The 142,023-nt window shown below is 43.4% G+C and overlaps 6 protein-coding genes across 6 annotated transcripts in view; 3 read left to right on the forward strand and 3 right to left on the reverse strand.

Moving 5' to 3' along the window:
* Positions 1 to 43,343: 43,343 nt before the first annotated feature.
* On the reverse strand, positions 43,344 to 52,717 carry LOC120049173 (crystal protein-like). The gene is made up of 8 exons (XM_038995402.1): positions 52,199 to 52,717; positions 51,756 to 51,957; positions 50,869 to 51,002; positions 48,714 to 48,841; positions 47,770 to 47,888; positions 47,225 to 47,365; positions 46,412 to 46,584; positions 43,344 to 43,796 (listed from the first exon to the last, which is right to left on the reverse strand). Exons 1-8 carry the CDS (start codon positions 52,715 to 52,717, stop codon positions 43,344 to 43,346), a joined length of 1,869 nt encoding a protein of 622 aa, XP_038851330.1.
* A 17,800-nt stretch (positions 52,718 to 70,517) lies between these two features.
* On the forward strand, positions 70,518 to 83,598 carry krr1 (KRR1 small subunit processome component homolog). The gene is made up of 10 exons (XM_038996785.1): positions 70,518 to 70,626; positions 70,936 to 71,111; positions 74,367 to 74,501; positions 74,659 to 74,784; positions 77,328 to 77,411; positions 78,666 to 78,722; positions 79,799 to 79,969; positions 81,491 to 81,568; positions 81,752 to 81,848; positions 82,532 to 83,598. Exons 1-10 carry the CDS (start codon positions 70,551 to 70,553, stop codon positions 82,672 to 82,674), a joined length of 1,143 nt encoding a protein of 380 aa, XP_038852713.1. The 5' UTR covers positions 70,518 to 70,550; the 3' UTR covers positions 82,675 to 83,598.
* glipr1a (GLI pathogenesis-related 1a) lies at positions 83,222 to 88,248 on the reverse strand. The gene is made up of 6 exons (XM_038996786.1): positions 88,009 to 88,248; positions 87,165 to 87,419; positions 86,451 to 86,569; positions 85,846 to 85,940; positions 84,438 to 84,464; positions 83,222 to 84,328 (listed from the first exon to the last, which is right to left on the reverse strand). The coding sequence occupies exons 1-6, from the start codon at positions 88,198 to 88,200 to the stop codon at positions 84,174 to 84,176; spliced, it is 843 nt and encodes a 280-aa protein (XP_038852714.1). The 5' UTR covers positions 88,201 to 88,248; the 3' UTR covers positions 83,222 to 84,173.
* Positions 88,249 to 91,668: 3,420 nt separating this feature from the next.
* On the reverse strand, positions 91,669 to 108,800 carry cmah (cytidine monophospho-N-acetylneuraminic acid hydroxylase). The gene is made up of 14 exons (XM_038995403.1): positions 108,595 to 108,800; positions 108,447 to 108,499; positions 106,617 to 106,726; positions 105,102 to 105,292; positions 103,440 to 103,520; positions 100,876 to 100,915; positions 100,691 to 100,772; positions 99,633 to 99,770; positions 99,201 to 99,336; positions 98,915 to 99,055; positions 98,210 to 98,384; positions 97,159 to 97,275; positions 91,995 to 92,110; positions 91,669 to 91,810 (listed from the first exon to the last, which is right to left on the reverse strand). Exons 1-14 carry the CDS (start codon positions 108,798 to 108,800, stop codon positions 91,669 to 91,671), a joined length of 1,728 nt encoding a protein of 575 aa, XP_038851331.1.
* Positions 108,801 to 117,153: 8,353 nt separating this feature from the next.
* LOC120050133 lies at positions 117,154 to 120,976 on the forward strand. The gene is made up of 6 exons (XM_038996787.1): positions 117,154 to 117,505; positions 117,783 to 118,015; positions 118,278 to 118,350; positions 118,521 to 118,611; positions 119,159 to 119,268; positions 120,607 to 120,976. Exons 1-6 carry the CDS (start codon positions 117,367 to 117,369, stop codon positions 120,912 to 120,914), a joined length of 954 nt encoding a protein of 317 aa, XP_038852715.1. The 5' UTR covers positions 117,154 to 117,366; the 3' UTR covers positions 120,915 to 120,976.
* Positions 120,977 to 129,599: 8,623 nt separating this feature from the next.
* Positions 129,600 to 142,023, forward strand: part of LOC120049175 (potassium voltage-gated channel subfamily C member 2-like) — an 18,112-nt gene continuing 5,688 nt past the window's right edge. Inside the window, exon 1 of the mRNA XM_038995404.1 lies at positions 129,600 to 130,167. Within this exon, the coding sequence (XP_038851332.1) occupies positions 129,600 to 130,167 (568 nt within the window). The remainder of the gene's footprint in view (positions 130,168 to 142,023) is intronic.

Here is a 142,023-nt window from a genome sequence, read left to right on the forward strand (position 1 = left end):
TCAATCTAATTCATGCTGATAAAAAAAAAAAATCCACAGGCCTAAAGGACGCATGCTCAAACTCACACACTTTTGGTAGACTTAAAGGGGCAATCTGTAGTTGCTACATCCATTTTTGGACTTATAACATGTTTAAACAGTATATATATATATATATATATATATATATATATATATATATATATATATATATATATATATATATATACATACAGTTGAAGTCGGAAGTTTAGCTACACCTAAGCCAAATACAATTAAACTCAGTTTCACAATCCCTGACATTTAAACCTAGTAACAATTCCCTGTCTTAGGTCAGTTAGGATCACCACTTTATTTTAAGAATGTGAAATGTCAGAATAATAGTAGAGAGAATGATTTATTTCAGCTTTTATTTATTTCATCACATTCCCAGTGGGTCAGAAGTTTACATACACTCAATTAGTATTTGATAGCATTGCCTTTAAAATGTTTAACTTGGGTCAAACGTTTCAGGTAGCCTTCCACAAGCTTCCCACAATAAGTTGGGTGAATTTTGGCCCATTCCTCCTGACAGAGCTGGCTTTTTCAGTTCTGCCCACAAATTTTCTATAGGATTGAGGTCAGGGCTTTGTGATGGCCACTCCAATACCTTGACTTTGTTGTCCTTAAGCCATTTTGCCACAACTTTGGAAGTATTCTTGGGGTCATTGTCCATTTGGAAGACCCATTGCGACCAAGCTTTAACTTCCTGACTGATGTCTTGAGATGTTGCTTCAATATAACTACATACTTTTCTTTCCTCATGATGCCATCTATTTTGTGAAGTGCAGCAGTCCCCCCTGCAGCAAAGCACCACCACAACATGATGCTGTCACCCCCGTGCTTCAAGGTTGGGATGGTGTTCTCCGGCTTGCAAGCCTCCCCCTTTTTCCTCCAAACATAAAGATGGTCATTATGGCCAAACAGTTCTATTTTCGTTTCATCAGACCAGAGGACATTTCTCCAAAAAGTACAATCTTTGTCCCCATGTGCAGTTGCAAACCGTAGTCTGGCTTTTTTTATGTGGTTTTGGAGCAGTGGCTTCTTCCTTGCTGAGCGGCCTTTCAGGGTATGTCGATATAGGACTCGTTTTACTGTGGATATAGATACTTTTGTACCTGTTTACTCCAGCATCTTCACAAGGTCCTTTGCTGTTGTTCCGGGATTGATTTGCACTTTTCGCACCAAAGTACGTTCATCTCTAGGAGACAGAACGCTTCTCCTTCCTGAGCGGTATGACGGCTGCGTGGTCCCATGGTGTTTATACTTTCGTACTATTGTTTGTACAGATGAATGTGGTACCTTCAGGCATTTGTAAATTGCTCCCAAGTATGAACCAGACTTGTGGAGGTCTACAATTTTTTTCTGAGGTCTTGGCTGATTTCTTTTGATTTTCCCATGATGTCAAGCAAAGAGGCACTGAGTTTGAAGGCAGGCCTTGAAATACATCCACAGGTACACCTCCAATTGACTCACATGATGTCCATTAGCCAATCAGAAGCTTCTAAAGCCATGACATAATTTTTGGGAATTTTCCAAGCTGTTTAAAGGCACAGTCAACTTAGTGTATGTAAACTTCTGACCCACTGAAATTGTGATGCAGTGAATTCTAAGTGAAATAATCTGTCTGTGAACAGTTGTTGGAAAAATTACTTGTGTCATGCACTTTTTTTGTCAGGCATTTTCAATGAATCAATGAGCCCAATCAGTCCTCCATGACGACAAAATCATAAACAACAGAATAGGGCTGGCTAATTAGTCCTTCGTTTTGGGGTTATGCTCAGGTATAACAATTTTGCTAATCTATACTTCCATATTTCCAAGTCCTATTCTTGAAGATCAAGGTGTATAACATTTATTGGAATGACTGGAATTCTGAAAGACTTTGGTTTTTAATGTAAAGATATAATTTACTCGTATTATTATATGTAGTAGAAAGCGATGGGTTAGCAGAAGCCTACATAACCAACCCATAAAATGTAACATCCATATATGGCTAGCTATGTAAACTTTAACATTGATTTATCCTGCAATAGATGTCGTTCAATTGGTAACATACAAATTTGTCTTCTTCTAATGCCTCTTAAGGGGAAAGTCATCTAAAAGTAACGGAATGTAATCAGATTACGTTACTGAGTTTGGGTAATGCAAAAGTTACGTTACTGATTACAATTTTGGACAGGTAACTAGTAACTGAGATGGATTACATTTAGAAAGTAACCTACCCAACCCTGCCCCCACACCATCACACCCCCTCCTCCATGCTTCACGGTGGGAACCACACATGCGGAGATCATTCATTCACCTACTCTGCGTCTCACAAAGACTCAGTGGTTGGAACCAAAAATCTCAAATTTGGACTCATCAGACCAAATGACAGATTTCCACCAGTTTAATGTCCATTGCTTGTGTTTCTTGGCCCAAGCAAGTCTCTTCTTATTATTGGTGTCTTTTAGTGGTGGTTTCTTTGCAGCAATTTGACCATGAAGGCCTGATTCACACAGTCTCCTCTGAACAGTTGATGTTGAGATGTGTCTGTTACTTGAACTATGTGAAGCATTTATTTGGGCTGCAATTTCTGAGGCTGGTAACTCTAATGAACGTATCCTCTGCAGCAGAGGTAACTCTGTGTCTTCCTTTCCTCTGGTGGTCCTCATGAGAGCCAGTTTCATCATAGCGCTTGATGGTTTTTGCAACTGCACTTGAAAAAACGTTTAAAGTTCTTGAAATGTTACGGATTTTCTGACCTTCATGTCTTAAAGTAATGATGGACTGTCGTTTCTGTTTGCTTATTTGGGGTGGCAGGTAGCCTAGTGGTTAAAACATTGGGCCAGTAACCGAAAGGTTGCTGGATTGAATCCCTGAGCTGACAAGGTAAAAATCTGTTGTTCTACCACTGAATAAGGCAGTTAACCTACCGTCCCCCGGTAGGCCGTCATTGTAAATAAGAATTTGTTCTTAACTGACTTGCCTAGTTAAAATATATATAATTTGAGCAGTTCTTGCCATAATATGGACTTGGTCTTTTAGCTGTCATCAAGGCAAAGGGTGGGTACTTTGAAGAATCTCAAATATAAGATATATTTTGATTTGTTTAACACTGCTTTGGTTACTACATGATTCCGTATGTGTTATTTCATAGTTTTGATGTCTTCACTATTATTCTACAATGTAGAAAACAGTCAAAATAAAGAAACCCTGGAATGAGTAGGTGTGTCCAAACTTTTGACTGGTACTGTATATCCTCTGCGTCGAGCATGATCCTAACAATAGTCCCCACTTTGTATTTGCGACAATTTGTTTTCCACCTACTGGTGGGAGTAGGTGTGTGTGTGTGTGTGTGTGAGAGAGATAGAGGGTTTGTGTGTGTTACACACTGTACCCTCATTCAACCTTTCAAATGTAGCTATGACAACAGGGGCACATGATACGGAGCTGCTAGTGTGCAAATATGTGAGATATTCTAGTGTGTGTGTGTGTGTGTGTGTGTGTGTGTGTGTGTGTGTGTGTGTGTGTGTGTGTGTGTGTGTGTGTGTGTGTGTGTGTGTGTGTGTGTGTGTGTGTGTGTGTGTGTGTGTTTTGATTCTGTTCAAATATATTCTGAGTGTGTGTACAAGTCTTTCGTCACCAGATGATGACTCAACTGAAGAAACCACTGGACCATTCATCTGCAGCTGGCTGCATTCATCACAGCCCTTCATGATCAGTGAGGATTACCACTCACTCTACTGGCAGAAGTCCTCTGTGTGCGTGTGCGCGCGCGTGTGCATTCTCCCATTCTGTGTCCTAGAAGGGAAGTGTAATCTCTCTTGGGGAAAGTGGATGGTGTCAGCACCATGCTCGGCTGTGGCTGTAACATAGTATTTATAGAGGATGAGGAAGCAACACTCCTGCTGTACCTAATGGCTATATCCTATGGTGCCACACAGTAGGGTGCCACACCAAATGGCACCCTACTCCCTATATAGTGCACTACTTTTGACCAGGGCCCTATGGGCTCAAGGGCTTTGGTCATAAGTTGTGTAATTTCTAGGGAATAGAGGGCCATTTGGGAGGCAGCCCAGGAAGCAAGCTCTCCAATGGTAGAGGGGGTGTGAGATTCCCTGTGCCCCAGTGACTCAGATGCTGTTACTATAATTCTTGGGACCGAGGAAGAGAAAGTTGCAAAATAGCACGGTACAGTTTAGACTTGTGGGTCTCTCTTCCTCCTTTGGCATGCATTAGGTCAGTGTCTAAAATAAGTTCTGGACGTCAAAGTCTGCCAGAGACAGCAAGCAGGCCAAGGCAACTCGGTGGCTGTTTTCAGCTTGAGCAAATAAAGTTGATCTGCCCATGAGAACGGACCTGGGTTGACTATGTAATAGAATATGAACTGTTATCGTTGACGTCATCGTAATTGTCTCCACTCTGTGTGCAACATGAGCCAATGCTAAGGATATCGGAGGACAGTCTTAGACCTGGGACAAAACAAATATAAAATACTTTCAAATCCTTGAGGTGTGCTTGATTTACTTTGCCCAGTACAATAGAACCAATGGAGTAGCCTCTAAAACAGTGCAAAGCTATATCAAGCACGTCCATTTGACTGATGTAGTTGAAGCATGCAGGTCTGTTGTACAGCTACAACTGTTATTGTTGTGGTCAGATGTTTATGCCAGTGGATATGGCTCTACTCCAAGCCAATGCTGAAGAGATATAATGAATTGTCAGGAGATGGGATGTATGGACAGACACATCAACTGACAATGTCCTAATATGGATGCCGTACCCACCAGAACAGGTCCGGGTGTTGTTATTCTCCTGTAATTATGGCTGCATACAGTTTACTTTAGGCACTATTCTTTGTGTTCGGTTATAGAGCTACATTGATTGCAGAGTCTGCTCCCTCAGGACATTTGATTCTGCTGCCCTTCAGAATATACTGTAGAAGGTTCCTTCGAGTTCAAAGAGGCCCTCTGCCATGCCGAATTACACACTACTATTTCCTCAAAGAGAATTCACAAACAGATCCCACATCTTATTAACGTGGTAAAGTTATCTATGTTATATGGAGCTTTCACTTTTCCGTCTAATTTAGCTGCGAAGGGTCTTGGTCGATTCCCTCTAATTGTGGCTTTAGGTTTTCTTCTAACCCCTAGGCAGTAAAAAATATACTTGTTATGATGTTATTATTTTATGTTAGGAGACAGCTTTTTCATATGAGCAATGCAGATATTGCATTAAGACGATAAAAGAGTTAGGACTTTCACTGCTGGCACATAGAAGAGATGTTTTTAAGAATGTACAAGTCACATTGGAATATATATATATATATATATATATATATATATATATATATATATATATATATATATATATATATATATATATATATATATATATATATATATATATATATTGACCCTTTGTTAGGCCACATGCCAGAGACGGACTGGCCATAGAGCAACTCTGGCAAATGTCAGATAGGCTGGTTGAAATTATTTGTTTGGCTATTAATAGGGTCCTCAAGAAAAATAATTGGCTGGTGTGGGGACCTCAAGGGAAAAAATGGTCCGGTGTGTTCGACATGCCCCGGTTGTTTTCTGGTCCCAGTCCACCCCTGGAACATGGGTAATGATTCAACACTTTAAATGGCAGAATGCTTTTAGAATGTAGAGTCACATGGCAAAACTGTGTTATGTGTCCAAAATTACAAGAGAAAATAGGCCTTACCATGTAGAAAATACAGCAGTGCTTCTCTGCCAGTCTAAACCCCATCTGACCTTAATCTTCCATGTTCAATACTTCTCATCTCTAATAAAACAAAATCGGATGACTTCACACAGCACTGATTGGCAGGTAATCCTGTTTGAAGGGGGAAATCAGAGTTTAGATACCGAACCATACTGTAATCCGTTTAGATACACAGTCCAGATATGGATTTCTGATTTATTTTTTATTTTTTACATGTTATCTAGAGATTTAATTATAAAACAAAAGTGAAAGTGCTTCAGTTGGTGCTTCTGGTGCATTGTAGCAGTTTTGTGACACTGTGCATACGGGGAATATTAGGCCTAGATGGTGAACAACGACCTGCCTCAATTACTGTGTTGTGTGTTCACTGTGTTCTTGGGCTGAGCTCATAGTAGACCTTCTTCATTTCTAATAAGCTCCTGAGATGCAGGCATGCCTCGTAATAGAATGGTTGATGATACTGTACATCATCATACCTAATGGATACTAGAAACATCCTCACTCTTTTGAGACAGCGTTTGATCTCTGCCAGGTATCCATGGCGATGGATTTTATATTTTAATTGCTGGATTGCCTCCTTACCAGTTTGGTTGGGTTCCAAATGGTACCCTTTTCCCTTTGCATGTATAGTGCTTTACTTTTGACCAGGGCCCATAGGAGTCAAGAGTAGTAGACTACAATGTATAGTGAATAGGATGCCATTTGAGATGCACCATTTTGAAAGCACTCTCTGATGTAGAATGTAATATGCTAAGGGACCCTATCCATCAACTGAGATTCAAGGATAAATCAAATCCATCATTAAAAAAATGTACTTGACACAACAATGATTGCAGTGTTAAACGCAATTACATAATCACTCATATGTTTGGACTTAACCTGGTAACCCGTTATTGAATATAAGAATGCCTTGTAGATTATTGCTATTATTTTGGAAAAATTAAATACAAAAAATAGAATTTTGTCCAAAAGACTAGTGTCCACTGAAGCGGTCCTGGGCCCCCCCTCGGTGCACGTTTTAGTTGTGCCCTACCGTGGCACTACACAGCTGATTCAAATGATCAAAGCTTGATGATGAGTTGGTTATTTGAATCAGCTGTGTAGTGCTAGTGGGAAAAACTAAAATGTGCACCCAGGGTGGGGTGTGGGGGGGGGGAATCAGTAGCGATTGTTTGACAGCTGTGAATGGCACCTTTTACAAGGTAAAGTAGTGTCATTAATCAGGTCCTGTAATTCCTTTAGGTTTAAGTTCTACATAGAGATGCTAACAGACTGTAAAGCAGGGTCATTTTCATTTCCTTCATCGACTAAACAGATCCCCAGGGCATAAAGTTGACTGTTAATCTTGAAGCTAGGGGGCAGAATTTTTATGTTTGGAAAAAATAACGTTCCCAATGTAAGCTGCCTATTTCTCAGGTCCAGATGCTAGAATATGCATATAATTGACAGATTAGGATAGAAAACACTGTAAAGTTTTCAAAACTGTCAAAATATTGTCTGTGAGTATAACAGAACTGATTTTGCAGGCGAAAACCTGAGGAAATCCAACCTGGAAGTGCCTCTTATTTTGAAAAATCCCTGTTCCATTGCCTGCCTTTCCTATATTTAAAGGGATATCAACCAGATTCCTTTTCCAATGGCTTCCACAGGGTGTGAACAGTCTTTAGACATAGTTTCAAACTTTTATTCTGAAAAATGAGTGAGATTTATCAAAACGTGTCAGTGGATAGCTGAATGTCCTTCGATTAGTTAATGCGCGCGAAAGTTGTAGCTAGACATTTTCTTTGTCTCTTTTATTGAATAGTTTACCGTCCGGTTGAAATTTTATTGATTATTTATGTTAAAAACAACCTGAGGTTTGATTATAAAAAACGTTTGACAAGTTTCTACGAACTTCACGGATACTATTTGGAATTTTCGTCTGCCCTTCATGACCGCTCGAGCCTGTTGCTTTCTGAACATAACGCACCAACCAAATGGAGGTTTTTGGATATAAAAATAATATTTATCGAACAAAAGGAACATTTATTGTGTAACTGGGAGTCTCGTGAGTGAAAATATCCGAAGATCATCAAAGGTAAGCGATTCATTTTATTGCTTTTCTGACTTTCGTGACCAATCTACATTGCTGCTAGCTGTTCGTAATGTTTTGTCTAGTGATCGATAAACTCACAAACGCTTGGATTGCTTTTGCTGTAAAGCATATTTTCAAAATCTGACACGATAGGTGGATTAACAACAAGCTAAGCTGTGTTTTGGTATATTGCACTTGTGATTTCGTGAAAATAAATATTTTTAGTAATTTTTTTTACATTTGGCGCTCTGCAATTTAGGGGTTGTTTACGAAAATGATCCCATTAAAGGGATCTGTGCGCCAAGAGGTTAAAACCAGTCATTACTTACCTCTTTAAATCATCCTCCAGCTAGACTAGAAATGTAAAAGCAATAGACCGATGGTCGGCAGCCTTGTCACGAGGCAAACCAACGTTTTGCTGAGCTACACCACTCATTGCCTCAAACCCAATCAGGGTTATTTGTATCAACTTTCTATAGTGCTTGAGGATATGAAATTATCCCATCTCGCTACCTTTGCTTTTAAATGACTATAATTTGAATAGTGGAAGTGCACAAAGAGGGCCGGTCTACAGTTTGACGTCATCTAGCACTCTGAACGCTGCCATTATTCTACCAAACACCTTCACTCAATGCTTTGTTTGCTAACATCAGCAGTTGAATTTAATCCATGTATCGTTGCTTGGGATTTTGTACCACAGAAAAAAACTATAAGATGCACATTGTACAGATGTAGGATCTGAATTTGATCTATATTGTCACAGCAAAAATAATCCTGCAGCAACAGGATTTGAACATTTATTCCATAAGGTTGTTTGATCGGTGGTTATGCTATTAGCTGGCCAAAAGTAGGCTACATGAAAGCGCAATACTGTTAATATAACCGTGTGTTAAACATAGGTTTTCAGTAAATTTATGTAAATCACGAAGCTCATCTGCATTTCCTGCAAGGCAGGAAAATTCTCAGCAACAAAAGAGTGATCAAATTAAGATCCTATACCTGTATGTGCATGATACATTGTACTGTGGCACGTGCATGGGTGCTAAATGACATTGTGCTCCTCCCATTGTGCAAGACTAAGCTTTGGCTCTCTTCAATAGGAAATATGGGATTCAGCGGTGCCACAATCCATGCAGTTGCCATGGAAATTGCAACACTCAAAGGTTGCTGAGAAGTCTTTGTTTTATTAAATGTCTAGTAAAAAATGACAAAGAAACAAGTGGGCGTCTGGCAGGAAGGACGTTGGATTGGATTTTGATTTATTCACAGTGCATGTGTCAAGGCATTTAGTAATGAAGACAAATGGCTCCGAGTTGATGTTTGGTCAGAAGTTGTGGTTAAACACATTGGGTATGGTAGCTAGATGGGTAAAAACATATTATTACTTTACCCACAAATCAGTGCCCTGTTTTCTATGGACAAAATCAACTCCATTCAGTTACATTGACTTACATTGGCTGTGTTTGATTATCACTAGAAAATCTGTAGCAGTGCAAGTATGTAATTACAGATCCCAATTACCATGGAGTATTGTTTTACAAGTATTGTTGTTACAACACTGTACTTGAAAATGTAATTACACTGTAAGGACAAAGTCATGTAAATTGTTACCTAAATTATTGTTTCTGAATTAGGCCAGTATGTTCACTGTACATTTGTTTGTGTATGATGTCATCTATATGATGGATATGATGTCATCTACAGTGCATTCGGAAAGTATTCAGACCCTTTCCCTTTTTCCACATTTTGTTACGTTACAGCTTTATTCTAAAATGGATGATTTTTTCCCCTCATCAATCTACACACAATACCCCATAATGACAAAGTGAACAAAATGGTTTTTAGAAATGTCAGCAACTTTATTAGAAGTAAAAAACTGAAAATCCTTATTTACATAAGTATTCAGACCCTTTGCTATGAGACTCGAAATTGAGCTCAGGTGCATCTTGTTTCCATTGATCATCCTTGAGATGTTTCTACAACTTGGACAATCATCTCTGCAGCACTCCACCAATCAGGCCTTTGTGGTAGAGTGGCAAAACGGAAGCCACTCCTCAGGAAAAGGCACATGACAGCCCCCTTGGAGTTTGCCAAGAGGCACAGATCTAGGCAAAGGTACCAAAACATTTCTGCAGCATTGAAGGTCCCCAAGAATACAGTGGCCTCCATCATTCTTAAGTGGAAGAAGTTTGGAACCACCAAGACTCTTCCTAGAGCTGGCCGCCCGGCCTAACTGTGCAATCGGGGGAGAAGGGCCTTCATCAGGGAGATGACCAAGAACCCGATGGTCACTCTGACAGAGCTCCAGATTGTCTCTGTGGAGATGGGAGAACCTTCCAGAAGGACAATAATCTCTGCAGTACTCCACCAATCAGGCCTTTATGGTAGAGTGGCCAGACCAAAGCTACTCCTCAGGAAAAGGCACATGACAGCCCGCTTGGAGTTTGCCAAAAGGCACCTAATGGACTCTCAGACCATTAGAAACAGGATTCTCTGGTCTGATGAAACCAAGATTGAACTCCTTGGCCTGAATGACAAACGTCATGTCTGGAGGAAACCTGGCATGAATGGAGCAAAGTACAGAGAGATCCTTGATTAAAACCTGCTCCAGAGCACTCAGGACCTCAGACTGGGGCGAAGGTTCACCTTCCAACCGGACAACGACCCTAAGCACACAGCCAAGACAATGCAGGTGTGGCTTCGGGACAAGTCTCTGAATGTCCTTGACTTGAAGCCCAATCGAACATCTCTGGAGAGACCTGAAAATATCTGTGCAGGGATGCTCCCCAATCAACCTGACAGAGCTTGAGAGGATCTTCAGAGAAGAATGGGAATAACTCCCCAAATACAGGTGTGCCAACCTTATAGCATCATACCCAAGAAGACTTGAGGCTGTAATCGCTGCCAAAGGTGCTTTAACAAAGTACTGAGTAAAGGGTCTGAATAGTTATCTAATGTGATATTTCTGTTTTTTATTTTGTAATTATGGGGTATTGTGTGTAGATTAATGAGGGGGGAAATGATTTAATCAATTTTAGAAAAAGGCTGTAAAGTAACAAAATGTGGAAAAAGTCAAGGGGTCTGAATACTTTCCGAATGCACTGTATAAGATGGGTATGATGTCATCTATGTGATGTGTATGATGTCATCTATGTGTATGATGTCATCTATGTGTATGATGTCATCTATGTATATGCCTTCTATATAATTTGTATGATGTCATCGATGTGATGTGTATGATGTCATCTATGTGATGTGTATGATGTCATCTATGTGTATGATGTCATCTATGTAAATGCCTTCTATTTAATTTGTATGATGTCATCTATGCAGAGTTTGGGTATGAAGATCAAAACAACTCCTTATGGCGTAGAGTTCCCGCCAACCAATCCAAATCAATTGTCACACCCTGGCCTTTGTTATATATATTTTCTTGATTAGTTTAGTTAGGTCAGGGTGTGACATGGGGGATGTTTGTGTGTTTTGTCTAGTTTAGGGTGTGTGTATTGTTTAGTGGGGTTGTGTTCAGTGTAGGTGTTTAGGAAAGTCTATGGTTGCCTGATTTGGTTCTCAATCAGAGACAGCTGTTTATTGTTGTCTCTGATTGGGAGCCATATTTAAGGCAGCCATAGGCTTTAGGTGTTTGTGGGTAATTGTCTATGTTGAACGTTTGTAGCTTGTGTGTGCACTAACGTTTGTAGCTTCACGGTCGTTTGTTGTTTTGTTTTGTAAAAGTGTTAGTTTCGTGTTTCGTCATCTCTAATAAAAGAAGATGTCCTCATATCCCGCTGCGCCTTGGTCCGCTTATTATGACGATCGTGACAGAATTACCCACCAACCCAGGACCAAGCAGCGTGTGAAACAGCAACAGGACCCACCTACACAGGATTTATGGAAATGGGAGCAGGATCTGGGCTACACTACGTGGGAGGAGATCGACAGGTGGGCGAGCCCAAAAAATTTCTTGGGGGGGGGTTAAAAGGGAGTGTGGCGAAGTCTGGTAGGAGACCTGCGCCTACTCCCTGTACTTACCGTGGAGAGCGAGAGTACGGGCAGACACCGTGTTACGCAGTAGAGCGCATGGTGTCTCCTGTACGTGTGCATAGCCCGGTGCGGTACATACCAGCTCCTCGTATTGGCCGGGCTAGATTGAGTATTGAGCCAGGTGCCATGAAGCCGGCTCAACGCGTCTGGTCTCCAGTGCGTCTCCTCGGGCCGGCTTACATGGCACCAGCCTTACGCATGGTGTCCCCGGTTCGCCTGCATAGCCCGGTGCGGGTTATTCCACCTCCCCGCACTGGTCGGGCGATGGGGAGCATACAACCAGGTAAGGTGGGGCAGGCTCAGTGCTCAAGGGAGCCAGTACGCCTGCACGGTCCGGTATTTCCGGCGCCACCTCCCCGCCCCAGCCCAGTACCACCAGTGCCAACACCAGGCTTCCAGTGTGTCTCCAGAGCCCTGTTCCTCCTCCACGCACTCGCCCTATGGTGCGTGTCTCCAGCCCGGTACCACCAGTTCCGGCACCACGCACCAAGCCTCCTGTGCGTCTCCAGAGTCCTGTGCGTCCTGTTGCTACTCCCCGCACTAGCCTTGAGGTGCGTGTCCCCAGCCCGGTACCACCAGTTCCGGCACCACGCAATAGGCCTAATGTGCGTCTCCAGGGTCCAATATGCCCTGTTCCTTCTCCCCGCACTAGCCTTCAGGTGCGTGTCCCCAGCCCGGTACCACCAGTTCCGGCACCACGCACCAAGCCTCATGTGCGTCTCCAGAGCCCTGTACGCACTGATCCTTCTCCCCGCACTCGCACTGAGGTGCGTGCCCTCAGCCCGGTACCACCAGTCCCGGTACCACGCACCAGGCCTATAGTGCGCCTCGAGAACTCAGTGTGCCCTGTTCCTGCTCCCCGCACTAGCCTTGAGGTGCGTGTCTCCAGTCCGGTACCACCAGTTCCGGCACCACGCACCAGGCCTACTGTGCGCCTCAGCAGGTCAGAGTCGGCCATCTGCCCAAAGCCGCCTGCCTGCCCAATGCCATCTGAGCCATCCGTCTGCCCAGCGCCATCTGAGCCATCCGTCTGCCCAGCGCCATCTGAGCCATCCGTCTGCCCAGCGCCATCTGAGCCATCCGTCTGCCCAGCGCCATCTGAGCCATCCGTCTGCCCAGCGCCATCTGAGCCATCCGTCTGCCCAGCGCCATCTGAGCCATCCGTCTGTCCCGAGCCATTAGAGCCGCCCGTCTGTCCCGAGCCGTCAGAGCCGTCCGTCAGTCAGGATCCTCCAGAGCCGCCAGTCAGCCAGGATCCTCCAGAGCCGCCAGTCAGCCAGGATCTTCCAGAGCCGCCAGTCAGCCAGGATCTTCCAGAGCCGCCAGTCAGCCAGGATCTTCCAGAACCGTCAGCCAGCCATGATCTGCCAGAGCCGTAAGCCAGCCATGAGCAGCCGGAGCTGTCAGCCAGCCATGAGCAGCCGGAGCCGTCAGCCAGCCATGAGCAGCCGGAGCCGTCAGCCAGCCATGAGCAGCCGGAGCCGTCAGCCAGCCATGAGCAGCCGGAGCCGTCAGCCAGCCATGAGCAGCCGGAGCCGTCAGCCAGCCATGAGCAGCCGGAGCCGTCAGCCAGCCATGAGCAGCCGGAGCCGTCCGCCAGCCATGAGCAGCCGGAGCCGTCAGCCAGCCATGACCAGCCGGAGCCGTCAGCCAGCCATGACCAGCCGGAGCCGTCAGCCAGCCATGACCAGCCGGAGCCGTCAGCCAGCCATGACCAGCCGGAGCCGTCAGCCAGCCATGACCAGCCGGAGCCGTCAGCCAGCCATGACCAGCCGGATCCGCCAGAGCCAGCCAGCCAGGATCCGCCAGAGCCAGCCAGCCAGGATCCGCCAGAGCCAGCCAGCCAGGATCCGCCAGAGCCAGCCAGCCAGGATCCGCCAGAGCCAGCCAGCCAGGATCCGCCAGAGCCAGCCAGCCAGGATCCGCCAGAGCCAGTCAGCCAGGATCCGCCAGAGCCATCTGCCAGTCATGAGCTGCCCCTCAATCCGGAGCTGCCCCTCCGTCTAGTGGCGCCCTATGGGATGGTATTCGGTCCGGGACTCGCCGTTCCAGAGGCGCCACCAAAGCGGGTAGTGACTATGGTGGAGGGGGGTCCACGTCCCGCACCCGAGCCGCCACCATAGGAAGGCCCACCCGGACCCTCCCCTTCTGTGTCAGGTTTTGCGGCCGGAGTCCGCACCTTTGGGGGGGGGGGGGGGTACTGTCACACCCTGGCCTTTGTTATATATATTTTCTTGATTAGTTTAGTTAGGTCAGGGTGTGACATGGGGGATGTTTGTGTGTTTTGTCTAGTTTAGGGTGTGTGTATTGTTTAGTGGGGTTGTGTTCAGTGTAGGTGTTTAGGAAAGTCTATGGTTGCCTGATTTGGTTCTCAATCAGAGACAGCTGTTTATTGTTGTCTCTGATTGGGAGCCATATTTAAGGCAGCCATAGGCTTTAGGTGTTTGTGGGTAATTGTCTATGTTGAACGTTTGTAGCTTGTGTATGCACTAACGTTTGTAGCTTCACGTTTGTTGTTTTGTTTTGTAAAAGTGTTCGTTTCGTGTTTCGTCATCTCTAATAAAAGAAGATGTCCTCATATCCCGCTGCGCCTTGGTCCGCTTATTATGATGATCGTGACATCAATATTAATTATTAATCATCCTTTCATTCAAGCACATTTCTAAATATACATGCATGAATCTCTCACATAAATCATAAATGAATCTGATGTGCTCATTGGCGTAATAATAAAAACAATCCTGAGCCAAGAGTTGCTTAGAACTGAATCCATGAAACTGTTTACGCCTCAGTCGGGGGATCAGGCTAACGGAGAAAAGTTTATAAAAAAGGAGGGCCATATCCGTGGATGTGTCCCAAATGGCACCTTATTCCCTTTATAGAGCACTACCCATAGGACTCTGTTCAAAAGCAGTGCACTATATAGGGAATAGTGTGTCATTTGGGACACAGACCCTGTCTCAGAGTTGCCCGTTAATAAAACATGCAAGGCAAGCTGGAGAATGAGAGTTCAGAGCTGCGCTGCGTGGGGCAAAGGAGGGACACCAGCTAACTCATTAGGCCTGTCCGACTCTCTGCATATCCTGAAAAAAAATGGAAAACACATACTTGATAAATGAATATATATCCTAAATATACTGTATTTATAAATGGCTCACCCTGTATGGTCAATGACTAGAAATGCATTTATTTATATACAGGCAAAATATACATTTCAGTGGTTTACGTGGGATATAGACTCATTGATGTATAAATGGCTAACCCTGCATGCATGGTAAATGACTAGGCATTTATTAATTTATTTTTGTTGAAGAAAAAAAAGATTTTAGTAAAAGACATGTATGCTTTGGTTTGGATCGGTATCATTTGATAATCCACATAGTACCGCAATGAGCAGTAACAATCCATCCTTATTGGTTGAAGTACGGTGAATTTGCCCCTAGAAGCTGATTCCCACTAATGATTAAGGTTAGGATTGGGGAAGGGGAAGCTGATCTCCACTAATGATTAAGGTTAGGATTGGGGAAGGGGAAGCTGATCTCCACTAATGATTAAGGTTAGGATTGGGGAAGGGGAAGCTGATCTCCACTAATGATTAAGGCTAGGATTGGGGAAGGGGAAGCTGATCTCCACTAATGATTAAGGTTAGGATTGGGGAAGGGGAAGCTGATCTCCACTAATGATTAAGGTTAGGATTGGGGAAGGGGAAGCTGATCTTAGAGCTTTACAGTACGTACGGGAAACTTCCATCCCGGAGAGTATTCATTGGGCAAATGTGACCATAATAATCAATGTCCTCCATTCCATGCCTGCTTGTTTTCAATGGTCCTGTGTGGTGTGGAATATATGTCCTTAGTCAGTTGAAATCCATCCTGTAGAGATGACTCCCACTGTTGAACAAGTAAAGAAATACATTTACAGAAATGGTTCATTCTATTTTAGCTTTCCCTCTTCAAATAATCCTCAGAGTAAACCACCATAAGCTTTGGGTGTGTCCACCTTCTTTAAACAGAGGAGAGCGTTGGTAATTAAGGAGGTCTCACCAAGTGGGCGGGAGAGTAAGCATCCGTATCAAAACCCCAAGCCTACGTTCTCAATGGTACCATATTCCCTAGGTATTGCACTACTTTCGACCAGGCCTGAAATCCCCCCTGCTCTCTCCTCTCTCGCCGGTGTCCAGTAGGGTTGATGCATCACAATGCCCTGTTGATTTTTAATTAACTCAGCCTGCAATGGAACGAGCCACACATCCAAACCCGGAGCACAATGCATCTCTCCCCGCCTCATCATAGCAAGGATGATGCAATTCATGCAATTTTATGATCCACTGAATGCAATTACTGGGCTGTCACTATTACATGCTATTTGTCTCCACTTGTGATGAATGCACTCTGCCGACTTTGATCTGGTTTATTCCTCACAGGATAACACATTATAGAGGATGCCTGTGATGAATATGGAAATATACAGTATATTATGGCAGGGTTCCCCAACTGGCAGCCGCGGGTGTTTTTATTTTGGCCTCCCCAAGTTTTCTGAGCAAGAAATACCAGGATGTTAGGTTTGCCAGCCAATGCTCCCTAGCATTAGCACAATTATTGGAAGTCTATGGGTATTTGCTAGCATGCTAGTAGATACCCATAGACTTCCAGTCATTGCGCTAACACTAGTTAACATCGGCTCGAGAAACTACCTCTAACTTCCTTCATACTGGACACAGAGACATAAAAATGGTATCCACCAGTTCATCTGACTGTGAGGAAGTAGATAAAGGTCCTCATTGCCAAAATCCCAAAGTATCCCTTTAATAATGCATTTGAAATGAAAAATGATCCACAGTATACAGCATTGGGGAAATCCATACTCCCTGCCATACAAATACACTGTGGCCATGCAGTCAGTATCCCTACTGTAAGGGTGTTGGCTGCTCATCAGTCCTGAGTTGTTGCCCCGGAAACACAGTTTGACAGTTAGGAGGTTGCCACCGCATTTATCTAGTCCTCCTACATTATCTAGTCCTCCTTCATTATCTAGTCCTCCTACATTATCTAGTCCTCCTACATTATCTAGTCCTCCTACATTATCTAGTCCTCCTACATTATTTAGTCGTTCTACATGATCTAGTCCTCCTACATGATCTAGTCCTCCTACATGATCTAGTCCTCCTACATTATCTAGTCCTCCTACATTATCTAGTCCTCCTACATTATCTAGTCATCCTACATTATCTAGTCCTCCTACATTATCTAGTCCTCCTACATTATCTAGTCCTCCTACATTATCCAGTCCTCCTAGGAGGAGGAGGAGGAGGAGGAGGAGGAGGAGGTGGTACTTGGGTGTTTTTTCTTTTCACTCTTTCACACAATTTGAGGTGTGACCCCATTTGAAATAGCAGGGTGAGGGAGGGAGGGAGGGAGGGCCATCTCCTCCCACTGTGTCCTTCCCCAACCCCCTCCCTCTGGATAAATAAACACTGGAACTGAGCTACTGGCTGGGACCACGAAAGGAGAAGGGGGAGGAGGAGTGAAGGGAGGGGGAGGAGAAGTGAAGGGAGGGGGAGGAGAAGTGAAGGGAGGGGGAGGAGGAGTGAAGGGAGGTGGAGTAGGAGGAGTGAGGAGAGGGCGAGGAGGAGTAAGGGGAGGACGGGAGGAGGAGTGAGGAGAGGGGGAGGAGGAGTGAAGGGAGGTGGGGGAGGAGGAATGAGGAGAGGGAGAGGAGGAGTGAGGAGAGGGGGAGGAGGAGTGAAGGGAGGAGGAGGAGGAGTGAAGGGAGGAGGAGTGAGGAGGAGGAGTGAAGGGAGGAGGAGTGAGGGGGAGGAGGAGTGAAGGGAGGAGTGAGGGGAGGAGGAGGAGGGAGGGGGAGGAGGAGTGAAAGGAGGAGGAGGAGTGAGGGGAGGAGGAGTAAAGGGAGGAGGAGTGAGGGGAGGAGGAGTGAGAGGAGGAGTGAGGGGAGGAGGAGTGAGGGGAGGAGGAGGAGGAGGAGTGAGGGGAGGAGGAGTGATGGGAGGAGGGGGAGGGAGGAGAGGAGGAGTGAAGGGAGGAGGAGTGAGGGGAGGAGGGGGAGTGAGGAGAGGAGGAGGAGTGAGGGGAGGAGGGGGAGTGAGGAGAGGAGTGAAGGGAGGAGGAGTGAGGGGAGGAGGGGGAGTGAGGAGAGGAGGGGGAGTGAGGGGGGGGAGGAGTGAAGGGAGGAGGAGGAGGAGGAGTGAAGGGAGTAGGAGTGAAGGGAGGAGGAGTGAAGGGAGGAGGGGGAGTGAGGAGTGAAGGGAGGAGGAGTGAGGGGAGGAGGGGGAGTGAGGAGTGAAGGGAGGAGGAGTGAGGGGAGGAGGAGTGAAGAGAGGAAGAGTGAGGAGTGAAGGGAGGAGGGGAGTGAGGAGTGAAGGGAGGAGGAGTGAGGGGAGGAGGGGGAGTGAGGAGTGAAGGGATGAGGAGTGAGGGGAGGAGGGGGAGTGAGGAGAGGAGGGGGAGGAGGGGGAGGAGGAGTGAAGGGAGAGGAGGAGTGAAGGGAGGGGGAGTGAGGGGAGGAGGGGGACTGAGGAGTGAAGGGAGGAGGAGTGAGGGGAGGAGAAGTGAAGGGAGGAGGAGTGAAGGGAGGAGGGGGAGTGAGGAGTGAAGGGAGGAGGAGTGAGGGGAGGAGGGGGAGTGAGGAGTGAAGGGAGGAGGAGTGAGGGGAGGAGGGGGAGTGAGGAGAGGAGGGGGAGGAGGAGTGAAGGGAGAGGAGGAGTGAAGGGAGGGGGAGTGAAGAGAGGAAGAGTGAAGAGAGGGTGGTGAGTGAGGAGCGGGAGGAGAGGAAGGTAGTAGTGAAGGAGTAATAGAGGCAGCTGACCCGTCCACCTGAGAAGCAGCAGGGTCCGAGAGAGGGGGGAGGAAGAGAGGGGGGAGAGTACGGAGAAGGTGGAGAGGGGGGAGCGGAAGAGGAAAGGTAGAGTGAAAGACTGAAAGTAGTGAAAAGGTGAAAGAGCAGGACGTTACGGTGCGGTGGGGCAGCTGTCTTTACAGAAGCACTCTCTGGTTCCCACCCGTATAAGGTCTCAGTTCCTGGCAAAGCTGTTTGGTTGGCGTGGGCGGAGGGATCGGGTGACCAGGTGAGGTGAGTGGGTTCTGGTCTGTGTGTAGGGGCTCACTGTTTTTATCTACAGCCATTAGATTAGACCGCTCCCGAGTGGTGCAGTGATCTAAGGCAATGCATGTCAGTGCAGGTTCGAATCCAGGCTGAATCACATCCGGCCGTGATTGGGAGGCACACAATTGGCCCATCGTCGTCCGGGTTTGGCCGGGGTAGGCCGTCATTGTAAATAAGAATTTGTTCTTAAATGACTTGCCTAGTTAAATAAAGGTTAAATATAATAATATATATGTGGGTCAGGAGAGGGGAAAGAAGAGTCAGAGCATCAGGTTACAGCGGAGACTATATTCTTTACTTTAAGTTAGCTTTAAGAGGTTGGCGTGGAGGGCGTACTCGGGTTACCAGGTGAAGGGCTGTTAAAGGAGGTAGTGTGTGTCCACAGGTGCTATCTCTCCCTAAGCAGCCCTACTGTGAGTCAGGGGAGGAAGGTAGGACACAGGAGTGTGCATCTCAAATGGCACCCTATGGGCACTGGTCAAAAGCAGTGCACTGTAAAGAATAGGATGCCATTTGGGACGCGCCCACAGAGAGGCGGAAAAGGAGGGCATTGAGTGAGAAGAGATTATGTTCATAAAAACAGAAGGGACACTAGATGGCCAAAATGCCATTAAAGGGACATTGAGAGATTCCTGTAAACTGGAATTGAGTGACAGGGAAGGAAGTAGGTGACAGACATTAAGCTGAAGTCAGTTTATATTTGACTCTTAAAGCTGTAATATGTAACTTTTTGGGTGACCCAACCAAATTTATAGATCTGTCATTCTCATTGAAAGCAAGTCTAAGAAGCGGTAGATATGTTCTATGTGTGCTATTTCTATGCTTCCCATTCTTTTACTTTCAGTTATGTACACCAGCTTCAAACAGCTGAAAATACTATATTTTTGCTTATGGAAAATATATTTCACAGCGGTTTAGATGGTACAATGATTCCCTGTGTCCCAAATGGCACCCTATTCCCCTCATTAGGGCTCTGGTCAAAAGTAGTGCACCGTAGAGGGAATATGGTGGTGCCCTGTTAGACACAGGCACCGTCTGAGCTGCAGTGCTCTGCTTCTTGTGTTTACACAGCAGCTGAACAGGAGACCACAGCAGCTCAACAGGAGACCACAGCAGCTGAACAGGAGACCACAGCAGCTGAACAGGAGACCACAGCAGCTGAACAGGAGACCACAGCAGCTGAACAGGAGACCACAGCAACTCAACAGGAGACCACAGCAGCTCAACAGGAGACCACAGCAACTCAACAGGAGACCACAGCAGCTCAACAGGAGACCACAGCAGCTCAACAGGAGACCACAGCAGCTCAACAGGAGACCACAGCAGCTCAACAGGAGACCACAGCAACTCAACAGGAGACCACAGCAGCTCATCAGGAGACCACAGCAACTCAACAGGAGACCACAGCAGCTCAACAGGAGACCACAGCAACTCAACAGGAGACCACAGCAGCTCAACAGGAGACCACAGCAGCTCAACAGGAGACCACAGCAGCTCAACAGGAGACCACAGCAGCTCAACAGGAGACCACAGCAGCTCAACAGGAGACCACAGCAGCTCAACAGGAGACCACAGCAGCTCAACAGGAGACCACAGCAGCTCAACAGGAGACCACAGCAGCTCAACAGGAGACCACAGCAACTCAACAGGAGACCACAGCAGCTCATCAGGAGACCACAGCAGCTCATCAGGAGACCACAGCAGCTCAACAGGAGACCACAGCAGCTCAACAGGAGACCACAGCAGCTCAACAGGAGACCACAGCAGCTCAACAGGAGACCACAGCAGCTGAACAGACCACAGCAGCTCAACAGGAGACCACAGCAGCTCAACTGGTTCCGTGGAATTATTGTAATCAGTAACCTCAAAACAAGTAACTTTATTATGTCATTACTGCAGTAATGGAGCTGGTTGGTAACCACCGAGGGAGGGGATCACTGAGAACTCAATGAGCAGATTTGAGCCACAGCATTTTATAGCAAAGTCCATCCTCCTGGATGTTAATAACAAACAACAGATGTATGGAATGGGTCACAAGTTTACTAATAATTCACAGCAAACAGTATCTGCTGTAAATACTGTCCTCATTGTGTAGAAACCAGGGTCTAGCCCTGAGCCATCTCTCCCTGGTACCTTATAGAACAGAAATATTAACTCATGCTATGGAATACGATCTCTTTAGGTTTATCACCCAAAGACATCGTACATCTTCTGTCCGTGTTAAATCTCCCAGAGGCCCATCCTCAGTAGAACAAACACAGATGAGTGTTCTAACAACCCCTTATTCTGTTGCATAAAACAACCACCACATGCAATTACAGTATTATAACATAATCTTGCAATTTTGCTCTCACACAGGAGACTACAGCAGATCGACAGTAGACCACATCAGCTCAACAGGAGACCACAGCAGCTCAACAGGAAGCTACACAGCAGCTCAACAGGAAGCTACACAGCAGCTCAACAGGAGACCACAGCAGCTCAACAGGAGACCACAGCAAATCAACAGGAAGCTACACAGCAGATCAACAGGAGACCACAGCAGCTCAACAGGAGACCACAGCAAATCAACAGGAAGCTACACAGCAGATCAACAGGAGACAACAGTAGCTTAACAGGAAGGAAGTTACACAGCAGATCAACAGGAAGCTACACAGCAGCTCAACAGGAGACAACAGTAGCTTAACAGGAAGGAAGTTACACAGCAGATCAACAGGAAGCTACACAGCAGCTCAACAGGAGACCACAGCAGCTCAACAGGAGATCACAGCCAATCAACAGGAAGCTACACAGCAGATCAACAGGAGACAACAGCAGCTTAACAGGAAGTTACACAGCAGATCAACAGGAGACCACAGCAGCTCAACAGGAAGCTACATAGCAGATCAACAGGACACCACAGCAGCTCAACAGGAGACCACAGCAGCTCAACAGGAAGCTACTAAGCAGCTCAACAGGAGACCACAGAAGCTCAACAGGAGACCACAGCAGAACCAGGGGGTTCTGGCGATCAACATGGCTCCACCAAATACTCCACCAGCGTGTCTAAGTGTGTGTGCGTATGTGCCTGTGTGTGCATGTGCCTGTGTGTGTCTGAGTCTGTCTGTGTGTGTGCCTGTGTGTGTGTGCGTGCCTGTCTATGTCTGTGTGGTGGGGGAGTAGGATAAAGTGCTGTGTCAACACGCACGCACGCACACACACACACACACACACACACACACACACACACACACACACACACACACACACACACACACACACACACACACACACACACACACACACACACACACACACACACACACACACACACACACACACACACACACACACACACTCCAGCCAGACAGCCGGGGCAGAAGAATAAACACAGACACACCCTCAGGAAAACCGCCCCCTCACATCCTCATCCTCCTCCCAGATCGTGTGTCACGCTCCCCATTCGTTGCCCTGGGTGAGGACAGAATAACTAACAGACCAAGGGTTTTGTTGTAGCTAAGACTAGCTACTGTGAAATGTGTTTTGATAGGGCCTGTGGGCAATCTGGGCATCTACAGTTAAACAAAGCCGTGGGTGGGGGAGGCATTGGAATAACATTGTTACTGCTGTCCGGTAACACTGGCGTGCATCCCAAATGGCACTCTATTCCCATTTATACTGCATTACTTCAGGCTTTGGTCAAACGTAGTGCACTTGATAGGAAGTAGGGTGCTATTTGGGACGTAACACTGGATTAGGATACAGTTAAGAAGTAGGAAAGGTTATGCTGCTGCTACTGTTTATTTTGGTGAAAGGAGAAATCTGAGGGGAATATGAGAAAGCAGGCAGAAAGGGTGTATTCTGTAGTACATGTGAAAACTACTATAAATCTTTCCTGCACCGCTATAACAAAACATGCCATGAAATCTACTTGTCTCTTTAGTTTTTCCACTGCGTCTCTTTCATTTCGGTGTAGACATACATCATGAAGTCACATGCTCTTTAACGTCCCCCTAACGTCCCAGGGGGGATGGGGGTCATGTATGAGACAGGGTCCCCCTGCGCCCCCCCTGCGCCCCCCCTGGGAGTGTAGACAGGACCTCCCCCCTCCATCCATTATGGACCTCCCCCACGCCTTCATTGTGGCCTGGCAGACACCTGTCTCTCTCTCTCTCTCTCTCACACACACACACACACACACACACACACACACACACACACACACACACACACACACACACACACACACACACACACACACACACACACACACACACACACACACACACACACACACAATTTTTTTTTTTTGCTGTCCAGAACTAATCTTAATCTGGGTCTGGGAAACTATCTGTTGATGTTTGCTTTCCATTTAGTCTCTTTGAGGAGAAGCAGTCTGATGGGTTGAAGAATTTGGTCACTGTCTACAGGAAGTTTAAATATTACACGTGAGCTGTAGCTCAGAGCATCAGAGGTTAATCTAACTCTGTAACTCTGCAGAGAGTAAGATTCAACACTCTTTTTAGCTGGTTATGCCAGAAAATGGACAGTATGTTGACAGTATGAGCTATGTCAAGAATCAAAGCTTTGTACCTGAATACAGCAGCACCAAGCTACAAGTCTAACATGTAGTGCAGGCAAATTGAAATCTGGACCTCAAAGCCAGTTCCACTGCTGATTTTCATTGTTCCCTTCTAATCAAGGACTCATTTAGACCTGGGACACCAGGTGGGTGCAATTCATTATCAGGTAGAACAGGTAAAACAACCAGGCTGGAAAACCAGCAGTACTCCGGACCTCCAGGCTCAGATTGGAATACGCCTGCTGAAGTGTATCGGAGTTAATGCTAGAAATAGTTAGCATTAGTAATAGTTCCTGAGGGAAATAGCTAGTATTAGTAATAGTTCCTGAGGGAAATAGCTAGCATTAGCAGTGATACCTGAGGGAAATAGTTAGCATTAGTAATGATACCTGAGGGAAATAGTTAGCATTAGTAGTAATACCTGAGGGAAATAGTTAGCATTAGTAGTGATACCTGAGGGAAATAGTTAGCATTAGTAGTGATACCTGAGGGAAATAGTTAGCATTAGTAATGATACCTGAGGGAAATAGTTAGCATTAGTAGTAGTTCCTGAGGGAAATAGTTAGCATTAGTATTAGTTCCTGAGGGAAATAGTTAGCATTAGTAGTAGTTCCTGAGGGAAATAGTTAGCATTAGTAGTGGTACCTGAGGGAAATAGTTAGCATTAGTAGTAGTTCCTGAGGGAAATAGTTAGCATTAGTAGTAGTTCCTGCGGGAAATAGTTAGCATTAGTAGTGGTACCTGAGGGAAATAGTTAGCATTAGTAATGAGGGAAATAGTTGTGTCATGATGTTGTCCTCTTTGGGTACAGCGAGCACCATCCCCCTCTCTCTGTCTCCTACAACCAGGCTGCTGTGGTCAGAGAGGTCATAAATTCCTGGAGGAGAGGATCTCCTCATGGCCACAGTATAGAGAGAGAGTGAGTTTTCATAGAGAGAACAAAGAAATGTCTTCCACCTCACAGAACTTGAGGTCCGAACAACATTTATGTGCTGGAGAAGGTATAAAAGATCGGTGAAGAATCCAGCTACGAACTGGTCCGTTTAGTACAATTTTGTGAAACTCCTGGGAGACAATACGGCCACATTACCATAACGCTGTTTATATAATAGCCTCAGATATGAGGCTTACATCTAATTGTTGTATAAGATGAATGAGTGAGGATGATACTGTTTGTGAAATTGTGTAATGTGATTTTGGACTGTTTAATGAAGGAAACTCCAATTCCCTTTGGAGTTTAACTAAATCAGAGGACCGCCCATGAGCACAGTTATGGTCTGGCATCCTGGGACAGGCCCTTTTCTGCTCTTCCGAATAAAACTCCCACCCGGGGTTTTCTATCACCAGACCAGCTTACCTCGATAACGAAAGGGCCAAGGTTTGAGAGGAGACCGAGCTTACCTCAATTAGGAGATGGCTAAAGGTTGCAGACCAGCTTACCACGAGAGGGCCAAGGTTTGAGTAGAGACCATAAACCTAAGGTTTGAGTAGATGGCTGAATCTTTTAACCATACCACGTGGTTAAACTCTTAGACTATCGATACCGACAGAATAAGAACAAGTCTTTGATATTAATTACTAGTCTGCAGCTAGGAATTCGGTATCATAGAACGCGAAGACCGACAACCGCCGAAACATCTATCCTATAACGACATGAATGAATGTCACTCTGAACTATCCATTCTAACCACGACAGAGAGAGGGCGGACAGACTCTCGAACAGAAACAAACTTTTCAACAGAGATCCCGACGACACACTGAGCGTAAATATATATATTGATTGCAATTGTTCCCGAATGAGTGAGCGTTCATGTGCAAAGGATTAGCATTTCAATTGTTATAATTATCACTGTCTAACAAGCCGCCATACCGGTTTAGCCCACTAGGGCACATCCCCCTATCATTTCTTTGTAAACATATCTATTTTGTTTGTTTGTGTGATGCATTTCTGTGAATTACTTAGTTAGTAAATAAATGACTTTAAGACAATTGATGTATGGATGATTCATAGTGAAGACTGGGTTCGTGCAGATAACCAACAATTTACGACGTTTGGAATGAGACTAACATGAGGTAAATAATAATTAATTAATTCGAAGACTAATTGATCAGATATTAAAATATCTGAAAGTTATATTAGGAAAATTATAACTTTGTAATCTGAATATTTTCCTTGGTGCCCCGACTTCCTAGTTAATTACAGTTACATGATTAATCAGTTTAATCGCGTAATAATAATTACAGAGAGTTATTTGATAAATAAGTCTTCAGTTTTAATGATGCCAAAGACACGACAGTTGGCAGACAAGCTGTGGCCTTTTTATGGTAGCTTCAAAGCCTCAAAGGCAGACTATAAAGAATGGAAGGTGGCTGCAGTTTGGTCCAAAGTACAATGTGACTGGTGTGTCTCTCAGGGTGTTCGACATGAAGGCAAGGCGCTCATTCAGGATACATTGGCTGAGTCAGAGCTCATTTACTCACTGTATCCACACATTTTGTAATTAACAACCTTGGTTACATCAATGTGACTGATAATTACTTAATTGAACCTGAACTGGCCGTTTAGGGTATGTCTAATTGCGTTTCGGGAAATGTAATGTGTGTTATGGTCCACTACGCCTCGCGGTAAGTGGCCCTGATGGGTTAAGGTTATTTGCATTTGGCTCAGTTACCAGTCTAAATAGGTGTTTTGTGTGCATGTAGATAGGAGAATAAAAAGAGGTTGCTCTCAGGCAGAGTGAAGGGAAATGGACACATTACAACAGTAATGTTAATGTTGATAGCAATAGTGTTGATAGTTAGTATTATTGATGTTGATGATTTTCTTGTTCATAATGACTAGTCACTGATATTGTTAATCTCGTCTCTCTCCCATCTTCCTATGTGTTCCTGAGGTTGATAATAGTCTGAACAGGCACACTATTCCCTAACTGGCACACTATTCCACACTATTCCCCTATAGGAAATAGGGTGCCATTTTGAACACAATTATAGTGTGTAAACCATTCTGTAGCTTGTCCTAGGGGCAAGGGTGGTCCCAACTAGCATGGTACAAACCATCCTGATCTCCTGAGCTTACATTCTGTAGTGAAATAGAATGTAAGCTCGAGAGATCAGGATGATTCGTACGAGGCGAACAAATTCAAAGTCACCAATGGATTTCATTTAGGATTTGTTATTGGTCTCTTAATCTCAATTCTCAGCCACTAGTTGAGCAAATACATTCAAGATTGAGTCTGACCCCAAGTGCAAAACTTTACATTTTAGTTGACACTTTTATCCAGAGCAATTTACAGGAGCAATTAGGGCAAATTGTGTTACGGGTGTGTACTGGAGGAGAAGTCAGGTGCAGGAGAGCAGAGTGTAGTTAACAGGCTCACTTTTAATTCCGGTCCAAACGAAAGCACAGAAGTACATACAACGTGCCCAAAACACCGAACAATAAACAAAAGTCTGGCGCATAACAATACACACATAACATCAAAACAATTTCACACAAAGACATGGAGGGGAACAGAAGACTAAATACATTCAGTGTGATTAGGGAAGGAAAGCCAGGTGTGTATGGAACAAGACAAAACAAATGGGAATATGAAAAATGGAGCGGCGATGGCTAGAAAGCCGGTGACGTCGATCGCCGAACGCCGCCCGAACAAGGAGAGGAGCCCACTTCGGCGGAAGTCGTGACTTGAGAATTCGAACCAGCCAACTTTCGTTTACTGGCTCAACAGCTCAACTCTTAACTGCTAGGCTACCTGCCACCCTGTATTTATGTAGGGTTTATGTTGTGTGTTTCACTGATACACTCTCCTTTTGGGAGAATAACATGACTTTAGAAATGGAGCGTCGGAGGCTAATAATATGTTGACAGATTGTGCAATCGCTCCTGTGTCATTTTCATATCATCTGGAGGAAGATGCCTTAGTGGCTCGGAAGAGGCTGACCGTATTAGAGTTCCATGCAGCTCCGAGAGTGTCACCACATAATTATTCCACATAAAGGGAGAACAGCACTTTATTTCAAGGCCCATAAAAGCGACAGCCTGTGGGGCTGAGTCTGATAAGCTACTCAGTTAACTCAAGGAAGAGAGTAATGCCCCCCTGTGCCCTCTCTCTGTCAACGGCACGCCGGGCCTGACCACTGTTTCCCCCTCCAGGCCCATTAATATTCCCAACACAGCTGAACCTGTCCCCTATGTCCTGCCCTCAGCCCAGCGTGCCGGGCCGCTGGCCGTTAGCCTCTCTGCACTCTAGTTTAATTAGCCGCTAATGGCAGTTGACGGAACATCACTAATCAACGGTGATGGTAAAGCCCTGACAGAGATATCTTTGTCCCGCCCCCCTACCCCTCACACACACACACATAACGTGCTGTGTCAGCACGCACGCACGCACGCATGCACGCACGCACGCACGCAGGCAGGTAGGCAGGCACACACACACACACACACACACACACACACTTCCTCCCCCCACCACCCTCCATTCTACCAGCGGTGTGACACGAGGGAAACTGTCATTAGCGTTAGCGCCTGTCTCCCAGGCGCTGGTGAAGAGGACCTTTGGGCCTCCCCTCTGGCTGAGAGCTTGTGTAGCCCATGCTAGCATCACAACAGCAACCCAAATCAATTACAGGGCCTAACAAATAATTGATCTACCCCTCCTCCCCCTCTCCTCCAGGACGAGTATGCATAGCTACACTTTTATTTCCATGCTATGAAATCAATATGCCTATACACAGAGTTATATGTTTGGGTTAATCTCTTTCGCTATTCACATTACATTACTGCATTAGTGTAACATTAGCATGGCGGACATTTTGTGGGCAGAGACCAGGGAGCTGTCAGTAGAGAGTCTAACAAACCCCAGCTTTGTTTCTAATGGCCACTGAGAAATCTCGCAAGCAAAACTTAATAGTCATCGGATATATGTGTGTAATTCTGTATGTTTGCGCACAGCAAAAGAAAAGGTAGCTTCCCTCTTACAATACGGGAGGATCAGTGGCTTGGGATGTGGTTTTACTGACCTCACTGAAATCCAGGTTGGGCAACAGATGTTTCTGTGTGTTTGTTTGCCGGTTCTATTACACATACACAAACAAACTGAATGAACTGTGGTTTACAATGTCACAATAGCCCTGACATGATGCTATGTCACTGGAAGAGTTGACTGGACACAAAGCAATGTTAAACAATTTCAATCTACTCTTTTACACATTTTCTATTTCCCTCCTAAATCTGCTGGATAGACAGAATTATTTATTTTTGTGTTGGAAAATTGCTAATTGTACAATCACTTTTGAAGTTGCACTCTGGAGCTCTGGAGACCAAAGCAATTCTAGCACAAATCTCTCAAGGCTTCTCTATTACATGACAAAACCTTTGGAGAATAGGGTACAACTATGCGACTCAGCGGAACCCGGTCCTAGGGCCTTCCGAAAATAACAATTTAGATTCACGTTGTTTCCGTATTACAAAGTAATAACAGCTGATCAACTGAATTTCTCAATTTTAATTGCCACTTGAATGGGAATTTATGCCTGCAGGACCTCTGAGCCAGTGTCCCTATGGAGAGGGTGACATTGAGGGAGGCTGGAATAAGGACTACAGTATCTGCTACAGTACCCAACACAGTACCCAATACAGTACCCAATACAGTACCCGCTACAGTACCGAATAGAGTACCCGCTACATTATCCACTACAGTACCCACTACAGTACCCGCTACATTATCCACTTCAGTACCCAATAGAGTACCCGCTACAGTACCAACCACAGTACCCAATAGAGTACCCGCTACAGTACCAATAGAGTACCCGCTACACTACCAACCACAGTACCCAATAGAGTACACGCTACAGTACCCGCTACAGTACCAACCACAGTACCCAATAGAGTACCTGCTACAGTACCAACCACAGTACCAATAGAGTACCTGCTACAGTACCAACCACAGTACCCAATAGAGTACCTGCTACAGTACCAACCACAGTACCCAATAGAGTACCCGCTACAGTACCAACCACAGTACCCAATAGACTACACGCTACAGTACCAACCACAGTACCAATAGAGTACCTGCTACAGTACCAACCACAGTACCCAATAGAGTACCCGCTACAGTACCAACCACAGTACCCAATAGAGTACCTGCTACAGTACCAACCACAGTACCAATAGAGTACCTGCTACAGTACCAACCACAGTACCAATAGACTACACGCTACAGTACCAACCACAGTACCAATAGACTACACGCTACAGTACCAACCACAGTACCAATAGACTACACGCTACAGTACCAACCACAGTACCAATAGAGTACACGCTACAGTACCCGCTACAGTACCCACTAAAATATCCAATCGAGTACCCGCTACAGTTCCCACTAAAATATCCAATCGAGTACCCGCTACAGTACCAACCACAGTACCCAATAGAGTACCCGCTACAGTACCAACCACAGTACCCAATAGACTACACGCTACAGTACCAACCACAGTACCAATAGAGTACCTGCTACAGTACCAACCACAGTACCCAATAGACTACACGCTACAGTACCAACCACAGTACCCAATAGAGTACCCGCTACAGTACCAACCACAGTACCCAATAGAGTACCCGCTACAGTACCAACCACAGTACCCAATAGAGTACCTGCTACAGTACCAACCACAGTACCAATAGAGTACCCGCTACAGTACCAACCACAGTACCCAATAGAGTACCTGCTACAGTACCAACCACAGTACCCAATAGAGTACCTGCTACAGTACCAACCACAGTACCAATAGACTACACGCTACAGTACCAACCACAGTACCAATAGACTACACGCTACAGTACCAACCACAGTACCCAATAGAGTACCCGCTACAGTACCAACCACAGTACCCAATAGAGTACCTGCTACAGTACCAACCACAGTACCAATAGAGTACCTGCTACAGTACCAACCACAGTACCAATAGACTACACGCTACAGTACCAACCACAGTACCAATAGACTACACGCTACAGTACCCGCTACAGTACCCACTAAAATACCAAATAGAGTACCAGCTACGGTATCCGACTCAGGACCCAATAGAGTACCCGCTACAGTACCAACCACAGTACCCGCTACAGTACCCGCTACAGTACCCACTAAAATACCAAATAGAGTACCAGCTACGGTATCTGTTAGTGGAATTAAATAATTCCTACAATATACTCATTAATTAAATTCAATCTGTCTATTTATAAGAATTTGTAAGATACTTATTAACATAAAATAGACAGGATACAGTCTTATCAAAATTAGATAAGAGTTTATTCTCGGAGCAAGCTCCCATTTGATCATAAACACAGGTTTATATACAAGATATGACGTCATAGATTACAGAATTAAGTCTCATTGTCCTGACAAATAGAAAACAGGTTCAAAAGTTCATTCTAACCTCACAGGGCACTCACATGAAACACCATATAATCATTTATCCTGAAGGCTCACTATAATTGATTACCACTTTAGCAGACAACTCAAGATAATGGAAAACCTAAAAAGTTATCTAAACACCTCAGGGCTAAGTTGGGTCAGTTCAACCATAGTTTAACGACCCTTTCTGCTTATTTTATGACCCACAACACAAATCTCTTTTCACCAGGCATGCAGAGTTCAATTAGTTATAGTTTTATCTAAAGCTAGAATTTGTTTTAACTATTTATTAACAAAATTCCTAACAGTATCCGACTCAGGACCCAATAGAATACCCGCTACAGTACCAACCACAGTACCCGCTACAGTACCCACTACAGTACCTGCTACAGTACCCACTACAGTACCCGCTACAGTACCCGCTACAGTACCCGCTACAGTACCCGCTACAGTACCAAATAGAATACCCAATAGAGTACCCACTACAGTATCCACTACAGTACCCAATAGAGTACCCACTACAGTATCAACCACAGTACCCAAATAGAGTACATGCTACAGTACCCGCTAGAGTACTTCCTACAGTACCCACTACAGTACCCGCTAGAGTACCCAATAGAGTACCCGCTACAGTACCCAATAGAGTACCCACTACAGTACCCACTACAGTACCCGCTACAGTATCCACTTCAGTACCCAATAGAGTACCCGCTAGAGTATCCACTACAGTACCCGATAGAGTACCCGCTACAGTACCCACTACAGTACCCAAATAGAGTACCCAATACAGTACCCGCTACAGTATCCACTTCAGTACCCAATAGAGTACCCGCTACAGTATCCACTACAGTACCCAATAGAGTACCCGCTACAGTACCCGATAGAGTACCCGCTACAGTACCCACTACAGTACCCAATAGAGTACCCGCTACAGTACCCACTACAGTACCCGCTACAGTACCCACTACAGTACCCGCTACAGTACCAATTAGAGTACCCAATAGAGTAACCGCTACAGTACAAAATAGAGTACCCGCTACAGTACCCGCTACAGTACCAATAGAGTACTTGCTACAGTATCAACCACAGTACCCGCTACAGTATCCACTACAGTACCAATAGAGTACTTGCTACAGTATCAACCACAGTACCCGCTACAGTACCTGCTACAGAACCCACTACAGTACCCAATAGAGTGCCCGCTACAGTACCCGCTACAGTACCCACTACAGTACCCACTACAATGCCCACTACAGTACCCACTACAGTAAACAATAGAGTGCCCGCTACAGTACCCACTACAGTACTCGCTCCAGTACCCACTACAGTACCCAAAAGAATGCCCGCTACAGTACCCGCTACAGTACCCGCTACAGTACCCACCGCAGTACCTGCTACAGTACCCGCTACTGTACCCACTACAGTACCCAATAGAGTATCCACTACAGTACCCAATAGAGTACCCACTACAGTACCCGCTACAGTATCCACTTCAGTACCCAATAGAGTACCCGCTACAGTACCCACTACAGTACCCGCTACAGTATCCACTAAAATACCCAATAGAGTACCAGCTACGGTATCCGACTCAGGACCTAATAGAGTACCCGCTACAGTACCAACCACAGTACCCACTACAGTACCCGCTACAGTACCCACTAAAATACCCAATAAAGTACCAGCTACGGTATCCGACTCAGGACCCAATAGAATACCCGCTACAGTACCAACCACAGTACCCGCTACAGTACCCACTACAGTACCCGCTACAGTACCCACTACAGTACCCGCTACAGTACCCGCTACAGTACCAAATAGAATACCCAATAGAGTACCCACTACAGTATCCACTACAGTACCCAATAGAGTACCCACTACAGTATCAACCACAGTACCCAAATAGAGTACATGCTACAGTACCCGCTAGAGTACTTACTACAGTACCCACTACAGTACCCGCTAGAGTACCCAATAGAGTACCCGCTACAGTACCCACTACAGTACCCCATAGAGTACCCGCTACAGTACCCACTACAGTACCCACTTCAGTACCCAATACAGTACCCGCTACAGTACCCACTACAGTACCCGCTACAGTATCCACTTCAGTACCCAATAGAGTACCCGCTACAGTATCCACTTCAGTACCCAATAGAGTACCCGCTACAGTACCCACTACAGTACCCGCTACAGTATCCACTTCAGTACCCAATAGAGTACCCGCTAGAGTATCCACTACAGTACCCGATAGAGTACCCGCTACAGTACCCGCTACAGTACCAATAGAGTACCCAATACAGTACCCGCTACAGTATCCACTTCAGTACCCAATAGAGTACCCGCTACAGTATCCACTTCAGTACCCAATAGAGTACCCGCTACAGTATCCACTTCAGTACCCAATAGAGTACCCGCTACAGTATCCACTTCAGTACCCAATAGAGTACCCGCTACAGTATCCACTACAGTACCCAATAGAGTACCCGCTACAGTACCCGCTACAGTATCCACGGGTACTGTGGTTGATACTGTAGCAAGTACTCTATTGGTACTGTAGTGGATACTGTAGTGGGTAACAACACACATCTCTAACGCACTTATCTTATCTGCGTTCACAACGACCCATTGGTAGCTATTTTGTGTCCAAAAGTCTTCAGAAATGAAATGTATCAAAGACTGTTATTTGAGTATCAAAGAGAGGAATAATATCTGCTTGATTTCAGACAAGACAGGACTTTGTACTCCCTGGTACATGCCCCCAGCACACAAGACAAAACAATGTTCTCTTATTGAGATGTAAGACAACAGCTGGACTTTAGCCAGAACATGAAAACAGCAACTCAAAATGGCCCAAATGGCACCCTATTCTCTATATAGTGCACTACTTTTGACCAGGACCCACAGGGCTTTGATCAAAAGTAGTGCACTATGTAGGGAATAGGGTGCCATTTGGAAAACAAGTTAACTTTTACACAGAACTCTAGAGACAACTGCTAGGGGCTTTTCTGACTCATTTTGAATTCACAACGACAAGAGGACTAATTTCATCTCCACTCACAGTTACCCTTGAGACTTCAACACGTTGAGGCAATTTCAGAGGATGAATGCTGGTTGGGTTGTAGCCCATATTATTCCATCAGTTGCCTCTGATGCCAAAGGAGTCAATCAGTCAAAATGTAATCTTCAAATAAATGTGATCCTCTGAATCCTTTTCCTCCATATAGCTTGTCTAATTGCCACACAGCTGCCTGATGTAATCAGAAAAACTTTAAAATCACACTATGTGTTTGTGGGATTTTACATAGTGTCCCATTTTTAATTACAAGGGTTTTTCAGGGCCAGAATTGTTTAACTAATTTTGTCTCTCTTCCATGTGAAGGCTGCATTCAAAGTCTCTACCGTCAACAACAGCACCTCACACCTCTGCATCCTGGCTTGCTGCATGGCCGATGTGCAGAGCGGAGCTGTCATCTGATATTTAATTGCCGCCATCGTGGCCATAATCAGATATTTTTGGAATGCGTCCATGCAAAGCCTCCGCTCGCAAAGAGTGCCAGAGATAATTTAGATCCTAGTGACAATCAGCCACTGACTCAGGCCAATCCCTCATAAGTGGATGAGGTGGATAGTCTCTCTGAGTTTTCTCGTCCTCACTGATGATCATAAGATTTGGAAAGAGAGAGAACCCCAGTCAGGAACTAGCCATTAGTGTGGTGCTATGATTAGCTGCCATTGATTGTACATCCAGACATCTCTGATCACTCAATCGATGGCATTGTAATGCAGTTCATGTTGGTATTGGACAACTGTATATTGGCGGTGGAATGTCCAGTAGAGCCCAGTGTTAATGAGGATGATTTGCCTCTCTCTCTTGGTGTCAACACATCTCACAATCAGTGTGGGACTGTACAGGCAGTGTGTGACTGTACAGGCAGTGTGTGACTGTACAGGCAGCGTGGGACTGTACAGGCAGCGTGTGACTGTACAGGCAGCGTGGGACTGTACAGGCAATGTGTGACTGTACAGGCAGTGTGGGACTGTACAGGCAGTGTGTGACTGTACAGGCAGTGTGTGACTGTACAGGCAGTGTGGGACTGTACAGGCAGTGTGGGACTGTACAGGCAGTGTGGGACTGTACAGGCAGTGTGGGACTGTACAGGCAGTGTGTGACTGTAAAAGCAGTGTGTGACTGTAAAGGCAGTGTGGGACTGTACAGGCAGCGTGGGACTGTACAGGCAGCGTGGGACTGTACAGGCAGTGTGTGTATGTCTGTGCTTATGTGTGTGTGTGTCCTGGCGTGTGTGTGTGTGCTTACATGCACACATGCAAGTGGATGTGTATGTCTGTGTGTGTGTGCGTGTGTGTGTGTGTGCGTGGCATAGACTGGCACTGTAGAGGGAAAAGGTCAGAGACTGCAGTGAGTTTGGCATCTAGAAGAGAGCCCACCATAAGAGAGAGGAAAATAGGGACACATCACAGTGGCTTCCGTTGACATTGAGAGCCATGTACTCCAGGCTGCTTCCCAAATGGCACCTTATTCCCTACATAGTGCACTACTTTTAACCAGGGCCCATGCACCGTAAAGGGAATAGGGTTCCATTTGGGACAGAACCATGTGCTCCAGATATGCAGTGTAAATACACTGAATCAATGTAGTGGCTACGCCCATTTCTAACCCAAAACCTGAATGTTAGCAACGCGGCGGGTAAACTCCAAAAAAGGGGAAAAGTTATATATTGAAATACAGAGCCAGAACGTCATGCCTGAAAAAAAATATTACATTTCCCCTAGGCTTATTTCCATATGATATTACAATTCAATGATATACCATAACATTTGTCCTCAGAGCTTTATACCCACCATCCGGGTGGTGGTGAATACAGTTCAAGATTACATAAATTACAGGTGAATTAATAATTTTATGCTAGCTATCTTATAGTGGATTATGGATAGGATAACATGAGCCATCCTTTGTAGTCTATTGAGGCTCTGTGGTGAAGTTTCCCCAAGGAACAGATCTAGGACCAGCTTCCCCTCCCTCAATCCTAACTTTAATCATTAGTGGGGAAAATGTAAAACTGACCCAAGATCAGCATCTAGGGGCAAATTCACCCTACACCACTATTGAGAATGCATTGTAATCTGTAGCCTTGCTGTTTAACAAGGAAGTAGATGTGTTCAAGAGGGAATTACCCACATGACCTCAGTTGCCTTTAGGGCCGTTTTGAGATTCTAGATACCCTTTTCTATTGATCTGGACTTACTGCTGTGAAATCGATACTTTGCCTTAGTAAATAAGTAGCCTGTTATGCCTCTGTGAGCATGTGGGTTGGTAGGAAGGGGAGGGAGAGAAAGAGCTAGAGAGAAGAGGGGGATGGAAAGAGAGCTAGAGAGAAGAGGGATGGAAAGAGATCTAGAGAGAAGGGGGGATGGAAAGAGAGAGCTAGAGAGAAGAGGGGATGGAAAGAGAGCTAGAAAGAAGGGGGGATGGAAAGAGAGCTAGAAAGAAGGGGGGATGGAAAGAGAGCTAGAGAGAAGAGGGGGAATGGAAAGAGAGCTAGAAAGAAGAGGGGGGATGGAAAGAGAGCTAGAAAGAAGAGGGGGGATGGAAAGAGAGCTAGAGAGAGAAGAGGGGGGATGGAAAGAGAGCTAGAGAGAGAAGAGGGGGGATGGAAAGAGAGCTAGAGAGAAGAGGGGGGATGGAAAGAGAGCTAGAGAGAAGAGGGGGGATGGAAAGAGAGCTAGAGAGAAGAGGGGGAATGGAAAGAGAGCTAGAGAGAAGAGGGGGAATGGAAAGAGAGAGAGAAGGGGGATGGAAAGAGAGAGCTAGAGAGAAGAGGGGGGATGGAACGAGGATGAGAGAAGGGGGAATGGAAACAGAGCACTAGAGAGAAGAGGGGGATGGAAACAGAGAGCTAGAGAGGAGAGGGATGGAACGAGAAAGAGAGAAGGTGGATGGAAAGAGAGAGCTAGAGAGAAGAGGGGGATGGAAACAGAGAGCTAGAGAGAAGGGGGGTGGAACGAGAAAGAGAGAAGGGGGGATGGAAAGAGAGAGCTAGAGAGAAGAGGGGGGATGGAAACAGAGAGCTAGAGAGAAGGGGGGTGGAACGAGAAAGAGAGAAGGGGGGATGGAGAGAGCTAGAGAGAAGAGGGGGATGAAAAGAGAGCTAGAGAGAAGAAGGGGGCACGAGTAAGCTAGGGAGGCCTACTAGATGTCACTCATCAGTATGTATGTTTTCAGGTCATTCTGACCCAGCATGCATCTGAATGACCAATCTACCATGTGCACCCTACACAGTGCTCAACCCAATGGCCGTGCTTTTTTACGAAGATGACATTGACTATTTCTCACTGTGATTTATTTGTCATAGAAAAAACATTATCCAAAATGATTCACATGTACAGCGACAGTGGGGTATTCATGTAGGAGTTCTCAAGTACGTAGCCAACAAATCACAGCACAAATCACAGCAAATGAAGCAGCTGGGAACGAGAAAGGGTTAGAAAAATAAAAACATGCAATCCTTCCGAAGTAGATACACAGATATGCTTCATACGTCAGGGGAGTGAAGGATGACTGCACCTTTTCATCCCCTCGTCTTCTTCTCTTCCCATCCTTCCCCTCGTCTTCTGCTCTTCCCATCCTTCCCCTCGTCTTCTGCTCTTCCCCTCGTCTTCTGCTCTTCCCCTCGTCTTCTGCTCTTCCCCTCGTCTTCTGCTCTTCCCCTCGTCTTCTCTTCCCCTCCTTCCCCTCGTCTTCTTCTCTTCCCCTCGTCTTCTGCTCTTCCCCTCGTCTTCTTCTCTTCCTCTCCTTCCCCCATCTTCTTCTCTTCCCCTCCTTCCCCTCGTCTTCTTCTCTTCCCATCCTTCAACTCGTCTTCTCTTCCCCTCCTTCCCCTCGTCTTCTGCTCTTCCCCTCATCTTCTCTTCCCCTCCTTCCCCTCGTCTTCTGCTCTTCCCCTCCTTCCCCTCGTCTTCTGCTCTTCCCCTCGTCTTCTTCTCTTCCCCTCCTTCCCCTCGTCTTCTGTTCTTCCCCTCGTCTTCTTCTCTTCCCATCCTTCCCCTCGTCTTCTCTTCCTCTCCTTCCCCCATCTTCTTCTCTTCCCCTCCTTCCCCTCGCCTTCTTCTCTTCCCATCCTTCAACTCGTCTTCTCTTCCCCTCCTTCCCCTCGTCTTCTGCTCTTCCCCTCGTCTTCTTCTCTTCCCATCCTTCCCCTCGTCTTCTCTTCCTCTCCTTCCCCCATCTTCTTCTCTTCCCCTCATCTTCTGCTCTTCCCCTCATCTTCTTCTCTTCCCCTCGTCTTCTTCTCTTCCCATCCTTCCCCTCGTCTTCTCTTCCTCTCCTTCCCCCCATCTTCTTCTCTTCCCCTCCTTCCCCTCGTCTTCTGCTCTTCCCCTCATCTTCTCTTCCCCTCCTTCCCCTCGTCTTCTGCTCTTCCCCTCCTTCCCCTCGTCTTCTGCTCTTCCCCTCGTCTTCTTCTCTTCCCCTCCTTCCCCTCGTCTTCTGTTCTTCCCCTCGTCTTCTTCTCTTCCCATCCTTCCCCTCGTCTTCTCTTCCTCTCCTTCCCCCATCTTCTTCTCTTCCCCTCGTCTTCTTCTCTTCCCATCCTTCAACTCGTCTGCTCTTCCCCTCGTCTTCTTCTCTTCCCATCCTTCCCCTCGTCTTCTCTTCCTCTCCTTCCCCCCATCTTCTTCTCTTCCCCTCATCTTCTGCTCTTCCCCTCGTCTTCTTCTCTTCCCCTCGTCTTCTTCTCTTCCCATCCTTCCCCTCGTCTTCTCTTCCTCTCCTTCCCCCCATCTTCTTCTCTTCCCCTCATCTTCTGCTCTTCCCCTCGTCTTCTTCTCTTCCCCTCGTCTTCTTCTCTTCCCATCCTTCCCCTCGTCTTCTCTTCCTCTCCTTCCCCCCATCTTCTTCTCTTCCCCTCCTTCCCCTAGTCTTCTGCTCTTCCCCTCATCTTCTCTTCCCCTCCTTCCCCTCGTCTTCTGCTCTTCCCCTCCTTCCCCTCGTCTTCTGCTCTTCCCCTCGTCTTCTTCTCTTCCCCTCCTTCCCCTCGTCTTCTGTTCTTCCCCTCGTCTTCTTCTCTTCCCATCCTTCCCCTCGTCTTCTCTTCCTCTCCTTCCCCCATCTTCTTCTCTTCCCCTCCTTCCCCTCGTCTTCTTCTCTTCCCCTCCTTCCCCTCGTCTTCTGCTCTTCCCCTCGTCTTCTTCTCTTCCCATCCTTCCCCTCGTCTTCTCTTCCTCTCCTTCCCCCATCTTCTTCTCTTCCCCTCATCTTCTGCTCTTCCCCTCGTCTTCTTCTCTTCCCCTCGTCTTCTTCTCTTCCCATCCTTCCCCTCGTCTTCTCTTCCTCTCCTTCCCCCCATCTTCTTCTCTTCCCCTCCTTCCCCTAGTCTTCTGCTCTTCCCCTCCTTCTCTTTCTCTCATCTTCTTCTCTTCCCCTCCTTCCCCTCGTCTTCTCTTCCTCTCCTTCCCCCCATCTTCTTCTCTTCCCCTCCTTCCCCTAGTCTTCTGCTCTTCCCCTCCTTCTCTTTCTCTCATCTTCTTCTCTTCCCCTCCTTCCCCTCGTCTTCTTCTCTCCCCCTCCTTCCCCTCGTTGTCTTCTCTTCCCCTCCTTCCCCTCGTCGTCTTCTCTCCCCCTCGTCGTCTTCTCTCCCCCTCGTCGTCTTCCCTTATCCTCAGTCCTCTCGTCGTCTGCTCTTCCCCTCGTCGTCTTCTCTTCCCCTTGTCTTCTTCTCTTCCCCTCCTTCCTCTCGTCTTCTCTTCCCCTCCTTCCTCTCGTCTTCTTCTCTTCCCCTCGTCTTCTTCTCTTCCCCTCATTGGATACTACATCAGTAACATGTCATTAGAACTGTACGTTATAACACTGTCGTAATATAGTCAAACTGTTAACGCTTCCATAATGTAGTCAAACTATTTTATAACAGTAAATATAACCATACTGTTATAACAGTCAGTCATCAACTGTTGTAACAGTCATAAGCTGTATGTTATAACAGTCATAACAGTCAAACTGTTATAACACTCATAATATTGTCATAAACTGTTAAGTCATAATATAAACTGTTATAACAGTCAGTCATAAACGATATGTTATAACAGTCATAATGTAGTCAAACTGTATGTTATAACATCAGAATATATTCACAAACTGTATGTTATAACAGTCATAATGTAGTCAAACTGTATGTTATAACATCAGAATATATTCACAAACAGTATGTTATGGGGCGGCAGGTAGCCTAGTGGTTAGAGCATTGGGCCAGTAACCGAAAGGTTGCTGGATCGAATCCCCGAGCTGACAAGGTAAAAATCTGCCCCTGAACAAGGCAGTTAACCCACTATTCTCCGGTAGGCCGTCATTGTAAATAAGAATTTGTTCTTAACTGACTTTCCTAGTTAAATAAAGGTTACATAAAAATTTAAAAAGTCATAATATAGTCCTAATAGCCAAACTGTATGTTATAACAGTCATAATATAGCCAAACTGTATGTTATAATAGTCATAGTATAGCCAAACTGTATGTTATAATAGTCATAGTATAGGCAAACTGTATGTTATAACAGTCATAATATAGCCAAACTGTATGTTATAACAGTCATAGTATAGCCAAACTGTATGTTATAACAGTCATAGTATAGCCAAACTGTATGTTATAACAGTCATAATATAGCCAAACTGTATGTTATAACAGTCATAGTATAGCCAAACTGTATGTTATAACAGTCATAATATAGCCAGACTGTATGTTATAACAGTCATAATATAGCCAAACTGTATGTTATAACAGTCATAGTATAGCCAAACTGTATGTTATAACAGTCATAATATAGCCAAACTGTATGTTATAACAGTCATAATATAGCCAAACTGTATGTTATAACAGTCATAATATAGCCAAACTGTATGTTATAACAGTCATAATATAGCCAAACTGTATGTTATAACAGTCATAATATAGCCAAACTGTATGTTATAACAGTCATAATATAGCCAAACTGTATGTTATAACAGTCATAATATAGCCAAACTGTATGTTATAACAGTCATAATATAGCCAAACTGTATGTTATAACAGTCATAATATAGCCAAACTGTATGTTATAACAGTCATAATATAGCCAAACTATGTTATAACAGTCATAATATAGCCAAACTGTATGTTATAACAGTCATAGTATAGCCAAACTGTATGTTATAACAGTCATAGTATAGCCAAACTGTATGTTATAACAGTCATAATATAGCCAAACTGTATGTTATAACAGTCATAGTATAGCCAAACTGTATGTTATAACAGTCATAGTATAGCCAAACTGTATGTTATAACAGTCATAGTATAGCCAGACTATGTTATAACAGTCATAGTATAGCCAAACTGTATGTTATAACAGTCATAGTATAGCCAAACTGTATGTTATAACAGTCATAATATAGCCAAACTGTATGTTATAACAGTCATAATATAGCCAAACTGTATGTTATAACAGTCATAATATAGCCAAACTGTATGTTATAACAGTCATAGTATAGCCAAACTGTATGTTATAACAGTCATAGTATAGCCAAACTGTATGTTATAACAGTCATAGTATAGCCAAACTGTATGTTATAACAGTCATAATATAGCCAGACTGTATGTTATAACAGTCATAATATAGCCAAACTGTATGTTATAACAGTCATAATATAGCCAAACTGTATGTTATAACAGTCATAATATAGCCAAACTGTATGTTATAACAGTCATAATATAGCCAAACTGTATGTTATAACAGTCATAATATAGCCAAACTGTATGTTATAACAGTCATAATATAGCCAAACTGTATGTTATAACAGTCATAATATAGCCAAACTGTATGTTATAACAGTCATAATATAGCCAAACTGTATGTTATAACAGTCATAATATAGCCAAACTGTATGTTATAACAGTCATAGTATAGCCAAACTGTATGTTATAACAGTCATAATATAGCCAAACTGTATGTTATAACAGTCATAATATAGCCAAACTGTATGTTATAACAGTCATAATATAGCCAGACTGTATGTTATAACAGTCATAATATAGCCAGACTGTATGTTATAACAGTCATAATATAGCCAAACTGTATGTTATAACAGTCATAATATAGCCAAACTGTATGTTATAACAGTCATAATATAGCCAAACTGTATGTTATAACAGTCATAGTATAGCCAAACTGTATGTTATAACAGTCATAGTATAGCCAAACTGTATGTTATAACAGTCATAGTATAGCCAAACTGTATGTTATAACAGTCATAATATAGCCAAACTGTATGTTATAACAGTCATAGTATAGCCAGACTGTATGTTATAACAGTCATAGTATAGCCAGACTGTATGTTATAACAGTCATAGTATAGCCAAACTGTATGTTATAACAGTCATAGTATAGCCAAACTGTATGTTATAACAGTCATAATATAGCCAAACTGTATGTTATAACAGTCATAATATAGCCAAACTGTATGTTATAACAGTCATAATATAGCCAAACTGTATGTTATAACAGTCATAATATAGCCAAACTGTATGTTATAACAGTCATAATATAGCCAAACTGTATGTTATAACAGTCATAGTATAGCCAAACTGTATGTTATAACAGTCATAGTATAGCCAAACTGTATGTTATAACAGTCATAATATAGCCAAACTGTATGTTATAACAGTCATAATATAGCCAAACTGTATGTTATAACAGTCATAGTATAGCCAAACTGTATGTTATAACAGTCATAATATAGCCAAACTGTATGTTATAACAGTCATAATATAGCCAAACTGTATTTTATAAGTCATAATATAGTCCAACTGTTATAACTGTCACAAGTCACTGTTAACACTGTCATAGTTCAACTATGTTATAACACCATCATAATATAGTCATAAACATGACATAACTGTGTCTGACCCTGGCTCTAGCCCCAATCCCTCTGTGTATGTCCTGTACGTGCATGTCTCCCAGGGAGAATGGGGTATGTAAAAGATAAACTTCCATTGTTTATGAACTAAATGGACAATAGAATAATCTTCTATAAGGAGGTCAAGTCACTGAATGTCAACTGACTTCACACATTTATAACAAACACAATCAGCTTTGGTCCCACTTTAAACAAAGTACACCTCATAAAGGCTTTATATAGCATACATAAAGGCTTCATAAGGACTACATAAGTGCTTCACAAATCATCTCTAAGTGTAAGTCATACTATATAAATGGTGTGTACAGGGTGACAACCATTCCCAGTGTAGGGTGAATTGCCAAATGTGACATAACACACTATGTATGCATACATAACCAATACCAACACCTTTGCCCGCCCCATGCCCACCCCTATGCCCTAATAGATGCCCAGCTTGTCCCAGAAGTCACAGATATGGTCCCTGGTGCCCACCTGGGCATGGGAGCGGACAGTGAAGTTCATGACCAACCAGGAGCTGGTGTCCGAGTAGCGGGGCCAGGCCGGCAGGCGCTGCTGTCTACAGAAGCCGCTCTGTTGCATCCGTGAGGCCGGGTCCCCGGTGTGGGCGAATGTCCCCCAGTAACACAGCATCCGATTGGACAGCAGCCGCTCGGGTGGGGCCAGCGTGAAGTTGGCCACGGAGGCTGTGTCGAAGAGGAAGGGCAGCTCAGCGCCGTGACACACATGCTCGTAGCAGAAGGACAGACCGGACCACACACTGTGGTCCGAAATCACATGGTCGAAGACGTACATCCACACGGCGCTGCCCACTGTGGTGCCCGCCCGGGCTGCCTTGCGGGAGGGGCAAAGGAAGACGTAGTCTGTCACAATCTGGAGGTAAGTAGAGAGGTCATTGAGGTCAATACAATCTGGGGTTAAACAGAGAGGTCATTGAAGTCAGTACAATCTGTGGGTAAACAGAGAGGTCCATTGAGTTCAATACAATATGGGGGTAAACAGAAAGGTCATTGAGGTCAATACAATCTGGGGGTAAACAGAGAGGTCATTGAGTTCAATACAATCTGTGGGTAAACAGAGAGGTCATTGAGTTCAATACAATCTGGGAGTAAACAGAGAGGTCATTGAGTTCAATACAATCTGTTGGTAAACAGAGAGGTCATTAAGTTCAATACAATCAAGGGGGTAAACAGAGAGGTCATTGAGTTCAACAAACAGAGAAAAGAGTCCCTAGTGGCTAGTGTGTGTGCTACAGAACTGCCGCTCAAAGCCTTTTGTCTCGCTTGTTACCTGGAAACTATACTCAGGAATACACTCAGGGCAGCCGCCTACGCGGCACAGAATCATTTAGAACACCTGTAACCCTCAGTGTCCTCAAAGGATATACACTGAACAAAAATATAAAATGGAACAATTTCAAAGATTGGACTGAGTTGCAGTTCATATTAGGAAATCAGTCAATGTAAATACATTCGTTAGGCTCTAATCTATGGATTTAACAGGACTGGGAATACAGATCTGCATCTGTTGGTCACAGATACCTCCCCCTCACTCTCTCAACAGCTCACTTTATCTCCCCCTTTCTTTCTCCCCAGTTCACTTTTTCTACCCCCCCGCTCTCTTCCCCTTCTCCCCCTCCCAGGCTGAGCCATGTGGCCTCAGTGCAATAGCTGACATTTGTCATGACCCTCCCCTCCCCTGAGACCTGTCCTTTAGGAAGGGGGGGGGGTCCTTCCTCCTCTTCTGCTCCTCTTCACTGCACACACACACACCACACACACCACACACACCACACACCACACACACCACACACACCACACACACCACACACACCACACACACCACACACACCACACACACCACACACCACACACCACACACCACACACACACACACACACACACACACACACACACACACACACACAGTCTGACAGTGAACTGTATATGAATACCAAACAGGTATGGGAGTGTCACCTTCTGCCCCCTGCCTCTCTCAGCACACTCATCTCTCACTTTAGATTCAAAACCTTCAGAGAAAGTGCCTGAGGCTATTTACCATCCGAGCTCTCTGTTTCACATTTTGGATGTGGACTTGGAAATGAGCGTGTTTCCCTCACTCCAGTGAATGCATGTATTCTACTGATGCAGCTTATGTATTCATCGTCTGTTGTTGTCTCTAGTGTGGTTGGAGTCAGTTTATCCTGTAATCCACACTGAACATCATCTAGCCGGAGCTGGTAGTGTAATAGAGCCATATTCAGTATGCAGCCCAGGCTATCTGATGTCAGCTCTCTGGCTGTGATTGGGTGAAGTTGTCCCTAGACACTGATCTTTGGTCAGTTTTGCATTTCCCCCAATAATGGTTAAGGTTAGGATGGGGGGAGGGGAAGCTGATCCTAGATCTGTAGCTTGGGAAAACTGTGACTGGGTAGTCTTCCTCTGTGTCTCTTATTTCCTGAAGATCTGCTCCACTGTGTGGTATACATCTCAAAGAGACAATGGCACTCTGCTCCAGACAGCACTACTAAGGATTATTTGAAGAGGATGGCCATGGGAGGAGCCTAAACAGAAAGTAGTATTTTAGCCCCCTCTGCTGGTAATCATACAGAGTTGCACTTTGAAGAACCAAACTATCAGAAGTAACCCATCTCTACACAGATTAAAATCAGAATATTCAAAGCGTTTACCTCTAAAATAATTCAGGCAGTTAGAAACCTAGCTCTCTGGGTTATTGTGATAGTTCAGTTAATCAAAAAATAATCGGAACCTAATACAAATTTGTTAGCCTATAATTATAATGATTAAGTCCGTCCTGATTTTTTTGATGATTTGGACAGAGCATTCCCACAGAGAATTGAGTAAGAGATTTTCAGCATGGGGAGTAGGGTGAAGGTACCGCTAGAGTAGACGCTTATCTTGGGTCGGTTTAGCATGTTTTGTAGGTTAGGATTGGGGGAGGGGAAGCTGATCCTAGATCTGTACCTACTGAAACCTTCTCCCCAGAGCTCAACAAGGCTCATCTAGATGCAGTGAGACGAAGCGAGGAGATGGGCAGATGTGTCCTCATCACGCTCCGAGGTCTCTTTCTACAGTCCACTGGCTGCAGACGTGACCGTCTAGCCCTACAACCACTGATCTGGAGCCTGACAATGAACATTGCCAAAACCTTTGTTGACTTTAAATGTAAAACATAACTTTTTGGGATGATTGATCAGTGTCCTTTTTACATTCGATTTGTCTTTTTTTATCTAACATGTTTGCATGGACAACACTGAGTTTCTCCCTGGCTACGTCCCAATGACTTCGTCTTCCTGATGTCTGGACCCATTCACTACTCATTTAAAAGCATTGGATTGGTGTAGGCATAGGCTGGAGTTTCCATACCAGTAATCTCCTGCCAAATCCATTAAGGGAAGTGAACAAGTGCACACTTCGGGAGAAAGGAGAGATTATTGGGACGCACCCTCTGTGAAAGTCAGATTTTACCTGAGCCAGCATGTCCCGTCGGTCAGCGTCCCTGTACAGGGGCAGGTACTTGCGTAGGATCCTCAGGGCGTGCTGTTTGAAGATGGCCGCGGTGTAGACGATGCACTCCACCGCAGACACAGGCTTGGTGAAGACCCCGTACACAAAGATCACCCCCTCCTCTGAAGTGGTCCCTGCAAGGTTGTTGTACATGCCTTCAAAACTTTGGTCCAAATGTTCTGGTATAATCTTGGTTGTGTTCATTAGGCACCAAACAGAAGAAATCGGGATGAAACAGGGAGGGAGGGACTATCTGGAATCATTTACATTTTCTATATAATGCTTTAAAACATTTTTCATTGCGAGCCCTAATGAACACAACCCTGGTATGAATATAACCATGGATCCTGTAGAAGGGACGGACACAGAACACATCAGGGACGAAGAATCTCTCCTACAGATGTGTTATGTCGAGTGGCCAGCTGAGAGGGAACCAATTGCACTTCACCGTCTAACATTCAACTACTCAATCTAATTAAGTCACAGCATTAGCCAGCTTAGCCAAAGTCCAGGCATTGACTTGGGGAGCCAATGCAACTCTTCAGGTCTCTGGCAATGGTTACTCGTCATCACACATGCACCAAACCACCTCTGTAACCTTAAGTGTGGAACAGATGTCTTCACTAGTACAGAGTACCTACTTTTAATATACTGTAAGTTGTCCTAGAGTGTCCTGAAAGACATCTGCCAAATTAAATGTATTATTATGTGTTATGGGGCCAGCCGTTAAAAGCTGTTCTGGTTAAATGTGAGTGTATTTCAAGTGGTCCATACCAAGGAGGACTGGTTTCTCCTTCTGCCAGTGGCCCTTCTGGAAGGCAGTCACAGCCTGCTCCTTGATCAGCTCTCCATCTATGTAGGGCCCCCAGGTCTCAAAGATCTCCAGGAACTTGAAGGGATTCACCACTTTGGAACCTGAGACAGAGAGAGAGAGAAGAGAGATGAGGGGGAAGAAAGAGAGCGAGAGAGTCAGAGAGAACAACAATTAGCTACTTACCAAAATACACCCTGCAAATATACATAAAATGACTCCACTCAAAATACTAAACAACTAGCTCTGTAGTGAAACACACAACTCTGAGATGTTGATTTTGTCATGAATAAGGGACAACTTAGATAGGTCAACAGTAGATAGGTAGAGGGTCAAGTTAGATAGGTCAACAGTAGATAGGTAGAGGGTCAACTTTCGTTGTGTCCCAAATTGTTCCTTACTTTTGACCCGAGCCCTATGGGGATAGGGGGCCATTTGGGACACAACTCTGTCTAAAAACGGTCAGTCAGTGACAGACAGACAGAGACACAGAAGACTGGTCTCCTACTTGACTTCATCTGGGCAGCGAGGACAGCCTGAGGACTGAGGGACAGCAGGCACACGATGTCGCTCACAGAGCAGTTGGCCTGTCTGGCAAAGTCCCTCCCCAGCTTCAGGGCATCATGTCTGGAACAAAGAAAACAGACCACAGATAGTCTCTCTCTGCTCAATGGGAACATTAGGTAGTGCCACATCTCTACCAGGAGAGTAACGACAGCTGGAGATGGAATGACTGTTTTACTAGGACATGGACAGGAACTTAATGGTACCTCGTCTCCTTGGACAAATTAGCATGTCTAAACTGTAACCCTGAGGGGATAAATAACATTGATTGAATTTTATTTTATTCAATTAATCCCATTTACTCCTTGTAGCTAGGCAGGCCGTATAACAAAACACTTATCAGGAAGGTGGGCGATTCACTATTGTAGTCAATTTCACATATGGTAAGGATTACTCTTTCAAAATGTGGGAAGGATAAGTTGATCTATATAGATGATAGAAGCAAAGTGAGGGTCTCCTTCTTAAACCTGGACTCCTTAATGGTGAAACCGCCACGTCTGTTTGGGATATTATAACAACGAAGAAGTTACTGGAAACAATGAACACTGTATTTTTCCCTTTGCCATCATCGCACGCGCGATAGAGCAGTAGAATACGTACTGCCATTTATTTTGTTACGTTGCACGACGCTCAGCTTCGTAAACAAAACATAAACAACAACAACGGCGGTGGAGCGGACAGTGGCGCCGTTTCCACTACGGCGGATTTATTCTTTTAAGGAGTTAGCGATCAAGACCACCAGCTGAGTCATGTGTACATTCGGCCAACGGAAGGAAACGGACTGAAACAGGAAGATAAGTGTGGATCTGTCCAATGAGAAACGCTTGTTTTTGCTGCAGTGTGCCCTAATGAACACTACCCAGATGTTAGGAGTTAGAGGTCACTGACCTGGTCTTGAGAGGGATGGAGAAGGGTAGGCTCTGGAACACAGCCTGTTTGAACAGGGGCTTACTGCTCTGGACCATCAGATGGACGCTCACTGACTGGGCTCCTGCACTCTCCCCAAATATGGTCACCTGTGTTGGATGTTAATGGGCCATAATCAGGGTTGTGTTGTATATCCACAGACAGAGAAAATAACAACGTACACAAACACATAGTCCTGATGGTTTTATGCCTCATTTAGATATAACGCAGAATGATAAAGCTGTTGATCTTTGTTTGATGGAGTTGGTATACAGAACTGAAAGGCTTTCAGCATCACTTTTACTGAACCAACCAGCGTGTGGTACTAGCTGTTTGTATGAGATGCCAGCGATTTCTCTTTCTGCATGATCCAACGAATGTGTTTGTTTTGGATCTGTCTCTGCAGTAGGGCACAACTAGGGCTTCTGGGAAACCAGAGAATCTATTGAAAGTTCCTGGAATTTTGCAACCCAACTCTGCAGCATAGCCCTATCGCCAAACAGCATCTTTCCCCACTCGATAACCACTCAGGGAAATTTCATCAGGGCTGGAGGAGCTCTTCGCCATGCCTCACAGAGGCTGTTATTCTCCCAGTAGTGTGGCGTCACTACAAATCAGTCACGACAGCACCACGGGATATATAGAGGTCATTCAACAACAACCACTGCTGAAATACAACCTTGTCAACAAGGTATTTCTATACATGGTCAGAATGTGAATATCTAGTTCAGTGTATCTGGAGTTTTTCCTGACCAGAGTTGGGATCAATTCCATTTCAATTCAGTCCATTCAGGAAGTAGACAGAAATTCCAATTCACTGTTCAATGACAACAATTGGAATTGAAATGTATATTTACTTCCTGAATTGACTGAATTTAAATAGAATTGACCCCAACCCTTTCCCTGACCCCAACCCTGCACCTGACCCCCAACCTGGTACTTGACACCCAACCCTGCACCTAACGCCCAACGCTGCACCCGAACCCCAACTCTGCACCCGAACCCCAACCCTGCACCCGAACCCCAACCCTGCACCCGAACCCCAACTCTGCACCCGAACCCCAACCCTGCACCCCAACCCCAACCCTGCACCCCAACCCCAACCCTGCACCCCAACCCCAACCCTGCACCCCAACCCCAACCCTGCACCCCAACCCCAACCCTGCACCCCAACCCTGCACCCGAACCCCAACCCTGCACCCGAACCCCAACCCTGCACCCGAACCCCAACTCTGCACCCCAACCCCAACCCTGCACCCCAACCCCAACCCCAACCCTGCACCCCAACCCCAACCCTGCACCCCAACCCCAACCCTGCACCCCAACCCCAACCCTGCACCCGAACCCCAACCCTGCACCCGAACCCCAACCCTGCACCCGAACCCCAACTCTGCACCCGAACCCCAACTCTGCACCCGAACCCCAACCCTGCACCCGAACCCCAACCCTGCACCCCAACCCCAACCCTGCACCCCAACCCCAACCCTGCACCCGAACCCCAACCCTGCACCCGAACCCCAACTCTGCACCCCAACCCCAACCCTGCACCCGAACCCCAACCCTGCACCCGAACCCCAACCCTGCACCCCAACCCCAACCCTGCACCCCAACCCTGCACCCCAACTCTGCACCCCAACCCTGCACCGAACCCCAACCCTGCACCCGAACCCCAACCCTGCACCCGAACCCCAACCCTGCACCCGAACCCCAACCCTGCACCCGAACCCCAACCCTGCACCCCAACCCCAACCCTGCACCCGAACCCCAACCCTGCACCCCAACCCCAACCCTGCACCCCAACCCCAACCCTGCACCCCAACCCCAACCCTGCACCGAACCCCAAATCTGCACAAAAATAAGTGACCCTCAACTCTGCACCAAAACAAAAAGATCAGTTTGAGCCCGTTGAGATCATCAAGGACTTGAGGTGGTGGAAGAAAATTAGACGTTGTCATTTTGTACGACTGTGTGACCGTGGATCATTAGGCGTTAAGATAAAAAACAGACATAAACAGGCAGGGACTACATGGGCTAGTCTAAGAAACACTCAAATTCATTTTCCATTGCGAAACATTTGTAAATATTTTCCCTTGCATGCTCTAATGAACACAACCCAGGATAATGTGTACGTGCTTGCCTTGCTGGGGTCGCCTCCGAACAGAGCAATGTTTTGTTGAACCCAGAGAAGAGCAACCTGCTGATCCAGGATCCCATAATTCCCGGTTGCTGAGGTTTTGGGGTCTAATCCCGAGACGAGGAAACCAAACGCCCCTGCAATGATACACCAAGTTCCATGGACCATGAAAAACTGTACACAAAACACACCCCTCAGATTCAAACACATCAACACATGGTGTTTTGAAATGGTTCTATTTATGCCATTCCAGCCATTACAATTAACCCATCCTCCCATCTCTGCCCACCAGCCTCTTCTGACACCCACACAGATAATAGCATTTTCACAATGGTCTCACACACCCATATTGATCAGGCCACCACAGGGTCACATCTCGCTACACCCACCAAGTGGTATTTATTGAGGACAGGATGGGAGGAGTCTAAGTCCACTTGAGAAAAGTACATTATATATACAGCAACTTGATATACCCAGGGTCTTCTGCTAAATCAGACAAGCTCTCTGTTCAGAAATGTTTGGAATCACAATCCTATTTTTGGGACTGTGTAGGGTAATGTAATCAGCAAACTCAATGCACTTCCCCCCTATGCTGCTGCCCCCCCCCCCCCACACACACACACACATTAATGAATCACACAAGGTCTCTGGACTGTCTCTGCCCTGTTCCAGGTCTCTTATGAAAGAAACGATTTGATCTCAAGGAAACTAGCCTGGATAAATAGATAAAGGTTGTATAGTGAAGAGGTGTAGGGTTCACTTGAAATACAGACCCTGGTCAGTTAGGCATTTCCCCACTAATGATTAACGTTAGGTTAGGTTTAGGGAAACTGATCCTAGATATGTACCTAGAGAAACTCCACCCCGGCGCTAAAGAAGACCTGTCTTACCTAGCCGATACTCCATGCTCACCACCACAGTGTGAGTGAAGTTACTGATGAACCTGCCATCGTACAGGGGCTTGGAGGCTGAGCCAGCAATGAAATCCCCCCCGTGGATCCACACCATCACTGGCAGGGTTGTCAGTAAAGGGGAACTGAAGTTCACATCCAGAGGTACAAATATGTTGAGGTAGAGGCAGTTCTCACTCACCTATGGGACGATCACATTTCATTTCAGAAACCAAATATTCACATTTCAGACGCCATTTCACACGGCAAATAAAATACTCACATTATTGATGAATCAAAGACATTCCTGGATGTTATCGGGAGATTATTCAGTACTTTGTTAATTTCATGTTTCACTGTTAACACGCGGCACATGACATACTGGTAGAACATTGTGCTAAATCATAACATAATTATCAAGCCCATCTGTGTTAGTCCCCTACCTTCTGAGGGCACTCGTCAGATATAGGGCCACTGCAGCCTTGCATACACGCGTCCCTCGGGTACGTGGCGTCGTGCATCCCCGGCCACGGGGTCACCGGTCTGGGGGGCTTCCAGCGGAACGTGGCCACAGGTGGGTCCGCGTACGGGATCCCATAAAATATGTGGGACTTTTCCACTGTGAGTCCCTTGATCACCCCATTGTTGGTCAACACTATGGGGCCATAGTCAGGAATATCAGGGATGGTAGTCCCGGTGTTCAGTTTATTCTGGATGACTGGTTCCTCATCAGTCCAGATGGGAATGGAATCCTCTGGATCTCCAAGCTCCTCCGGTGAGTTTGTTTCAAGGCGAAGGTCTCTGTTGATAGCTAGAGGCTGATCCCTAACCAGTAGTCCAGAGGAAGAAATCCTTCTAATAAACTCTGTAAGGTCGATCTCCTTCTCAAACGTTGTCTCCTCTGCAAAAGACAGCGCAAAGACCAGGGAGCAAAGCAGTAAGAAACAGTGATAACTCTCCATCTTTCCTGAATGAATTATTAGAAAGTATTAGCCAGGGTCTCTCAGTCAGATCATTCTCTAGTTGCGTCGTAGCTGGGGCAGAAAGAAGAAGAAGAAGGGGGAAATGCTTTCACTTCCCCTTTTCATACCATATTTGGTAAAGAGAGGAAGTCCAGTGGCAGGTCAGAGGGAATATATCAATCAAGACGAAACTGGTTCCACATTCTACTTATTTTCTCAGATTAAACATCCAATCTCTATACAGTTTTCTGTTCCCAAAACGTTTCTTTTTTTTGTAGATGGACTTCCTAAACTTCCTAGAAAAGTAACATAAATATGCAAATTAACACTAAAATGCACCAATAATATATTTCTAGCTTGCGCTTGGCTCCGCCCACCTCCTTGATTGAGTGCTCACAGTGTGAAAATGATTCCCATGTAAAAGCCCCATGTGAACGATCTTGGGTTTAACAATAAGAATCTTTGGTTCTTACAGTGGCCTGTGTGGATACTGTGGATACTCGTGACACCAATTTGGCCAATTGGAGAATCATGGACAGTTCTCAGACAGAACTTCCCTTGTCAGACAACTGTGGATTAGGACTCATGACTGATATACTTGGGATAGCCAGGACCCTGTGATGCACTTCCAGTAATGGGAGTCAGGTGATCTTTCCTTTACCTAACGAGATAATAGGTTCCCATGATGTGAAGCTCAGCTCATTCTTGGGTGGTCACAATATTGCTCTGTGTGAAGTTTCCCCTAGGTACAGATCTAGGATCAGATTCCCCTCCCCCCAATCCAGATCTGTAACATCAGTTAATTTATGGTCACACTTTCTTTGAAGGTTGCATAACAACTTTCATAAAGCAATCACTACTACACCTACATAAACAATAAAACACTTAGTACAAACATATGTTTTGTAGATTAGAATTCATATCTGTTATGCAGTCTATAAAAAGGTATTTAGGAGCATATTCCTGACAATATGTAATTACAAGGAATAAAGGGAATATACACTATATATACTAAAGTATGTGGACACCCCTTCAAATTAGTGGATTCGGCTATTTCAGCCACACCCGTTGCTGACAGCTGTATAAAATCGAGCACACAGCCATGCGATCTCCATAGACACACATTGGCAGTAGAAAGACCTTACTGAAGAGCTCAGTGACTTTCAACGTGGCACCGTCATATGATGCTGTAACTGTAAGTGCTGTTATTGAAGTGGAAACATCTAGTAGCAACAACGGCTCAGCCGCGAAGTAGTAGGCCACACAAGCTCACAGAAATGGACCGCCAAGTGCTGTAGTGAGTAAAAATCGTCATTTCTCGGTTGCAACACTCACTACCGAGTTCCAAACTGCCTCAGGAAGCAACTTCAGCACAATAACATTTCTTCGGGAGCTTCATGAAATGGGTTTCCATGGCTGAGCACACAAGCCTAAGATCACCAGGTGCAAATTCAAGTGTCAGCTGGAATTGTGTAATGTTCGCCACCATTGGACTCTGGAGCAGTGGAAATGTGTTCTCTGGAGTGATGAATCACGCTTCACCATCTGGCAGTCTGACGGATGAATCTGGGTTTGGCGGTTGCCATGAGAACGCTACCTGCCCGAATGCATTGTGGTCCAGAAATGGTTTGTCGAGATCAGTGTAGAAGAACTTGACGGGCCTGCACAGAGCCCTGACCTCAAACCCATCGAACCCCTTTGGGATAAATTGGAACATCGACTGTGAGCCAGGCCTAATCGTCCAAAATCAGTGCCCGACCTCTTGAGGCTGAATGGAAGCAAGTCCCCGCAGCAATGTTCCAACATCTAGTGGAAAGCCTTCCCAGAAGAGTGGAGGCTGTTATAGCAGCAAATGGGGACCAACTCCATATTAATGTCCGTGATTTTGGAATGAGATGTCCAATGAGCATGTGTCCACATACTTTTGTTCATGTAGAGAACCTCGACTAGTGCTACAGTCATGTCGGAACTAGGAAACTCAGACATTTCAGACTTGGAATCTTGTAGAAAGATGATACCCGAGTATCAGAATTAACCAACAAGAAGCATTATGCAAATTATTTACGTTAATTTTATGTTCAGAGTTTCCAACTGGTTATGAATGCATCATTTGTCTTTGTACATGTGGTTAATCATAAATAAAATTCAAATGACATACAGACTTCGGAAGGCTAACATTCTTGCCCTTTGCACATTGATATTCTCATCGACTTGGCTGTAGTGGAGCAGATTGAAATCACCAACAAACTAACATGGTCCAAGCACACCAAGACAGTCGTGAAGAGGGCAGTAAAAAACCTATTCCCCCTCAGGGGACTGAAAAGATTTGGCATGGGTCCTCAGATCCTCAAAAGGTTCTACAGCTGCACCATCGAGAGCATCCTGACTGGTTGCATCACTGCCTGGTATGGCAACTGCTCGACCTCCGACTGCAAGGCACTACAGAGGGTAGTGCGTACGGCCCAGTACATCACTGGGGCCAAACTTCCTGCCATCCAGGACCTCTATACCAGGCGGAGTCAGAGGTCCAAGAGGCTTCTAAACAGCTTCTACCCCCAATCCATAAGACTCCTGAACATCTAATCAAATGGCTAACCAGACTATTTGCATTGTCCACCCCCACCCCCCCTTTTACGCCACTGTTACTCTCTGTTATCATCTATGCATAGTCACTTTAATAACTCTACCTACATGTACATATTACCCAAATTACCTCGACTAACCGGTGCCCCCGCACATTGACTTTGTAGCGGTACCCCCTGTATATATTCTCGCTATTGTTATTTTACTGCTGCTCTTTAATTACTTGTTCCTTTTATTTCTTATTCTTATTCATATTTTTTAAACTGCATTGTTGGTTGAGGGCTTGTAAGTAAGCATTTCACTGTAAGGTCTACAGCTGTTGTATTCGGCACGTGACTAATAACATTTGATTTGATTTGATTCATAGCCTCCCTCCAAATAGTAAACCTAATTATTTGGAACAAAATTGGCATGAGTCTACCATGTTGCTCAAAATTAATGTTCCACAAAATATATGAAAGTTCATCACAATTTATCTGATCATTGACACTACCAGCTCTCTCTATTTTCTCCTTTCATAATCATCATAATATATGATATTGTGCAAATAATTTGTGATCAAATCTGCACCAAGACAGTGGGTCCTATCAGATTGACCTGCACCTGTCAATCATTATAAATCGATGACGTCAGGTCAGTCGTTTGTTTTCGTCAACTCAATCACGCTTACCCATACCTGAGTGCAAATTAACAGTCGCAAGAAACATGTAGGCTAAACAAATACTTAATTTCGTTCTTGTATTATTAATCGAATGGTGAATTAAGGTGGCCATGATTATTGATAAAGAACACCGACTTTGCTTTTGCAGGACCTGTTTCGCGTTTCCATTTATATTGTTCATTCTTGTACCTCACACGATATCTCTCGGTAAGTAGCCTGTGCGTGCTAAGGGCGTTATTGTTGTGTTTGTAATTGATACTGAGTGGCTATGCTGTTTCCACATCAATTATGAGTTACACACAAACATGTATTTAGCTTATTTTCCTCCCGGGACGCGGGGTTTGGTTGATTTTCATGAGTTAATTGTGACATGTAACGTTAGCTTCCTACAATCTGCAGGAAGCTGCAGTAGTTTTACTTTCTCCATATGTTGGAAGATAAGCAACAATTCCTTGTTTGGCAGGTAAATAAGTCCAGTATTAAATAAACACATAATCACGCCAAACTTCTGAACCATGCACTTTGCACTAACTTACACCTATGTGTCTTGTTCACTTTGATTCTCTACAGTTGGCCAGAAGGACATTTATTGTTGAACACCACCAAATTGAAATCCATTTGGAGAGAGGACACATTTTCATCTTTGACAGTTGCCACTACTGTGGAACACAAATTGACACTTCAATATGGTGTCATGGTTCGGAAGTGGATATTCTCCATCTTCCCAGGTAAGTATAGGTCTTCCACCCTTCCACTCATTGTTAAGACTGTATCTAAGTACAAACACTGTCCTGTATCCATTCATCTAAACAAATTACGCAATATTTTAGTTCTGGGATTCTGAGATTACCATTGGTGTTCATTAGATCATGCTACAGTATAATTATTGTGTTTTTCTTCACTTGAAGGTTCACATTCCATTGAGTTCAGAAGTATACATAAACCTGACCAACAGCCCATCAATAGCACTCTGGTGGGTAGACCTGTAATATAAGTGATCACATTCTCCTCTTCTTTTCTGGTGTCACCATAATGTCCCTTTTGAATGAAAGATTAATGTTTGTCCATTCTCATGTTATCGCTTTTAGGAAGCCCTGGAGTTGTTCTCCACCAATGAGGTGTTTGCGTGTGAAAACAGCGCTCTGTACCTCTATCAGGACCCAGACTTCATCCTCATGCTCGGTAACGTTGTTACGTCTTTGTCTTCGTTCGAGAGTGAGAGAGAGGGGGACAGAGAGCCACGAAGGGAAAGAGACAAATAAATGGAGAGAGAGAGAAATAAAGGGAGGGAGATGGAAGGAGAGAGATGAAGGTAGGTAGACAGACACAGATGGATTGTCAGAAAGGAATACAGACGAGAGAGAGAGAGACGCAAAAGTGAAATCAAGATGGAGACAGAATTCAGGTGACGATCAGTGGTGTAGTGGGCATATTCCCAGGTGTGCAGGTCATAAATGTAGTCATGACTCCCATCTCCTCTCCTAGGTCACACCATGCGCTATCCCTTGACGCTGGAGTCCAGGAGTACCTCCATGTTACTGGTGTCCTGGAAAGAGAAGATGCAGCCCCCGGCTGCCCCTGTCCCCGTCCACTCTGTGTCCCTATACCACTCTGAGATGAAGGCCTACGCTGCCCTTAGTGTGGACAGTACCCACTCCAACCACTACCGCTTCACAGCCCTGGAGTCCTGCAGTTCCTATGCTGCCTGTGTGGAGATGGCAGGCAGCCACTCGCTTACCTGTCTCTCCACTATCACAGGTACAGTTGGGGTGTATTCATTAGTGCACACTGTAGCAACACTAATATGCTGGTTCCTAGTGAATACACCCTTGGTAGCTCTCTAGTCGTTGTCACCCTGTGTAATCACACCAATCTTAAGGTTCAAACTGTTATTTACAGGCCTTTTTGATGATATAAAAGTATAGATTTGAGGACTATACCTTATGTCTCGTCCCATGAGCTCGGTACTGATATGAGCAGCACTGTGTTGTATTGATATTTATGAGGTAATTACTTAGTTACATTTTGCTGTATAATTTCTATTCATATCCAGACCCAGAAGTCCCCAGACATTTCCAGGTGACGTTGTGGAACAGCAGCAGTGTCACGGTGTCCTGGGACTGTCCCGACAACCGCAAGTTCTCCTTCTTCCTTGTCACGGTCCTCTACCTCAATGGCACCAACCATGTCCTGGAGGAGAGGTCCTTCAGGCACACACTGGACACCTTTGTGTTCTCTCAGTCTGACCTGCCGCCCTGTAGCAGGGTGAAGTTTGGCCTGCAGACGGTGTGCCAGGCGGGCACGGAGGCTCGCCACAGCAGAATGGTCCTCATCAACGGGAATACTGGTAAGATCCACCTAGTTGATGCTTTGCTAGGCTGAGTGTCAATAGTCTTAAGTTTCTTCCCCTCCTTGTCTCCTTCCCTTTATATGCGTAAATCTGAGGTAGGGCCGGTGTTCTGAGGAGGTAGGGCCGGTGTTCTGAGGAGGTAGGGCCGGTGTTCTGAGGAGGTAGGGCCGGTGTTCTGAGGAGGTAGGGCCGGTGTTCTGAGGAGGTAGGGCCGGTGTTCTGAGGAGGTAGGGCCGGTGTTCTGAGGAGGTAGGGCCGGTGTTCTGAGGAGGTAGGGCCGGTGTTCTGAGGAGGTAGGGCCGGTGTTCTGAGGAGGTAGGGCCGGTGTTCTGAGGAGGTAGGGCCGGTGTTCTGAGGAGGTAGGGCCGGTGTTCTGAGGAGGTAGGGCCGGTGTTCTGAGGAGGTAGGGCCGGTGTTCTGAGGAGGTAGGGCCGGTGTTCTGAGGAGGTAGGGCCGGTGTTCTGAGGAGGTAGGGCCGGTGTTCTGAGGAAATGTCAGACAGGTACTTTCACCTATTCTAACAGAGTTCTCTGATCATTGCACATGAGGGGAAGGAGACAAGAGGAAGTCCCTTCTATTGATATGCAGCCAAAGTAAACCCGTAACATCCGTTCATCCATGGCACTGTTTTCACACACTCTTCAATTGCCTTTCTCCTACTTTGCTTACGGTGAACACTTCTGGAAATGACTATCAGCCCTCTCTTTAGTCCACTCAGAAATTGAGAACCTGTGGCAGACCTCCTCGGGGCCGGACAACTACACCCTGAGCTGGGTGGTGAGGAACACTTCTTCTATCTCCATGTTCAGGATCTACCACCAGGGGGCGCTCCACTACACCACCCTGCTCACCAGCCACACGGTGGCCAGCCTGCTGCCCTGCCGCCAGTACTCGGCTAGAGTAGAGGCGCTGTGCGGAGACAGCGTGGTCATGAGCTCCAAGACCGTACGCACTCGCACAGGTAAACTACAGAGCCCAGACCTCAAGGCTCATGTTGAGCAGTCGCGTGATCGATGTTTGGGCAGCTCTCATGTTTATTTTTTACTAGGTTGGAGATGCATTTAGTGGGGGATTGAATGGAGAAATGTATTAACGGTAACCTAATAATTTAATCAGCTTGATTGGTGATTAAAGAAAGTGCGGTCACATGCTTTTATGTACATGCTTTTGTTCTAATCCAACACCTGATTCAACTATTCAAGTGATTGATGATTAGTTTAGTAGACAGTATGTATGTGCAGCAGTACTGGGCTGGAACAAAAACCTGCCCACCCTGTAGAGTCTATAGGACCACTATTGAAGACCACTATAACAGCCTGTATCTGCCATGTTGGGTGGGTCTTTGCTGTCTCCTCTCTGCTCAGGGGTGAAGTTTCCCCTAGGTACAGATCTCGGATAGGATTCCCTTCCCCCAATCATAACTTTAACCATCAGAGGGGAATTGCTAAACTGACTCAAGATCAGCGTCTAGGGTCAACTTCACCCTACTCCTGTCTTCTCTCTCATAGGACCCAGAGGTGTATCAGAACTGCGCTACCGTCCTGAGGACTCTACGGCGCTGTGGATTGGTGGGACCGGACAGGGCGTGGCCTTTCAGTACCAGCTGTCTTATGACAACGGCTCGACCATCCAGCAAGGCCGGCTGATGGAGCCTTTGCTCCGCCTCCCGGGGCTCACTGAGGGCACGCACTATGCCCTGGACGTGTGGGAAGAGTGTGATGGCGAGTGGAGCGCCGACACAGCCCTGGTGTGTTTTGATGGAGTCAACGTTTCCGTCAACGCCCTCGTGCTGCCGGTGGCGTCCACCCTGAGGCCGAATGAAGACCTAGGTTGGTGTCATCTGGGCCGTGTTCAGTAGGGCACAACGTTGTGGAATCGTCATATATACAGTACCAGTCAAAGGTTTGGACACCTACTCATTCAAGGGTTTTTATTTATTTTTACTATTTTCTACATTGTAGAATAATAGCAAAGACATCAAAACTATGAAATAACACGCATGGAATCATGTAGTAACCAAAAAGTGTTAAACAAAATATTTTATATTTGAAATTCTTCAAAGTAACCACCCTTTGCCTTGATGACAGCTTTGCACACTCTTCGCATTCTCTCAACCAACTTCATGAGGTAGTCACCTGGAATGCTTTCCCAACAGTCTTCCCACATATGGTGAGCACTTGTTGGCTGCTTTTCCTTCACTCTGCGGTCCAACTCATCCCAAACCATCTCGATTGGGTTGAGGTCGGGTGATTGTGGAGGCCAGATTTTGAATTTGGACTCATCAGACCCAAGGACAGATTTCCACCAGTTTAATGTCCATTGCTCGTTTCTTGGCCCAAGCAAGTCTCTTCTTCTTATTGGTGTCCTTTAGGTGTGGTTTATTTGCAGCAAATTGATCATGAAGGCCTGATTCACGCAGTCTCCTCTGAACAGTTGATGTTGAGATGTCTGTTACTTGAACTCTGAAGCATTTATTTGGGATGCAATTTCTGAGGCTGATAACTCTAATGAACTTATCCTCTGCAGCAGAGGTAACTCTAGGTATTCCTCTCCTGTGGCAGTCCTGGTAAGAGCCAGTTTCATCATAGCACTTGATTGTTTTTGCCGACTGCACTTGAAGAAACTTTCAAAGTTCTTGACATTTTCTGTATTGATTGACCTTCATGTCTTAAAGTAATGATGTACTGTCATTTCTCTGCTTATTTGAGCTGTTCTTGCCATAATATGGACTTGGTCTTTTACCAAATAGGGCTGTCTATACCAACCCTACATTGTCACAACACAACTGATTGGCTCAAACGCATTTCTTATGATTCCATATTTGTTATTTCAAAGTTTTGATGTCTTCACTATTATTCTAAAATGTTGGAAATAGTAAAAATAAAGAAAAACCCTTTAATGAGTAGGTGTGTCTAAACTTTTGACTAGTGTTTATGCATGCATCAAACGTGCCTCTCTGATGCGTGGAGTAAGGAAGCATGTAATCTCTATTCAGGACATTTCCATCCCCAGTGTTCCACGACATTTGCCTACTGAACGTACGCCAGATGTTGTTTATATTGTTGGGTACGTTTAGGAGGTATAAATGGATGTTGTTTATATTGTTGGGTATGTTTAGGAGGTAGAAATGGATGTTGCAGGAACAGATTTGCTATTCTACATGCACTTGATATGATCAGGTAAAGAGTTTACTTGAAACTTTACTTGAAACGAGTGCTTTGTTAATTGTCTTGTGCATTATGCTATTACTTATGAAATAAAGTGACATTTTGTTTTCTCTCTTCTAGCCTTCGTTGTGCCTTGGTTAATGGTGTTGGACCCAAAGACTGAGCCCTGGGCTGAGCTGAAGCGCATCTACGAAAAACTAGTGAGTGTCTTTGAGCACCAAATGGAATAAAACTGACTGAAACCGAGAGGGACTACTTGGACTTGACAAGAAACGTTAATTAGAATTTTTTGTAATATGTTTAATCAAGTTTTCTGTCGTGTGGCCTTATGAACACAACCCTGGCCTCCCTGTCACTGACATTTCTTCATGTCCGTAGCTGGAGGAGCTTTTGAAAGAGTACCCGATTAAGACCAGGGTGGAGTTGGTTGCATTCAAGGAACTGGAAGGCGAATCCAAAACTAAGATTACCTTTCAAGGCTTTGACGCTTCCATAACCGACGCAGACTTACCGCTACCACCTGGCGAGCAGCTGGACCATATCCAGTCCCTCCAGCCGCCCAATATCACAGTCAAGGATGGGATCATCTACTGGGATGGTAAGAGAACCACCAACAACAGCATCACATGGAGTATTGTCAGATTTCTATCAACATTTCATGTCTTTTAAACTTGTGTGATGCGTTCAAACTATAAATCTTGCTTACCTAGGCCGTTACCTGTCCCAAATGTGGGGTTTGTACATTGCTTGGCACACTATCACTGAAATAGTGGAACCTCTGTGCATTACACAGAATGTTGCTGCTGTTTTTTTACCCTCCAGGGTAAAGTCAGCTTCCCCTCTCCCGATTTCTAACCTTAACCATTAGTGGGGGGAAATGTGAAACTGACCCAAGAGCAGCGCCTAGGGGTAACTTTACCCTCCCTTTTGGACAGACCCAGATGAGTGTGCGACCCCTGACCTGAACAGGTGTGACGCCAACTCTTTGTGCGTCAACACTCTGAACTCCTACACCTGTGTGTGTCAACATGGCTTCTATGACGTCGGGCCTGCCTTCGTTCCCCCTCCTACCCCTGCCTCACATCCTGTCTGTTATGGTCAGTTAGCTTCTTGTTATTGTGCAATTTAATTTGTCTGTTGGTGTACCTTTTTTTGTATTCTCTACTACACCACTCCTGTTTACTGATGGGTCATGTTCAATAGGGCACACAACGGGAAATGTTTTATGTTTTAAATGTGTTGCAATGGAAAACAAGCATTTTTATTGGAGGAGTTCAGGCAGTCCCTCCCTGTGTTTCTTCCGTTCTGTGCCTAATGAATACGACGCTGATTCCTTTTTGGGGGTAAAGAAAGTTAATTAATTCCAACAGAAAAGGGTATGTTCACCCAGTGCCTGAATAGATCGATGGCCGGAGGTATCGCCAAAGCCTTCCTGATTGGCTACTTCGGTGGCGACGTGACGGTTGTCTTGAATGAAGGCCGTTGCACCATGGAGGAGAGCGAGACGCTTTACCACTTCCACGTGTTGCGCAAACCCTCGCGGTGTGGAACGAGACGGCTGGTGAGTGACCGTGCATTCAGATGTGCAAAGGGGTTATAATGGAATCTATACAACAGGTCACACTGGATACCTGCCAATCACTAGTGTAATGTGATTATGCCATTGTGCACAGCACTCTGGATGAAATTGGATTTTCTGTGTGTCCAGGTGAACAGAACACACATCGAGTTCCGGAACACTCTGACAGTGACCTTGAGCAGCGAGAGGACCATCACACGAAGAGATCTCAAGGTTATCTGGAAGTGCATCTACCCCCGGAACTATGTCCGCAACACCCAGATAAACGTAGATCTGGAGTGGTAAGAAAAGACAGATCGGAGTAATTCTGGGGCCAGGAGATGTTCCTGATTATGTGACCTACAAGGAAAAACTGGTCCTGTAGCCTGGCAAGGGTTGCAAAGGGAGGGAATATTACTGGTACCTTTTGAAATGTACAAGTAATCTACTGGACTTTTGATTCATACAATGGATCAGAATCATAAAACTGTGTTTTGACCAATCCCCTCTCTACACCTCCAGGATCACCTCCCACTCTGTGGTGGAGTACAACTCCTCCCATGAGCTGGGGCTGGCCATGACCATGTACAGCGATGACTCCTTCTCCTACAGCTACAGAGACTCCATCGCCCTCCACCTAAGCGATGTACTCTTCTTCGAGGTGGCCATTCTGACAAACAACACGTTCGCCTCGGAGGTCCTGCTAGAAGTGGTTTCCTGCTGGGCCACAGAGAGCCCGGATCCACAGGACGAAACCAAGGGCTTCTTTCTCCTAGATGGGTGGGTTACTGTCCTGGGTCATATTCATTTGTGCACACAAAAAACAAGAGTTTGTTATTGGAGAAGTTCAGGTAGCCTCTCCTGTTTAAGTCAATTTTCTTATGTTTGATTTCTAGTGAATATGACCCTGGTGTGAGAGATGGTATTCTAAACTCTGGGGTGCATTCAATCGAGCAATATAAAATGTCATGTATAGGCATTATGTGATGGGGGAGATAGGTTATTAGAGTATAGGGTTATTTTGTTGAGGTATAAAATATTCTTTGTTTTTGGACAAGATGGTACCTCCAGGTTTTCAAACATTATCTTCTGTTTCAAACCTACTGGGCATGACCCTGGATTTTCAAGACTTTAAAAAAGCAGTTTAGGATCATGCCCTATTCTCTCGTCCTCAGCTGCCCTGTTGACAGCACCTTTCATTGGCTCTCTGTGAACGGTGTGTCACAGAGGAGCAGATTCTCCATTCACATGTTCACTATGCCCAAGGAGTTACCCATTTACATGCACTGCCTGGCCCGGATATGCAGTCACGATGAGGACTGTACTACGGTAAATTTCTAACAAGTTTAAGTCTATTTGCCATTATAAATATATTGGAAGTCTTAGTAAAGTTGTTCAATTTAAAAATGGTAAGAATGATTCGGACATATGTATTAGACCTTACAAATACACAGAAATGTGTTATAGAGCAGTCATTTTAATTGAAAGTAAGTCTAAGAAGCGGTAGATCTTTCTATATGAGCTAATTCTATGCTTTCCATTCATAAGTTTCGTTTTTGCGTCTATCTTTAGTTTTTGTACACCAGCTTCCAACGGCTGAAAATCCAATATTTTTGTTTGTGGAAAATATATTTCACAGCGGTTTAGATGGTATAATGATTCTTACACTATACTTACTTGTTTAGTCACATAAACTGAAATTAGGCAAACTATTAGAATTTTAGGAACCAGGAAATGGCGGAGATTTCTGCATAGTGCATCTTATAAAGCTGATATTCAGCTTTGCTCAAACACATTTGTATTGATCAAACAAACAGTTATGCACATTTATTAGTAACTTAGTCATCATTTTTTTTAAAACATCTTTTCCTCTGATTCTCTGTAGAACTGTACCACCCAGAGACTGTCTAAGAGATCAACAGCTAGATGGGATCCATACATCAAAGTAGCTGTGGTCGTGTCAGCAGGACCACTGATGGTCACCCCCGAGGCGGCACCAGGGACCAAACTCTCCAACTGTGAGTTGGTGTGATGTGAAACGTTTTGAGCGTTGCCGATATCCTTTTAATCTATACATTTATTTCTGAAACTTCTGTAACATTCTGAAAAAGGGCTGTGGCATTTGGGGATGCTCCAAATGATGTCTTGGATACTAATTCAGTTTGTAACAGTGATATATGAATGCTTCCATGCAGCCAGTACACCTTAACTCATGTAAAGCACCAGCAACAATTTTTCAACAAACTGTTACATGGCAATACTTCCATAATTGGAACTTACCGGTGTCTCCTCAACTGCCGTTGTGGAGCGTTGGAACTTAGAAAATGCTCCGTTTATAAAATGAAATACATTTTTGCTCAATGAGGTGATTTAACAATGTGTACGCTGCCATATTGTCTGTTTCCGATCTTCCAGATCGATCGAGACACTTGGGTGTCCACGCCGAAGTGTTTTATGTCAGGACCGCAACTCAGAAATCAAGCGTTGCGTTCTATTTTTTTATTTCACATTTATTTAACCAGGTAGGCCAGTTGAGAACAAGTTCTCATTTACAACTGCGACCTGGCCAAGATAAAGCAAAGCAGTGCTACACAAACAACAGAGTGTTTATACCATGTGTAAAACGTAGTCAATAACGCAAATGGCGTAAGGAGTTAAGGCAATAAATAGGCCATAGTAGCGAAGTAATTACAATTTAGCAAATTAACACTGGTGTGATAGATGTGCAGATGATGATGTGCAAGTAGAAATACTGATGTGCAAAAGAGCAAAAAAAAGTAAATAAAAACAATATGGGGATAAGGTAGGTAGTTGGATGGGCTATTTTCAGATGGTCTGTGTACAGCTGCAGCGATCGTTAAGCTGCTCAGATAGCTGATGCTTAAAGTTAGTGAGGGAGCTATAAGTCTCCAACTTCAGCGATTTTTGCAGTTCGTTCCAGTCATTGGCAGCAGAGAACTGGAAGGAAAGGTGGGCAAAGGAGGTGTTGGCTTTGGGGATGACCAGTGAGATATACCTGCTGGAGCGCGTGCTATGGGTGGGTGTTATGGTGACCAGTGCGCTGAGAAGGTGGAGCTTTACCTAGCAAAGACTTATAGATGACCTGGAGCCAGTGGGTCTGGCGACAAATATGTAGCGAGGGCCAGTGTTTGGTGGTATATGGGGCTTTGATGAAACGGATGGCACTGTGATAGACTGCATCCAGTTTACTGAGTAGTGTTGGAGGCTATTTTGTAAATGACATCGGCATCGCTTTGACTGACACCCGCCTGTCCCAATCAATGAGAGATGACTAAGATGGTGGTGTATAATTGTTGGGTCGTTCCAGGAAATTTGTCCCTTTTGGGTGTTGTAACTTTTTTTCTTTCATTTGATTTTAACATTGTCATAACGAACACATGTTCAACATAATACTTCTTTTTTTCCCCCATCAAGGTTAAATAATAGGCACTGACTATAGTAATTTTAAGTGCCAATTAAAGTAACAGGGTTGACGATTTCATCTTAAATCAGCCCTAAATCCTCTTGTGACGGGAGTTTTATTTATTTTATTTTATTTTATTTCACCTTTATTTAACCAGGTAGGCTAGTTGAGAACAAGTTCTCATTTGCAACTGCGACCTGGCCAAGATAAAGCATAGCAATTCGACACATACAACAACACAGAGTTACACATGGAATAAACCAAACATAGTCAATAATACAGTAGAAGAAAACAAAAAGTCTATATACAGTGAGTGCAAATGAGGTAAGATAAGGGAGTTAAGGAAATAAATAGGCCATGGTGGCGAAGTAATTACAATATAGCAATTAAAACACTGGAATGGTAGATGTGCAGAAGATGAATGTGCAAGTAGAGATACTGGGGTGCAAAGGAGCAAGATAAATAAATACAGTATGGGAATGAGGTAGGTAGAAAGATGGGCTATGTACAGATGGGCTATGTACAGGTGCAGTGATCTGTGAGCTGCTCTCACAGCTGGTGTTTAAAGCTAGTGAGGAAGATATGAGTCTCCAGCGTCAGAGATTTTTGCAGTTCGTTAAAGTCATTGGCAGCAGAGAACTGGAAGGAAAGACGACCAAAAGAGGAATTGGGGGTGACCAGTGAGATATACCTGCTGGAGCACGTGCAACGAGTGGGTGCTGCTATGGTGACCAGTAAGCTGAGATACCTAGCAGAGACTTGTAGATGACATGTAGCCAGTGGGTTTGGCGACGAGTATGTAGCGAGGGCCAACCAACGAGTGCGTACAGTTTGCAATGGTGGGTAGTGTATGGGGCTTTGGTGACAAAACGGATGGCACTGTGATGGACTGCATCCAGTTTGTTGAGTAGAGTGTTGGAGGCTATTTTATAGATGACATCACCGAAGTCGAGGATCGGTAGGATGGTCAGTTTTACGAGGGTATGTTTGGCAGCATGAGTGAAGGATGCTTTGTGATATTGGAAGCCGATTCTAGATTTAATTTTGGATTGGAGATGCTTAATGAGTCTGGAAGGAGAGTTTCCAGTCTAACCAGACACCCAGGTATTTGTAGTTGTCCATGTATTCTAAGGGATGGAAGTTTGTTGTATGCAACAGGGAGGGACAATTGAATGCAAGCTTTACAACAACAAAAAATGTAACCGTTAAAAAATGTCTAGCCTGTATATGGCTAACAGGGTTATTGACATGTTATGCTCAACCCGCTCAGTTTTCCACCACGAAACACCATAAAATGGCCAAGAAGAGTAGAACCAGCTTTTACATTATGATTTGACTAAGATGTCTTTTGAAAAAAAAAAAAAATTATGGAAAAGTTAAATGATATTAAAACGTGAGTTCAGTTCACGTAACAGGTTTGACCTTAAAATGAGGGACAAGTTTTTTTTCTTAACGCATCACTAATCACATGAAATAAATAACTCCTCAGAAATGACTTTGTCAAAGCAGCAAAAATAACTATGATGGTGAAAACTTGTTGGTCCTAATTCGGGTAAAATCTTCCTAGAAGGGACATATCAAAAAGCCGAATTTTGGCATTAGCAAGTCTTTTTAGAAATCAGATTTAATTACATTTTACATGTGGTCAATATTAATGGGAACTTCATCTTTTATAATTAAATATTGGTGCACAATTTCTACTTAAAATATCAAAGAGATGCAAAAGGTATCCTGTTCTATTACTTCGAGGCAAAAATGTAATTTGATAACAGAGCATTTTCTAAATTCCAACGTTTCACCTGCAACTAGAGATGGGAGTTGAGAAGACCCGGCAAGTTCCAAGTTGAAAATGTAAGGATGTATCAACATTTTAAAGGTTATTACAAAAATGGCTGCCTCTGCTTTACGCTAGCTTAAGGCGTGACCGCTGTATGGAAGCATACACATCACCCTTACAAAGTGTAGCTATAATTCAGTATGTGTCTGTTTCCTTGCAGGGGATGAGGCTTTGACAATGATCTACGTCGTGGGAGGAACCATGGGTGTCTTGATGTTGACACTGCTTGGTGTGAGCGCAATAAAGGCTATAATGAATTATTATGAGAGAGCAAGGCCTCAATAAACACATGGAACCACATCTCTTTTTCCTCTTGTCCTGAGTATTATCAGGGATTCATTCAATATATTTTGTACAGATGTCTTCACTAAGTAAATATTGCCAAAATGAACGATTAACATTAAATGCCACCAGTAGGTGTACGGTGGCTACTAATGCTATTGGTGGTAGTCAACCTCAGTCGACAAATTGTGACGGGCACACCCAAACCACTTGCCAATATATCAAATGACTAACTACACTAAACCAAAATATAAATGCAACATGTATAGTGTTGGTCTCATGTTTCATGAGGTGAAATAAAAAAAATCACAGATTGTCCATACACACAAAAAGCTTATTTCTCTCAAATGCTGTGTACAAATTTGTGTATGTCCCTGTTAGTGAGCATTTCTCCATTGCCAAGATAATACATCCACCTGAATGGTGTGCCGTGGTGGAAAAAGTACTTAATTATCATACTTGCATAAAAGTACATATACCTTTTGTATAGAAAATTACTCAAGTGAAAGTCACCCAGTGAAATACTACTCGAGTAAAAGTATTTGCTTTTAAATATACTTAAGTATCAAAAGTAGATGTAATTGCAAAAATGTACAAGTGTAAATAATTCAAATTCCTTATATAAACCAAATGGCAATAAAAAAAAATATGGATAGCCACCGCAACACTCAGACATCAAATCAAACTGGATTTGTAACGTGCCGAATACAAGTGTAGACCTTACCGGGCTGGGAAGTATTTCTGTCTGTTATAAGGCCTATGTGGGGAAAAACTCATGATTGGCTGGGCCTGACTCCCCAGTGGGCCTATGCCCTCCAAGGCCCATGACTGCATCCCTACCCAGTCATGTGAAATCCATAGATGAGGGGCCTAATTTATTTATTTCGATTGACTGATTTCCTTAAATGAACTAACTTAGTAAAATCTTTGAAATTGTTGCATTTATATTGTTGTTCAAGCCAATTTAATTAATTATACCGAAGTGTTTCCCCTATATTCGTTTAGCAGAGGCACTGGCCGCAACTCCAATAAATATGCAGTTTGAAGGAAGTTGCTTACTAGCATTAGCACAATGACTTGACGTCTATGGGGGAAGCTAGCATTCTAGCTATTCCCATATACTTCTAGGCATAAGCACAATGCATTGACATCTATGGGAGCAGCTAACATGCTAGCTATTCCCATACACTTCCAGGCAATGTGCTAACGCTAGTTAGCAATGGTTCGCGAAACTACCTTTTAATAGCCAAAATCTTGCACAAAGACACTTAAGATGGCGGCGTATAAATTGTTTTATCACTTCATGGAGCAAAACTGTATTTAATAATGGAGCATTTTCTATAGCTATTTCAATGCAACTAGCTATAGGAGTTCTGTAGACACCAGTGACTTCCGAAATGAGAACGAAGAAGGTATCGCCAGGTTGGTCAAAAATCTACTGATTATGGCTAAACAGCTGCTAATTAGCCAACGAAGCGAAGTTACCAAACCACCTGAACATGAAATACACTGTCATAAATTGTTATTTATATAATGTAGTGATAGGGGTGTTATTATAAATTGTTGTAATTTAACTAGGCAAGTCAGCTAAGAACAAGTTATTATTTACAACGACGGCCTATGAACAGTGAGTTACTGCCTTGTTCAGGGGCAGAACGACTGATGTTCACCTTGTCAGCTCGGGGATTCGATCTAGCAACCTTTCGGTTACTGGCCCAACGCTCTAGGCTACCTGCCGCTCCAATAATGTAGTGATAGGTACGACAAATCAATATGAAGGATAGATAAATAATAGCAAATATTGTAAGGATCGAAAAGGTTGTTGTGGCACAATGTTGCAAAGACTCTTACACATTGGAATATAGTTTCAAGAACGCTCTTAGCACGTAATGCAACGCTGCAATTTTGAATGCAACCCTCATTTTAGTTCCAAACTACGCAGTTCCGGTCTGTATTTCCGGCACAACAAAAATGGCGTCCTCCACTAAAGAAGGAAGCGTGAGTGAAACGCAGTCGGGGAAGAAGTCGAAAAAGAATACAAACCAAGGTATTACAACGATATTGTCTAGTATCAGAAACACATGTCATTCTTTCTTAATAATAGTCCACGTTTCTGGATACATGTATCTGAGCAGAAGCCTGATACCCCTTGATTTGTGTAGCTCGCGCCCGGCCTCATGCTTATTTATGGCGCTAGTATGAGCACTGCTTGAAGACTGCTACCAATTTGTTCTCAGTGAAAGAACTTGTATGGGAAAACGTGCATGCAATGTGGCTAATTTACCTACCTAGTTAGGTAGCTAGTTATAACGTTAGGTGTGTTATATCCTAGCTTCTAATCTTGTTGTATTTTCAGTGGATGAATCTCAACTCTTCACTGTTCCCGATGGATGGAAGGAGCCAGCATTCACAAAAGATGACAACCCCAAAGGTCTACTGGAGGAGAGCAGTTTCGCCACTCTCTTTCCCAAGTACAGAGAGGCATACCTGAAAGAATGCTGGCCACTGGTGCAAAAAGCATTAGGCGATTCAGTAAGTTGAGCCAATTAAAGGGGGAATATGCAGTTGAAATAATAACAAAGCGACCACCCTGATATGGGATTGGTTAAAAACGGAGGGACGTTGCTGGAGAAATGTAGCCATTCAAATTCATAGACAGAGCTATGAATGCAAAGACTTAACCATCCATGAGATAAAAGTTAGAGCTTTAACAATGTCTCGAGGCTATAGTGTCTCCATTGTTTATTGGAGTATAAACATGTATTTTGGGCTCTGATGAGCAGTTGAACTAAGCCCATGAGGCAGTTATATGGTCTATTCCAGAGTCAATGGCTGTATATAATTAAAACGTTTTTAAAATGATGTAGGAACAGTAGAAAATTATCAGAATGTCGGCCAAAATCCATCTCGCTCCATCGTCTCCCACTGCCAGGCAGTGGGCTTCCTCTCATCACCATATTTGGTAGTGAGTAGCAACTAGGGCTGGGTAATATGGCCAAAATATTATATCACGGTATTTAAAAAAAATGGACGGTGTGACAGTATGTGACGGTGTTTTTAGTTTTTGACTAATAAAAGTTCTACATTTGTTTTGAGTAGTAAGTGATCTTATGGTGGCAACGCATACATTATAAGTGATTTCAATTAGTCTTTCTCCATTCTGATTGTTTTATACTGTTCAATTCAACTTCAACCAAAACAAATTTCATCACTTTTATCATTTCTGCATTTCCTGCACTCAATTGCAGTGGTGGAAAAACGACCCAATTGTCATACTTGAGTAAAAGTAAAGATACGTTAATAGAAAATGACTCAGGTAAAAGTGAGTCACCCAGTAAAATACTACTTGAGTAAAAGTCTAAAAGGATTTGGTTTTAAATATACGTATCAAAAGGAAATGTAATTGATCAAATGTACTTATGTATCAAAAGTAAAAGTATAAATAGTTTCAAATTCCTTATATTAAGTAAACCCGATGGCACCATTTCTTTTTTTAAATTTATGGATAGCCAGGGGCACCCTCCAACACTCAGACATAATTTACAAAGCATTTGTGTTTAGTGAGACCTCCAGATCAGAGGCAGTAGATGACCAGGGATGTTCTCTTGACAAGTGCGTGAATTGGACCATTTTCCTGTCCTGCTAAGCATTCAAAATGTAACGAGTACTTGTAGGTGGCAGGGATAATGTATGGAGTAAAAAGTACAGTATTTTGTTTAGGAATGTAGTAAAGTAAGGTGTCAAAAATAAAAATAGTAAAGTACAGATACCAAAAAAACAACTTAAGTAGTACTTGAAAGTATTTATACTTAAGTACTTTACACCACTGCTCAATTGAGAGAATTTCCACACTGCCACATAGGGCTGCACGATATGGGCAAATAATCTAGGATGTATTTTTAACCAAATGTTTCAGTTGCGATGTGACTTGCGAATTAGAGCAAAACTGTTGGAATCATGGAAATAGAATGACTATTCTAATTCTATAGTTAGAATATAATAGCGGGCACTTTGAATACAGTGTTTTTTGAGATGACAACAAATGAAAATGCCCGGGGTGGAGTTATTGTGACAGGGTAGGAACTAAATTGTTAAGTGTTTCCTAGGGGACCCTATAAGCTTTGGCTACATTGCATGTTTTCTCTTAGCTACTTCATGTAGCTAACATATTCTTGCTTTGCATATTCCTCTTTGATTTAGAAGATACTGTTGCACAAACAACATGCTGAATTAGGTCTACACCATCACTGGTGTTATCAGGCTGTATTAGCTAGCTACTTTTGCTCATGCCAGCAGCATACCACCCTGCATCCCACTGCAGGCTTGTTGCTGAAGCTAAGCAGGGTTGGTCTTGGTCAGTCCCTGGATGGGAGACCACATGCTGCTGGAAGTGGTGTTGGAGGGCCAGTAAGAGGCACTCTTTCCTCTGGTCTAAAAAAAATATCCCGATGTGTAGGGTGCCGTCTTTCGGATGGGATGTTAAAACGGGTGTACTGACTCTCTGAGGTCATTAAAGATCCCATGGCACTTATCGTAAGAGTAGGGGTGTTAACCCCGGTGTCCTGGCTAAATTCCTAAGCTGTCCCTCATACCATCACGGTCACCTAATCATCCCCAGCTTACAATTGGCTCATTCATCCCTCTCTCCCCTGTAACTATTCCCCAGGTCGTTGCTGTAAATGAGAACGTGTTCTCAGGCAACTTACTTGGTAAAATAAAATACTCAGTACCTTTTATTAGCATTAGTGGCTAACATTTACTGTCTCACAAGATTTAGGGCAACTTGCTAAGAAAAGACAAACTAGCTGTTTGCGGATGTAAGAAACACAAACTAATAGTGTCATTATAGAACGCTAGTGGATTATTATTAAGAACCAAAGTGAAAACAGCATTGTTGTCATCAACATTGTTGCAAGTGTCTCGTGGTTGAGGAACATCAAATGCGCTCCTTGAGTGACAGGGGGCGTGGCTAGGTCTGTGTGGATATTGGCACGGAGAGAGATGACTCAAGTAGCGAAGTAAATTATAAAAATTGACATTACATATGGCGTATCACATTTAACAAACCAAACATTCGGTATATAAGGTAAAAGTAAAAACCCAAACCAGTCCCTGCATCAATACCGGTATATCATGAAATATGGTATCCCGTCCAGCCCTAGACCGGATGCTTCACATTTATACATCTGGTGAAATATCTGGCTCATTATTCTGTCTGTGGTGCCACTGTCTGGACCAGCACCTATCTTCATGTTTTTGTTTTGAGGATGAAACAGAGGAGAGGTGTGTCGAGCGGTGGTAAAATAAAACAATTACAGTACGTATTCTGCTGTTCTATAGCGTGTGCAACACAGGAGGTTGGTGGCACCTTAATTGGGGAGAATGAGCTTGTGGTAATGGCTGGATTGGAATAGTATCAAACACATGGTTTCCATGTGTTTCCATGTGATTCCATTCACTCTGTTCCAGCCATTATGAGCTTTCCTCCCATCAGCAGCCTCCACTGGACTGTGCAATGATGTCTCAGGGGGGGGCATTTTTGTTGTTTGCAGTAACTTCTTTGTTGTAAGATCACAAAGTGACGAGGTAGTTTCACCATTAAGGGTTCCAGCTTTAAGAATAATGTTACATGTTGACGAGTTGATCCATTCTTATCAGCCCATGTATAGGTGTTTGTGAACATGCAAATATGTAGCCATGTGAGGATGAATGATCCTCCTAGATTTAGGCACACGGCCTTTAAATTGTCCAAAACATTGATGTTCTGCTTTTCTTTCTCATCAACAGCACATCAAGGCCACCCTGGATTTGATCGAGGGCAGCATCACGGTTTGCACCACCAAAAAGACCTTTGACCCATATGCCGTTGTAAGGGCACGGGACCTCATCAAGCTGTTGGCCAGAAGTGTGCCATTTGAGCAGGTAGGCATGCTCTCTTGTTCATCAATTCATAGTTGATCTTCCAACAATGATCCTGATAGTGTGGAAGAATAGTCTAAACTCTATACTTACCCCCAAGAAAGAAACCACTACAAGTATCTTCATTTGGTCGATGTTTTCTTCTGTCTTCCACCTTTAGGCCGTGCGTATTTTGGAGGATGACATGGCGTGTGACATCATCAAAATTGGCACGCTGGTCAGAACCAGAGAACGGTTTGTGAAGAGGAGGCAGAGACTCATCGGACCTAAAGGATCTACACTCAAGGTGGGTCTTGTTCAACCGTGCAGCCAGGGAGAGCGTTCAAATGGACACATTTGTGTTGTGTTTAGATGTTAGCATCACTAGGTGGCAGCATAGTGTTATTAACGCCTCCCAACGTGTCAGAATCAGTCAGCTAATCAAATCACAGTTTATTTGTCATATGCACAGGATGCACAGGGGGTATACATTTACTTGCAAGCTCTCCTCTGAACAGTGCTACAACAACAAAAATATTGAATTAAAATAAGTAGAAGGAAAAATGACGACAGTATATAGCTGGAGAATTTGCAAACAAAATCTAAAAGTAAAAGCACTTTTTCAAAGTAAGTATTTTTACTCTTGTACGGGGATATGGAGAGTATGACATGATTTTGCATTGTGCAGTAAGAAGTTTAAAGTTTTGTTAGTCTTCTGCACAGGATACACATGGTATACAACACAGGATACACATGGTATACAGCACGGGATACACGTGGTATACAGCACGGGATACACGTGGTATACAGCACGGGATACACGTGGTATACAGCGCGGGATACACGTGGTATACAGCGCGGGATACACGTGGTATACAGCGCGGGATACACGTGGTATACAGCGCGGGATACACGTGGTATACAGCGCGGGATACACGTGGTATACAGCGCGGGATACACGTGGTATACAGCGCGGGATACACGTGGTATACAGCGCGGGATACACGTGGTATACAGCGCGGGATACACGTGGTATACAGCGCGGGATACACGTGGTATACAGCGCGGGATACACGTGGTATACAGCGCGGGATACACGTGGTATACAGCGCGGGATACACGTGGTATACAGCGCGGGATACACGTGGTATACAGCGCGGGATACACGTGGTATACAGCGCGGGATACACGTGGTATACAGCGCGGGATACACGTGGTATACAGCGCGGGATACACGTGGTATACAGCGCGGGATACACGTGGTATACAGCGCGGGATACACGTGGTATACAGCACGGGATACACGTGGTATACAGCACGGGATACACGTGGTATACAGCACGGGATACACGTGGTATACAGCACGGGATACACGTGGTATACAGCACGGGATACACGTGGTATACAGCACGGGATACACGTGGTATACAGCACGGGATACACGTGGTATACAGCACGGGATACACGTTGCTCAGTAGAATATAAATAAACATTTTAGCGTAGCAGTACTGTCAGCGGTCGTAGTAGCAGTACTGTCAGCGGTCGTAGTAGCAGTACTGTCAGCGGTCGTAGTAGCAGTACTGTCAGCGGTCGTAGTAGCAGTACTGTCAGCGGTCGTAGTAGCAGTACTGTCAGCGGTCGTAGTAGCAGTACTGTCAGCGGTCGTAGTAGCAGTACTGTCAGCGGTCGTAGTAGCAGTAGTACTGTCAGTAGCAGTACTGTCAGCAGCCGTAGCAGTACTGTCAGCGGTCGTAGTAGCAGCAGTAGTACTGTCAGTAGCAGTACTGTCAGCAGTTGTAGTCGTAGCAGTACTGTCAGCAGTCGTAGTAGTAGCAGTAGTACTGTCAGCAGTAGTAGCAGTACTGTCAGCAGTCGTAGCAGTACTGTCAGCAGTTGTAGTCGTAGTAGTACTGTCAGCAGTTGTAGTCGTAGTAGTACTGTCAGCAGTCGTAGTAGTAGCAGTACTGTCAGCAGTCATAGCAGTACTGTCAGCAGTCATAGCAGTACTGTCAGCAGTCGTAGCAGTACTGTCAGCAGTTGTAGTCGTAGCAGTACTGTCAGCAGTTGTAGTCGTAGCAGTACTGTCAGCAGTTGTAGTCGTAGCAGTACTGTCAGCAGTCGTAGTAGTAGCAGTACTGTCAGCAGTCGTAGTAGTAGCAGTAGTACTGTCAGCAGTAGTAGCAGTACTGTCAGCAGTCGTAGCAGTACTGTCAGCAGTTGTAGTCGTAGTAGTACTGTCAGCAGTCGTAGTAGTAGCAGTACTGTCAGCAGTCATAGCAGTACTGTCAGCAGTCGTAGCAGTACTGTCAGCAGTTGTAGTCGTAGCAGTACTGTCAGCAGTTGTAGTCGTAGCAGTACTGTCAGCAGTCGTAGTAGTAGCAGTACTGTCAGCAGTCGCAGTAGTAGCAGTACTGTCAGCAGTCGCAGTAGTAGCAGTAGTACTGTCAGCAGTAGTAGCAGTACTGTCAGCAGTAGCAGTAGTAGCAGTACTGTCAGCAGTCGCAGTAGTAGCAGTAGTACTGTCAGCAGTAGTAGCAGTACTGTCAGCAGTAGCAGTAGTACTGTCAGCTATTGTAGTCGTAGCAGTACTGTCAGCAGTCGTAGTAGCAGCAGTAGTATTGTCAACAGTAGTACTGTCAGTAGCAGTACTGTCAGCAGTCGTAGCAGTAATGTCAGCAGTCGCAGTCATAGAAGTACTGCCAGCAGTCGTAGTCGTACTGTCAGCAGCAGCAGTAGTAGTACTGGTGGCATTAGCGGCAGTCATGGAGTGTGAGTGGATGGAGATTGCTCTCCATGGAACACATTCAACCTCCCTCTTATAGGCATTTATCTAACCTGTTTCCCCCTCAGGCGTTGGAGCTGCTCACTAATTGCTACGTCATGGTGCAGGGGAACACTGTGTCAGCCCTGGGACCCTTCAACGGCCTCAAAGAGGTGAGCGCTGATTTCCTCTATCAGGGCCATGTTCAGTAGGGTACACCATAGCAAAACATTTAGTAAGGCAATAATGCATTTTTAGGTAGTACCTCTCCATTTCATTCCGTTTCTAAATGCTTTCTCCTTACTGAACACTACCCTGCTCTCTCCCTTAACCCCACACTGGAACCACTGAAATAAGCCTGTTGAATTCATCAGGTGCCCATTTCTGCAATAGCAACAAATAATTTATTGAATTGACTTAGGCCCACCTCTCCATAGGGAGATTAGGCCGTACACATTTTGCAATTGATGGTAATAAATCCCTTTCAGATGCATACTATCACTATTGCCTCGGAAGCTAAGCGGGGTTGGTCTTGGTCGGTCCCTGGATGGGAGACCAGATTCTGCTGGAAGTGGTGTTGGAAGGCCAGTAGGTGGCACTCTTTTCTCTGGCTTACATTTTTTCCCAATGCCCCAGGGCAGTGATGGGGGACATTGCCCTGTGTAGGGTGCAGTCTTTCGGATTGGGACATAAAACAGGTGTCCTGACTCTCTGTGGTCACCAAAGATCCCATGGCAGTTATTGTAAGAGTAAGGGTGAACTCCGGTGTCCTGGCTAAATTCCCAATCTGGCCCTCATAACACCATGGCCACCTAATCATCCCCAGCCTCCAATTGACTAATTTCCCTCCCCCTGTTACTATTCCGCTGGTTGTTGCTGTAAATGAGAATGTGTTCTCAGTCAACTTACCTGAAGTAGGGCCTCCCGAGTGGCACAGCGGTCTACAGACCTGGGTTCGATCCCAGGCTGTGTCACAGCTGGCCGTAACCGGGCAGCGCTCAATTGGCCCAGCGTCGTCCGGGTTAGTGGAGGGGTTGGACGGCCGGGATTTCCTTTTCCCATCGCGTTCTAGCAACTCCTTGTGGCGGACCGGGCGCCTGCAAGCTGACTTCGGTCGCCAGCTGTACGGTGTTTCTTCTGACACATTGGTGCGGCTTGCTTCCGCGATTAAGCGAGCAATGTGTCAAGAAGCAGTGCGGCAGGGTCGTGTTTCAGAGAATGCATGGCTCTCGACCTTCGCCTCTCCCGAGTCCATAGGGGAGTTGCAGCGATGGGACAAGACTAACTACCAATTGGATATCACAAAAAGGGGGGGGAAAGTACATTAAACTTCCCTGGAGTGAGCAACAATTGTATTTTTTTTGTTCTCTCTCTCTCCGAGTGACTCAATTATTATTATCTGCTAAAACAATTTTTCCCATATGTAGGTACGGAAAGTGGTGTTGGATACCATGAAGAACATCCACCCCATCTACAACATCAAGGTAATTGATACCTTTCTCCTCCACATCCAATGAGGAGGAGAAAGGTGGTCTATGTGGTACTTTGTCATGGTTCGTGGTAAACTTAAAGTAACTGACACAGTTCTATGTAAGAGGATGTGGGGTTTTTGTTGATGCCACAGAGGAAGTCACCAAAAGGAACTGGAGTCCTTTAGAATAGATGACTTGAACTTACCATGATCCCAAAAGGGGAAGTTAGAAGATCCTTGACAGCTGAGAACAACATGCTCCAGACCAACTTATTCTATCCGTCATAACTTTATTTTCCATTTTTTTATCGTGTTTGGCCAGTTGTGTTTACAAATTCCTTTATTCCGATTGGCTCTCGTACACGAGGTTGTCAACAATAGCCAAAACCTTAGCAATGCAAAACTTGTTAGTTGTCCCTGTAGCGGATGTTTTTTTTTATATGGTCAGGGAGGAAGCCGTACTTCAGCTATTTTAGGTGTTTCTAAGCAGTCAAAGAAATCTAAAATGTGAGGTGTTGCTCCTTTAATGCTGTGGCTCAAGGGATTTAAAGGGGGAATCCTTAGTTGAAACAATAACAAAACAGTTCCCCCGCCTCTCTTTTGGTAAAAGGCTGAGGGATGGGCCTTTGAGAAATGTAACCACTCAAATTTATAGACAGCTATGGATGCAAGGACTGATCCAAGATATCAAAATGATAGTTTAAAGATTTTTTTTGGGGCTACACTGTAGCCTTTGTTTACACTGATATTGTTTACAAACAATGTAATAAAACAAGCTTATATTTTGGGTTCTGGTGAATTATACTCTTCACGAATCAATGGGTGTATGTATGTATGTGTGTGTGTGTGTGTGTGTGTGTGTGTGTATATATGTACACATGTACACACAAAAATGGATGCAGCAATTGCAGATTGCCCCTTCTAGTGAAGCAACTGGCTTGAACTACTGCATCCTTTCTGGAGCTTAGCCATGTAGTTACCAGCATGTAGTCTGACTTCAACCACCCTCAGTTTCAATAATCCAAGTTAACTCTTCCAACATGTTCTCCCTTTTTACTCTGGCGACCGTTCAATTGGGGTCGACCGCAGACGCTCATGATCAAGCGCGAGCTGTCCAAGGACCCCGAGCTGCGGCTGCAGAGCTGGGAGCGATTCCTGCCCAATTTCCGACACAAGAACCTGACCAAGCGCAAGGAGCCTAAGAAAAAGACGACAAAGAAGGAGTACACGCCTTTCCCCCCGCAGCAGCCTGAGAGCCAGGTTAGTGGGTCAGAACCGCCTCCCCCCGCAGCAGCCTGAGAGCCAGGTTAGTGGGTCAGAACTGCCGGACACCGCAGCAGCTTGAGAGCCAGGTTAGTGGGTCAGAACCGTCTCCCCCCGCAGCAGCCTGAGAGCCAGGTTAGTGGGTCAGAACCGCCTCCCCCCGCAGCAGCCTGAGAGCCAGGTTAGTGGGTCAGAGCTGCCTGCCCTCGCAGTAGCCTGAGAGCCAGGTTAGTGGGTCAGAACCGCCTGCCCCCGCAGCAGCCTGAGAGCCAGGTTAGTGGGTCAGAACCGTCTCCCCCCGCAGCAGCCTGAGAGCCAGGTTAGTGGGTCAGAACCGCCTCCCCCCGCAGCAGCCTGAGAGCCAGGTTAGTGGGTCAGAGCCGCCTGCCCTCGCAGTAGCCTGAGAGCCAGGTTAGTGGGTCAGAACCGCCTGCCCCTGCAGCAGCCTGAGAGCCAGGTTAGTGGGTCAGAACCGCCTGCCCCCGCAGCAGCCTGAGAGCCAGGTTAGTGGGTCAGAACCGTCTCCCCCCGCAGCAGCCTGAGAGCCAGGTTAGTGGGTCAGAACCGCCTCCCCCCGCAGCAGCCTGAGAGCCAGGTTAGTGGGTCAGAGCCGCCTGCCCTCGCAGTAGCCTGAGAGCCAGGTTAGTGGGTCAGAACCGCCTGCCCCCGCAGCAGCCTGAGAGCCAGGTTAGTGGGTCAGAACCGCCTGCCCCCGCAGCAGCCTGAGAGCCAGGTTAGTGGGTCAGAACCGTCTCCCCCCGCAGCAGCCTGAGAGCCAGGTTAGTGGGTCAGAACCGCCTCCCCCCGCAGCAGCCTGAGAGCCAGGTTAGTGGGTCAGAGCCGCCTGCCCTCGCAGTAGCCTGAGAGCCAGGTTAGTGGGTCAGAACCGCCTGCCCCCGCAGCAGCCTGAGAGCCAGGTTAGTGGGTCAGAACCACCACTCAGGCATGATGATGTAGTTATTTGTATCGGTTCCTGTGTCATACAACATGCTAGCCCAGTATACAAATCTTCACGTAGATGGCACATCAAACGTAGCATGCAAAGTGCAAGCACAGTACAATAAAAATGTATATATTTTTTTTAAGTTCAGTTTCAAGATAACAACACAGGACATTGACAAGTCCTCTTCCACATACTGTAACAGGGGTGTGTAATAACTTTGGCCCCAGGCCCACATTGGGATTAGATTTTTTTTCAAACCGATTTGTAAGTCAAAAGCAATTTGTGGGCTGGGAAAAGGGCACTTAAATAAAAAAAATATATATAAGTCAAGAGAACATCTTATGAATATATTTTATAACTGCCCTTTTTCCGGCCCGCAAATTGCTTATAATTTCCCAATCTTCTCTTTTACTCATCCTTGTACTATAACATACAACAGCCATAGAGCCTAACATCAACAGATGACTTGGTCTATAACTACTTGATATAACCCATCCATCACTAAACCTATCACTAGACTTGTTCACACCCATGTTCCTGGATTCACTGTTTTGTTGTGTTTCCTGGTTGTCTAGATTGACAAGGAACTTGCAACGGGAGAGTTCTTCCTTCGAGAGAGCGTTAAGAAGAGGAAGAAGATGGAAGAGATAAAGGTAACCATGGATATCACTTGACACCGCTTCACCCTGGGGTGTGGTAACTTGACTTGATAGCTATGCACCAGTTACTATTTGTATAGCATTGCATGAGAAACTAATGACCTTCAAAATACACGTAACAGGATTTACTGTGCCAAATCCATTTGACCTATGTCTGCTTGTGTCTGTGTTTCCAAGGTGAAACAAGCCGAGGCGTTGACTAAGAGGCAAGAGGAGCGAAACAGAGCCTTTATTCCTCCTAAGGAGAAACCTGTTATGAAGAAGACTAACAAAGGTACAGTGAATCATTTGAATAATTATGTTAACTACCTTCTTTCCACTTAACCTTTCCACCCACTTCCTTCAAGCCATGCCAGACTGCTTCAGGCCCTGCACCAGTCAGGCAACCAGGCCTTCTCCTCCCGCTCACAGATCTTTTGAAACTCTTCCTGACATTCTTGGGGCTTTTTAAAGCAGGCCTTAATAAGACTCATCTTTATCAGCTGGCCTACCCTTCCTCCTACACTTTGGTTGTTGCTTTCATGATATGGATAATGTGGATGCTACTGTGATTATGGATAATCCTGAATGAATCGTGAATAATAATGAGTGAGAAAGTTAGGCACACAAATATTATACTCCATATGAATGTAGAGGTGTTCAGAAACATTCTATTCTCATTTATAATAAAATGATTTCATGCACTTTGAAATTATTCTTCTATAATGAAAAGCACTTTACAAATGTAAATTGTCGAATTGCTATGCCTTATCTTGGCCAGGTCGCCGTTGCAAATGAGAACTGGTTCTCAACTAGCCTACCTGGTTAAATAAAGGTTAAATTTTTAAAAAACGATTAAAAAAAAAATCATTAACGGATTCACCTGGTTAAATGAAGCATTGCCTGAACACAGACTCACACACAGCCACACCTAGCTGTTTAATATGTTGTTTATCTTTTACCATGTTTTTTTCCTAGCTCCCTCAGATGCCAAAATCAACATTGAGGCCATCAAGGCTAAGGTAAGGAAAGCCAAGACCAAGAAGCTAGGAGCCCCCTCTGTTAACCCTGCCCCGCAGACCACACCTGCCTATGACAAGAAGAAAAAGAACAAGGCCTAACCTTGGAAAAGCTTGGACAATGGACAATATTCACTATTGCAACATTGAAACAAGATCACTGGCGTGAAGGACGTCAGGTTTGTCAGAACATGGGTTTGTCTAAAGATGTATTTGGGATATTAATAGAATATCCCCAATTCCACAGAGATGAATCTTCCTCATAGTTTTGATGAAATGAATATGGAATGCCTCTGTCCTCAGTAGAGGAGACAGTATACAGTAAAGGTGTCTCCCTATATGTGACACCCAATGCCTCTGAGTGTTACCTAGTTTTCCTGTGACCGAGGCCCATTCTTCAATAGTTTACCAACTGTTTGTAAGACGTGCACAGAACGTGGTTCACCTGGTTTATCCCGACGCCACAGATTCCTCCTCTTGTCCTAATCCTTAGAACAACTTGTACTGCTTTCAACCAACACCTGTCAATCTTAAAGTAGTGTTTACTGTAAATATTATGAAGCCTGCAAGTATTACATTTACATTTAAGTCATTTAGCAGACGCTCTTATCCAGAGCGACTTACAAATTGGTGCCAAGTATAATGGCTTATGATGCAGTTAATGCATTGGAAGACTAGTAATGTTTCATAATGATGCTGACTTAAGTCTGTTAATGTATACTTATAAAAAATAGCATGCATACTATTAAAAGCTTTTTTTATAGTCCTTATTATAAATGATTAACAAGGTATAAAGCTATATACCTGCAGGCTTTGAGAAAAGGCATGAAAGTTTTAGTTCATGATTAAATGAACATGGTTGTCGTGTGCCGCTACAGGCGTCAAGTGTAGCAGAAATGGCACTAGAGGACTGCTGAACAGTGAAATAGCATTGTGATGTTTAGGAGAACTGTGTGTTGGGCCGTGTTCTGTCATTTGGTGTTGCTACTTCTAAAGACTCAATAAAACAAGTATATGATAATCTCTCATTCTGTATTTGTAGAATTGATTTTCCTGTTAGGCTAAATGAGATGGATTTAGACACTGCTCTTCAACCTTCATAAGCTCTTGTGTTATGAGTTCTGCCGTCAGTGGTTGGTGAGCCTGGTCACAGACTTGTTTGTGCTTTTGACAACACCATTGCTCATTGTTAAGCAAACATGATTTTTGGGGGGGGAAACAGTTATTTTCAAATATTTAACTTAACTAACACAGATTGTCATAAATTGGAAGTGTGAGCTATTTAAGACCTATTTTTCCTACTCTTATTTTATGCATTGTTTACTTTAGAGGGCTTGCCTTAGAGTTTGTATTAAAGACTGCTGCATAACTCCTTGAGGTCAGTAAATAAAGATTTGGTTAATTTTGGTGTAGACTTTCCCTTTAACACATTAATGGAAGCAGCAAAAGCTGCATATACGTTTTTGTAGTACACTTTTTTTGTACCACAATGGGAATTTGGTTTGAGGCTCTGCGGCAATTTTAAAAAGACAGGACCACATTGAGAAAGGCATCACTACAATGAGAATGTCAGCGCAGGTCAATCAATCTAAACATCTCAGCTATTCGTAAAAAAATATGCTTGGGTACAATCTGTGTACTCCAAATGCGGCGACAAAGGTGAGGAGAAGGGCCAGGGGTCGGATGGCCAATAAGGCCATGCAGCTGGGGCCGCAGGTGGCCAGGGCTGGGTCCCAGTCGGGGGTCCATCTGTAACCTGTACACAGGTGAGAAAAGAAAAGGCTACCGTCGGTCACAAAGAAGACATGCTGCCATTGTGGCTTAGGAAGATCATTTAAATGAAGGGTTGCGTATTCAAAACATACTTTTCTGTTCGTCTCGTTTTGGATTGTCTGTAAAGAGAGAATACAATATGGCAGCTTTGTTATGTCACAAATGGAAAATAGTATTGGTGTTGAACATGTATCATGTACAAGGGAAAGAGTATTGGTGTTGTTGAACATGTATCATGTACAAGGGAAAGAGTATTGGTGTTGTTGAACATGTATCATGTACAAGGGAAAGAGTATTGGTGTTGAACATGTATCATGTACAAGGGAAATAGTATTGGTGTTGAACATGTATCATGTACAAGGGAAAGAGTATTGGTGTTGAACATGTATCATGTACAAGGGAAAGAGTATTGGTGGTGTTGAACATGTATCATGTACAAGGGAAAGAGTATTGGTGTTGTTGAACATGTATCATGTACAAGGGAAAGAGTATTGGTGTTGTTGAACATGTATCATGTACAAGGGAAAGAGTATTGGTGTTGTTGAACATGTATCATGTACAAGGGAAAGAGTATTGGTGTTGTTGAACATGTATCATGTACAAGGGAAAGAGTATTGGTGGTGTTGAACATGTATCATGTACAAGGGAAAGAGTATTGGTGTTGTTGAACATGTATCATGTACAAGGGAAAGAGTATTGGTGTTGTTGAACATGTATCATGTACAAGGGAAAGAGTATTGGTGGTGTTGAACATGTATCATGTACAAGGGAAAGAGTATTTGTGGTGTTGAACATGTATCATGTACAAGGGAAAGAGTATTGGTGTTGTTGAACATGTATCATGTACAAGGGAAAGAGTATTGGTGGTGTTGAACATGTATCATGTACAAGGGAAAGAGTATTGGTGTTGAACATGTATCATGTACAAGGGAAAGAGTATTGGTGGTGTTGAACATGTATCATGTACAAGGGAAAGAGTATTGGTGTTGAACATGTATCATGTACAAGGGAAATAGTATTGGTGTTGAACATGTATCATGTACAAGGGAAAGAGTATTGGTGTTGAACATGTATCATGTACAAGGGAAAGAGTATTGGTGTTGAACATGTATCATGTACAAGGGAAAGAGTATTGGTGTTGAACATGTATCATGTACAAGGGAAAGAGTATTGGTGTTGTTGAACATGTATCATGTACAAGGGAAAGAGTATTGGTGTTGTTGAACATGTATCATGTACAAGGGAAAGAGTATTGGTGTTGTTGAACATGTATCATGTACAAGGGAAAGAGTATTGGTGTTGAACATGTATCATGTACAAGGGAAAGAGTATTGGTGTTGAACATGTTTCATGTACAAGGGAAAGAGTATTGGTGTTGTTGAACGTGTAGCATGTACAATTGGTGTTGTTTTGAAGGAATATGTTGAACATTCAGACCATCACAGGGTTGTCCTTCATCTTATTTTATTGTGTGTGGGAAATGGTAAGTGACAGACTCACGGCAGAGCCTTGCCTGGCATTGATTGTTTGCACCCTCACAAGAGCTGCATTCTTCCAACCCCTTCAGGTATGGTAACATCTCAACCACGTTTCCCCTGGAGAAAGAACATCCTTTTCATTTATCCAAAATGTTTCCATATTTCTATCATCAGCATCTTAGACTTTTTATATGAATGGAAAATGTAAGGTTGCATAATTCCAATAACCTTTCAAAAATCCCCATGTGTTCCAGAAATTATTCATTTTGCATCATATGATGCACAACGCAGAATCAAATGATGCAAAATGCATCATACCAGCTGTATTTCTGTATTTTAAAAGTTATATATCTTGAAATTGCTGACACTTTTTGGGACTATATATACAATGGACTAATGAAACAAATACCAAAATAGTTTTTGGGTGGAATTTTCCTTTATGTGTACATGAATTGTTAGATATTACTGCACTGTTGGAGCGAGGAACACAAGCATTTCGCTACACCTGCAATAACATCTGTTAAATATGTGTATGTGACCAATACAATTTGATTTAATTTGGTATATCTGTGTATTCAGTCTGCCTTATGCTTTGTAAATGTAATATGTGTATTCAGTCTGACTTACGCTTCGGCATAGTTACAAACAAATATGGCTCCCTCTTTATCAGAAAACGAAGTCCTGTCGACACCATTTGGGCATATTTGGACGGCGCAACCAACCTTGTAGCTCGTCGCCCATACAACCTGGGAATGCAAGCAAGCATGCAGTTGGCAAAGATGATGAAATATTGAGTTCCCCCTTTATACCAATGTTTTTTTATAATAATAGGTCAAATAGTGGGTGCTTATATTTGTTCTGTTTCACACATGTACAAGTGTGCAGTGAAATAAATGCTTTTTGCATATCCCACGGTCCCTGAGACAGCTTCAGAGTGCGGTCAAGGCCAGGGATCAGCTGTTATTTTTTTAATTTTACCTTTCTTTAACTAGGCAAGTCAGTTAAGAACAAAATCTTATTTTCAATGACGGCCTAGGAACAGTGGGTTAACTGCCTTGTTCAGAGGCAGCACGACATATTATTACCTTGTCAGCTCGGGGATTCAATCTTGCAACCTTTTGGTTACTAGTCCAACGCTCTAACCACTAGGCTATTGATGGCACCCCTGGTGCAATTAGGGTTAAGTGCTGTGCTCAAGGACAGATCAATAGATATTTCACCTAGTTGGCTCGGGGATTTGAACTAGCAACCTTTTGGTTACTGGCCCAACGCTAAACCTGCATTGTGTCGTTGTGATGGTTTATAGCAGTGATGCTGTATTATACAGTAGAGGACACGTACCTGTGTGTAGTGGCCACACATTTTTCCTGGTCTACACGCATTGCTTTGGTATGAGTAATCGTTCACTTCTTTGACCCATAAATCCATGGCGCCCATGACGGAGAACGTGGAGGGCGGGTATCCTGCCCAGATGTTCTCTCCCACGGAGGAGAAGACAGGGTGGACCCGTCTGACCTCTTTCAGGTAGATGTTGTGCTGGAAATCACAGTGTCTTGCCCAGGCCCTTGCAGTGATGGCCAAGCCCTCATCCCACGTCTCGAGAAAGAAAATACAACCAAATTAGTGGGTGTCTAAAAAAAAAGACAGTATCTGTGATGTGAAACTGATTTACACGCCTCTATGGATCTGAGTGGCCTGTCCTCCTTTCATTCTAACATTGTTTTACAGGGCTATACAGTGCGACCATTTTACTTGCCTATGCGACTACATATTTTGTCTGCGACCTGGAATTTTTATTTAGGAGCACCAGTGAGCCTCGAAAAATGTAGGATTCTAGCTTTATTACCTTACCTCAAATTTTTCACTGTGCACCTACATTTCTTTGTGTGCACCTACATTTTTCAACTTAGGCGCACACGTGGTTCTTGTAAAAAAGGACAGTGTAGAGCCCTGTCTTATTCAACTATAGCCTACTCACAAGGCAATGTTTATATGCATTGTTGTTGCTTTAGGAAGCGTTTAAGCACTATTCACGTATTGAATATTCGTAATTGTCACTTTTCCAACTGCAAAAACAATCAAATTCCGAATTATTTCCATGGAACCAGTATTAGCTATATTATGGTATTGCTGAGTTTTGACTTGAGAATCCAGTGTTGCATGCTCTCATTGCCTCACTGCTTACCATGTAGAGCATATTTCTGGCTGGTGGATTCACAGAGGATCGGTTGTCGTTGTGTATCCTCACACAGTCGTCGATGAACTTCTTGTCGGTGATGCCAGGAAATGGGTTGTACTCTGAGGACTCGATATTAGGGACAGATGAGCCCAGGAAAATCACAACCCACAGCAATCCCTGCAGCAGTAGCTGCCCCATGCTTCAGGTACAGACGATTGAACCAGGACACAAACGTCTCACATCACATCTCCTTTCTCAGTAAAGCAGCTTGTTTCAAACAGGAACTGAGACGTCTGCATATTTTACTGCTGGATGGCGAGGAGGAAGGAAGTCGGTGTGAAATGCTGTGTACTAGTGAGTCTGTACCATGTAACGTTAGTAGTGTAATAAACTGGCAAAAGATGGAGGTAACCTACTGGGCAGAAAATGGTTGAATAAACGTTGTTTCCACGTCATTTCTGTGTTGTTATGTGTTAATAACATTTAGACTACGTTACCCAGCAGGCTATGCGGGAGGCAGATGGTTAAAGAATGCCTTGCATGGCTAAACATGGAGTTTTCTAGCTGAAGTATATGTTCATTAAAAGTAGTTAAACCTATGCACCGGTTTGTCATTATATAAGGAACAAACATAACAATTTCAACCGGAAAAAAATCCATGTGATGTCGTTGAATCAACGTGAAAAACTGATAGGATATGCAAAAAGTCAACATAAGCACATGTCATCTTTTTTTTCACCCAACTTTTAACCTAAATCGAATGGAATGGTGACATTTGTTGATTTCGAGTTGAATTGACAGCTGACAACTCAAACAAATGTAAATCAAAACTAGACGTTGAACTGATGTCTGTGGCCAGTGTGAAAGCCTTGGTGATGGTGGCATCCAACTCATAAAGGAGATTAGGGTAAATTCATGTCATTGTTGAAAAGTGAGAGACAGAGAGGAAGATACAGGGAGAGACTTATCTAGAGCGATAGCTAGAGAGAGTTTCGGTCTCTCTAGGATCCTGTAAGGCTAGGAAAAAGTGTGGTATTGTGCTTAGCTTAACTTCCTTTATTCATGTGTGAACGAGAGAATTCAGCAGTTCTGTTTGAATCTACTGGAGTGTGTGTGTGCGTGTGCGTGTGTGTGCGTGACTTCAGCAAGGCTGTGGTTTTCTGAACTTCTATTGAGTCAGTTCTGTGAACTTCTCATCACTCTTCAGGCAGACAGTAACTCTGGGTAGCTTTGTCACAGTGTCTTACATGTCTATCAATCAATGCAACAGATAAAGTATTTTTGTTTTTTAAATAATTTCTGGAGGATTGAGTTACTTCTGAGAAGCTATATATTACATGTATCGGGCCCTACTCATAACTTAGAATAACTAGATTTCTCCCAGAGGAACTTCATTGGTTGTCAGTGTCATGACGTTGCCCTCTTTGGGTACAGCGAGCACCATCCCCCTCTCTCTGGCTGCTGCGACCTCAGGTCATAAATTCCTGGAGGAGATGATCTCCTCATGGCCACAGTATAGAGAGAGAGTGAGTTTTCATAGAGAGAACAAAGGAATTTCTTCCACCTCACAGAACTTGAGGTCCGAACAGTATTCATGTTCTGGAGAACGTATAAAAGATCGGTGAAGAATCCAGCTACGAACTGGTCCATTTGGTACAATTTTGTGAAACTCATGGGAGACAATACGGCCACATTACCATAACGCTGTTTATACAATAGCCTCAGAAATGAGGCTTACATCTAATTGTTGTATAAGATGAATGAGTGAGGATGATACTGTTTGTGAAATTGTGTAATGTGATTTTGGACTGTTTAATGAAGGAAACGCCAACTCCCTTTGGAGTTTAACTAAATCAGAGGACCGCCCATGAGCACAGTTATGGTCTGGCGTCCTGGGACAGGCCCTTTTCTGCTCTTCCGAATAAAACCCCAACCCGGGTTTTCTATCACCAGACCAGCTTACCTCGATAACGAAAGGGCCAAGGTTTGAGAGGAGACCGAGCTTACCTCAATTACGAGATGGCTAAAGGTTGCAGACCAGCTTACCACGAGAGGGCCAAGGTTTGAGTAGAGACCATAAACCTAAGGTTTGAGTAGATGGCTGAATCTTTTAACCATACCACGTGGTTAAACTCTTAGACTATCGATACCGACTGAATAAGAACAAATCTTTGATATTAATTACTAGTCTGCAGCTAGGAATTCAGTATCATTGAACGCGAAGACCGACAACCGCCGAAACATCTATCCTATAACGACATGAATTAATGTCACTCTGAACTATCCATTCTAATCACGACAGAGAGAGGGGGGACAGACTCTCCAACAGAAACAAACTTTTCAACAGAGATCCCGACGACACACTGAGCGTAAATATATATATTGATTGCAATTGTTCCCGAATGAGTGAGCGTTCATGTGCAAAGGATTAGCATTTCAATTGTTATAATTACCACTCTGTCTAACAAGCCGCCATACCGGTTTAGCCCACTAGGGCACAACCCCTTATCATTTCTTTGTAAACATATCTATTTTGTTTGTGTGATGCATTTCTGTGAATTACTTAGTTAGTAAATAAATGATTTTAAGACAATTGATGTATGGATGACTCATAGTGAAGACTGGGTGCATGCAGATAACCAACAATTTACGATGTTTGGAATGAGACTAACGTGAGGTAAAAAGTAATTCATTAATTCGAAGACTAATTGAACAGATATTAAAATATCTGGAAGTTATATTAGGAAAATTATAACTTTAATCTGAATATTTTCCTTGGTGCCCCGACTTCCTAGTTAATTACAGTTGCATGATTAATCAGTTTAATCGCGTAATAATAATTACAGAGAGTTATTTGATAAATAAGTCTTCAGTTTTAATGATGCCAAAGACACAACATCAGGTACATTGAAATCACACAACAGTTCATAACATTTTAAGTTGACAAATTCTAGTTGAGCCCCAGTGTACAGCAGCTTAATACAGTACATTCATAAATGACTAAGCTGACTTCTCTGACCAGCATCCCATTCACAGCCTTGCTAGACAAAATCTAAAACTGGCTTTACGTTAACCAAACCCTTAACCCTAACATTAACTTAACCCTAACATTAACCCCTAACATTAACCTAACCCTAACATTAACTTAACCCTTAACCCAAACCTATTTTTATTTTTGTTATGAAAAAGGAAAAACTAAATTATGTTCAATTAGTAGGCGTTGGACAAATAGCAAATGCATTGTCAGTACACGTCCAAAATCATATAATCAATAATACACATGATAATCAATGATACAAGGTTTATTCATATTCTACATGTTAGTCATTTAGCAGACGCTCTTATCCAGAGCGGCATAGTAGTTAGTGCATATGTTTTCCTACTGTTTGGTAATGGTCCCCTACATACAGACCTGCCAAGCAACAATAGACGCTATGCTAATAGATTTCACTATTATATGAAAAAACTAATTCGAAAATGAACCCTAAATGAACCAATTCAGAAATTAAATATTGTCAGCCACGTCCCTTTTTCCCTGTTTCAGTAGCACAGGGAGGTTGGTGGTACCTACAGTGACAGGGAGAGCAGGTCTTCTTATTCATTACTATTCATTAATGGATACAGGCACAACGCTTGGTTCTCATGAGACAGTATAGTCTGCTTTTTCTAATACAATGTAGAAGCAGAGCCACTTTCTGTTTGGATTCCCTGGGGTTCAGCAGACCTCTGGTATGATGACACCTGCTGCAGGAACAAGTCCCAGTCTGGCCCAGCGACTGGCAACTCTGTCTGGAAGTGGTTCCAGAACCTGGACAAATAACCAAGACAGGTAAAATATTTGGGGTCCCAACCCACCAGTTGAGAATCGTTGCTCTAATGTACAGTAACGCAATACAATAGACTTCATAACGGTACGAGAGCTTACTGGTAGTGGTAGACGCCTGGGTCTGGTAAGTTAGGAAAGGAGGGAAGGTAAGGAGACGAGGTCTTACCGGTGGTGGTAGACGTCTGGCTCTCTGCTCAGACGGTTCTGGAAGCCGATATACAGGTCGTCCCAAAGAAGGCCATTCTTCACCACGTGCCTCATGACTCCGATCCTGGTCTTGATCTTTACAGAAGAGAAAGTGGTACACCGTCTATCTCTCAGTCCAATCAAGTTACATGAAATGGAAAACCAACGAATGATCCACTTGCAGATAGATGGCGGTCCTTTAAAAGCATGTTGGCATTTAAGCAGGGCAGGACTACAGCATTTTGGGCCCCGGGGCACCTACCACCAGGTAAACAGCTAACTTCTTGCATTTCAACACATTTTGCCATGGGGCAGAGAGAAAAATGGGCTGTTTTATAGTTCAATTTATGCTATTCTACACATTTTTCACATATGACAGAACATTTTGCCATGTTAAATCGAATTTTTTGCTATTCTACACATTTTCTGTTTTATAGCTCATCTCATGCTATTCTACACATTTTGCCCTGTGTGCCAGTTCGGTAATCCGGTTTTACACTTAAGGCAGTAGTGAGAACTGAGCCAGTAACAATTATCTTCAACTGAAAACAGCTTGGCATCAGATTTGCATCTGCCAACCACAACACATTGTGTTGAAGTTCTGCAGTAGCCTGCCATCTCGGTGTGTCTGTGCCTCGTACAGCGTTCACCTCTTATGAGAATGACACGAGTCCAGGGAAATGTTATTCTTATAGCAGATTTGTATCATGGTATGTTTCTGCCCCATAATGTTTGACCCCTAGAAACAGTTGTATTTTGTATTGATCCTTCTCATAAGTGGATTGCAGTGTACAGCGCCTTCAGAAAGTATTCACACCCCTTGACTTTTTCCACATTTTGTTGTGTTACAGCCTGAATTACAAATGGATTACATTTAGTTTTTGTGTCACTGATCTACATACAATACCCCATAATGTCAAAGTGGAATTATGTTTTTAGAAATGTTTACAAATTAATTAAAAATAATTAATCAATAAGTATTCAACCCCTTTGTTATTGCAAGCCTAAATAAGTTCAGGAGTAAAAATGTGCTTAACAAGTCACAAGTTGCATTGACTCACTGTATGCAATAATATTATTTAACATTATTATTTTAAATTACGAACCCGTCTCTGTACCCCACACATATAATTAGCTGTAAGTTGCCTCAGTCGAGCAGTGAATTTCAAGCACAGTCAACCACAAAGACCAGGGGACTGGCACCTATTGGTAGATGGGGGGGTAAAAGTAGACATTGAATATCTCTTTGAGCATAATGAAGTTATTAATTACACTTTGGATGCTGTATCAATACACACAGTCGTTACAAAGATAGAAGCGCCCTTCTTAAATCAGTTGCTGGAGAGGAAGGAAACCGCTCAGGGATTTCACCATGAGGCTAATTGTGATTTTAAAAGTTGAATGGCTGTTAGAGAAAACTGAGGATGGATAAACAACATTGTAGTTATTCCATAATACTAACTTAAATGACAGAGGAAGAAAAAATTCAACAAGGTACTAATGTAATACTGCAAGAAATGTGTCAAAGAAATTTACTTTTTGTCCTGAATGCAAAGTGTAATATTTGGAGAAAATGCAACATCACTGAGTACCACTCTTCATATTTTCAAGCATGGTAGTGGCTGCATCATGTTATGGGTATGCTTGTCTTCGTCAAGGACTAGGGAGGATAAAAATAAATGGAATATAGCTAAGCACTGGCTAAATCCTAGAAGAAAACCTGGTTCAGTCTGCTTTCCAACAGACACAGGGAGACAAATTCTCCTTTCAGCAGGACAACCTAAAACAAGATGCCAAATATACACTGGAGTTGCTTACCAAGACGACATTGAATGTTCCTGATTGGCCTGGTTAAAGTTTAAACTTAAATCAGCTTGAAAATCTATGGCATGGCTGTCTAGCAATGATCAACAACCAATTTGACAGAGCTTGACGAATTAAAAAATAATGGGCAAATATTGTACAATTAAGGTGTGCAAAGCTCTCAGAGTCTAACACGAAACCCAAACCGGCTGCGCGCGTGCGCCAACGTGCACCATCGTGCATACATGTATTTTGTCCCCCCACACCAAATGCGATCACGACACGCAGGTTAATATATCAAAACAAACTCTGAACCAATTATATTAATTTGGGGACAGGTCAAAAAGCATTAAACATTTATGGCAATTTAGCTAGCTAGCTTGCACTTGCTAGCTAATTTGTCCTATTTAGCTAGCTTGCTGTTGTAGCTAATTTGTCCTGGGATATAAACATTGAGATGTTATTTTACCTGAAATGCTCAAGGTCCTCTACTCCACCAATTAATCCACACATAAAACGGTCAACTGAATCGTTTCTAGTCATCTCTCATCCTTCCAGGCTTTTTCTCCTCTTGACTTTATATTGCGATTGGCAACTTTCATAAATTAGGTGCATTACCGCCACTGACCTCGTTCGTCTTCAGTCACATAACCAATGAGGAGATGGCACGTGGGTACCTGCTTCTATAACCAATGAGGAGATGGGAGAGGCAGGACTTGCACCGCGATCTGCGTCAGAAATAGAACTGACTTCTATTTTAGCCCTTGGCAACGCAGACGCTCGTTGGCGCGTGCGAGCAGTGTGGGTGCAATAATTGAATAATATAGATTTCTAAATGTATTTTGCAACACTCGCACACGTGACGCGAGCGGTGTAGTCAGCCTGTTACCCATGTACTGTGAAGAAGTATTTGCTCCCTTTCTGATTCTGATCATATTTTTGATTCTGAATGTTATCAGATCTTCAACCAAACCTAATATTAAATAAAAGGAACCTAAGTTTAGAAATAACAAAAAAATGATATTTATTTTATTTATTTAAATAACAAAGTTATGCAACACCTAATTCCTCTGTGTGAAAAAGTAATTGCCACCTTACACTCAATAACTGGTTGTGCCACCTTTAGCTGCAATGACCGCAACCAAATGCTTCCTGTAGTTGTTGATCAGTCTCTCACATTGCTGTGGAGGAATTTTGGCCCACTCTTGCATGCAGAACTGCTTTAACTCAGCAACATTTATGGGTTTTCAAGCATGAACTGCTCGTTTCAAGTCCTGCCGTAAGCATTTCAATTGGGATTAGGTCTGGACTTTGACTAGGCCATTCAAAAACTTCAAATGTGTTGCTTTTTAGCCACTCTCATGTAGACTCGATTGTGATGTTTTGTATCATTGTCTTGCTGCATGAGCTGTGCTTCAGCTTCAGCTCACCGGCGAATGTCCTGACATTCTACTGTAGAATTCTCTGATACAGAGCAGAATTCATGGTTCTTTCTATTAAGGCAAGTCGTCCAGGTCCTGAGCCAGCAAAGCATACCCAAACCAATACTGAAGGCACTGTACTTATCAAGCACTGCATTTAATCCAGCAACAATTATCTTCAACTGAAATCTGCCAAAAACAACACAGTTATGCATAGCAGATTGCCATATCTTTGTGTCTGTGAACAGCGTTCACCTCATGAGAATGACATGAATCCAGGGAAAGGTTTATTCTTATTTAAAATTTTACCAGACACTCTTATCCAGAGCAACTTACAGTAGCAATTAGGGTTACAGTGCATTCGGAAAGTATTCAGACCGCTTGACTTTTTCCACATTTTGTTACGTTACAGCCTTATTCTAATATAGATCTTTTTAAAACCTCATCTACACACAATACCCCATAATGACAAAGCAAAAACAGCTTTTTGAAATTTTTGTAAATGTATTGCATTTAAAAATATATATCACATTTACATAAGTATTCAGACCCTTTACTTTATTGAAGCACCTTTGGCAGCGATTACAGCCCTGAGTCTTCTTGGGTATGATACTACAAGCTTGGCACACCTGTATTTGGGGAGTTTCTCCCATTCTTCTCTGCAGATCCTCTCAAGCTCTGTCAGGTTGGATGGGGATCGTAGCTGCACAGCTATTTTCAGGTCTCTCCAGAGATGTTCGATCGGGTTCAAGTCCGGGCTTTGGCTGGGCCTCTCAAGGACATTAAGAGACTTGTCCCAAAGCCAGGTTTCCTCCAGACGTGACGCTTGGCATTCAGGCCAAAGAGTTCAATCTTGGTTTCATCAGACCAGAGAATCTTGTTTGTCATGGTCTGAGAGTCCTTTAGGTGCCTTTTGACATGTGCGTTTTACTGAGGAGTGGCTTCCGCCTGGCCACTTTACCATAAAGGCCTGATTGGTGGAGTGCTGCCGAGATCGTTGTCCTTCTGGAAGGTTCTCCCATCTCCACAGAGGAACTCTGGAGTTCTGTCAGAGTGACTTTCGGGTTCTTGGTCACCTCCCCGACCAAGGCCCTTCTCCCCCGAATCCTCAGTTTAGCCGGGCGGCCAGCTCTAGGAAGAGTCTTGGTGGTTCCAAATGTCTTCCATTTAAGAATGATGGAGGCCACTGTGTTCTAGGAAGACTACAATGGTGCAGATCATTTCTGGTACCCTTCTCCAGATCTGTGCCTCAACATAATCCTGTCTCGGAGCTCTATGGACAATTCCTTTGACCTCATGGCTTGGTTTTGGTTTGACATGCACTGTCAACTGTGGAACCTTATATAGACAGGTCTGTGCCTTTCCAAATCATGTCCAATCAATTGAATTTACAACCGGTGGACTCCAGTCAAGTTGTAGAAACATCTCAAGGATGATCAATGGAAACAGGATGCACCTGAGCTCAATTTTGAGTCTCATAGCAAAGGGTCTGAATACTTACGTAAAAAAAGTATTTTATCATTTCTTTACATTTGCAAAAATAATCTAAAAACCTATTTTCGCTTTGTCATTATGGGGTATTGTGTAGACTGATGAGGATGTATTTTATTTAATCCATTTTAGAATAAGGCTGTAACATAACAAAATGTGGAAAAAGTCAGGGGTCTGAATACTTTCCGAATGCACTGTGCCTTGCTCAAGGGAACATCAAAAGATTTTTCACATAGTAAGCTCAGGGATTTCAACCTCAACCTGTCGGTAACTGGCCCAGTGCTCGTAACTGTTAGGCTACCTGCCACCCTTATGACAGATTTGTAACATGCTATGTTCCTGCTCCACAATGTTTGTTTTGATCCCTCTCAAGTGGAGTGCAGTGTACTTAATAATATACAGGTGAGCAGGTGTTGTAGCCATGCTCACCTCCTCATAAGGGTGCTCTCTAGCAGGCCTCTGAGTAGGGAAGGAGAGATCCATGAAGTCCACCAGATAGTTGTAGCCATTGTCTATTGGAATGAAGTCCTCATCTGTCTCAATGACCTTAAATACATATTACAAACAACAGTTAGGCTATGTTTAGTTGGAATTCAAACAATTTGTGTTATTCACTGACCTGCAGTTATGATAAATACTATATAACTAGAATATGAATAACCAGAATAACCAGAATCAATAAACAGAATCTAAAGAATTACCAGAATCTAAAAAGAAAGTAGCATAAGAATGAGAAGAATTGGAAAAGATTTGTTCTAATTTCAACCCTCGAACCCACTAGATTTGGGTTAAGAATTTATTTTTATTTTTCAAATTGATTGAACATGCCTGGCACAATGGAACCAAGGGTCATAGTCCCTAAAGTGTCAACCCTTCCCATCTGGCAATCCAAGCAGCCAAAATCAGCTGCTCCAAGGGCAGTTTCCTGGACATAGATTAAGCCTAGTCCTGGACCCCCCCAAAAAATTTGATAGAGATTCTCCATTTTTTATTCAGGAATAGGCTTAGTCTGTGTCCGTGAGAGCATCCGTACATGTTTTAAACATTCCAGAGATCTACAGAGAGAGAGGAAGTGAATGAAAGGGGTCGCGTTCAGTCGGTACAAAACCGAGAAACGTTTTAAAATGGAGATTGTCGATTGATAGATTGTCCAATAATAATTATAAATGTCCTTGTATGTTTTACTGCCTACTGAAAGCGAGTCAGGAGTAACCAGGAGTGTATTCCTAAATTGCAGACTGTTGCAAAAAGTTTGGTCTAAACCGTTTAGTCCAAACGGAAAACATTTTGCATTGAAAACGAGTTTCTATTGGACAAATTCAGGCTTCCGTTTGGTTCCAAGACTAAACGGTAATCGATTTCTGTTGAAAAACGTTTTGCAACGGTCAGCGACTAATGAATCCACCCCAGGAGTCAGCTTGTAGATGTGCAGTAGAGCACTAAGAGCTGTGAGGACTTTTATATGGACAACAATATTTACCCGGACAACTAGATTGTAGTTTTTAAACCCTGCCCAGATGTAATAAAATTGGATCCAGCTTTTATGTTTAAATATCTCAGCGGTGATGGCCCTGTTCAGTTCATCCACGTACAAATCAAAGTCCCAACTGTCCTTATAGATGTTTGTCCCGGACGGAGGGTCGGTGATGGCTTTCCTGTGGTTATAGTCAAGTCATACATGATTTAACGTGCATGTTCCCTGGGTTACAACATTAAAAATGAATGAAATAATGTAGGAAAAAACAGAATGTAGAAAGAGAACATAATGGTAGACAATGTAGGGAAGTGGGGTAATAATGGCAGACAATGTAGGGAAGTGATGTAATAGTGGTAAACAATGTAGGGAAGTGATGTAATAGTGGTAAACAATGTAGGGAAGTGATGTTATAGTGGTAAACAATGTAGGGTTGTGAGGTAATAATGGCAGACAATGTAGGGAAGTGATGCAATAATGGTAGACAATGTAGGGAAGTGATGTAATAATGGTAAACAATGTAGGGAAGTGATGTAATAATGGTAAACAATGTAGGGAAGTGAGGTAATAATGGTATTGACAACAGAGGGAAACATCAACCACCAAAATGTGATTTGTGATTATTGATGATTGTTGGCATTTCTATGGAGTATGGACTGATATGACAGACATGGACACACACACAGTTTGCTGATTGATGAGCAATCCTACCGGCTGGGGCTCATCAGAGCCAGGGCCAGATCGAGCACAGCGCCTGGCTTTGGTGTCCATGTTGTTATGCCTGGAGCGCTCTTCTTGATCAGGGCATTGAGCTCATCCGCGTTGTTTTTGGTGTTAGTTTCCTTAATGTACCTGTCAGTTAACTTATGTCAGTTGTCAATGTTAAGTTGGGATGCAACTTATATTGAGTGACTGAAATTGAAGCAATAAGAGGAGTCAAAACCTAAACGGAACTAGAACGGAACTTGTACACAAAAGAGTAAACGTTTAGTGATACCTGTCTGAGGGATGTGCTTCCACAAAGTAACCGGCAAACGGGCAGTAGATCTTGGGCTGCAAGGACTTTACCAGCTGGGCCTTGTAGTTCATGAGCTTCTTCCTTTCATTCTTGATGAAATCGACTTTCCAGCTCTCTGCAGGGAGAAACCGACACTAGTCAATGACTGAATCTCAGTTGTGTTTCCTTGATTCCTCACTTCCTCTCCCCTTGCCTCCTCCTCAAAATGCATTGGAGGAGAACATCCGAGGGAAGGAACCTCAGATCTGTTCCGATGTGCTTTGAGGAGGAGATAAGGAGAGAGGAAATACAATTGAGATCCACTCCATGTGCAGGCAATAGCAAGGAAAACCCAAGGGAGCAATTCATTTCTCTGTTATTTGTCTAGCTGTCTGGCTGTACACTTGGACGCTGTATACCTGCCCACCTCACCTGTGTATTTTCCTCCACTGAAGGTCATGGGGAAGCCAGACGCCCCCCCAGCAAAGTCGCTCATCATCAGGTCTACATTGTGGGGCAGTCGGCCGTAGTTTGGCCTGGTGCAGTCCACCGTGTTGAGGATCATATGACCTGGGTGGGAGAACCAGGATCAGATGCACCCGTCAAATGAGATAAGGTTGAGATAAGGCTTTGAGGTGCATTGTATGCCTACCAGGTGGCACTGGCATATACTTTTAATACTGAACTGACAATGACCTGAATCAGACAGGATGTGCACGTTCAATAAAATAATGAGGCTTAATTATCCTGATGGAACCCATCTTTATATGGATGTATAATCTGTAGGTGGATAAGGTGTGATGAAAGTCAGAATGTGTGACCTGCCTGTGCTTGTACACTGACTGTACAAAACATTAGGAACACATGCTCTTTCCGTGAAATAGACTGACCAGGTGAATCCAGGTGAAGGGTATGATCACTTATTGATGTCACTTGTTAAATCCACTCCAATCAGTGTAGATGAAGGGGAGGAGACAGGTTAAAGAAGGATTTTTAACCCTTGAGACATGGATTGTGTATGCGTGTCATTCAGAGGGTGAATGGGCAAGACAAAATATTTAAGTGCCTTTGAACGGGGTATGGTAGTAGGTACCAGGCACACCGGTTTGAGTGTGTCATGAACTGCAGCGCTGCTGAGTTTTTCATGCTCAACAGTTTCCCGTGTGTATCAAGAATGGTTCACCCAAAAGAAATCCATCCAACTTGACACAACTGTGGGAAGCATTGGAGTCAACATGGGCCAGCATCACTGTGGAACGCTTTCGATACCTTGTAGAGTCCATGCCAATAGAGTCCAATTGAGGTTGTTCTGATGGCAAAGGGGGGTGCAACTCAATATTAGGAAGGTGTTCCTAATGTTTCGTACACTCGGTGTATATACCACTTAGCAGACCCTTTTATGAAAAGTGACTTCCTGTGACTGCAGGAATTGAACCCAGGACTCTGGTGAAGCTAGCACCATGTGCTCTTACAAAGGACATGATGACTACCTTTATATTCAACAATGATACAGGTGTCCATTTCGGGGTGCACTTCATCCTTCAGAATCATGAATCTGAGGTGCTCATCAATCTGACGGAGATAACAACAGGAGAAGGTTATTAAAGAAGAGCCCTTTGACAGAGGTTCCTGTACCGTATAAACTGTTCATTGAAAGTGAGCTGTTAATGCTTACGTTGATATTTGTCAGCTGCACCTGCCTTTTCTCCAGCATCCTGTGGCATGATTCAAATGAGGACAGCATAAACCCACTAAGGTGACACCCTCATTTGTTTTATGGTTGTAAAACCTCGTTAATGTGTGACATATACAGTTGAAGTCGGAAGTTTACATACACTTTAGCCAAATACATTTAAACTCAGTTTTTCACAATTCCTGACATTTAATCCCAGTAAAAATTCCCTGTCTTAGGTCAGTTAGGATCACCACTTTATTTTAAGAATGTGAAATGTCAGAATAATAGTAGAGAGAATGATTTATTTCAGCTTTTATTTCTTTCGTCACATTCCCAGTGGGTCAGATGTTTACATACACTCAATTAGTATTTGGTAGCACTGCCTTTAAATTGTTTAACTTGGGTCTGTCACGATCGTTGTCTAAATAAGTGGACCAAGGCGCAGCGTGAGTAGAATTCCACATTTGATTTAATCGTGAAACTTCCAAAAAAACAACAAAGATATAACGAACGTGAATTGTGTTGCTCACAATGGCACTCAAACACAACAAAACAATATCCCACAACGCAGGTGGGAAAAGGGACAAACTAAGTATGATCCCCAATTAGAGGCAACGATATTCAGCTGCCTCCAATTGGGAACCATACTCACACACCAACATAGAACTATAATAACTAGAAAAAAACCCTAGTCACGCTCTGACCTATTACACCACAGAGAACCCCGAAGGCTCTCTATGGTCAGGGTGTGACAGGGTCAAACATTTCGGGTAGCCTTCCACAAGCTTACCACAATAAGTTGGGTGAATTTTGGCCCATTCCTCCTGACAGAGCTGGTGTAACTGAGTCAGGTTTGTAGGCCTGCTTGCTCACACAAACCATTTCAGTTCTGCCCACACATTTTCTATAGGATTGAGGTTAGGGCTTTGTGATGGCCACTCCAATAACTTGACATTGTTGTCCTTAAGCCATTTTGCCACAACTTTGGAAGTATGCTTGGGGTCATTGTCCATTTGGAAGACCGATTTGCGACCAAGCTTTAACATCCTGACTGATGTCTTCAGATGTTGCTTCAATATAATGTCCCTTCCTCATGATGCCATCTATTTTGTAAAGTGCACCAGTCCGTCCTGCAGCAAAGCACCCCCCCCCCCCCCGCACAACATGATGCTGCCACCCCCATGCATCACGGTTGGGATGGTGTTCTTCGGCTTGCAAGCCCCCCCCCTTTTTCCTCCAAAAATATTGATGGTCATTATGGCCAAACAGTTCTATTTTTGTTCAATCAGATCAGAGGACATTTCTACAAAAAGTACGATCTTTGTCCCCATGCGCAGTTGAAACCGTAGTCTGGCTTTTTTAGGGCGGTTTTGGAGCAGTGGCTTCTTCCTTGCTGAGCGGCCTTTCAGGTTATGTCGATATAGGACGCGTTTTACTGTGGATATAGATACTTTTGTACCTGTTTCCTCCAGCATCTTCACAAGGTCCTTTGAAGTTGTTCTGGGATTGTGTTAAAGGAATTTTGATTCCTGTTTATTAACCAATTCAATTAAAACACTCTGCCCATAAATAAGAATTTGTAAGATAATTATCTGCATAAAATGGACAGATACCAGTCTTAAAATCAATCAATCAATAGCGTTTATTCTCGAGAGTACTGATCACAATACATTTTACATCAGGTTATATAATAAAGATGATGTCATAGGCTTTAATGTCCAACCTCCTCTCGGATACAATGGCAGTATAGTTAGAGTTCTCATTACTGTCTGCCACCTGTTCAACTATCTGCAACCAACCCAAGGTCTTTCCCCTCCCTAGGTAGAGACATCATTCTAGCCTGTCTGAAGATAAACCCATTCTTTCTAAACAAGGAACACATAACATTCAACATTTATGAGTTATAATTCTAAGTCAAATGTATACATATTTTAGTCATTAAACACAAAAATCCCGTAACAGATTGAGACAGAACGCTTCTCCTTCCTGAGCGGTATGACGGCTGCGTGGTCCCATGGTGTTTATACTTGCGTACTATTGTTTGTACAGATGAACATGGTACCTTCAGGCGTTTGGAAATTGCTCCCAAGGATGAACCTGACTTGAGATCTACAATTTTTTTTCTGAGGTCTTGGCTGATTTCTTTAGATTTTCCCATGATGTCAAGCAAAGAGGCACTGAGTTTGAAGGTAGGCCTTGAAACACATCCACAGGTACACCTCCAATTGACTCAAATGATGTAAATTAGCCTATCAGAAGCTTCTAAAGCCATGACATCATTTTCTGGAATTTTCCAAGCTGTTTAAAGGCACAGTCAACTTAGTGTATGTAAACTTCTGACCCACTGGAATTGTGATACAGTGATGTATAAGTGAAATAATCTGTCTGTAAACAATTGTTGGAAAAATTACTTGTGTCATGCACAAAGTAGATGTCCTAACCGACTTGCAAAAACTATAGTTTGTTAACAAGATATTTGTGGAGTGGTTGAAAAACAAGTTTTTATGACTCCACCCGAAGTGTATGTAAACTTCCGACTTCAACTGTATATAGAGAACCCTTACCAGAACACTGGCCTTGATGTGTCGCCTACATAAATAGGAACATCGGGTCTCGTCGCAGAGAGGGATTTCAAGGTTGGGTAGCTGAAAATACATTTTTCAGGAATTTCTGTGTGCTCATCCTCATAAGGAAAATTGGAATCAACATTTCTGCATACTTCCAGAATTGAAATTAGGGTCCCACTTTAAACTAAGTACAACTTATAAAGGCTCAATATAGCTTACATAAATGCTTCACAAATCATCTATAAACCTATCTCATACTCTATAAATGGTGTATAAACATACATAGTTTATACACCATTTATACACCACCCTTTATACACCATTTATAGAATGACACATGCTTATAGATTATCTGTGAAGTATTTGTGTAGTGCTTCAGAAACTTCATGCATGCTATAAAACGCCTTTACACTTCGTTTAAAGTGGGAACGAAATTATAAATACATTGAAATCAGTCGTGGCTGGTGGGTGGAGATTGCGGAGGACGGGCTCATTGTAATGGTTGGAATAGTATGTGTTTGATATGTTCAATCCATTCCCTTCCAGTTTCACTGAGCTAATCCTCCCATATCAATCCATTTCATTCTACCATACTCCATACAGGCACCATCTCTACATACCTGTACCATACTCCATACAGGCACCATCTCTACATACCTGTTACCTTATTCCATACAGGCACCATCTCTACATACTTGTACCATACTCCATACAGGTACCATCTCTACATACCCGTACCATACTCCATACAGGCACCATATCTACATACCTGTACCATACTCCATACAGGCACCATCTCTACATACCTGTACCATACTCTATACAGGCACCATCTCTACATACCTGTACCATACTCCATACAGGCACCATCTCTACATACCTGTACCATACTCCATACAGGCACCATCTCTACATACCTGTACCATACTCCATACAGGCACCATCTCTACATACCTATACCATACTCCATACAGGCACCATCTCTACATACCTGTACCATACTCCATACAGGCACCATCTCTACATACCTATACCATACTCCATACAGGCACCATCTCTACATACCTGTACCATACTCCATACAGGCACCATCTCTACATACCTGTTACCTTATTCCATACAGGCACCATCTCTACATACCTGTACCATACTCCATACAGGTACCATCTCTACATACCTGTACCATACTCCATACAGGCACCATCTCTACATACCTGTACCATACTCCATACAGGCACCATCTCTACATATCTGTACCATACTCTATACAGGCACCATCTCTACATACCTGTACCATACTCCATACAGGCACCATATCTACATATCTGTACCATACTCTATACAGGCACCATCTCTACATACCTGTACCATACTCCATACAGGCACCATCTCTACATATCTGTACCATACTCCATACAGGCACCATCTCTACATACCTGTACCATACTCTATACAGGCACCATCTCTACATACCTGTACCATACTCCATACAGGCACCATCTCTACATATCTGTACCATACTCCATACAGGCACCATCTCTACATACCTGTACCATACTCCATACAGGTACCATCTCTACATACCTGTACCATACTCCATACAGGCACCATCTCTACATACCTGTTACCTTATTCCATACAGGCACCATCTCTACATACCTGAGGTGGTCGGGGTGCATGTGGCTGATGTAGATGAGGTCGGCCATGCACAGCCTCTCCATGGAGTCAGCAGGGGGCTCGTGGAGCAGCCACCAGCCCCTGGCGAAGGCCGGACCCGTCAGCCAGGGGTCGAATATCATCTTCTTCCCCCCTAGCTGGAGCTCCATGCATGCATGGGTGAGGTAGGTCACCTGGAGGAACATGAAGGTCGAGTTTGGAGCGGAGAATCTTGTCGCCCGACGTGCTATCTTTTTAGATTTGCGTGCGGCGCGTTTGACCATCAATCACATTGATATAAATAGCCTGTCGGCCATATGGGGAAACACTCAGAGGTGTCGGAGTTGGGACTGTCGTTTCTGTGTCTCTGGAATTTAAATGAACACATAGGAGAGATGGTCAAAAGTCATCTGTGACCAACTGTCACTCAGAGTCCCAGCAATGTGTCCTGCACTGTTGTTGGGCACGGCTGTGATCGGAGGTCTATCCCAATACGTCATCTAGAATCTTGGATGGCGGTTGGTGATAGCTTTCAACCTTTGCCCATCTCCCTTATGTGTCCCAGGCTTAAGTTTGGCACTGCAGCCTTTCAGGTGAGAACACAGCCTGAGATCTCACATTATAAAGCTTGTCACTGCAGCCTTTCAGGTGAGAACACAACCTCAGATCTCACATTATAAAGCTTGGCACTGCAGCCTTTCAGGTGAGAACACAGCCTCAGATCTCACATTATAAAGCTTGGCACTGCAGCCTTTCAGGTGAGAACACAGCCTCAGATCTCACATTATAAAGCTTGGCACTGCAGCCTTTCAGGTGAGAACACAGCCTCAGATCTCACATTATAAAGCTTGGCACTGCAGCCTTTCAGGTGAGAACACAACCTCAGATCTCACATTATAAAGCTTGGCACTGCAGCCTTTCAGGTGAGAACACAGCCTCAGATCTCACATTATAAAGCTTGGCACTGCAGCCTTTCAGGTGAGAACACAGCCTCAGATCTCACATTATAAAGCTTGGCACTGCAGCCTTTCAGGTGAGAACACAGCCTCAGATCTCACATTATAAAGCTTGACACTGCAGCCTTTCAGGTGAGAACACACCCTCAGATCTCACATTATAAAAGTGGTGATGAGATCAAAGATTTTGTAGACACACAACTCCCGGTTATCATTTTAAGGCTAATATTTTATTCACTCTGGGTAATTACTAACTAGCCTTGGATCATAGCTAGTGTTTGTGTTCTTGTCACAAATTTGTGACTAAACAACATGGGAATGTGTTCCAGATTAGTTTCAACCAGCCTGGTGAAGACATCTTTTTCATGACGAGACCAAAATCACAACCAGATCAAACATATTTTTCTGACCTTAACAAAACGTCTTTATACAACCAGTATACATCCTGACCATGACGTCATGTAAGATGTCATAATGTAATTGCAACCAGTTTTGCCCACTGGGAAAGGCCTCAGATCTGTCCAGCCGTGGGTGTGTGGTGTGTGTGACGCGCTGTACTCACAGTCACCTCTCCCTCCTGCAGTTCCTGTGGATCCTGGGGGTCTGCCAACCAGGGGTCCCAGACGATCACCTCCACGAGCTGAAGACCACCCTCGTCCATCATCACAACGTCTGAGTTAGCAAAATCAAGCCAAAGTCAAAACTCTTCCGATTAATAATCTAATTAATTACTTTTATTTTCTTATCTTAAGTTGAAGTCGGAAGTTTACATACACCTGAGCCAAATACATTTAAACTCAGTTTTTCACAATTCCTGACATTTAATCCCAGTAAAAATTCCCTGTTTTAGGTCAGTTAGGATCACCACTTTATTATAAGAATGTGAAATTTCACAATAATAGTAGAGAGAATTATTTATTTCAGCTTTTATTTCTTTCATCACATTCCCAGTGGGTCAGAAGTTTACATACACTCAATTAGTATTTGGTAGCATTGACTTTAAATTGTTTAACTTGGGTCAAACATTTTGGGATAGCCTTCCACAAGCTTCCCACAATAAGTTGGGTGAATTTTGGCCCATTTCTCCTGACACAGCTGGTGTAACTGAGTCAGATTTGTAGGCCTCCTTGCTCGCACACGCTTTTTCAGTTCTGCCCACACATTTTCTTTAGGATTGAGGTCAGGGCTTTGTGATGGCCACTCCAATACCTTGACTTTGTTGTCCTTAAGCCATTTTGCCACAACGTTGGAAGTATGCTTGGGGTCATTGTCCATTTGGAAGACCCATTTGTGACCAAGCTTTAACTTCCTGACTGATGTCTTGAGATGTTGCTTCAATATATCCACATCATTTTCTCTCCTCATGATGCCATCTATTTGTGAAGTGCACCAGTCCCTCCTGCAGCAAAGCACCCCCACAACATGATGCTGCCACCCCTGTGCTTCACAGTTAGGATGGTGTTCTTCGGCTTGCAAGCCTCCCCCTTTTCCCTCCAAACATAACGATGGTCATTTTTGTCAAACAGTTCTATTATTGTTTCATCAAACCAGAGTACATTTCTCCAAAAAGTACGATCTTTGTCCCCATGTGCAGTTGCAAACCGTAGTCTGGCTTTTTTAGGGTGGTTTTGGAGCAGTGGCTTCTTCCTTGCTGAGCGGCCTTTCAGGTTATGTCGATATAGGACTCGTTTTACTGTGGATATAGATAATTTTCCTGAGCAGTATGACGGCTGCCTGGTCCCATGGTGTTTATACTTGCGTACTATTGTTTGTACAGATGAACGTGGTACCTTCAGGCGTTTGGAAATTGCTCCCAAGGATGAACCTGACTTGTGGAGGTCTACACATTTTTTTGGGAGGTCTTGGCTGATTTCTTTAGATTTCCCCATGATGTCAAGCAACAAGGCACTGAATTTAAAGGTAGGCCTTGAAACACATCCACAGGTGCACCTCCTAATGACTCAAATGATGTCAATTAGCCTATCAGAAGATTCTAAAGCCATGACATCATTTTCTGGAATTTTCCAAGCTGTTTAAAGGCAAAGTCAACTTAGTGTATGTAAACTTCTGACCCACTGGAATTGTGATGCAGTGAATTATAAGTGAAATAATCTGTCTGTAAGTAATTGTTGGAAAGATTACTTAGAGATTACTTAATACTTATTTTCCACCATAATTTGCAAATAAATAAATAAAAAATCCTACAATGTGATTTTCTGGATTTTTTTTTCTCATTTTGTCTGTCATAGTTGAAGTGTACCTATGATGAAAATTACAGGCCTCTCTTATCTTTTTAAGTGGGAGAACTTGCACAATTGGTGGCTGACTAAATACTTTTTTGCCCCACTGTATATCTAAGCCTCGGTATTAATGAAGAAGTTCAGGATTTTACCACTTGATGTTAAATGTTCCTCAGCCTGAAAGTAGTCTATGGGCCAGGAGAAACTGTAATCCATGGTTCGATATTCTCCAAACAGCCGCTACAAACTCCAGCTATCTTTAGTTGTAGAGTCCTGAACTTCCCCTTTAAGTCTACTTACCTTCCATCTAAGTCCTCTATGTCTTTGATGAACAGGCCTCCTTGGTGTTTGCATTGGTTCTTGCAGGCCTTCAGCTCTCCATTTTCTTTGTATATGATGTAGCACTTGCCATCATCTGGGCTCCTCTTAAAGTTGATGCCATCTTTGAGTGAGAACACCGCCTCAGAGTCCAGGGACAGAACTGTCTTTGAAGACTGGGCTGTCATTTGAGTGGTGCAATTGAAGTGCTGATGAGAAAAGTAGGGGAGTATAAGTGGATGGTACTCGTAAGAAGAATTTACAGGTGAACAAAACAGTCAAAACAGTCATAGATAAAGGCAACAAAAGGCAACAAAAGGCAACAAAAAATCTATGAAATTTATTACAAGTTGCAACAGGGAGATACTTCCAGCACAGAACCAGAGAAAATGTCTAACTGGCCTTATATCCTAATCAGCAGACAACTGTTCTGTAAACATCAGCCCCAGAGGCTTGTGGGAAGTCCAAACAAAAGTAAGTGACATTGCTACAGAATCACAGTGTTCAGACAATACAATAATAATCAGTGTGTCCTCGGTCCTTGTATCTCCAGTCTGGCATCAAACACTATCAACAGATGTGAGTTTAATCCATAACATACAACATCGAGGCAAGTGACCATTAACTCGAGTATCACAAACAAAACACTGGAAATCGTGTATTACAGAAAGGGGAAATATATGAATATGCGGTACCACTTTACTTGACACCGAGTGTCATAACACGTTATGACACGGTCATAATCATGTCATACTATGTCACAACAGCTGACATAACTTGTCATAACCTGTCATAATATGCTCAATACACTGTTACATATGTTTAGACCTGTTGTGACATATATTACGATATTTTATGGGTGGTTATGACACATAAGAGTTTCAAAACCCACAAAACCTACCACACAAGGCAAAACATTCCATTACACCATAGCCTACGTGTCAACAGTATTTTTTTTAAATTCACTATATTAAATTATCATTGTAATTGCACACAAATTGATGTCAGACATGCACTCACCCCAATGCTCTGTTTCTGATGACTGGGAGGAATGCAAGAGCAGAAGCAGGACAAGACATCCTCTTTTTGACAGATGACTGATATAAGGGCATGTGCGTGACAGGCCTATCTGACGTATATGATTATGATGGTCATAATGCTTCTTGACAGTGTCAAAGTGTATTTTCTTAGTCCAAGTAAAGTGACACAGGATGGTCACAGTGTCATAAAGTGTATTTTCTACAAGTTGTTTAAAATATGATAGAGAGAGAGAGAGAAAGAGTGAGAGACCTGAACCTACATTTTAGACAATAGCACAGATTCAAAGAACGAAACATTATACCGTTATATTTACATGTTCTTGGTTAGTTCAAATGATTAATATCTAAATTCAAACAAATGTCAGTTCCTCAGAGTACTGTGACACTTTGGGAACTAAATATTGCATTGCAATGTATGGAATTATCAGGAGCAGACCTGGGTACAAATACATGCGTATTTATATTTTAAATACTTATTTTGTGTGTGAATATGAGTTATGTGGTCAAAATTTGCTACCTCTTTTAAGATTTCCTAAAAATAGCCTACTTGTAACTGTAACGGTTTTCTTCCAGGGGTGAAGGAGAGGACCAAAGTGCAGCGCGGCTAGTGTTAAACATGTTTAATAAAGAACAAGTAAAACACTACAAACAACAATACAAAATAACAAATGTGCAAAAACCGACACAGACCTATCTGGTGCAGACAATCCCAGAGACAGGAAACAAACACCCACAAAATCCCAACACAAAACAAGCCTCCTATATATGATTCTCAATCAGGGACAACGATTACCATCTGCCTCTGATTGAGAACCATATTAGGCTGGACATAGAAACAGACAAACTAGACACACAACATAGAATTCCCACCCAGCTCACGTCCTGACCAACTAAACACATACAAAACAACAGAAAACAGGTCAGGAACGTGACAGTAACGGCTGTTGGTGGAAGAAGGAGTGGACCAAAACGCAGCGTAGTAAGTGTCCATGTTAATATTTATTTTAACTCAGAACACTAAAACAAAATAACAAAATTAGACCAACACGAAACAGTTCTGTCTGGTGCAGACACAGAGACAGAAAACAACCCACAAACACAGGTGGGAACAGGCTACCTAAGTATGGTTCTCAATCAGAGACAACGATAGACAGCTGCCTCTGATTGGGAACCATACCAGGCCAAACACATAGAAATACAAAAAAATACAAAGAACATAGAACACCAGACATAGAATGCTCACCCAAACTCACGCCCTGACCAACCAAAATAGAGACATAAAAAGGATCTCCAAGGTCAGGGCGTGACACTACTATCTGAAAACAATTTTCAAATATTGTTTCCAAACACATTCTTCCAAATACCCTAGGAACAAACAGAAAGTGGGTTCAAATGCATAGAGTATTTAAATATTTAAATATTTAAATATTTCAAATGCAGAAAAATGCTTTTGAAGTGTATTCCCAAATACATTCCAATATTCAACTACTTGTATTTTCAAGTAAATACTTACTTCGAAATGTCTTTGAAAGTTATTGAAATACCCCAGATTTGAACATGGGTCTGATTAGGAAACAATTTTTTGGTTGTAAGAGCAATCATCCTCAATTCATTGTTTTTTTTTTATTTCGGGCTATATGGGCTATAATGGAGTAGTATTGTAGGCTAGAATGAGTACTATAACATTATAAGCCATAGAATGTGTTCTTAAGCTCTCAAAATGTTTTAGTTTCAACAACCTGTAAGTTCTGTGGCAGCGATTTCAGTTAAGAATGTTGAAGACTGCATTCCATCTTTGAAATGAATGGGGATACAACAAGCGTTATAGTGTATAAAGTATGAATGGTAGCAAAAATCTGTGTTGAAGAAATCTAAGTTGAGTCAGTCTGCAAATTTCAGCATTTGGTTGGTATTTGTAGTTTAAATGTTTCAAGAGCAGTGACTGGATTTGTATTTGGGCGAAATTCAATATGATTAAATCATCCTGTTAAAATGTTCTAAGATATCATAATTAAACAATGTGCGATCTAGGACTATTGTTAACAAAGAAGTGGATGCACTAGTTTGTGTGTGTGTGTGTGTGTGTGTGTGTGTGTGTGTGTGTGTGTGTGTGTGTGTGTGTGTGTGTGTGTGTGTGTGTGTGTGTGTGTGTGTGTGTGTGTGTGTGTGTGTGTGTGTTTTCACTCCAGGTCAATGGGTGGCAGTAACATTCACTAGGTTAACTCAACTACAGTAACTGAAGAAGCCGCATTAAAAAACACATTCTCAATCAAGGAAGTCACAATAGGAGCTGTTAATCTTGCGTTTATGGTCATGTCGCAGCAGTGTGTAGGAAGTAGGTGAGTAGTAGATTTGTGCCAGCACAGAGGGATAGGCCAACGAGTGATTTATGCTTCAGTAAGGTTGGCTTCTTAGCGTTCATATCAATGGTTATCAACTGTACTGCAGAAATGTAACGTAAATCACAGAAAATAGATGTTGTGGTGGCAGCTGCAGCGATGTATTTGGCTATACGAAATTTGACTTCAGAAGAGTTACAGGGTGTGTTGAGGGGTGGTGTCCCGTCCTCCCAGGCCGTTGGCATGGTGCACGAGCAGATAGGGTCAAAGTAGTGGAATGGGGCAGTGTGTTTTTAATGAGTGTAGGTGGTGGTGTCTAGGGCTATATTTCACTTTCTTAGAGGAAGAGGACTAATGATGGTAATAATATTTTAAAAATATATTAACGCACCGTGCAACGATTATCAAGATTTTACTGAGTTACAGTTCATATAAGGAAATCAGTCAATTGAATTAGGCCCTAATCTATGGATTTCACATGACTGGGGATTCAGATATTGTCACGCCCTGACCGTAGAGAGCTTTTTATGTCTCTATTTTGGTTTGGTCAGGGTGTGATTTGGGTGGGCATTCTATGTTATTTTTTCTATGTTTTGTATTTCTTTGTTTTGGCCGGTATGGTTCTCAATCAGGGACAGCTGTCTATCGTTGTCTCTGATTGGGAACCATACTTAGGTAGCTTTTTCCCACATGGTTTTTGTGGGTAGTTAATTTCTGTTTAGTGTTTTCACCTTACAGGACTGTTTCGGTTATTTTCTTGTTTATTTTTGTTATAGTGTTCAGTTTGAATAAAACAAGCATGAACACTTACCACGCTGCGCTTTGGTCCGATGATTCCTCTTCTTCAGACGACGAATACCGTTACAGATATGCATCTGTTGGTCACAGATACGCCATGGGCGTGGATCAGAGAACCAGTCAGTATCTGTTGTGACCACAATTTGCCTCATGCAGCGCAACACATCTCATTCGCATCGAGTTGATCAGGATATTGATTGTGGCCTGTGGAATGTTGTCCAACTCCTCTTCAATGGCTGTGTGAAGTTCCGCTTCCAGGAATTGTGTACTGCTCCTTGTGACATGGGGCCGTGCAGTGTGATGCTGTGATGATTGTGATGATGAGGTGATGGCGGCAGATGAATGGCATGATAATACTGGTGGAAAAGCTACCCAATTGTCATACTTGAGTAAAAGTAAAGATACCTTAATAGAAAATGACTCAAGTAAAAGTGAGTCACCCAGTAAAATACTACTTGAGTAAAAGTCTAAAAGTAGTTGGTTTTAAATATACTTAAGTATCAAAAGTAAATGTAATTGCTAAAATATACTTAATTATCAAAAGTAAAAGTACAAATAATTTCAAATTCCTTATAATAAGCATACCAGATGGCACTGTTCTTGTTATTTTTATTTACCGGAAAGCCAGGGCACACTCCTACACTCAGACATAATTTACAAATTAAGTGTGTTAAGTGAGTCCGCCAGATCAGAGCGGTAGGGATGACCAGTGAGGACTGCAAAGATAGCCTGCAGAGTTCTGTCTTACTATCCAGGTCTGTACCCAAACAATTTGAGCTTCTACTTCTAAAAATTCACCTTTCCAGAAACACGTAACTAACTCGCCCTCCAAATACACCTCTGCTGTTTTCAATCAAGATCTCAGCGATCACTGCCTCATTGCCTGCATCCGTAATGGGTCTGCGATCAAACGACCACCCCTCATCACTGTCAAACGCTCCCTAAAACACTTCTGCGAGCAGGCCTTTCTAATCAACCTGGCCCGGGTTTCCTGGAATGACATTGACCTCATCCCGTCAGTAGAGGATGCCTGGTTATTCTTTAAAAGTGCCTTCCTCACCATCTTAAACAAGCATGCTCCATTCCATTTTTTTTTAAACAAGAATAGATATAGTCCTTGGTTCACTCCAGACCTGTCTGCCCTTGACCAGCACAAAAACATCCTGTGGCGTTGTGCATTAGCATCAAATAGCCCCTGTGATATGCAACTTTTCAGGGAAGTTAGGAACCAATATACACAGGCAGTTAGGAAAGCTAAGGCTAGCTTTTTCAAACAGAAGTTTGCATCCTGTAGTACAAACTCAAAAAAGTTCTGGGACACTGTAAAGTCCATGGAGAATAAGAGCACCTCCTCCCAGCTGCCCACTGCTCTGAGGCTAGGAAACACTGTTACCACCGATATATCCACTATAATTGAGAATTTCAATAAGCATTTCTCTACGGCTGGCCATGCTTTCCACCTGGCTACCCCTACCCCGGTCAACTGCCCGGCACACTCCAGAGCAACCCGCCCAAGCCCCCACCATTTCTCCTTCACCCAAAATCAGATAGCTGATGTTCTGAAAGAGCTGCAAAATCTGGACCCCTACAAATCAGCCGGGCTAGACAATCTGGACCCTCTCTTTCTAAAATTATCTGCCAAAATTGTTGCAACCACTATTACTAGCCTGTTCAACCTTTCTTTCGTATCGTCTGAGATTCCCAAAGATTGGAAAGCTGCCGCGGTCATCCCCCTCTTCAAAGGGAGTGACACTCTAGACCCAAACTGCTACAGACCTATATCTATCCTACCCTGTCTTTCTAAGGTCTTCGAAAGCCAAGCTAACAAACAGATTACCGACCATTTCGAATCTCACCGTACCTTCTCCGCTATGCAATCTGGTTTCAGAGCTGGTCACGGGTGCACCTCAGCCACGCTCAAGGTCCTAAATGATATCATAACCGCCATCGATAAGAGACATTACTGTGCAGCCGTATTCATCGACCTGGCCAAGGCTTTCGGCTCTGTCAATCACCACATTCTTATTGGCAGACTCGACAGCCTTGGTTTCTCAAATGATTGCCTCGCCTGGTTTACCAACTACTTCTCTGATAGAGTTCAGTGTGTCAAATCGGAGGGCCTGTTGTCCGGACCTCTGGCAGTCTCTATGGGGGTGCCACAGGGTTAAATTCTCGGGCCGACTCTCTTCTCTGTATACATTAATTATGTCGCTCTTGCTGCTGGTGATTCTCTGATCCACCTCTACGCAGACGACACCATTCTGTATTCTTCTGGCCCTTCTTTGGACACTGTGTTAACTAACCTCCAGACGAGCTTCAATGCCATACAACTCTCCTTCCGTGGCCTCCAACTGCAAGTAAAACTAAATGCATGCTATTCAATCGATCACTGCCCGCACCTGCCCGCCCGTCCAGCATCACTACTCTGGACGGCTCTGACTTAGAATACGTGGACAACTACAAATACCTAGGTGTCTGGTTAGACTGTAACCTCTCCTTCCAGACTCACATTAAGCATCTCCAATCCAAAATTAAATCTAGAATCGGCTTCCTATATCGCAACAAAGCATCCTTCATTCACGCTGCCAAACTTACCCTCGTAAAACTGACCATCCTACCGATCCTCGACTTCGGCGATGTCATCTATAAAATAGCCTCCAACACTCTACTCAACAAATTGGATGCAGTCTATCACAGTGCCATCCGTTTTGTCACCAAAGCCCCATAAAGCCCCAAACCCACCACTGCAACCTGTACTCTCTCGTTGGTTGGCCCTCGCTTCATACTCGTCGCCAAACCCACTGGCTACAGGTTATCTACAAGTCTCTGCTAGGTAAAGCCCCGCCTTATCTCAGCTCACTGTTCACCATAGCAGCACCCACTAGTAGCACGCGCTCCAGCAGGTATATCTCACTGGTCACCCCCAAAGCCAATTCCTCATTTGGTCGCCTTTCCTTCCAGTTCTCTGCTGCCAATGACTGGAAAGAACTGCAAAAATCTCTGAAGCTGGGGATTCATATCTCCCTCACTAGCTTTAAGCACCAGCTGTCAGAGCAGCTCACAGATCACTGCAACTGCACATATCCCATCTGTAAACAGCCCATCTATCTACCTCATCCCCATACTGTATTTATTTATCTTGCTCCTTTGCACCCCAGTATCTCTACTTGCACATTCATCTTCTGCACATCTACCATTCCAGTGTTTAATTGCTATATTGTAATTACTTCGCCACCATGGCCTATTTATTGCCTTAACTCCCTTATCTTACCTCATTTGCACTCACTGTATATAGACTTTTTGTTTTCTTTTTTTATTGACTGTATGTTCTGTTTATTCCATGTGTAACTCTGTTGTTGTATGTGTCGAATTGCTATGCTTTATCTTGGCCAGGTCGCAGTTGTAAATGAGAATTTGTTCTCAACTAGCCTACCTGGTTAAATAAAGGTGAAATAAAAAAATTCTGCATTCAAAATGTAACGAGTAATTTTGGGTGTCAGGGAAAATGTATGAAAGTACATTTCTTTAGAAATGTAGTTGAGTAATAATATAAATAGTAAAGTACAGATACCCCCCCCAAAACTACTTAAGTAATACTTTAAAGTATTTTTACTTAAGTACTTTACACCACTGCGACAATGGGCCTCAGGATCTCATCACGGTACCTCTGTGCATCGAAATTGCAATCGATAAAATGCAATTGCTTGAGCCTGTCCATACCATAACCCCACCGCCACCGTGGTGCACTCTGTTAACAACATCCACAAACCCCTCACACACACGACGCCATACACATGGTCTGCAGTTGTGAGGCCGGTTGGACATACTGCCAAATTCTCTAAAACGATGTTGGAGGCGACTTATGGTAGAGAAATTAACTTTCAATTATCTGGCAACAACTCTGGTGGACATTCCCGCAGTCAGCATGCCAATTGCACACTCCCTCAACTTGAGACATTTGTGGCATGTTTTGTGTGACAAAACTGCACATTTTAGAGTGGCCTTTTATTTCCCCCAGCACAAGGTGCACCGGTGTATTGAGCATGTTGTTTAATCAGCTTATTGATATGCGATGCCTGTCAGGTGGATGGAATGTCTTGGCAAAGGAGAAACCCCTCCTCTGTTCACTAACAGGGATTTAAACAAATGTGTGCACAAAATTTGAGAAACTTTTTGTGCTTATGGAACATTTCTGGGATCTTTTATTTCAGCTCATGAAACATGGGGACCGACACTTTACATGTTGCATATATATTTGTATCAGAATAGATAGGCCGTGACTGGCCTCACACTCCAGTACAATAGGTGGCGGTGTATACACCTAAAAGTTGGATGCGATCCGTCAACCAAATCCCGAAGAAGATGACGAAGAAGAAGAAGAAGCAGCTGTTTATCTTCAGTCAGCACCGTTCGTATGTACCTCAATAGTCAGCACAGGATTTAAGTGGTTTTCAGCATGAAATGGCAATGAGTCAGTTTCCCTTCTGCGTAATAGCCTGGAAACGCTAAAGATTCGGTGTTGCACGTCTGGACCAAAGCCTCCGGTTGTTTTCGTCGCTGTTCTGGTGCAGAAGGATATGGTTTTCTCATCGTCCCAGCAAGTGGTGGTCGCATTTACGGCGGTGTTGTTTGCGTTTGTGGTGTTCCCTAGAATGTTCGGCGTAGGGTCCGGAGCGAAGGAAACAAGAGGTTTTGATGCACGCTACAACAGAAAAGGTAGCATGAATTTTAAAATAGTATTTGAATTGGCAATGTGACTGTACCGTCATATTGTGTAGGCCTATGCAATGTTTTGCTCCTGCCATGGTATATTTGTCTAGTAGCCTAACGTTTTACTATGTTCAACATTGTCAAACTTATTTAAAACAAGATATCTGTCTGTTTGCAAAAGTGTGCAACATCGTAGCCTCTTAAGCCTTTAGCAATAAGACAACTGTCATGAATAGGCCTGTTCATCACCATCGTCTTCAAATTCTCTCATGTTATTTCTCAGCGGGTCCGGGACCAGGACCAGGTGCAGTGAGAGGGCAGCCGGTCAACAAGAACACGGCTGGCTCCATGAACAAAGCTCAGACCCTGGAGAACATGCAGCAGATGAAGGTGCTGATGGAGCAGGAGATGAAGGGTGACAAATACAAAACCAACAGCAACAAGGGCTACGTGTTCACGCTGATGCCGCTCTACGCCGTCGGAGTCGGCCTCTTTGCAGCGTACAAATTTCTGAAGGTATAGAATGGAGCAGGAATTCCACCATTGAAAAATGTTGTTGCGGTGATGATGGGGTTGCTGGGGGATATCTAAACATGCATGCGTGCACAGCCTACACACAGACACACAGACAGACGGAGAGAGAGCGGATTGGAGTAAAGTTGATTGCTAATCAGAGCAAACGTGATTGTGTGAACTATGGTAATACTGGCAGTCTGAGCCTGAGTGGACTAAACACACATACAGCTCAGACTGTTGATATCTCCCTTCTATCTCTAAGATCAAGTCTGCAGATGACTCCCAAGCCCAAAAGAACAAGGATGCCAAAGGTCCCAAGAAGTCGGAGGAGACAGGTGTGTTCTGTGTCCATGTGGTGTGCCACAACGGTCTGTTTGCATACCTTTGTTTATCTTACCCATCATGCAGATGCTTTTTTTACATGGTTTTACATGGTGGTGGCTTTGTCTCTTTCCATAGAGAATCAGCTGTTTGTTTTACATGGTGGCTTTGTCTCTTTCCATAGAGAATCAGCTTACAGAGCTGGAGCAGCGGCTAGCGCAAACAGAGAAGATGCTCAACTCCATTCTCACCCAACTGGACCCATTGACAAGTTGGTAAGTAAGCCAACTGACCCATAAACCACGGAGCTCCGGTTTGTCGTCTTTTTCGGTGTAAATATTGCTCTGTAAATAATACCCCATGTAATTAAATACATGTCTGTCGTGATTAAGACCAGTTTATCCTGACCAGGTAGTTACAGCAGTTATTAGGGGACGTTGCATGGTCTTGATAAACTGTTGACACTATTGACCCTGCTGAATCTAAGAGCGTTTATGGAAATGGGACTCTGAGTGGGGTGTGTTGACCAGGCACTAAATGGGAGATGGGGATGTTTTACCGACGCACATTTCTGTATCAATTGGGTGTTGGGTGAAGTGGCCCCTAGGGCCAAGACCTTGAGTTTTGAGTCTCAGTTTCGCATTTCCCAACACTAATGGGTAAGGTTAGGATTGGGGAAGCTGATCCTAGATCTGTACCTAGAGAAACTTCACCCCGGAGCTATGAACTGAACCTACGAAGGGCAACCGGTCAGGGACTGCGTTTCTCAGAGTTCTGTCCTCAGTGACCCTGCTCTCTCCTGGCCATTTCACTCCTCTCCAGTGTCAAGTCTGTGGCCCAGGAACAGAAGAACGAGATCATGTCCCAGCTCCAGTCCATCCGCCACCTGATGAAGAAGAGAGGCATGGACTGTCCACCCCTTAACATTGAAGGTATGTGGCCCCACCTCCTGCTGGGACATGTTCATTAGGCACCAAATGGAAGAACACAGACAAATAGGGACTACTTTGGGTTTCATTTATCAAAGGTGCATACGCACACAAAAAAGACTAAACCTTACGTTCTGCAAGTTTTCCTGCTATGGTTGGTATTTATCATATTTGAACTTGATAGGAAAGTGTGTGTATCTTCACACACATCTCAGAATCTGCCTACACACAACTTCTTGTGGTTGAAGAATTGTATCGTAAACAAATATTGTTTTGTGGAAGCTGCGTTGCTTGGTGACACCGGAATTACTGTAATTACTAACAATGCTGATAAACACAAAGCGTAAATGATAAAACAGATTTTCCGTTGGTAAGGAGATCGCTGGGCTTGTATATTTATTATGCAAATCAATCATATTGCAGGACATTGTCCTTTTCTGACATGAATGGTTTATTCCTGCTACTATATGACAAATAATTACCATTCAATAGTTCAAGCTACCTGACAGGAAATAGACCGTCAGCCTAGGCTATTTCAAGTATTTAACAGTAGGCTATGGGGTAGAGTATTACCGTGCAGGAGTGTGACCTTATAACACATTTAATTTCAGAGCCTATACCAAGGCAGGAGATAGAAACACAATCTATTGATGAACAAAATATTGAGCAACAGTTGGTCTTTTGTTTTGAAGCGGTGTGGGCTGTAGCACTTAGTTTAACATTTCTCAAATAGACCGTCAATCTTGCAGAATTCGCAGCCAGAGTTTGGGTCTCGGATGTTTAGTTTGAAAAAGTCACTGTAAAAAGATTAAAACATTCTGCCAACACCCACAATTTGTTGGGTACGCAGATTCTAGGATCTCCACGTGCCCAGAATTTAGTTTGAAATTCAGCACAATTGATAAATGAGGCCCCTGGATAAAAGTAAACTATTTTGTTTTCCGTTGCAACAAAAAAAGACACTTTTAAAATGTTTTCTGTTGTGTTCCCTATTTTATATTACTGTGGTTTTCTTGGTATGGTATCCAAAATGGGCCAGGTTGGAGCACCTCTCTCCTGAATGGTTTGGCATTCAACTCCAAAAAGTAACTTTCTGACTATTATTATTATTTTTTTACTGTGAACAAACATGTATGGAAAGTTTTTTTGGGGGGGGGGGCAAAATTAAATTAACTTTATTTGTCATGGGGGAAATGAGTTGGGCAGCAAGAGTCACACACCCCATCATACATGATCCACATGAGTAGTATTGACATCATGACTCAAACACACCCATCCTGAAATGGGGTGTCTATTTGCGGTGGCGCACGGTCGCAACTTTTGCCCTTTTCCGTCTTTCAGAGCCGCGGTGCGAGAGGAACCTGGATGACCTCATCGAGTCTCTGGCAGCCCACGGCGACACCTCGCCAGAGGTGGTCGCTCCTGCGGAAGACGATCAAAGTGGTGTCGTGAAAGAGGAGGAGCCAGTCCACCTCCAGCAGCACCGCCCTGAATCCAAGGATGAGTACTCGGCAACCGACGCTGAGGAGGAGGACATGCCCTCCTTGGATGATTCTTGTGAGACCAACATTGAGGACATAGGCCTAGCCCAGAGCATTCCAGAAGAAATGCCTTCAACTGGGCTCAGACGACGCAACAGGCTGGAATGAACAGAAAAAAGGGCTTGTTTTAAACTGTACATGAATAAAGCCATGTATTTTCTCATTCTTAATAGCACTACTGCAATCTGTTCAATAATGCTCTTGCTTTTGGCTCGCAGTTGAATAAGAAAGGGCAGCTATCAATGTGAAAGGATTTTGTCCAAGGTTGTGTGTGATGAAGGTGATTTTTCTGTGCCATCCCTTAAAGCATAGCAGATCCCTGGCTAGGCCTATGTGTAGGGTTAGTGCTTACTCCTGACAAATAAAATCCCCAGAAGCCTAACTCCATATAACCTTTGACTTAGGTCTGGAGGTTTTCCTTGTCACCTGAGTTTTCCATCCTTGAAACAAACGTTAGTATGTAAGGCACCTGTAAATGTGTTTTCATCACGTGACTGCTGCTTGGAAACCCTGTACATCTCATTATATGCTGCCATATTTTAGAAAGGGTCTTTACGGCCCTAAATATCAAGACTCCAAAGTGTGTTATGCAATCTTGCAACTGACATCCGTATGTCATAGAATAGTCAAAATAATAAAAAATGTCAAACATAGTTAACTATAAATAGCTACATTTAGTTTTTTTCTACTACGTACTCGAGTCTACAAGATACAAGTGCAAGCTTGTGACGTTTGGCTTGTGGTATGATTTGCCTGTTTTCAGACATCTTATGCATGCGGTTTTCTCTGAAGCTGATCTTGAATGTCCTGGTGAATACAACTGCATGAGTTATCTTACTAGAGGGAGATGCAGGACAATCATGAATGTATTGATGACGTAGTCTAAATCAGGGCTCTCCAACCCTGTTCCTGGAGAGCTACTGTCCAGTGGGTTTCTCCAACCCTGTTCCTGGAGAGCTACTGTCCAGTGGGTTTCTCTCCAACCCTGTTCCTGGAGAGCTACTGTCCAGTGGGTTTCTCTCCAACCCTGTTCCTGGAGAGCTACTGTCCAGTGGGTTTCTCCAACCCTGTTCCTGGAGAGCTACTGTCCAGTGGGTTTCTCTCCATCCTTGTTCCTGGAGAGCTACTGTCCAGTGGGTCTCTCCAACCCTGTTCCTGGAGAGCTACTGTCCAGTGGGTTTCTCTCCAACCCTGTTCCTGACGAGCTACTGTCCAGTGGGTTTCTCTCCAACCCTGTTCCTGAAGAGCTACTGTCCAGTGGGTTTCTCTCCAACCCTGTTCCTGAAGAGCTACTGTCCAGTGGGTTTCTCTCCAACCCTGTTCCTGGAGAGCTACTGTCCAGTGGGTTTCTCTCCAACCCTGTTCCTGGAGAGCTACTGTCCAGTGGGTTTCTCTCCAACCCTGTTCCTGAAGAGCTACTGTCCAGTGGGTTTCTCTCCAACCCTGTTCCTGGAGAGCTACTGTCCAGTGGGTTTCTCTCCAACCCTGTTCCTGGAGAGCTACTGTCCAGTGGGTTTCTCCAACCCTGTTCCTGGAGAGCTACTGTCCAGTAGGTTTCTCTCCAACCCTAATCTAGCACACGTGATCCTAATAATTAGCTGGTTGATAAGGGGAATCCAGTTAGTTATAACGGGTTTGTGTGAACCTACCGGAGGCTAGCTCTTCAGGAGCAGAGTTGGAGAGCCCTGGTCTGAATTAATTTGCGTTCTGTTTGGGCTTTTGTCCGGTTTTGTAGTTCAGATTAAGCACTATATGTGTATTTAGCCAACACAACCATGCATTTTTCTCTTATTTTATATTTGTTTCCTTTTAAGTATTTTATGTGATCTATCGTTGACTGTAGTTAACACAGAAGTTAGCCTCTGGTTAGCACCAACCCAGTGAAACTACAGGATAGAACAGAAATCAAATAATCTCATTGGTTTCGCCTTAAATTGCACCCTACCTATTCCCTATGTAGTAGGCCTCTGGTCAAAAGTAGTGCACTATGTAGGGAATATGGTGAGATGATCTGTGTAGTAATACTGTACCAGCAATCAAATAATCACGTTGTCTGTGTAGAAATGCTGTACCACAAGACTTTTCAAAACACTGACAAATATCTTGTCTTGTGAAAACTATAGCTTTGGAGCAAATATTTAGCGAACACACAATTCATATATCTGGATACTATAGAAACACTGCGATGTTTGTCTCCTTTTTGAGAGGTCATTTGTCTGCTAACTCTATTTATTTTGTATAGCTGTGCTCTTGGGTATGCATAACTGAGGAACGTTGAAAGATGGGAGAAAATGTTCCACTCCTTACTAGAAAATAAAGGTGCTATGTGGCAACCCTTTTTTTGTGAATATTTACTCCATTTCATGAATCTATTTGATGGATTGATTTGATTTGCAGTATCATTCATACCTCAGGCTGGCTTGTGGTTGAATGAGCTAAGCACAATAGAGCTTTAAGTCAAAAACCAGCCCACAGCAGGCAGTGGATATCTACTGCTATAATTACACTGAGAGAAGAGCAGTCAGACTGCTGTGTGTGTAATGGTCCTCTGTATACAGAAGATGGCGGTAGAGGAACACACGCAATTCCCCAGCAGAATCTTTGTCAGACGCTCAATACTTCTAGACCTGCTTGTATCTGAGCAAAATCAAAATGTCAGTTCAAATGTAAAACATTGAAACTATTGCCTCTCTACATTGAGAGAGATCACACATAGTCTGATCGTTGCCTTATAACTGTATATGCCTCTAACCAGACACTGTTATCCAAAGCAACTTACACTGTGTATGTGATTCCCTGCAGGAATTGAACCCACAACCTAATCCTGGATGTTGCTGCTTCATGCTCCAACTGAGCTGTATAGCAGTCAGAACCGCATTGCCTTGACTGAATGTCAAACACTTCAAAAATAATTGACCAGATGTTTTAGCAAGAGGGAAGACATTTTTTAAGAAACATTAAAATCCCTAAATAATATCCTGAAGCTATATTAGCTAGACATGTACTGTATACTTGTAGCTTAATTGTGAAGGTTCACATTCACCACAAATTAATATGCCTCTTTTAATTAGCTGAACGCACCTCAGTTTCCATCTAATCAGGTCAAAATTTACCCCAGAGATTCAACCGACTTTCACTGCAATACCCGAGCTTGTCAATTAGTTAAATAAACTTAAATTACCCTCAGTGGCAGCAAAGGGAGTCCTTTCACATGTAACCAGTGCTGTGACCCCAGGGTCGTGTTCATCAGGCACCAAACGTTTTGAGTTACATGCCGTATTGAACGCAGCCCTGTGGTTCTGCCTGTTGTGGTCCTCTTTTCCACACCCACTAAACCCTGTTAAGGAAACTACAGGTTATTAGCGCAACTGACGTCATTGAAATTTAGAGTTCAAATCACTTTCCAAACTTGAATAATGCATATGAATATGCTGTTTAGCCTAAGGCTGTGTTTACACAGCCACCCTAAGAACCCAAAACTGATTTTCATCCTATATCTAGTCTTTTTTTCTGAAAGTCCACACTCAGATTTACATGTGACACATATCAGATTTTCGTATTCACACTGATGTAGGCTCTGAACCAGCACACATATGCAATGTTCATTTTAAATGTTGGGGTGGTTGTCACTGTTATGCTGATGAATGAGGACCCAAAAGCGACGTAATAGTAACAGAGTCTTTATTCCAGTAATAAACAAATAATGATTCTCCTGGATATTATCAATGGTCAAATCCTCTCGTCAATAGAGAGGAACGACTGGAGACGCGACCACAGACTGCAGGTCGCTTCAGGAAGGCACTGGCCGTAGCTGACATAGACACCTGCTCACACGCAGCATCTGAAGAAGGCAAAGAACACGACAGGGCGGAACAAGGACACAGGAACAGCAAACATCAAACAAGAATCCGACCAGGCAGAAGCGGAAAACAGAGGGAGAAATAGGGACTCTAATCAGAGGGCAAAATAGGGGACAGGTGTGAAAGAGTAAATGAGGTCGTTAGGAGAATGAGAAACAGCTGGGAGCAGGAACGGAACGATAGAGAGAGAAAGAGGGAAAGAACCTAATAAGACCAGCAGAGGGAAGCACAGGGACAAGACATGAAGATCAAAGACAAAACATGACAGTCACGGTAACAGAAGGTACTGTGCAAAAAAAAAACACACAAAAGAGCACTTCAGAGCAAAAACACCTGATCTGAGCTTCCGGACAGAGGTCGCATATGGAGGATGGGGGTTTGTATCAGGATTGGTGCTATAAATCAGAAGTCAAAAGATCAGATTCCATGTGTTTTTTTTGTTGTTGCTGTTTACACATTAGGGAGAAGTTCAAATAGGTATCAGATATGCAGAAGATATGAATTGGGCTGCCTGTGTAAACTCAGCCTAATAGTGGCAGAAGATAGGCTATGTCACCAAACGGAAGCAAACTATACCAAAACCCTTACTAATTTGGGTTGTGTCCAGAAGTTTATTGCGATGGTTCACTCAAACTGTCTTAGTATTTGTTTAATAGCCCACTGTTAATACGATCCCAAACAGTTTTGCATGTCAGTAGTCAAGTTTTCAAGATGGAGCACTTTCAGCCTGACGTTCAGTGGTCCTGTGCGTACACAACTTTTAATCGTTATTCCTTTGTCTGCCAATTTACACTAAACCTGTAGTCTAGGACCACTGAGACTGAGTAAAGTCCTGAATGTTTCTCAAAGGGCTGGTTTCCCAGACACAGATGAAGCCTAGTCCTGGACTAACCAATTTTTATGGAGATTCTCAATTGAGCATGTTTTTTTAGTCCAGGACAAGGCTTCATCTGTATCCTGTAAACCAGCACATGGTGTTTGCTGAAGCTCTGTGTGGTGTAAAGACACCCATTGTCTGCCAGGGTATTGTCTTGGACTAGTTTGCAATGTAGTCTTTCCTTGATTCTTTGTGTCCTCTCTCCACCTTTATCGTGGAGGACAAACAGAATTGTAGATGCTTGTTCATTGGACATCTTAAATGTCAGCAAGCTAGTCTACTGGGAGAGAGAGAGAGCAGGGAGAGCTCATGATCTGGGATAAAATTAGGATAGGCCGAACAGGACGGCACAAAAAGTTCATGCTGAAATGACGGCAAGGAGGTTGTGTGTTTGTGTGTGTGTTCAGGAACACTGCATCTCAGCCTTCACAAGGTCACTTTCTCATAGTTCTGTGAAAGTGTTAGCTGATGTTTGAAAAGGCTTCCTATTGGCAAGGCTTTGCCAATTCAGTAAGCTCTCAGGACTTTGTATAGAATGAATCGCTTCTTAACAGCCTTCTCTATCACAATTGTAACCAATTATCTTTCATTTTCATCCTCAGAGGCAAACTTGTCAAACGCTTTTGAACAAAATGCATATTTTTGATTAGGCTAATATCCATGAAAACCTTTTAGTTTCCTGACTATAATAATGTCTTTGGTCAAATGGGAGTAGCTTACAGTGAACAAAACATACTAGTGGTCCTTATGCTGGACGTGAGCCATGTTACAATTCCCATCAAGTGGGTTAACCCTGTCGGCGCGATGTGTATGTTGTTTGCCTTTCAAGCCAGCGACCTTTCAAGCCAGCTTCCCTACCCTGCAGTTTGCTATGCTGGTGTCAGAAGTGAGATGGCGGCTTTGAAGCCATCGGAGAGCACAGCCCGGATGTGTGAGGAGGCTGAGCAGTTGAAGCACGAGGAGGTGCCTTCCCGTTCGGAGGGGGCAGTGTAGCGATCCTCGCTATATATGAGCCATGTCACAATTCCCACCAAGTGGCTTAACCCTTTTGGCGCAATGAGTGATTGCTTTTCATACCAGCGACCCGGGTTCACTTCCCTGCCCCGCCATTCGCTACAATACTATGGCTCCTTGCTCTTGAAGAAAGTATCTTGTTGCCATAGCTCCTTGCCAAATGTTAAATGTTAGCTAAGTGCTGCTATCTGTTCTGTTTTTGTATCAGGCCTGATTTGACACATTCAGACTAGTGCCATTTGAATTTGTCTTAGTTGATTTGCTCTGAAAAGATGAATTTGTCTGAACTGTGTGAAATAAGCTGTGAGTACCACACAATGGAAGGTCAAACATTAGCCATTAAGCTAAGCTAGTTGAAGGGTATTTTTAGGAAATGTCTCTACTCATACGAACCCCCTCCTAGTTTTATGAAAATGTAATATTTCTGAAAGATGTACATTATATTGTTTATATTAGCTGCTTAAGTTGTAGTTGATTCAGATCGAAATATATCCATGATATAGATATTAGGCCTACTAGACAGAGAGGGTGGGTAGACCAGAGACATATATTTAAAGAGTTTGGACATTGTCCTTTCTGCATCTAAATTTTCCTCTGGGGTAGACTATGGCTTAAAATATGAAAAAATGATTGTGTAAAAATTGAACTTGCACTTGAACCCAAATGCATTCAAACCCAGGCTGCAAGACCCCTCCCTGGAGAAATGGCCATGCAGATCTACATGGCTGATATGGGCAGCCTAGGAACCACCTTGGCTCTCTGAAACTTATTTTTTACCCTTCACTTCCCGATAAAGATCAGCTCTCTGGCAGTCTGGCTGTTCTATTTTTAGCAAAGAGCTGTGGGAGAGGGGGGAAATAGATAGGTGCTGCTGGTTGTTTGGTTCTTGTATTGGTCATGTGGAAGTATACCTCCCACTGGGCACACACTGGTTGAATCAACGTTGTTTCCATGCCATTTCAATTGAATTACATTGAACCAACATATGGATTAGACATTGAATTGGCATCTGTGCCCAGTGAGCTGTTTATTAGGAAAGACCCTTTCAGTCCACATGTGCTGAAGGCCATAATGATGAATGGCTCCCAATAGTACAAACAAGTGACTAAGCATCAGGATAGTAGTACCAATAGTACAAACAAAACGCCAATGAAACAGACGGTTAAACTGCTCTGATCAGAACCATCTCACAGATTGAGGCTCCATTTTGAGAAAAAGACTAGTTATTCTCTTCTCCTTTTCTATTTACAGCCCAATAGTATATGCAGGCTATAGCCTACTCTTCTCATTGGCTACGGTTTGTAAATTGTAATTTAACATTTTTAAAACAAATCAACTTTGAATGGGAGTGGAGTTTTCCCCCTTTGTAGATGAGAAATGAGTTTTCATTACTGTTCAGTCGAGCGTGGCACGTTTTTACGGCATGTACATCGGGGAATATGATGCGCGTAATTATAGCTATCCTCCTCTCAAGGCCTCATCCCGTTGATTGAGCTGCGCTGAGCACATCAAAGGAGACTCGCTCTCTAGTGCCACCCAACCAAGTGTAGACATTCAAAGAGATGTCACATTTTAGGCTTGAATGTCTTGATTTCCCGACGTCTTTATTTAGTTTATTTTCCGCATTGGCTAATTCCCAGCACTTTAGTAGCGTATAGGCCTATAGCTATTGCGTTAGTACATAGGCCTATGCGTTATGTTACTCCAAAAAGGGCTCTATGCTTGCTTCATGTATGGCAACACTTAAGGTTCTGTATAGAACCGAAATTGGTTCCATATAGAACCATTGCGTTCCATATAGGCTTCCATATTGGGTTCTATTTGGAACCAAAATAAAAAATGTTGGTTAAATCCAGAACCTTTTTTTCTAAGAGTGTATTGTGGTTGATCTATTCAACAAGTTAACCAGAGAGAGAGACACACTGACCTGACCAGTTCTGTTTTGCTCTTGGCAAGTGGTCCGAATCACGAGTTATTATGAGAATGTAATTGATAGCCTATGTTGCTCGAATTAAACCACTCAGCATGCCATGTAGGCTAAATCAACGTGTTGAAATACAACCCAACAAATGGAACCGAATGTTTAACTATTTTCCTGCGGTTGCTGATGTCACAGATGTAAGGTGCTGAAAGGACAGCTCCCTCGCTTTGAAAGCGCATCTCGCGTCAGTGTGAAACCAGATCGAAGATAATTCCTATAAATAATTGCACAATGAAATGTAGGAGCACACTCTGTGATGGAAATAGAACGGGAACCACATGAGACATGTTTTTCAGTCAAGCAATCTGACCTGTTGAGAACACTCATGTTCAACATCTTATTTCGGCGAATCATAAAAGCTGAAAAAAGTTGCACTAGATATTCGTTGGCATAGATTTCAACTATTTTGATTGCCAATCCAAATGTAATGAGTGATCGTTGCTACATAGCAACATGAGCACGTGTGAGAGGATCGCTAGTAACACGGACGCACACACACACTATAGCAACAGACAACCTGTGTACAGAAAGGGAGAGGGTGTGCCCTTGACGTCGTTTCTCGTCAAAGACTCACATTTCGGAGAGAACCATATCCAGGTTTGCTTACTTGCTATTCACCACGGCATTGTCATGACCTTTAACAAAAAGGGCACAGAGCTCAAGGTTACAAATCAATAATTGGAATGGTTTCGTTTGACTTCACCTGTCCAAGTGTTGAGCGGAGAAGAGAGTAAAGACACCCCCAAGGCACACATAACCGGCGCTGCCTGTGCTTGGAGCTACTGGCTGACAGATCCTTCGCACAAGGAGGAACTAGAGGGAGTCTGACACGCGATAAGATCCTCTCTTCCAAATCACCAACAACGATGAGATTGGTAAAGCACTTTCACCAAGCGCAATGAGAGCTCCAGGCTGAATTTGGAGTGGCTGCTCTCAGCTGAATCCAAAAGGGCTTTCGTGAGATTTTCTAACCCAACTGGGTGTGTACAGCACCGTGCCCGCTGTTACTCTGGACTGCACTCGATATACCTTATTTACCAAGTCATGTCTTATACAGAGCGATGGGTAAGTTCGACGACAACGAGAGGATAATCCTCAACGTTGGGGGAACCAGGCACGAGACGTACAAGAACACGCTGAGGACACTGCCGGGGACTCGGCTGGCCCTTCTTGCCTCCGATTCTGACATCGAGTCCGTTTTGGATCAGCTGCAACAAGTCCCCGGCTTCATAGAGTACAACACGCGGAACAACGAATACTTTTTTGACCGCCACCCAGGGGTATTCGCTTATGTCCTTAACTACTATCGAACCGGGAAACTCCATTGCCCAGCAGATGTTTGTGGTCCGCTGTTCGAGGAAGAGCTGTCCTTCTGGGGAATCGATGAGACGGACGTGGAGCCATGCTGCTGGATGACCTATCGCCAACACAGGGACGCCGAGGAGGCGCTCGACGTGTTCGACATAAACGTTGACAATGGAGACGACGACGAAGAGACGGGGAAAAGACTCGGAATTGAGGAAGTGGTTGATCCTAATATCAGCCGCTGGAAAAAGTGGCGACCTGTGATTTGGAATCTATTTGAGGATCCCTATTCTTCCAGAGCGGCAAGGGTAAGAGCGCGCGCTTGTGTGGAGAGCTCACATAACAGTCCATGCACAACAAGTTCCCCCGATTCCTTCTTTGCACAGAAAAGTGTAATTACATTAGACATCAATTCCTCCTAATAAAATAAAAATTATTACACAAATATAACATACATTATACATTATTAACATTTTTAAATTCGTTGTAAGGGACATAGGTTGTCTGCTTATTCACATTTCAGTGTGCATAAAATATGATTTCCCCACGACTGCTTTCATAATCACCTTTTAAACTTGAATATAGTTCAAATAATGAAACTCGATATTTTTCCTCTTTTTGTCATACACAAGTATGCATCTAAACATATCAATGCACTAGACTTGTGGTGCGTAAATACATATTTAAGTTAAGCTACACTACCGATCCATGATAATGAGAATCAAGTAGAAATATTTCACGAATTAGATGACAGTTTTTTTTCCTGATACCACCAAATGAGTTTTTTTCTTCTGTCGGTTGGGTTTGTTTGGTATTGAGCATGACGTGTGGTAGAGGGGTGATGGAATGGTCCATCGCTCAACAGAGATAGGCGAATGTAGAACCTGTGGTTAGACACACCACCATATTACCAAATCGAGCCGTTTATCTGCAGTCCTACACCAGAAACATTACGTATTTGTACCATTTATCTGCAGTCCTACACCAGAAACATTACGTATTTGGCCTTAAGCCTACATTTACGAACAAGATTCGGGCGGTTATTTATTTAAAATTATTAATTCATTTCAAAATATAAGTTTAAAACATATCAATTCATTTTAAATGTTTACCGCAATAACTCACGACATGAGCCTAAATTCGATCATTGCAACAATGTAAACATGACCTTGAATTGATTGCTTTTGATTGAAATGCTTATGGGCAATTTTACCTGTTGGAGTGAGATGTGCCCCGCATATTAATAGCCTGTGAGAGAAAGTATTTCAGAATCTTTACGTATCGCAGAGGGCATTAGACTAATTGTCACTTACAATTGACTCTTTTGCATACTTGGTTATCTATCAGTTATTTATTGTTGATTTAAGTCGAATTCTATAGGTTGCTGTCAATCATTTGTTCATTGTACACCTGGCAAACGTGTCTTCTCTTCCTGAAATGTTAGGGTGAGCCTCCTACATATATATCTACCTACCAGTCCACACCTTATCCATGCGAACTGTATGCTCACATGACCAGTGAAGGACCTGTGTTTACTGGCCTGCAGTTGTTTTGCTCAATAGGCAGTAAATAACCATCTCATTGGCCGACTGGCTGTGGAGTCAGCGCTCCAGAGGCTCCTGGCCACTGTCATGTCACAATGTGTACCCCATCCTTTTCGGAGTCTAATATGACCTCCTGTCTCATCTCCCTCCTTCCTAAACGGCCTTGTTTATATCCAGCTCATCTCTCACTGGCAGGAGGCCCATTAATAGCATCTCCCTGGGGAGATTGTGCTGATGATGGTGCCTTGAAACAGACAGGTCCGTCTTGAGCTAATAGAATAATGAAGCCAGCAAAGCTTGTCACTCAGAGTAGGAGTGCTGATCTAGGATCAGATCCCCACTACCCATGTAATAATTTTCCATTATGATCGAAAAGGCACAACTGATCCTATATCCGTCCTGGGCTAAAGGCTAGCGCTACCGCTTACAATGAACGGGACATGGACTCATGCAATAAATCCCACTACGACCTCTGACGAGAGACATCAAACATGCAAAATGACAATATAGGAGGAAGGTCGCTTCGAGGAATATAACATTGTACATTGCGTGAAAGCCCATATGACTGTGTGATCTCGCTTTCCATGGCCGATGTGAGCAAAACGTTAAAACAGGTTAGCAATCATAAGGCCGCCAGGCCAAATGGAATACCAGGGAGTGTTCTCAAAGCCTGCGCAGACCAGCTGGCAGGTGTCTTCACAGAGATTTTCAATCTCTCCTTGTCCCAGTCTGTAATCCCAACATCATTTTAATTGACCACCGTTGTCCCTGTTCCCAAGAGCTCCAAGGTAACCTACCTAAATGACTATCGCCCTGTAGCACTCACATCTGTAATTATGAAGTGCTTTGAAAGGCTGGTCATGTCACACAACAACACCATGGCCGTGCATGACTCCAACACCATCATCATGAGTCAGCCAACAGGGAGGAGGTCAGAGACTTAGCAGTGTGGTGCCAGGACAACAATCTCTCCCTCAATGTTAGTAAGACCAAGGAGCTGATTGTGGACTATAGAAGAAAGAGGGGAGAGCACACTCCCATCCACATCGACAGAGCTTTTGTGGAGCGGGTCGAGAGCTTCAAGTTCCTTGGTGTCCACATCATTAAGGACTTAAAATGGTCCACACACACCCGCACAGTTATGAAGAGGGCACGACAACACCTCTTCCCCCTCAGGAGACTGAAAAGATTTGTCATGGGCCCTCAGATCCTCAAAAAGTTCTACAGCTGCACCATTGAGAGCATCTTGACTAGCTGCATCACCACTTGGTATGGCAATATCACCGCCCTTGACAGCAAATCGCTACAAAGGGTGGTGCGGACCGGAAAACGGTATCGAAGCGTTGGCTCTCAGACCAACAAGCTCAGAGACAGCTTCTACCCCAAGCCATAAGGCTGCGAAATAGCCAGACTGCGAAATAGTCAATTAATGTTACCCGAACTGTCTGCACTGACTCTATCTTGCCCTGAACCTGTGCACATCCACTTTATATACACACAATATACACACTCACTCACACACACTAAGCTTTTACACCGACACAAAACCCTCACACATTCACAAACACTACACACACACACGCATACCCACACAACACAAACACACACACATACATACATACACGCACATTCACACAGACACACTTTTACACTCATTATTTGCTGCTGCTACTCCGCTCTTTATTTTACCCTTATTATTATCTACCCTGATGCCTAGTCACTTTACCCTGCCTTCATGTACACATCTACCTCAAATACCTTATTATTATCTATCCTGATGTCTAGTCACTTTATCCTGCCTTCATGTACATATCTACCTCAAATACCTTATTATTATCTATCCTGATGTCTAGTCACTTTACCCTGCCTTCATGTACACATCTACCTCAAATACCTTATTATTATCTATCCTGATGTCTAGTCACTTTATCCTGCCTTCATGTACATATCTACCTCAAATACCTTATTATTATCTATCCTGATGTCTAGTCACTTTACCCTGCCTTCATGTACACATCTACCTCAAATACCTTATTATTATCTATCCTGATGTCTAGTCACTTTATCCTGCCTTCATGTACATATCTACCTCAAATACCTTATTATTATCTATCCGGATGCCTAGTCACTTTACCCTGCCTTCATGTACATATCTACCTCAAATACCTTATTATTATCTATCCTGATGTCTAGTCACTTTACCCTGCCTTCATGTACATATCTACCTCAAATACCTTATTATTATCTATCCTGATGCCTAGTCACTTTACCCTGCCTTCATGTACATATCTACCTCAAATACCTTATTATTGTCTATCCTGATGTCTAGTCACTTTACCCTGCCTTCATGTACACATCTACCTCAAATACCTTATTATTATCTATCCTGATGTCTAGTCACTTTACCCTGCCTTCATGTACACATCTACCTCAAATACCTTATTATTATCTATCCTGATGTCGAGTCACTTTACCCTGCCTTCATGTACACATCTACCTCAAATACCTTATTATTATCTATCCTGATGTCTAGTCACTTTACCCTGCCTTCATGTACATATCTACCTCAAATACCTTATTATTATCTATCCTGATGCCTAGTCACTTTACACTGCCTTCACGTACACATCTACCTCAAATACCTTATTATTATCTATCCTGATGCCTAGTCACTTTACCCTGCCTTCACGTACATATCTACCTCAAATACCTTATTATTATCTATCCTGATGTCTAGTCACTTTACCCTGCCTTCACGTACACATCTACCTCAAATACCTTATTATTATCTATCCTGATGTCTAGTCACTTTACCCTGCCTTCATGTACACATCTACCTCAAATACCTTATTATCTATCCTGATGCCTAGTCACTTTACCCTGCCTTCATGTACACATCTACCTCAAATACCTTATTATTATCTATCCTGATGCCTAGTCACTTTACACTGCCTTCACGTACACATCTACCTCAAATACCTTATTATTATCTATCCTGATGTCTAGTCACTTTACCCTGCCTTCATGTGCATATCTACCTCAAATACCTTATTATTATCTATCCTGATGTCTAGTCACTTTACCCTGCCTTCATGTACATATCTACCTCAAATACCTTATTATTATCTATCCTGATGCCTAGTCACTTTACCCTGCCTTCATGTACACATCTACCTCAAATACCTTATTATTATCTATCCTGATGCCTAGTCACTTTACACTGCCTTCACGTACACATCTACCTCAAATACCTTATTATTATCTATCCTGATGTCTAGTCACTTTACCCTGCCTTCATGTGCATATCTACCTCAAATACCTTATTATTATCTATCCTGATGCCTAGTCACTTTACCCTGCCTTCATGTACATATCTACCTCAAATACCTTATTATTATCTATCCTGATGCCTAGTCACTTTACCCTGCCTTCATGTACATATCTACCTCAAATACCTTATTATTATCTATCCTGATGCCTAGTCACTTTACCCTGCCTTCATGTACACATCTACCTCAAATACCTTATTATTATCTATCCTGATGTCTAGTCACTTTACCCTGCCTTCATGTACACATCTACCTCAAATACCTTATTGTTATCTATCCTGATGTCTAGTCACTTTACCCTGCCTTCATGTACACATCTACCTCAAATACCTTATTATTATCTATCCTGATGTCTAGTCACTTTACCCTGCCTTCATGTACACATCTACCTCAAATACCTTATTATTATCTATCCTGATGTCGAGTCACTTTACCCTGCCTTCATGTACACATCTACCTCAAATACCTTATTATTATCTATCCTGATGTCTAGTCACTTTACCCTGCCTTCATGTACACATCTACCTCAAATACCTTATTATTATCTATCCTGATGCCTAGTCACTTTACCCTGCCTTCATGTACACATCTACCTCAAATACCTTATTATTATCTATCTTGATGCCTAGTCACTTTACACTGCCTTCACGTACACATCTACCTCAAATACCTTATTATTATCTATCCTGATGCCTAGTCACTTTACCCTGCCTTCATGTACATATCTACCTCAAATACCTTATTATTATCTGCCCTGATGCCTAGTCACTTTACCCTGCCTTCATGTACATATCTACCTCAAATACCTTATTATTATCTATCCTGATGCCTAGTCACTTTACTCTGCCTTCATGTACATATCTACCTCAAATACCTTATTATTATCTATCCTGATGTCTAGTCACTTTACCCTGCCTTCATGTACATATCTACCTCAAATACCTTATTATTATCTATCCTGATGTCTAGTCACTTTACCCTGCCTTCATGTACATATCTACCTCAAATACCTTATTATTATCTATCCTGATGTCTAGTCACTTTACCCTGCCTTCATGTACACATCTACCTCAAATACCTTATTATTATCTATCCTGATGTCTAGTCACTTTACCCTGCCTTCATGTACATATCTACCTCAAATACCTTATTATTGTCTATCCTGATGTCTAGTCACTTTACCCTGCCTTCATGTACACATCTACCTCAAATACCTTATTATTATCTATCCTGATGTCTAGTCACTTTACCCTGCCTTCATGTACACATCTACCTCAAATACCTTATTATTATCTATCCTGATGTCGAGTCACTTTACCCTGCCTTCATGTACACATCTACCTCAAATACCTTATTATTATCTATCCTGATGTCTAGTCACTTTACCCTGCCTTCATGTACATATCTACCTCAAATACCTTATTATTATCTATCCTGATGCCTAGTCACTTTACACTGCCTTCACGTACACATCTACCTCAAATACCTTATTATTATCTATCCTGATGCCTAGTCACTTTACCCTGCCTTCACGTACATATCTACCTCAAATACCTTATTATTATCTATCCTGATGTCTAGTCACTTTACCCTGCCTTCACGTACACATCTACCTCAAATACCTTATTATTATCTATCCTGATGTCTAGTCACTTTACCCTGCCTTCATGTACACATCTACCTCAAATACCTTATTATCTATCCTGATGCCTAGTCACTTTACCCTGCCTTCATGTACACATCTACCTCAAATACCTTATTATTATCTATCCTGATGCCTAGTCACTTTACACTGCCTTCACGTACACATCTACCTCAAATACCTTATTATTATCTATCCTGATGTCTAGTCACTTTACCCTGCCTTCATGTGCATATCTACCTCAAATACCTTATTATTATCTATCCTGATGTCTAGTCACTTTACCCTGCCTTCATGTACATATCTACCTCAAATACCTTATTATTATCTATCCTGATGCCTAGTCACTTTACCCTGCCTTCATGTACACATCTACCTCAAATACCTTATTATTATCTATCCTGATGCCTAGTCACTTTACACTGCCTTCACGTACACATCTACCTCAAATACCTTATTATTATCTATCCTGATGTCTAGTCACTTTACCCTGCCTTCATGTGCATATCTACCTCAAATACCTTATTATTATCTATCCTGATGCCTAGTCACTTTACCCTGCCTTCATGTACATATCTACCTCAATACCTTATTATTATCTATCCTGATGCCTAGTCACTTTACCCTGCCTTCATGTACATATCTACCTCAAATACCTTATTATTATCTATCCTGATGCCTAGTCACTTTACCCTGCCTTCATGTACACATCTACCTCAAATACCTTATTATTATCTATCCTGATGTCTAGTCACTTTACCCTGCCTTCATGTACACATCTACCTCAAATACCTTATTGTTATCTATCCTGATGTCTAGTCACTTTACCCTGCCTTCATGTACACATCTACCTCAAATACCTTATTATTATCTATCCTGATGTCTAGTCACTTTACCCTGCCTTCATGTACACATCTACCTCAAATACCTTATTATTATCTATCCTGATGTCGAGTCACTTTACCCTGCCTTCATGTACACATCTACCTCAAATACCTTATTATTATCTATCCTGATGTCTAGTCACTTTACCCTGCCTTCATGTACACATCTACCTCAAATACCTTATTATTATCTATCCTGATGCCTAGTCACTTTACCCTGCCTTCATGTACACATCTACCTCAAATACCTTATTATTATCTATCCTGATGCCTAGTCACTTTACACTGCCTTCACGTACACATCTACCTCAAATACCTTATTATTATCTATCCTGATGTCTAGTCACTTTATCCTGCCTTCACGTACACATCTACCTCAAATACCTTATTATTATCTATCCTGATGTCTAGTCACTTTACCCTGCCTTCACGTACACATCTACCTCAAATACCTTATTATTATCTATCCTCATGCCTAGTCACTTTACCCTGCCTTCACGTACACATCTACCTCAAATACCTTATTATTATCTATCCTGATGCCTAGTCACTTTACCCTGCCTTCATGTACACATCTACCTCAAATACCTTATTATTATCTATCCTGATGCCTAGTCACTTTACCCTGCCTTCATGTACACATCTACCTCAAATACCTTATTATTATCTATCCTGATGTCCTAGTCACTTTATCCTGCCTTCATGTACACATCTACCTCAAATACCTTATTATTATCTATCCTGATGTCTAGTCACTTTACCCTGCCTTCATGTGCATATCTACCTCAAATACCTTATTATTATCTATCCTGATGTCTAGTCACTTTACCCTGCCTTCATGTACATATCTACCTCAAATACCTTATTATTATCTATCCTGATGTCTAGTCACTTTACCCTGCCTTCATGTACATATCTACCTCAAATACCTTATTATTATCTATCCTGATGTCTCGTCACTTTACCCTGCCTTCATGTACATATCTACCTCAAATACCTTATTATTATCTATCCTGATGTCTAGTCACTTTACCCTGCCTTCATGTACATATCTACCTCAAATACCTTATTATTATCTATCCTGATGCTTAGTCACTTTACCCTGCCTTCATGTACATATCTACCTCAAATACCTTATTATTATCTATCCTGATGCCTAGTCACTTTACCCTGCCTTCATGTACATATCTACCTCAAATACCTTATTATTATCTATCCTGATGCCTAGTCACTTTACCCTGCCTTCATGTACACATCTACCTCAAATACCTTATTATTATCTATCCTGATGCCTAGTCACTTTACCCTGCCTTCATGTACACATCTACCTCAAATACCTTATTATCTATCCTGATGTCTAGTCACTTTACCCTGCCTTCATGTACATATCTACCTCAAATACCTTATTATTATCTATCCTTATGTCTAGTCACTTTACCCTGCCTTCATGTACATATCTACCTCAAATACCTTATTATTATCTATCCTGATGCCTAGTCACTTTACCCTGCCTTCATGTACATATCTACCTCAAATACCTTATTATCTATCCTGATGCTGTAACGGTCATTCTCCTCCTCTTCGTCTGAAGAGGAGGAGTAGGGATTGGACCAAAGCGCAGCGTGGAATGTGGACATAATGATGTTTATTAAAGTAAAGACGAAACACGAAACACTTCAACAACCTACAAAACAAATAAACGATGTAGACAGACCTGGACTTGAGAACTTACAATATACGAAGAACGCACGAACAGGAACAGACTACATACACGAACGACAAACCGAAACAGTCCCGTGTGGTGCAACATACACAGACACGGAAGACAACACCCACAACAAACAATGTGAAACAACCTACCTATATATGGTTCTCAATCAGAGGAAAACGACAACCACCTGCCTCTGATTGAGAGCCATACAAGGTCAATTAACACTGACACTTAACATAGAACAAACAACACAGACTGCCCACCCAGCTCACGTCCTGACCCACTAAACACAACAATACAAAAGGAAACAAGGTCAGGAACGTGACAGATGCCTAGTCACTTTACCCTGCCTTCATGTAAACATCTTACCTCAAATACCTTATTATTATCTATCCTGATGTCTAGTCACTTTACCCTGCCTTCATGTACACATCTACCTCAAATACCTTATTATTATCTATCCTGATGTCTAGTCACTTTACCCTGCCTTCATGTACACATCCACCTCAAATACCTTATTATTATCTATCCTGATGCCTAGTCACTTTTACCCTGCCTTCATGTACACATCTACCTCAAATACCTTATTATTATCTATCCTGATGCCTAGTCACTTTACCCTGCCTTCATGTACACATCTACCTCAAATACCTTATTATTATCTATCCTGATGCCCTAGTCACTTTACCCTGCCTTCATGTAAACATCTACCTCAAATACCTTATTATTATCTATCCTGATGCTTAGTCACTTTACACTGCCTTCATTTACACATCTACCTCAAATACCCTTATTATTATCTATCCTGATGCCTAGTCACTTTACCCTTGCCGTCATGTAAACATCTACCTCAAATACCTTATTATTATCTATCCTGATGCTTAGTCACTTTTACCCTGCCTTCATGTACACATCTACCCTCAAATACCTTATATTATCTATCCTGATGCTTAGTGACTTTTACCCTGCCTTCATGTACATATCTCCCTCAAATACATACTCCCTGTAAATAGCCCCACATTGATCTGGTACTGGTACTTCCTGTATATAGCTCCACATTGATCTGTACTGGTACACCAATGTATATAGCTCCACATTGATCTGGTTACTGGTACTCCCTGTATATAACTCCACATTGATCTGGTACTTTCCGGTTTATAGCTCCACGTTGATCTGGTACTGGTACTCCCTGTATATAGCTCCACATTGATCTGGTACTGGTACTCCCTGTATATAGCTCAACATTGATCTGGTACTGGTACTCCCTGTATATAGCTCCACATGATCTGGTACTGGTACTCCCTGTATATAGCTCCGCATTGATCTGGTAATGGTACTCCCTGTATATAGCTCCACATTGATCTGGTACTGGTACTCCCTGTATATAACTCCACATTGATCTGGTACTGGTACTCCCTGTATATAGCTCCACATTGATCTGGTATGGTACTCCCTGTATATAGCTCCACATTGATCTGGTACTGGTTACTCTCTGTATATAACTCCACATTGATCTGGTACTGGTACTCCCTGTATATAGCTCCACATTGATCTGGTCTGGTCCTCCCTGTGTATAGCTCCACATTGATCTGGTACTGGTACTCCATGTATATACCTCAACATTGATCTGGTACTGGTACTCCCTGTATATAGCTCCACATTGATCTGGTACTCCCTGTTTATAGCTCACATTGATCTGGTACTGGTACTCCCTGTATATAGCTCCACATTGATTGGTACTCCCTGTATATAGCTCTACATGATCTGGTACTGGTACTCCATGTATATAGCTCCACATTGATCTGGTACTCCCTGTTTATAGCTCCACATTGATCTGGTACTCCCTGTTTATAGCTCCACATTGATCTGCACTCCCTGTATATAGCTCTACATTGATCTGGTACTGGTACTCCATGTATATAGCTCCACATTGATCTGGTACTGGTACTCCATGTATATAGCTCCACATTGATCTGGTACTGGTACTCCCTGTTTATAGCTCAACATTGATCTGGTACTGGTACTCCTGTATGTGGCTCCACATTGATCTGGTACACCATGTATATAGCTCCACATTGATCTGGTACTGGTACTCCCTGTATATAGCCCCACATTGATCTGGTACTGGTACTCCCTGTATGTGGCTCCACATTGATCTGGTACTGGTACTCCCTGTATATAGCTCTACATGATCTGGTACTGGTACTCCCTGTGTGGCTCCACATTGATCGTGTACTGGTACTCCTGTATATAGCTCCACATTGATCTGGTACTGGTACTTCCTGTATATAGCTCTACATTGATTGGTACTGGTACTTACCCTGTATGTGGCTCCACATTGATCTGGTACTGGTACACCCTGTATAGCTCCACATTGATCTGGTACTGGTACTCCCTGTAGATAGCTCCACATTGATCTGGTACTGGTACTCCATGTATATAGCTCCACATTGATCTGGTACTGGTACTCCCTGTATATAGCCCCACATTGATCTGGTACTGGTACTCCCTGTATATAGCTCCACATTGATCTGGTACTGGTACTCCATGTATATAGCTCCACATTGATCTGTACTGGTATCTCCCTTATATAGCGCCACATTGATCTGGTACTGGTACTCTGTATATAGCTCCACATTGATCTGGTACTGGTACTCCTGTTTATAGCTCCACATTGATCTGGTACTCCCTGTATATAAGTCCACATTGATCTGGTACTGGTACTCCCTGTTTATAGCTCCACATTTGATCTGGTACTGGTATACTCCCTGTATGTGGCTCCACATTGATCTGGTACTGGTACTCCCTGTATATAGCTCCACATTGATCTGGTACTGGTTACTCCCTGTATATAGCTCCACATTGATCTGGTACTCCCTGTATAATAGCTCCACATTGATCTGGTACTGGTACTCCCTGTATATAACTCCACATTGATCTGGTACTGGTACTCCCTGTATATAGCTCCACATGATCTGGTACTGGTACTCCCTGTATATAGCTCCACATTGATCTGGTACTGGTACTCTCTGTATATAACTCCACATTGATCTGGTACTGGTACTCCCTG

This window comes from Salvelinus namaycush, chromosome 6 (genome assembly GCF_016432855.1).
Source record: "Salvelinus namaycush isolate Seneca chromosome 6, SaNama_1.0, whole genome shotgun sequence".
NCBI classification, from domain to species: Eukaryota; Metazoa; Chordata; class Actinopteri; order Salmoniformes; family Salmonidae; genus Salvelinus; species Salvelinus namaycush.

Excerpts from the sequence above, each read along its gene's own strand:
- LOC120049173 (XM_038995402.1), bottom strand. The coding sequence starts at position 52,717 with ATGGAGAGTTATCACTGTTTCTTACTGCTTTGCTCCCTGGTCTTTGCG. Across the intron at positions 51,003-51,755 it reads GAGCATGGAGTATCGGCTAG|GGGCGTTTGGTTTCCTCGTC; the intron begins GTAAGACAGGTC and ends GTATCATTGCAG. Across the intron at positions 46,585-47,224 it reads GGAGAAACCAGTCCTCCTTG|GGACCACTTCAGAGGAGGGG; the intron begins GTATGGACCACT and ends ACAACCTTGCAG.
- cmah (XM_038995403.1), bottom strand. The coding sequence starts at position 108,800 with ATGACAGCCCAGTCTTCAAAGACAGTTCTGTCCCTGGACTCTGAGGCG. Across the intron at positions 98,385-98,914 it reads GCTCTGATGAGCCCCAGCCG|GAAAGCCATCACCGACCCTC; the intron begins GTAGGATTGCTC and ends CTATAACCACAG. Across the intron at positions 97,276-98,209 it reads ACTACAATCTAGTTGTCCGG|GTCATTGAGACAGATGAGGA; the intron begins GTAAATATTGTT and ends TATGTATTTAAG.
- glipr1a (XM_038996786.1), bottom strand. The coding sequence starts at position 88,200 with ATGGGGCAGCTACTGCTGCAGGGATTGCTGTGGGTTGTGATTTTCCTG. Across the intron at positions 86,570-87,164 it reads TGTGTGGCCACTACACACAG|GTTGTATGGGCGACGAGCTA; the intron begins GTACGTGTCCTC and ends TTGCATTCCCAG. Across the intron at positions 84,465-85,845 it reads ATGCCAGGCAAGGCTCTGCC|ACAATCCAAAACGAGACGAA; the intron begins GTGAGTCTGTCA and ends CTCTCTTTACAG.
- krr1 (XM_038996785.1), top strand. The coding sequence starts at position 70,551 with ATGGCGTCCTCCACTAAAGAAGGAAGCGTGAGTGAAACGCAGTCGGGG. Across the intron at positions 71,112-74,366 it reads AAAAAGCATTAGGCGATTCA|CACATCAAGGCCACCCTGGA; the intron begins GTAAGTTGAGCC and ends TCTCATCAACAG. Across the intron at positions 81,849-82,531 it reads TATGAAGAAGACTAACAAAG|CTCCCTCAGATGCCAAAATC; the intron begins GTACAGTGAATC and ends TTTTTTTCCTAG.
- LOC120050133 (XM_038996787.1), top strand. The coding sequence starts at position 117,367 with ATGGTTTTCTCATCGTCCCAGCAAGTGGTGGTCGCATTTACGGCGGTG. Across the intron at positions 117,506-117,782 it reads TGCACGCTACAACAGAAAAG|CGGGTCCGGGACCAGGACCA; the intron begins GTAGCATGAATT and ends GTTATTTCTCAG. Across the intron at positions 118,016-118,277 it reads CAGCGTACAAATTTCTGAAG|ATCAAGTCTGCAGATGACTC; the intron begins GTATAGAATGGA and ends TCTATCTCTAAG.